Source organism: Arvicanthis niloticus, chromosome 22 (genome assembly GCF_011762505.2).
Source record: "Arvicanthis niloticus isolate mArvNil1 chromosome 22, mArvNil1.pat.X, whole genome shotgun sequence".
In the NCBI taxonomy this organism is placed as follows: Eukaryota; Metazoa; Chordata; class Mammalia; order Rodentia; family Muridae; genus Arvicanthis; species Arvicanthis niloticus.
This window is the reverse complement of record NC_133429.1, coordinates 3,710,672-3,817,894: the sequence shown is the minus strand read 5'-3', so window position 1 is coordinate 3,817,894 and position 107,223 is coordinate 3,710,672. Positions and strand designations below refer to the sequence as shown.

The 107,223-nt window shown below is 45.0% G+C and overlaps 3 protein-coding genes and 1 long non-coding RNA gene across 8 annotated transcripts; 2 read left to right on the top strand and 2 right to left on the bottom strand.

Annotated features, from left to right (window-relative positions):
- The first annotated feature begins 37,213 nt into the window (after nucleotides 1–37,213).
- Hacl2 (2-hydroxyacyl-CoA lyase 2) lies at nucleotides 37,214–47,113 on the top strand. Of its 2 annotated transcripts, none has more exons than XM_076919629.1 (16): nucleotides 37,214–37,349; nucleotides 37,751–37,894; nucleotides 39,246–39,447; nucleotides 39,575–39,702; nucleotides 39,786–39,924; nucleotides 40,018–40,129; nucleotides 41,691–41,790; nucleotides 42,098–42,195; nucleotides 42,301–42,437; nucleotides 43,666–43,800; nucleotides 45,658–45,772; nucleotides 45,863–46,032; nucleotides 46,107–46,177; nucleotides 46,268–46,339; nucleotides 46,510–46,615; nucleotides 46,705–47,113. In XM_076919629.1, the coding sequence occupies exons 2-16, from the start codon at nucleotides 37,760–37,762 to the stop codon at nucleotides 46,881–46,883; spliced, it is 1,899 nt and encodes a 632-aa protein (XP_076775744.1). In that variant the 5' UTR covers nucleotides 37,214–37,349; nucleotides 37,751–37,759; the 3' UTR covers nucleotides 46,884–47,113. The 2 variants fall into 2 exon arrangements, with proteins under 2 accessions (XP_076775744.1, XP_076775743.1); XM_076919628.1 differs by lacking the exon at nucleotides 37,214–37,349 and adding an exon at nucleotides 37,366–37,502.
- Nucleotides 47,113–54,114, bottom strand: Syde1 (synapse defective Rho GTPase activating protein 1). Its single transcript, XM_076919627.1, is given in 9 exon segments — nucleotides 47,113–48,513; nucleotides 48,702–48,927; nucleotides 49,582–49,742; nucleotides 49,938–50,064; nucleotides 50,824–51,038; nucleotides 51,224–51,868; nucleotides 52,033–52,255; nucleotides 52,257–52,375; nucleotides 53,966–54,114. Coding segments are annotated over 9 exon segments (2,208 nt in total). The 5' UTR covers nucleotides 54,054–54,114; the 3' UTR covers nucleotides 47,113–48,109.
- A 100-nt stretch (nucleotides 54,115–54,214) lies between these two features.
- LOC143435916 (uncharacterized) lies at nucleotides 54,215–77,029 on the top strand. The gene is made up of 2 exons (XR_013106228.1): nucleotides 54,215–54,390; nucleotides 76,893–77,029. It is a non-coding gene; the product is annotated as an uncharacterized LOC143435916 (long non-coding RNA).
- Nucleotides 73,111–81,334, bottom strand: Or1i1 (olfactory receptor family 1 subfamily I member 1). 4 transcript variants are annotated; one of them, XM_076919630.1, is made up of 5 exons: nucleotides 81,104–81,334; nucleotides 76,757–76,990; nucleotides 76,530–76,641; nucleotides 75,965–76,157; nucleotides 73,111–75,788 (listed from the first exon to the last, which is right to left on the bottom strand). In XM_076919630.1, exon 5 carries the CDS (start codon nucleotides 75,769–75,771, stop codon nucleotides 74,830–74,832), a length of 942 nt encoding a protein of 313 aa, XP_076775745.1. In that variant the 5' UTR covers nucleotides 75,772–75,788; nucleotides 75,965–76,157; nucleotides 76,530–76,641; nucleotides 76,757–76,990; nucleotides 81,104–81,334; the 3' UTR covers nucleotides 73,111–74,829. The 4 variants fall into 4 exon arrangements, with proteins under 4 accessions (XP_076775745.1, XP_076775746.1, XP_076775747.1 ...); XM_076919631.1 differs by having other exon boundaries at nucleotides 75,965–76,064; XM_076919632.1 differs by having other exon boundaries at nucleotides 81,173–81,334.
- Between the last annotated feature and the right edge of the window lie 25,889 nt (nucleotides 81,335–107,223).

Below are 107,223 nucleotides of genomic sequence, written 5' to 3'. Positions count from 1 at the left end.
CCTGCACTTGATATCCTGTCTCTCTACTGGAGGTGGACTCTACAAGTTTCCCCTCCCCACAGTAGAGCACTTCATCCAGGGTTCCTCCCTTTGAGTCCTGAGAGTCTCTTGCCTCCCAGGTCTCTGGTACATTCTAGAAGGTCTCCCCCATCTCCTACCTCCTGAGGTTGCCTGTTTCCATTCTTTCTGCTGGCCCTCAGTGGTTCAGTCCTGCTTTCCCCAATACTTGATCACGTTCCTGTCTTCCCCTCACTGTCCCCTCTCCCACCCAGTCCCTCCCTCCCTCTCCCCCCCATGACTGCTTTTTTTTTTCCTGCCATTTTTCAAAGAATTTTTTCAATGAAAACATTTTATTTGGTGAGTGTGTATATGTGTGTGTGTGTGTGTGTGTGTGTGTGTGTGTGTGTGTGTGTACATGTGTTATGGTGCTCTGTGGAGGCCAGAGGGCAAGTTTTGATTCTATTCTACCCTGTGGATGACACTCAAGCCTCCCAGCTTGGAAGCACATGCTTTTGCCCACTGAGCCTCCTGCCTGTCCAAACCGTGCAGTTCTGTATATTCCAGTTATGGACCCCGCATCTGATGCAGAGTTGGTAAAACACTTCCCATTATGGAGACCATCTCTTTGTTCTGGTGGTGGTTGTCTTTGCTGTATAGGAACTTTTTAATTTTGTTCAATCCCAGTTGGCAGTTCTTGGAACTACGTCCTGTATTGTTGGCATCCTTTTCAGAAGGTCCCTACTTATGCCCATGTATGAAAGTATTTTCCCTAGTAGTTTTCCAGTTTCATACTTAGAGGTTCAGGTTTTACTTCGAGATCTTTGATACAGTTTTAATTGTGCAAGGTAAAAAATACAGATCTGGTTTCATTTGTCGGTATAAGGTATCCGTTCTTTCTCTCTCCATTTATTTCATTTTTATTTATTTTTGTTTTGAGACAGAGTCTCACTATGTAGTTTTGGCTGTCCTGGAACTTGCTGTGTAGACCAGGCTGGTCTCAAACTCACAATGATCCTACTGCCTTGTCTCCTGAGTTCTGGGACTAAAGATGTGTGCCACCACTCCCAGCCCAGCACCATTTAATAGAGTCTTTTTCAAGGGACATCTGTGCCTTGTATGTATTTGTGTGGGTTTGTTTCTGAGCCCTCTGTTCTGGTCCATTGCTTAGCATCTTGTTTTGTGTCAGGTTCATGCTGTCTTGTCACTATGGCACTATAGTATAATTTAAGATCACATATCGTAAAACCTCCACCATTGTCTGTCTGCCTAGGATATCTGTGTCTATTTTGGGTCTTTCATTCATGCTTCTGTATGGACTTTGGGATTTTCTTTTGGTCTGTAGAGAATATCTTTGCAACTTTGATGGGAATTGTATTTATTTTGTACATGGCATTAGTTAATACAGGTCTCCTCATGTTACTAATTCTGCTGGTCCATGAGCACCGGAGAGTTTCTAGGTTCTAGTGCCATCTTTTAGTGCCATTTGATAGATGATGGTCTGCATACTGGGCACTATCTGTGGAGATCTTATGGGCTTTGGCCCAGCTGGAAAGACCAAAGAGTTGCAGTTCTCCAGAGGGGAGCCAGAGCAAGGTGAGTGTTGCAACTGGCTCCACTCTACCTGGCTTGAGACAAAAGACTTAACAAGCCTGAATAGTTACTATGCTGAGGCCTCCTCCACTCTGCCTGGCTTCAAACTGCCAGTCCAGTCTTCGGGTCAGGGTCTAGAGAGAGAGAGAGTGAGGATAAGGAGAAAAGATGCAAGGAATGGAGACAAGACAGAGGTTCTGATCAAGACTCTGATCAAGTCTCTTTATTTGAAGGGAAATCTAGGGTATTTATACACTTTTGCCACGCCCCTTGTAGGTGTGTGGATATGACATAAGCCTTGGAGGCGTGGCTAGCATGTGGATAGCTGCTTTCTAGCCCCTTTCTGCTAAAGGTCGGCTACCAACAGGTGGGCTGCTGGGCCTCTTCTGTGGCTGGGCTCCAGATGCCCTGGAGTTGGTGGCAGGCTGCAGAAGGACACAGTAGTGGGCAACTAGGAGTCAAAGTGGGGGTGGGGTCACGGGACACTGAGCAGGAAGTGGGGGGCCGACTTGACTCCACAGCAGCTTCCACGGCAAAGCTTCAGGAGAGAATACTCTTCCCTGGAGTGTTACAGCTCGATAAGACAGGCAATCACAGATGATCTTTGATAGAATAACTTGTGCATAGGATCTTATAAATGTTTTGGAGTGAGTTGGGATCTAAACATGGATGCTTTCTAGTGGCTTGGTCTGAGATGTTAAGGATACCCCATCTGCATGGGGAGGGGCTTGGGGGTGCTGCACCTACATGACTGATTGCCACAGTTCTTTCCATGGAATATCATGGTCATGTGTTCCAGGACAGGAACCTGTCAGGAGTAGATTTAAATGCCTACCTTTCTCAATTATGAGAATTGCCTGGGCTCCTGAATCCACTGGACCTTATCAGGTTTTCTGTGTGGTGGCACAGTCCACTGCCCCACAAATAGAGACATCTATTCCATTTAGGGCTGAGTGTTCAAAGGTCTCTCATACTGCATAAAGTCTGTCTGTGGGTCTCTGTATTTGTTCCTTTCTGCTGCAGGAGGAAGCTTCTCTAATGATGGCTGAGCAAGGTACTGATGTGTGAGTATAGCAGAATGCCATTAGGAGTCATTTTATTGCTACATTATAAAAAAGTAGTATTTGGCTTTACCCTAGGTCCCTGAGCTATCTAGCCTCAAGTTCCTAGTCACTCAAACCATGTCAGGTTTGGTTTCCATCTTGTGCTGAAGTCAAGTCAGATATTAGTTAGTCAGTTTCACAAGCTTTGTGCCACCATTGCATGAACATATCTTGGAGGCAGCACAACATTGCAGATCAAAGTGCCTGTGGCTGGGTTGCTGTTTATGTTTCCCCCTTGGTAGCATTCAGACTACCTTCCTGTACCAAAGAACCTAGACCACAGTGGAGAGTGCTCTACATAAGCACCAGCTGACTTCTCCGTGCTCAATGAGTTGTATTGGTGTTGTCTTTAGCCATGGGGCCTCGCTGTTAGTTTGTGGAGAGCAACTTACTGTCTCAGCAACAGCCTGGGTTGTTTGTGGATTCTGTGGACCACTGTGGCCAACAACGTGGTTAGATATAACCTAATCCCAGTACTAGAAGCTTCATTTGGTGACAAGAGATGGCCAGTTGAGAGTCTGTCTGCCCCATTTTTTGGTGACTTCGTTTAGGCTGCTTTTATATGTGTGTATATTTTAGAAAGCTTCTCCTCTATTAGGTTTCCATATCGTGTAACTGGTCCTTAATTTTATGTCTTCTTCTCTTTTCATCCTCTACCCCCTTCCCTGCTTGACCCTTCCATGTCAGCTTTCCCCTCCATCCATCCCTATCTATCCTATTTGCCTTTGCTAATAAGATCTGTACCCAATTAGACAACATTGTAACATGACTCCAGCCAGGGCTGAAGCTGAAGTGAGGTGGTTTTTTTTTTTTTCTCAGTCTTCCTATATATCATTCTAAGTACATACAAAAGAATATGGTCAGTCTTAAGGCATAAACAAAGTAGTCACAGAACAAACAAGGCATAAACAGGGTAGTTAAGGAACAAACAAAGCGTGTACCAAGGTTCCATGATCACTGTATTCAGGGTTTTAACAAGACCCATGAAGATCCAAAGAACACATTCCTCAGCTGTATTCATCTTGAGCCTACTTCCTTGTCCAAGCCCAAAGTCAAATTCCTGCCAAACTCCTAGAAAGTAGCACTAAGAGTTCTCCACATGGGTCCGGGTTGCCTCACTCAGGATGATTTTTTTTTCTCATTTTACCCATTTGCCTGTAAACTTCAATGATGTCATTTTTTTTTTTCTGAACAACTGAGCCTGAACACTGTATACCATATTTTCTTTATTCATTCTTCTGTTGAAGATATCTAGGTTGAGTTCAGTTTCTGGCTTTTATGAATACAGCTGCAGTGAACTTGGTGAGCAAGTGTCCTTGAGTGTCTTATGCCAGGGTTTAGATCATGAGGTAGATGGAGTCTCATCTTTCTGAGGAACTGTCACACTGATTTCCTTAGTGGCTGTTCAATTTGCATTCCCACCAACAATGGAGGTGTCCCTTGTGTTATTGATCTTAGGATTCTGACAGGTGTAATATGGAATATGAATCATTCTGATTTGCATTTTGCTGATGGTTAAAGATGTTGGACATCTTTTCAAATTTATTTATTTATTTATTTATTTATTTATTTATTTATTTATATCCCAAGTGCTACCGCCCTCCATGTCCCCCCTCACAGAGTCCCTCTCCATACCCCCTCTCTTTCTCTTCTGAGAGGGTGGTTCTTCTTTGGATATCCCCCCACCCTGGTACATCAAGTCTCTGCAGGATTAGGCACATCCTCTCCCACTGAGGCCAGACAAGGCAGCCCTGCCGGGAATGGATACCACTGTCAGGCTGTAGCTTCAGGGGCAGCTCCTGCTCCAGTTGTTGGGGGAACCCACATAGAGACTGAACTGCATGTCTGTGACATGTGTGCCTCCTTCCAGCCTGTGTATACTCTTTGGTTGATAGCTCAGTCTCTGGGCTCCCAGAGGTCCAGGTTAGTTGACTCTGTTGGTTTTTTTTTTTTTTTTTTTTTGGAGCGCTTATCCCCTTCAGGGCCTTCAACCTTCCTACAACTCTTCCATAAGAGTCCCCGACCTCCATACAATGTTTGGCTGGGGGCATCTACATCTGTTTCAGTCAGCTGCTGGGTAGAGCCTCTCAGAGAATAGTTATGCTAGGCTCCTGCCTGCAACTATTACAGAATATCATCAATAATATCAGGGATTGGTGCTTGCACATTGGATGGTTTTCAAGTTGGGCTGGTTATTTGTTGGCTATTCCTTCAGTCTCTGCTCCATCTTTGTCTCTGAATTTCTTTTAGACAGGACAAATTTTGTGGGAGGGTTGGTGTCCTTATCCCTCTACTGGGGGTCCTGCCTGGCTACAGGAGGTGGTCTCTTCAGGTTCCATATCCACACTGTTATGCTCTTTGGCTAAGGTAACACTTCTAGGTAAGATTCCTGGAAATCTCTCTCATCCCAGGTTTCTGGGACTCCCTAGAGGTTCCCCTGTCCCTCCCCAACTAGCACCTGCAGTTGTAGATTTTCATTGATTCTCCTGGCCCTCTGAGCTTCTTTCCCGTCTCTCCTCACACCTGATTCTGTCCTTCCATTTCCCTCCCCATCCTCTCTCCTACCAAGTTTACCCCCTCCCTCCCTCTGCCTCCTATGACTGTTCCCCCTCTAAGTGTGACTCAAGCATTTGCTCTTGGTGCTTCCTTCTTGTTTAGCTTCTTTGGATCTGTGGGTATAACATGGGTATTTTGTACTTTGTCCACTTATCCACTATCAGCTATTATCCACTTATCAGTGAGTACATACCATGCATCTCCTTTTGGGTCTGGGGTACCTCATTCAGGATATTTTCTAGTTCCATCCATTTGCCTGCAAGATTCATGTTGTCCTTGTTTTTAATAGCTGAATTGCATTTCACTGTGTAAATAAACTAAATTTTATGAATCCATTCTTCAGTTGAGGGACATCTGGATTGTTTCTAGTTTCTGGCTATTACTAATAAGGCTACAATGAACATAGTGGAACACGTGTTCTTATGGTATGGCGGAGCATCTTTTGGTTATATGGTATAGTTGGGTCTTTAGGTAGAACTATTTCCAGTTTTCTGGGAAACTGCCAGATTGATTTCCAGAGTACAAGTTTGCAGTCCCACCAGCAATGGAAGAGTGCTCCCCTTTCTCCACATCCTCTCCAGCGGTGTGGTGAGTCTCAGCTAAGGTCACTCCCATTGATTTTGGGAGCCTTCCTTATCCCAGGTCTCTGGCAGGTCCTCAAGATACCACCAGTTGCAGATTTCCATTCATTCTCACTGCCATCTGGCTATTTCCCCTGTCTCTTCCCGAACATGATACTGAACCCCTCATATTCCCTTCTCCATCCCCTCTCCTACCAAGTTCCCTCCTCCATCTGTCTTTTATGACTATTTTATTCCCCCTTTGAGTGAGCCACTTCCATTTTGTATACATGTGAGGCCACATATACGCAAATCAAAGTATGAAGTTATAAAGTTCTCAGACTACATACTTTCAGATACTTTGAAGTATTCAGTTTCAGACAAGAAATGAGGAAGCAAAAGAAGTAATTTCAGGTAGGAACCTAAATATTAGGTTAGAACAAAGAAATAATTTTAGACAGGAATGTAAATTTTAGGCTAGGACAAGGAAATAGGCTTCAGACATGAAAATGACCTTGGGCTAGGACAGGGAAGTAGGCTCAGATACTTTGGTCATCCTGATAAGCCTTTAGAAACAGTGATCATGGAATTGTTCACATAATTGGGTTTAATGCCTTGCTTTTTCTTTGACTATTTGTGTTTATTGTATTGCTTGTTCCTTGACTATTTGTATCTATTGTATTGCTAGACCTTCAACCTAGAACTGACCTTAATACATGCATGTAATCAAAATGGTATAAAAACATAAAGGAGCAGGGGGTATGGGATAAGGGGTTCTAGGAAGGGGAAATGGGGAGAGGGGATGACATCTGTATTATAAATAAATAAAATATCCAATAATAAAAAGAAAGAAAATAAAAAGAAGTGAAATACCTCAGTTATATCAAAGGAATCACATAGTTCATCATGGCGTGCTGAGGACACATTGTTCTTAGGTGTGTCTTATAGGAGCTCAGTCATCTATAGACTGGAATTCTTGGTCTAGAGTCACAGCAAAATGATCAAAAAATGAGTTTGTTAAAACAGGAGCCATATTTTCCCACAAATCTTGACCATGGAGTTACACAGAATAAAGTTCTTGATGGATTGAGAATATCTCATCTCCAGGACGCTTCTGAGACAATTTTAGAGACCATTACATCGTGACTACAGTGATTTATTCTTTGTCTTAACTATGGCATTTTATAGAGTCTTAAACACATTAGGACCTGACCTAAGGTCCTTATCCTAACCCTGAATCCAAACAATCTATGTCCAAATATGTATCAGGGCTTAGAATGTTAATAGATCCTTAGGGACCTATAACTCAAGGGATATCAATAATTGTGCTTGAGATCAAGGAAATGGGCTGAGAGACTGTAGTTAATAAATTACTTGTTTTCAAAAGGACGCTCCCTCAGTCCATCCAGGAGTAGTTTATGTCCTCAACTATGTTGTTCTATCTGTTTAAACAACAAATAGAAACAACATTTAAGCACCATCCAATGAAAAGGTGTAAAATAACAGTGACAAGCCATCATTTATTTCCATGTAAATGACATTAGACTGTAAGTTCTTTGCATTGCAGTTTTTCTCTTTAGATTATCTATCGTCCAATATTCACCACCAATATATAACTAGTTGATACCTGGCTAGAACAAATGTACTTTTTTTTTTTTAAATAAGGAAACTGCTTTCGGGTGGTATCAAGAGTATAGAAAATTTGAAGAGAAATTGCTGATTGTTACCTTGTACCCCACATCTACACCACCTTCAATTTCCACACATTGCTTTATTTGGGTATGAAGCCAAGTTTATGAACTAATATTGAGTCATCACTATTAAGAGCCATTATTTACACAATGATTGAATTATCTGTGCATAATTTTCATTGTGGGTGCTTTTATACTAACATGCATCAAGGCTACGCAGTCACACACAACTAGTCATTGGCATATCTCCTTCCTGTGCTTTAGGGACTGCTTAGGGCTTGGGAGATGGAACCCAAAAGGTGTTTCTAAGCTAAGTTTTCTAAATATCATGCTATCAGAGAAGGTGAAGTAGTGAATGAATCCAATTACCTACATGTAGGGAGGTTCCATTTTTATATATCAATGGCACAACTAGCCACAGTTGTAATAAAACAATATTACAGAAAGTTGAGTTTCAGATGCAAACAGGAGACATCGTTGGTACATTTAAATTAAGTTACTGATCTATAATTGATGAATTTAGCAGGATCATTGATTTCTCAAGAAACGTGGCACAACCTGTTGAGAGTCAGGCAGGATAAGAGATACAGACATGAATGCACAGCAGAAAGCATGTGCTATGAGTCCTGCAGACTCAGGCCAAGTTTAAAAATAAAGGACAGGAAAGTCTTCCATTTTAGACATGGGGGTGCTACACTCTTTTAAGATGGTCATGTCTGGCTTGGGCATTACCTGCCATTTTCCCCTTACTCTAGCATGGTATCTTAAGATATAATATGTTTGCCTCACCCTAGATGGTTTTCATATAGACAGTTTGGTGGTAACTGTGTGTAAGTCTCCTCCAGAGGAGATGGTCCTCGGGTTCTGTTCAGTGTGGGCTCAGATGAAGTTATGATGCCTGTGGCTGAAGAAGGTCTGCACACACGTATTCAACTTGTCTTTCACGTGCATGTGGGGCTTCAGATGCAGGAGTAAGTGCTCTAGGGATGTCTATGGGCTTGAAGAGGCCAGTCGGGAAGGAATCACTGTGATCCAAGTGGCAATCTCTGCCGTCAGCTAATGCAGCATTACACACATGAGCTGTGTGTGTTCCTGCTGCACACTGGGTGCACCACCATGGGGTTCACAGCTTGGCAGATTCTCCTGTTAATTCTTGGATTTTATCTGTAGGTTCTTACAGACTCCCTTTATTGTGTTTAGCTACAGAATATTTGGATGTCTTTTCAGAATATATTCTTTACAGCTGGACAGAGACATGTTGGTTGCTTTCTGTTTTCTATCCACATGTACATCCCTGTACACAAAGTGACTGTCTGGAGAATGTTACAGAATATGGATTTTGTAGCAGAGTAAGTTCTTTTTCTCATTTTTTTACTTTCCCAAATTCAGGATTTCTGTGCCCCAGGGGGAAGTGTAGCTTCAAGCATCCTCTCGCCTTACTGACAACCTTATAGCATTCTCTCACGTCCAGGTTTAGATGCTTCCTCGGATGCTGACATTCTATTGACCTGTTTCTTTCAAAGCTGAAGAGAGATTGGATTTTATTCAACTTATTTTCTGTATTTGTTACTTGAAATTTTCCCATCTTACTTTGCTCTGCCTTTGGACTTTAACACTTTCAATGTCGTCTCTGCATGAGAGGGATTATAGAAGGAAAGGTTGACAAAGTATTTTGTCAAATTCTAGAAGTACAGTTGAACTTCGGTAAAAAGAGATGACATTGTTGAAGGAAGTGACCACTGATTTTTTCATGAGGATGGAGTGACAAGACTTGCCTGTGTTAGTTGCTGTAGATTTCAGAGCAAGCACATTGGAGGTAGACCTGCCAAGGAGTGTCAGGTGTAGGCTCCCTCTTGTGACATGGGTCTCAAGCTTGAACAGCCACTGGTCGGCCACTGGGACAAGCTCTGTGCCACCTTTATCCCAGCACATCTTGCAGGCAGGACACATTGTAGGCTGGAAGACATAACTGCTTTGATTATTTTCTTCAGCTTACTTTTGGGGCCTTGGCCCAAAGTGACCATGAGTAACCATGGTCACCTTCCTTTTCTGTACCAGATGCCTCCCAAGGACATAGCCCTCTCTCTTGGCATTGTCTCTCTGATGCTTTCTTTCCACTGGACATGAGTGGGAAGGCTCATGGCAGATGACCAAAAGGGCACAGATTCCAGACTTGAAAAGAGAGATTTACAGGAACAGAGCCTGCATCACACTTATCACAATGGTCTCAGGGCAGATGCTGGAATCGTCAGCCAATGGTGGCCATCATTTATGAGGACACTGATTCTCTATTAACGTTAATGTTAAATGTAAGGCAATGCTACACACATTGAAAGTCTGGGCTATGAGTTCACAATGGGATAACTGCAAGCAAGAGGGGAAGTGGAAACTTAAGGGTTCTTTGGAAGGTCAGTTGTGTTGGATGGTGTTTTGCTGGGGCAAATATGTGAAGGAGTGTTTTCCTGAAGCAGGCACAGGTGGAAGGATGTTTTGATAAAGCAAGCTCATGAAAGGGTGCATGATGAGAATTCTTCCATAATGACAATGTATTGGTCCACCGTACATTGTGTAATTGACCTCTGCTTGTCACGACTCCATAGAGAGAAATGTACCAAAAAACTTCTGGTGATGTGCTGATGGCTTCTTGCCACTTTCAACTGGCAGAATGCCAACTGATACAGACTCATGTGGAGTTTTGCTAAGACAGGCTCACATGCTGAGGCACTTGGAGGACACATGATGTTTGGAGGGAGTATAACTGGGACTCATCTGACTGTGAGCGGCTTGGCTTGGCTCAGCTGGGCTTGCTTGTAGAGCTCGCTTTGCAATGTGTCTTTTCTCTAGTCTTTGCTGATCTTCGCTTCACTGAGAGAGGCACAGCCAAGAACTTCTGGTGTCCCTACTGACCCTTTGCCCTCCTGCTGACTTGGGCAAATTCGGCTGAGGCCTGGATGTTCCTACTAGTTCTTGCCACCACTACTGCTGTCTTGAGACTACTGAACTGGACTGCTGGTGTATCTTTGACGCGATTGCAAGTGGATTGAGCTGCTGATATGTGAACTGAACTGCTGATTTCCCGACAATTCAGATGGGATTTGATCCAAAGAACAATTTCTAAACAGGTCCATATCCCCTGTATCTTAATAACCTCTCTTTCCTACTACCTTTGGTGGGTGGTGGGCTACAAGGGAGATTAAAGCATTTAAGAACCATCATTAAAAGTAGGGTTCAGAAAAAAATTAAAGCCTGCAAAGAAAAATATTTTATGTTAGAAGCATTGTATGGGTCTCTTACTTTTTCACACCATTTCGAATTCTACACATTTTGTACAGCCAGCCAGACCTTCCGAATGTCCAGAAGACCTTTACCTTCAAGGATTACAGCACTCACTTTTCAATTGCTCTTATTTGAAGGATTGTAAAATTTTATGTAATTGTCTGCCCAGTGCCTTCTTGGCGTTGTTGCCTGATAATGTGACCTTGCCGTGAGTGAGGAGAGTTACTGTGTGTGCAATGCTGTGGCTCGTGGACAGCATGAAATGACTATCAAGAACAAGGTCAACCTTATGGAAATGGGAGAGAGATGGTGTTCTCTTCCCCTGTCAGGTGACATCACTTCCATTGCATTGTAATTAACCATGTAGAATTTGAAGGGATTTTAAGGCCCTCCAACTAAGCATTGCACAGTTTGAAATAATTTGGCTTTAGCTTCTAGGTACCCAAGAGCCTGTGCTTGTTTTACTTTCTAGTGGTCTACTCAAACCCAGGCTTCAGCATCTCTGATGAACAGGGTATTGTGGGAAGGAGAAAACTTGTTTTAACTCAATATAGACTTTGTATTGCAAGCAGCCTTACAGTCTTATTGTGGTAACATGTTCAATATAGAAATACATATTTCCCTATACATTTATCATACCAGAAATAGGGGTGATAGAGAATTGATTTCGTGGTGTTTCATCACAGCAACAAAAACCCTAAGACACAGTCCAATCAAAGCACTGGACCACTTCAAACTTGGCTGTTATCTCATAAGAGACTACATGCCAGAACACACCACAAAGCTGCTCCTCAATCCTTAATCATTTTGAAGTGTGGCAATTGGAGTGGTGGTTGGGGTGGAGGGCTGTCCCTAAATCTATAGCTTGACTGTGGTACCCACTCCCCAGCAGGGCTGCCTTGTCTGGCCTCCATGGAAGAGGATGTGCCTAGTCCTTCAGAGATTTGATGTGGCAGGGGGTGGGAAGGTGTGTGTGTGTGTGGGGGAGAGACTCTGTGAAGAGAGGACTGAGGTAGGGTGGGGATGGAGTTTGGGATGTAACTAACTAACTAACTAACTAGATAAATAAAATAAAGGGTGGGAAGATTGTAAGAATCAGAGGCTCAGGAAGTCTTCATCTAGAGAGTTTCTTCTAGTTATAACAGGAAAACAGCACCTGTGAAATCCCAACAATATTGTGTCTGAACAAGACAAGTTGCCAGCCAAGGATTTTTGTATGAAGCTTATCAGATAAACTAAAAAAAATTGGACATATGTACACATACATGTACATGCACACACACACACGTGTGCACACACACATACACACATGCATACACTCAAGTGTGCACACACATACACATATGTGCACATGCACGCATGCAAGCATACATATACAAACACATGCATACACAAACACATGCAAGCATGCACACACAAGTGCATATATAGCAATTATGTACAGGTTGAGTCATCAGTAAGGAGGCTGTTCACAGGATGAGCCACAGGTTGGGAGGAAGGAATGGGACCGATGCCGGTGCAGTGTGAAGTTCCCCACAAATTAAAATATGAAAGGAAAGGAAAAAAAAACCAGAAATATCCACAAAAAATATTTTAAAAATACCAAACCTCCTTCCTTTTACAAAATGAAGTTTTAAATATTTTCAGAAATCCACTGGACATATCTGTCTTTTCAAGAAAGCTGAGATTTGTCTCAGTGTCCATTCATTATTTAGGAGTGCTTTGTTCTAAGTTTTTTGTTGTTGTTTTTGTTTTGTTTTCAGGAGAAGATTTTTTTTTTTTAAATTGGATATGTTATTTACATTTCAGATGCCACCCCCTTTCCCTAATTCCCCTCCCTAGAAAACCCCTTCTCCTTATTGCTTTTATACAATTTTTTAAAATGTTAATCAAAGGCTTTATAAGTTTGGTAATGCTCAATCAGAAGTGTAACCCAATACCAACCTATATATATCAACTATCTTTGACTGGAGACATTCGAACATCCCCCTCCATGTTAACCCCCCCTCTCTTTTCTCTTTCTTTCTCATATGACCTAGCTCCTCTTCTCCTTCACCTCCTCCTCTCCTTACTCCTCCCACCTTAGCTCCTACATATCACCCTTCCTGTTAAAATAAAACTTTTCTCTTAAAATACAATTAGAGCATAACTATACCAATTTAGGTCAGTAAGGTACAAGATAGACCTAATACCCAGTCCATCATTTTGTTGACTAAACAGAACCTCTGTCATCCCTCCTAATTAAAGACTTAGTTCTGAAGCTGGCTTTTTTTTCTTGGCTTTAGAATGAATGTCAGCTGAAAACCATCTTCTCAAATCTTTTCTCTCAAAGTAAATAGCTGGGATTGACTATGAGACTATAAGTCTTCAACCCCGTCAGAAATCCAGAATGACTGAGTTAACTGAAATTATGGGAAGCACAAAGCATAGCTTCTAAAACTTAGCCAAATTATAGAGATCGCTGAACACCTGGACAGTCCCTATACTACAAAACGTTGGAGCATTAGATCTTCAGCCTTCTGGCCCAGGATCATCTGACAGACCGAGTGATGCAGAATTATTAAGGGCTGATTACTCTGTCTTGGCAGATATAATCAGTCAACTATTCTGCAAGTGTGTCCTTTTCTGGACAGTGATTTGTCTGTAGATGAAAAGAGGCAATTCTTGCCTAGTGGCTGTCTCACCACAACTGGAGTAACTCCAGAGATGCTCAATTTCTTCTTAGAATCCAAGACAGAAAGCTGTCAGGAGCAGACAGGTCTCTAATCAGAATGGACATTAATACAGAAATGTTTGTAACATCAGTTCGGTGGACTTCTGACATTTTGAAAGCCAACTATTCATGTAAGGTTATCTGGACTGTTGTCTGTTAACTCCTCTCAGCTATTTCTAAATAAAACATAGAAAACACCCTAACAATAAACTCAGAGCCATGAATTTGCTATAGGCCCTCACAGGGCCTATAACTCACAGACTAACCATCTCAAATCAGTTAAAAAAGTCAAAGAAGGACTGGGTCTAAGCCTTGTATTCCTAAATGTGTTATATAGGCACAATGCCTATGAGAGTAACAATATTAATCTCACTTTTATATCAATAAGAAGCTCATACCAATGAAAACCTTAAATTTTAAATCAAAGTAAATTTTGTACCATTTAAGAAATTATAACTTCATCTTAATAACAATTATACATATTTTTACGAATAGGTTATGGCTATGTAATAAATCCTAGCTAATCCTCCCTGTTCCAACAAAACCACTACTTTTCCCTAGAAAGACAGCCCAATATTATCCACCTCAGTGTCCAAGCCCAGGAAATAGGGGCGCTGACTCTTCATTAACTTCTTCAAGCTGATTATGGGTGTTGAGATATTAGAAGAGGGGCAGGGGAAGAGTAAATTGATAAGCCTCTGATGTCTGTGTCTTCACCACATCCAGCTGGAATTCCAGGACATCAGAGGTTCGAGCAGGTCTGCTCAGCTCACTTGATGAGTAGATACTCCAAGGCTGTGTATTGTGCAATATACAATTCTCAAAACAAATTTTAGTATCAAGATAATTTTTTGTTTGAATTCTGTAATCTAGTCTTCTGGCAGCCTGCCTCTGTCATGTCTAATCTATATAATTCTGGGAGTATCTATGAGGGTTTGCTCCCACCATCCTCCCATTTTCGCCTCCCTGTTCTCAAATTCCCCAACACTAGGGAATCCAAACTTTCAGGCACCAAGGTCCTCCACTTCCACTAATGCCTAACCTCTTACCCCATCCTCCCTCCTCCAATTACTATTACCTTTCATTCCCGCCTCCCTGCTCTTGAAATTCCCCAACACTAGGGAATCCAAACTTTCAAGTAACAAGGCCCTCCACTTCCACTGATGCCTGGCAAGGCCACCCTCAACTACCTATACAGGTGGAGCCATGAGTCCATCCCTTTGTGTTCTCTGGCTGGAGATTTAGAGTGGCTTGTTTCTTAGGGTCATTTGCTTGAAAAATTGTTTTCCAGCCTTTTACTCTAAGGTAAAGTCTGTCTTTGTCACTCAGGCAGGTTTCCTGCATGCAGCAAAATGCTGGGTCTTGTTTATGTATCCAGTCCATTAGCCTATGTCTTTTAATTGGGGAACTGAGTCCATTGATGTCAGGAGATATTAAGGAACATTGATTGTTGTCTCCTGTTATTTTTGTTATTAGAGGTGGAATTATCTTTGTGTGGCTATCTTCTTTTGGATTTGTTGGAAGAGGATTACTTTCTTGCTCTTTCTAGGGTATAATTTCTCTCCTTGTATTGGAGCTTTCCCGCTATTATCCTTTGTAATACAGGGTTTGTGAAAAGATATTGTGTAAATTTGGTTTTGTCGTGCAATATCTTTGTTTCTCCATCTATGGTAATTGAGAGTTTTGCTAGGTATAGTAGCCTGGGCTGGCATTTGTATTCTCTTAAGGTCTGTATGACATCTGTCCAGCATCTTCTAGCTTTTATAGTATCTGGTGAGAAGTCTGCTGTAATTCTGATAACTCTGTCTTTATATGTTACTTGGCCTTTCTCCCTTACTGCATTTAATATTCTTTCTTTGTTTTGTGTACTTTGTGTTTTGATTATTATGTGATGGGAAGTATTCCTTTTCTGATCTAGTCTATTTGTCATTCTATAGGCTTCTTGTATGTTTATGGGAAGGAATCTCATTCTTTAGATTAGGGAAGTTTTCTTCTATAATTTTGTTGAAGATATTTACTGGTCCTTTAAGTTGGGAATCTTCACTCTCATCTATACCTATTATCCTTAGGTTTGGTCTTCTCATCATGTCCTGGATTTCCTGAATGTTTTGTGTTAAGAACATTTTGCATTTTCTTTGACAGTTGTGTCAATATTTTCTATGGTATCTTCTGCACCTGAGATTCTTTCTTCTATCTCTTGTATTCTGTTGGTGATGCTTGCGTCTGTGACTCCTGATTTCTTTCCTAGGTTTTCTATCTCCAGGGTAGTTTCCCTTTGTGATTTCTTTATTGTTTCTACTTCCATTTTTAAATTGTGGATGGTTTTGTTCAATTCCTTCACCTGTTTTGTTGTGTTCTCTTGTAATTCTTTAAGGGATTTTTTTGCTTCCTCTTTAAAGGCTTCTACCTGTTTACCTGTGTTCTCCTCAAATTCTTTAAGAGTGTTATTTATGTCCTTCTTAAAGTCCTCTATCATCATCATTAGAAGTGATTTTAAATCTGAATCTTGCTTTCCTAGCGATATGGGGAATTCAGGATTTTCTTGGTGTCCTGGTGGGTCCCAGTTACTCCCTGTTTGGGGTAGCTGTTGCTGTCTGCTTACCTAAGATACTGCCTGGGTTAGAGCTCCTGGGAGGCCTGCTTCCTCTGGGTTCTGTGAGATTGGTGGCAGAGCTTCCACCCGGGATCTGCTTACTGCTCGGGCCCAGACCGGAAGGACTGTTCTAAGTTTTCTACTGAAACTGTCTGGCATCTTAGAAAAATAATTTTCCTTTCGCTCTCCAAGATTTTCATTTGCTCAATGTTATTCTATGTTAATGTTGCATTTGACATGCCGTGATCTGGCTTTGCTGCACCTCTCTGGGCCCATTTCTCGTAGGATTCTGCATCTCTTTCAACTTCACTCTTTCTTAAAGAACATTCAGTTTATCAATTGTGCTGGAGACCATGTGGGTCTGAATTGGAAAAGGAAATCAGATACAGAGTATGAGATTCTCAACTTCTGCAATTTCCCAAATAGTCTTAGGTTAAATTCAAAAGGGGAAATTGTTTCTCCAAATATTTCTGAGAAACAGCAGTTGTCTTTATCTGATCACATGATACAGTGGACCATGAGATTTACTCGGTAAGCTAATTTTTCTCTCAATGCCTTGTCCTATAAGTAAACAACAAAACTATGCTTCTATCTGTAATGACCGTTAGTTGCTTCCTTAGAGTCTACACTTATACAAATAATGACAACCTATGTAAGAATTTTCTTATGAACTGATTCTAATGAATAGAATTCTTCATTTTACAATGTGTTTCTAGATATTCATCATTTCATATCATAAACACAGTAGCTTTCGATATGCTTTCCTGAGACTTACGTTTTCTCCATGGTTAGAAAGTTTCAGTCCTTGGTCAGTTGGCTTCTGATGGGAAGAATAGTTTGATGGGAAGGTGCTGACTTTAGCAGATTGATGCTGATGGCCTCACAATGCCCACAGTCCAGATGCAGAGTGCTGAACGATGGTGCTCACCTTCTTTTGTTCCGTCTGTGACAACAGAGAAATGTTGCTGTTCTAGTCTATGGAGGGTCTCCCACCTCAAGTAACCTAAGTTAGAAAACCTTTCCCACTGATGTTCAGTGAGTTTCTTTTTCTATAGTGTCTGGGTCCTGTCAAGTCAATAACATTAATCATTATTATAGGAAAAAAATGCCATTTATTATAGCAGTTGAGAAGGCCAGAGATTGAATCCAAACAATTGGACATGCTACCAAGAACCCACCTTTCTCTCTATTTCCTCACTTTGTAAACTTTCCACGACTCTCAAACAGCCATTCCCTTGTAAACGGGCTTTTATCTCATGGACTGTGGATGCAGCACCCTACTGAATCCAGCGGTACAAAAGCCATTGTCTGCCTTTAGAGACACTAAAATATGCAAATTATAGGAGTCTAAACCACTCCTGTTTTGGGTGGGATTCCACGAAAACATGAGTATTCATTTAATGTCTCTCAGATTTCTGTCTGTATGCTGCCAGCGCTGTGGTCCTGGGTCCAGGAAATCCCCCCAGGAGGGCAAGCTGCCTACTGTTAGGACTCTACTCCTTTCCCAGAGAATATGACTTCCTCTGAGCCAGGTAAACATCAATCATGCAGAGAATAGTCTGTTCATATGTGCAGTATCTTATCAAATGAAGAACAAGTGTTTACCAGACATCAGTTTTTCTGTTTAAGCACTTGGAGTCCAGCCCGAGCTGAGCCCAAACTGTCATTTCCAACACTCTCAGGGTCACTACTATTTTGAGGATACCAGTATTGACCCAACATTCAGAACTAACTAAAGCTTCAAAACATGACATATGAGCTGTTCATTAAGTATGTGGGGTGAATAAACCAGAAATAGTTTAACACACTGACGTTCCCAGCAAGTCAAATACAATGTCAGTACAGAAAGAGTAGAGAAACCATGTATCAAAATTAATTCAGGAGCATGTAAAAGGCACAGTATAACTGAAATCAGACCTGTGAAAAGGTACATTGAGACACTATGTTGCTTAGGAAGAGAAACCAAAAAAAAAAAAAAAAGTCACCATAAGGAACATTTATGAGACTAACGATCTTGTTTACTTAGTCCTGTAGTATTTTGCATACTTCAACTATTACCCTCAAACCCTCACACATTTATAAAATTCACATTTATACTAGCACTTTCTAAGAATTTTATTATTTGAAATATATCGAGACTGACAGTATACAGCACTGTATGGTTAACTTGGACAGATGTAATTTATGTACATTGGGTGTGTGCAAGTTCCTGTACATATTCCTTTGCACAAAGCATGAAGAAATCTCAGATCAAAACCAAATCCAAAATGGCTACAGGTTGAGGATCCACAGACCCAGAGAGACTAAATCAAAAAACAAATTTTGTGAATGCAGGCAGATTCAGGACATAGACATGAGAACACTGTTTTAAGGGTATTCTTCCTCTTCTACTGATTGCCATGTCCCACAAGCTGGAGAGATGGCTCAGTGGTTAAGAGCAATTATTGCTCTTCTAGAGAACACAGGTTTGATCCCAGTACTCACATGGAGGATTACACTCTGCTGCAACACCAGTTCCAGAGTGTCCAACAGCCTCCTCTGTCAGGTAGTACACAGACCTGCATGCAGCCACAACACTGGACACATGAAATACAAATAGATAAATAATATTGGAACAAAGAATGGAGACATATAAGGATGAAAAATAAATCATAAATTATGTTCATATACTTTGATGTACTTTGATGACTCAAAACAGTCACACACTAAATGTAGAGAAATTTAAGTAATGACAGAGAAAAACACTGGGCTACCTCAGTCTTCCCCCCCTCCCTTTTCCCCCAGATCCACCCCTTCGCCTCCCAGAAACATCAACCAAAACAAGCTACATGGGACCAGGCACATGACATCACACTAAAGCTGAATGAGACAATCCAGTAGGAGGAAAAGGGTCCCTTAAGTAGGCAAAAGAGTCAGGGACAGCCCCCACACCCACTGTTAGGATTCTCACAAGAACACTGAGTTACACAACCCTATGTATACGCAGAGGACCTATGTCAGACCCCTGCAGGCTCCCTGATCTCTGTGAGCCCCTAGGAGTTCCTGTCAGTTGATTTTGTGTTCTTGTGCTGTCCCTGAGACCTCTGGTTCCTCAGATCCTTCTTCCCCCTCCTCTGCAGGACTCCCCCCATTTCCATTTACATCCCCCATTTTGAACTTTACATGTGTACAAATGTTAAAGACTGTTGTGAGTATAATTTGAAAATCCTTTATGCCGGGTGGTGGTGGCGCACGCCTTTAATCCCAGCACTTGGGAGGCAGAGGCAGGTGGATTTCTGAGTTCGAGGCCAGCCTGATCTACAGAGTGAGTTCCAGGACAGCCCGGGCTACACAGAGAAACCCTGTCTCGGAAAACCAAAAAAAAAAAAAAAAAAAAAAAAAAAAAAAAAAAAAAATCCTTTATATTATAAAATCCTTTATATTTTTTCTACCACAACTCTTCCCAGATCCTCCCCACATGTCTATCCTCCCAAATTTACGTGCTTTCTCTCTGTCTTAAACACGCCTACCTTTGTCTAAATGGTGATGTCCTTGGCCATGTGAAGGTTTTCAATTTCACAAGCGAGTTCCATTCATTAGTTGTTGATCTTGGTGCCCGTGCTAATGGGATTCTGTTTAGAAAGACTTTTCCTGTTTAAAAGAGTTCCAGGCTACTCCCCACTTTTTCTTATATCAGGTTCAGTGTATCTGATCTCGCAGTGGGGTTTTTGATCTATTTGGAGTTGAGTTTTATGCAGAGTGGTAAGTGTGGATCTATTTTGAGTTTTCTACATGCAGACATCCAGTTTGACCAGAATCATTTGTTGAGTATGCTCCAGTGTGTATTTTTCCAGTGTGTATTTCTGCCTTTTTTAAAAGTCAAAACTCAGGTGCCCATAGGTATATGGGTTTATGTCTGGTTCTTCAATTCAATTCCACTAATCAATATGTCTGTTTTGTGCCCCAAACCACATTGTTTTTATTACTGTAGCTTTATAGAACAACTTTAAATGGTTGATAGTGATATCTCCCACAGTTCTTTCATGATTTTGGATTGTTTTAGCTATTCTGTGTTTTTTGTGGAGTTGATAATTGTCATTTCAAGATCTTTGAAGAAATGTGTCAGAATTTGGGGACAATGCATTGAATCTATAGACTGCTTTTAGTAGAAAAGCCATTTTTGCTATTTTAATCCTACCTATCCATGCGCTTAGGAGATCTTTTTGTCATTTGGTATCTTCTTTAATTTTTTTTCAAAGATGAAGTTTTTATCATACAAATTTTTCACTTGCTTGATTAGAGTTACCCCAGATATTTTATAGTATTTGTGACTATTGTGAACGGTGTTGTTTCTTGATTTCTCAGTTGATTTGTCATTTGTATATAGAAGGGCTACTGATTTTTTGTGAGTTGACTTTGTGAGTTGACTTTGTATTCAGATACTTTGCTCAAAATGTAGGAGTTTCCCAGGGAATTTTTTTTTAGGTCCATTCTTGAATACTATCAAATGAATATGATATATGCAAATGAAGATACTTTGACGTCTTCCTGTCCAATTTGTATTCTTTTGATCTCCTTTAGTTATCTTCTTGCTCTGGCTAAGACTTCGACAACTATACTGAATAGATATGGAGAGAGTGGGCAACCTTGTCTTGTTCCTAATTTTACTGGAATTGCATTGAGCTTCTCTTCTTTTAAATTGATGTTGACTATGGGCTGGCCCTAAACTACCTCTATTAAGTTGAGGTATGTTTCTTATATCCCTAATATCTCCAGGAATTTTATCACAAAGCAGTGGTAGATATTATCAGAAGCCTTTTCTGCATATGAGATGATCATGTGTCTTTCAGTTTGTTTGTATGGTCAATTACATTTATCTATGTTTTTGTATATTGAACCAACCCTACATCTCTGGGATGAAGCTTAGTTGATTTTTGTATGTGTTCTTTGATTTAGTTTGCAAGTGTTTTATTGAGTATTTTTAGGGGAAAATTAGTGTGTAATTCTCTTTCTTTGTTTGGTCTTTATGTGGTTTGGGTATCAGGATAACTATAGCCTTATAAAATGAAATGGGCAATGTTACTTATGTTTCTATTTTGTGGAATAATTTGAGGAATATTGGCCTTAACTCGTCTTTGAAAGTCCAGTAGAATTCTGTGCTAAAACAACCTGTCCCTGGACTATTTTGTTTGGGAGACTTTTGATGACTGTTTCTATTTCACCAGGGCTTAAAAGTTTGCTTAAATTGCTTAAACTGAGTAAATCTGTAGATTTACTCACAGAACAACTTTTTGTTTCATTTTTTTCTTTGTACTGTTTCTTATTGTTTCTATTTTATTGATTTTAGCTATGTGTTTATTTCTTTCCATCTACGGATTTGGGGTGTGAATTCTTAATTTTGTCCTATAGGTTTGGATATGTTGTGTATCCGTTTTTATTCTATTCTAGAAAGGCTTTAATTTCTTAATTTCTGTCTTGACCCATTTCTCATTCAGTAGCAAACTGTTCCATGAGTCTGTAAGTTTTCTCTTGTTTCTGTTGTTGTTGATACCCAGCTTTCATCCACGGTGGTCAGCAGTTATTTCACTTGTGTTTCTTGTATCTGTTGAGATTTGCTTTGTGTCTGAGTTTGTGATGAACCCGAGAGAGAGTTTCATGAGATGCTGAGGAGGCATATTCTTCTGAGTTTGGGTGAAATGGTCTGTAGGTGCTGTGTGAGGTTCTTTTGGTTTACAGCCTCTGTCATCTCATCTGTTATCCTCATCATTTCTCTCTTAGTTCTTGTCTGGATGACCTGTCTGTATAATGGAGACAGCGGGACATCAAAAGCTCCTGCTCTGAATGGGGGAGGATCACCGTGTGATGTGCGCTGTTCACATGCTTCCTTTGCAAACGTGGATGTCCGTTCTCACTGAGTACATGTGAAGAGTTGCAGTGTTCTCTTGGTGGATTTTCCCTTTGATGAGTATAAAGTGTTCTTCCCAGTCTCTTCTGATGAGTTTTGATTTGAAGTTTATTTTGTCAGATATTAAAACAGCGATTCCAGTTTCTATTGGGGAATTGAGACCATTGATGTTGAGAGTTATCGATGACCAATGATTATTGATTCCTATTGTTGCTGTTGTTGTTATTGTGTGAGTTCCATTTTTTGATTTGCTGGTCTGGGATTATTTATTTCCTGTGTTGTCTTAGGTGTAGTTAACTTCTTTAGTATAGACTTTTCCTTTTAATTCCATCTATAGGAAGGCTGAATTTGTAGACAGATATTGCTTACATTTGGTTTCATTGTGGAAGGTCCTAGTTTCTCTATCTATTGTGATTGAAAATTTCCCTGTATGCAGTACTCAGGGCTGATATCAGGGTCTCTTAGAGTCTGTGTAACATCTAAGCACTTGTGCCTTTCAGAGTCTCCACTGAGAAGTAAGTTGTTATTGTAATAGGTATGCCTTCTTATGTTACTTGGTCTTTTTCCATTGCAGCCTTTAATATTCTTTTTTTGTTCTGTATGTTTAGTATTTTGATTATTATATGCTGAGGGGACTTTCTAGTCCAGTCTATTTGGAATTCTACATTCATAGGCATCTCATTCTTTAGGTTAGAATTTTTTTGTCTATGAATATATTTCTTTTCTTTTCTCTTCTCTTCCTTTCCCCTTTAGTTTTCCTAGAAAGTGTTTCTCTGTATAGCCCTGGCTGTCCTGGAACTCACTATGAAGACCAGGCTGGCCTTGAACTCAGAGATTAATTAGCCTGCCTCTGTCTCTTGAGGGCTGGGATCAAAGGTGTGCGCCACCACCTCGTGGCTTAGACTGCTTCCACTTTCTAGCTATTGTAAATAGAGCAGCAACATACATGGACAAGCAAACGTTTCTAAAACTGGATATTTAGTTCTTTGGGTATTATGCCTCAGAGTAGTCTAGTTCTAGGTTTTTCTTGAATTCTCTGTACTGATTTACACAGTAGCTCTCCCAGTTTGCAATCGCAGCAGCACTGAATGAGGGTTCCTGTTCTCCCATGTCCCCAACACCATTTGTTGTCAGTTGTTTTCTTGATCATACACATTCTCACTGAGGTAAAAATGAGGCCTCAAGTAGCTTTACTTTGCATTTTGTTAAGATCTAGGTAAAACATTAAGGCCTAGATGGAGTGTTGAAGCCTAGGTAAAATGTTGAAGCCTAGGTAAAACGTTACCTGGCTAAACTGCCATTATAAGGAAACTTTCTCATGTTTCTGCTGTTACTAGGAAACTTCCTAATGACAAGTTGATTACATCTTCTGTTATGTTCTGTGCCTTTGGAAACCAATAATCATGATAGGAGTCAGTAGAACTGTTTTGTATATTTATCCAGAATAAGCTTGGACCTGAACCAACACTGAACAGTAGCACTTCCTGTACCTATGGATAAGCCTTTATGGTATAAGCTGCCCCTGAGATGGACACAAACATAAGAGAGACACCTGCTCCAATATAAGGAATCATTTGGAATAAAACTTCCATTTTGAGTAGTGGTCGAGTAAAGTTTAAGTTTTCAAGACTTCCCTGAGAACTGACATCCTACTCGGCAGAAAGAAATATGTGTGTGGGCAACTGACATCCTGGCTGACAAGTCCCATCCTGATAGACAAGTTAAGACATGAATGTTACGAAGGCAAGTCCCCTGCCACAGTTGTGTACTCCAGCGAATGGGAGCAGGATTAGTATACAACAAAGACATGTTGCTAAGGAAATGCCCCCACCCCTAAATCCTGATTGGTGGAATAACTTGTTACAAATGTTTGTGGATCTCAGGCTTAAAAAGCCCTGTAGGACCTTAACTGGGGATCACAGTTCAGTTCCTGAACCAGGATTATGGTCAACCAGGATTATGGTCCTGGTTGATCAGTCCTGGGTTGTATGCTCTATAAACTATCCCTATCTGACTGAGATCCGTGTTAGTGTGATTTTTGAGGTTTGTAGCAGGCAAGGAGTCTCTCACACTCTGCAGGCTGTCTCTTCACTTGATTGACTGTTTTCTTTGCTGTACAGACTTTTCAGTTTTTGACCCAATTGCTGCCCTTAATTCTTGAGTGTTCTTGTATGTTTTCTGTTGCTGTGACCAAAACTCAACTTGTGGAGGAAAAGGCTTATTTCATTTTACAGTTTATGGTCTGTCACTGAGAGAAGCCATGGAAGAGACTCAAGGCAGGACCTAGAGAGTAGACCATGAAGTGATGCTGCTTGCTGGCTTGCTCAATGTGCTTTTTTATATAACACAGGACCCCCCCCCCCCCCACAAGAGGCACTGTCCACCATGGGATGAACCTTCCCGAATCAATTATTAATCAAGAAGATTTCCCACACATTTGCCTACAGGCCAGCCTGATAAAGACAGTTTCTGAGCTGATGTCTCTTCCTGGAAGACACCACTTTATGTCAAGTTGACAAAGTTGAAAAAGTGAGCAGATGGAGTCCTACTTAGGAACTCTTTTCCCACACTGATATCATGCAAGGACTGCCTATGTTCTAGAAGTTTCAGTGTGTTGATCCATTTAGAGATGAATTCTGTGCAGAGTGATTGATTCGGGTCTAATTTCACTTTTCTACACGTGGAAATCCAGTTTTTCCAGTACTGTTTGCTGAAGGTGCTGTCTCTCCTCTGGTGTGCATTTTTGGTGTCTTTGTTGAATATCAGACTCATGTTCTTCTAATTGTCCCATCATGTTTGCTTTGGGGCTAGCATCATGCTGTTTTATGACTATAACTCTGAGTATAACTTGAACTCTGCAGTTGAAACCCCTTTAACATTGTCCTTTTTGCTCAGGGCTCTTTGCCGCTGGTGTTTTTTCTGCTTCTGTGTGAACCATCGGATTTTTTTCCACACTTATGTGAAGAATGCCATGAAGGTTCTTTTAGGGTCTCACAGACTGTAATTTCCCTTGGCCAGATGGTTAATGGGCACACAATTTCAGTTTTGCAGGCTGAGAAAGTTCTGAAAACAGATGGTGTTTGGGGCTACACAACAGAGTCAGTGTACTTAATGCCACCGAGATGGCACTTAGATCCCTTAAAACCAGTGAAGATGGAGGCTGGAGAGACGGCTCAGCCCCTAAGAGCACTTCTCTTCTTGCAGAGGATCTGGGCTCCATTCAGAGAACCCATGGCTCACAACCTCCTGTAACTCCTGCTTCAAGTGGAGCTAATCCTACAGTCATGTGCATGACCTTCCCTCCCCATATAATTAAAAATAAAAAATAAAATAAATATTTTAAAAAGTGATTAAGGTTAGACTGGTGAGATGGATCAGCAGGTAAAGGTGCTGTGGCTAAGGCTGATGATGTGAGCTCAGTCTCCAAGATCCGTCTAGCGGAAGTGGAGCATGGACACTCCCAAGTTGTCCTCTGAGCTCCACAGTTGTGATCCGGTATGCAAACTCCACACCCCACTATAAGTACAGTAATCTTTTAGAGAAGTGATCAAGATAATGCAACTTATCTCTATGTATTTGATATAATAAAAATAAGAATAAACTAAAAATCCTATACCATAGTTTAAAGTCAATATTATGAAGAGGATTTCTTCATCTTGTGGATGTTTTGGCTTTAACCAGTCCAAAACACCTTTCCAAACAGTTAGACATGGTGGCTCACTCCTGTAATCTCAGCCCTCAGGAGGCAAAAGAGTTACTGTGAGTTGGAGGACAGTCTGGATTATATAGTAAACCCCAGGAAAGAGATTGGGGTGGGGATCTCTCTCTCTTTCACAGACACACACAGACACAGACACACACACACACAGACACACACACACACACACACACACACACACACACACACACAAAGACACATATACAGATACATACACAAATAAACATGATGGTTATCAAGGCTACAGCAATGAAATCCTTAGCAGCAACATGTCTGGTATGTGAGACCAAAGAACCTTCAGAACTTCACAGGCAGAAAGTCATGTTCATCATCTCTGTGTCTTTTTCAAGCTGTGTTGCCAGTGGTACAGCCTGTTGTTTTCAGGTTCTTGGCCTTTTAGTCAAACTCATGGAAAAGTAGTGAGAAAACTTTGTTAAGCCAAACTACAAAACAGGTTAGAATATGTTTCAAGTCCTTCAACCCTCTGCACTCAAAGGCAGAGGACTCATTATCTTTGTGGGTTTGTGACCAGCTGGTCTACATAGTGAGTTCTAGGACAGAGATCCTGTCATAAAACAACAACAACAACAACAACAACAACAACAACAACAACAACAACAAACCTGAGAGAGCTTTGAGAGCAGTGGGTTTCATAAGTAAAGATGTTCATGGATCCTAACTATTGTTTGAGACTCAAGAGAAGAAGAAGTTAGTCATTAAAGGGGAATAGTGAGAGTAGTTTTCTTGGTTTTGTTTTAAAGATTTATTTATTTTATGTGGATGAACATTTTACCAGCATGTTTGTATGTGCACTCTGTGAATTTCTGGTGTCTGTAGAGGCAAGAAAAGGGTCTCAGATTTCCTGAAATTGAAGTTACACAGGGTTTCAAGCCACCATGTGGTTAGAGAACTAAACCCCAGTCCTTGGAAAGAGCAGAAAGTGCTCTTATCCATTGAGTCATCTCGCTTACCCCAAGGCTGTCTATTTTGATTGATATATACAACTATTTTCTACTACCCATGTCCCTTCCCACAAGTTATTTGATTTTAACCATATGCACAGGCAAAAAAAAAAAAAAAAAAAAAGTAAATGGTGGATTTTCCTTAAAAGTTCACTCAAGGATACAATTTTGCCTTACTGTGAATGAGCCCCAAAACAATTCAGACCCCGCCTGTGCACGGTAATCAGGCTGCATTGGGAATGTATTTGAGTAGGAACTCTTAAGTTTGATGGTCATTAAGGTAGGAGAAGGGCTGGAGAGGTGGCTCAGTGGTTAAGATCTCAGTGCTTAAGAGCTTAGTTGTTAAGAGTAATTAAGAGCTCCTCTTCCAGAGGACCAAAGATCAGTTTCCAGCACCCGCACAGTAGCTCAAAACTGTCTGTTACTCGAGTTTCAGGGCATCTGACGTCCTCTCCTGGCCTTGCAGTGCACCAGGCACGTAGTGTATGCTGCACAGACATACATGCAGACAAAACGCCCATGCACATAAACTTAAAAATAAGACAATATGTTCTGCTGTTCAGGAAAGATGTGCATATCACTCACAGTGGAACAGTGACTGAACACAGGGTTGTAAAAGTGCTAAGTGGGGAAAGCCCTTTCACAATATGAGGTAGCACTGGCAGGAACCACAACGGAATCACTGTCAGATTAGCTTGAGGCTCTGAAACTTTGGGAACAATGGGAGAGTGCACATCTGTGGCTTCTCAGACCAAAACTGTGGAGGGCGTTTCATTTGTGATTTTATAGGCAGACAAAGATGAGACTGAATTTGATCCCTGGAACTCACAAGGTAGAAGGTGAGAACTGACTCTCAAAAGTTGCTCTTTGACATCTACTGTGTGTGTGTGTGTGTGTGTGTGTGTGTGTGTGTGTGTGTGTAAGGAGAGGGGGTTATGCTTGTGTTAAGGCTAAGTGGATTGGCTTGTGACCTTGCTTCAGTGAGACAGAAATAGGTTTTGAAATTTCGAGTAAGTGTGAATTGAAAGCTTATGGCTAGAAGGGCAACTTTAACAGCCTTGTCTTGGATCAAAGAATTTTGCTGGAGAAACATCAGACATTTAAAATTCAGTTCTCCGGTTAACAGGCAATGCTTTTGTGCATAGGGAGCTGGAAGGGTCAAGAGTTTCCATCCACACCTTCTTCTGCCACATGCTGGCTGGTCCTTGTTGCTGTCTGTGTTGGAGGGTGGTTACTCGATCTATTCACTGAGCTCTGTTTCTTAGATGGAGTCTCCTAGATGTTGACTGAGAAAGGACCTTGTTTGAACTTCTCCTAAATTTTGGGGAGCCTTGCCTGGTGTGCCACAGATTACCAGAGAAATTTAGGTCCCCACTTTGTCTTCTTGGCCTCACTAGTAAAATAATTTAAGAGGGAAGCTCAAAGATGATTTATTAGAATTTAAAAGAAAAACAACAGGGCAGGCAAGCTGCCAGGAAGGAGGAAGAAGAGGAAGAGAGGTGGCCATGACTTTTGAGTTAGTCTGGGATGTTTGGAAATGGAGACCAGCAACCAGACGTAAGGTAGATAAGCAGCTATGTGGCACCAAATGAGGAACTTCAGAGAAAGAGTGAAGTTGCCAACAGTGTCAGAGAAAGTGTGTGCAAGTACTGGCCAGTATCTAAAAAGAAAGGAAAAGAGATTTTTAAAAAAAGAAAACAAAAAAAAGAAGAAGAAGAAAACTATCTTTTTCTGAGCAATTTGGAAAATCAGAAAGGCTTAGCAGAGCCACATGGAAACAAAGATGCCAAGATTAACATAAGGGGGGCATGAGATGGCTGGCTCAGTGATAAAAGTACCTGGTGTCAAGCCTGAAGAACTGAGTTTAATCCCCAGGTCTTACATGCTGGAAAGTGACAACCAAGTTGTCCTCTGACCTCCACACGTGTACCTTGCACAAAATAAATACAGTGTAATAAAAAAATTGAATGCTTAACATATAAAATAAGTCACTTTGTAGAGGGAAATGGGCATGGTGGACTGTGTGCAATTCCAGCCTCAGAGGGCCAAGGCAGGGGAGAGCAGAGCAAACTCACTGAGGAGACCAACTGTGTTGATGAGTGCTGGGTTTGACTGAGAGAACCTGCCTCGATGAGTAAAGAAATATGGAGGATGATTCTGGACCTCAACTGTGTACCACATGAATGTGCACCCACATTCATGTGGTACACAGGTATAGAAAACTTATGAAAAATATAGAAAGTATTTATGATCCCTAGACCTGAGCAAAAGAATGCAGGTTCACTAGTTCCAAGGAAGCAGAACTGAATGTAAGATTTTAGGCCTTCTCTGCCCCAAGATACGTTCTGCATTCCAGGAGGGGTACATTATCTCTGAGTCAGAGGATACTTGCTGGATTAACAATTAGGATAGGAAGAGAGGAGCTGATTAACATTCCTCAGACTTCAGGGAAGAGAACCCACTTGTGGGTTCGGATGGCCCAAAGCAGGAAGACACATTCCTGACCACAAAGAAAGATGTAAGTCATCTGGGTGGTCCCAGGAACTGGCTGACCACAAGATAAATGGTTGGGCAAGGTTACATCCTTACAAAAGATAAGTGTATAAGATGTTTTCCGCATGACCCTGACTAAATTTGGGTTGGGACTTTTTAAGACTTTCTACTGTTTTTATGTTATGTTTATTTGTCTATCCCCTCATCCCCCTTGGTTTGTGGTTCTTCCCTATATAAGCCCTCCACTCCCAGCTGACGGGGTCAATTCCTCTGCTCCTGTGTGGGTTATGAATTGACCATCAGTTGACTGATCCCGAAATATACCTCTTGCTGTTGCATCAAGAATGATGTCTTGTGAGTTGTTGGGTGGCCGCAAATTCCTGAGGCTTGAGGGAGGTCCTCCCTTCATGGGGTGTGTGTGTGTGTGTGTCTTACATTTTGGTGCATTGCCCGAGAAATTGCGACCACCCTAATCTCCAAGAACCTACTTGGAGGTAAGATTTCACCTACGGTTTTCCGTCTGGTTGCTGTGTGGTCGTCTGTCTGAATTGTTTGGTTTCTGAAAAGTGCACTTTCATTTTGAACTGGCAGTTGTTTCTGTTTCGGGGGAGACAGTGAACCGTTTTGTTTGTTTGTTTGTTTTTTGTTTCGGGAGGAGACAAACGGGTGACCGGCAGACGTGCTGTGGGGTCACTGGCCGCTGTGCCCTGGGAGACATCTCTGGAAGACAGGGACCCCAAGGACACTTGGGAAGTTCCCATCTGGGTGCCTAGGAGGAAGTGGAATCCCTCCCGGCTGGCACTCGAGATTGAGATGGGTTTTTGTTAATCTCCTTGTGTGTTAATGATGGGGCAGAGAGAAAAGGTCAGGAACAGTCACTGCTGCCCTGTGCTCTCGTGGCAGTGTGTCTGTATTTGGTTTGTGTTGTTCATTGCTGGCGTGTTAGAAATCGGTTAGACTTGGTCCAGCATAGGCTGGCCAAATTGTCTGAATCTGTTAAATTAGGTCCAATGAAGACTGGCCATGTTGTCTGGTTATTAGAGTCTTCCTTGGGAGGCAGAGGCATGAGGATTTCTGACAGTCTTTCTATGTTCTGATGTGTATGTTTCTATGTGTAACTGGGTCTCTGCACCTGTGACAGGGGTGAAAACTGAATCACCTGGTTTATGTGCCGCCTGTGACAGGGGTGAGCTGTCTGTGTTGTTTTTCTCTGTTTTCTTGGTGAACTGTGTGTTGGTTGTCATTCTATATGTTCTTGGACTTTGACTGATGTTATTTGGACTGAATCTACTGTGTTAAACATCTTGAGTTAAAAAGAGGTAACATGGCCACCGGCAGAGAAGGAGATAGAGCTGCCAGTACAAGAGAGCTGCTACAGAGCAGAGAGGCAGGCGGGTCCTTTGGTGAGGGGGACCGCGGTTCGGGTTCGGGCAGCCCACCCACCGCACATAGGGTGTTCTCCAGGTAGCACTGCATGAAGGGGGCCCTCACCCAGCCTGCACCCGGTGAGTGGGCGACAGCTTGCGGCTCCCCTAACACAGCGCCCTTGAACCACCCGGCCATGGAAGTTGGCCGCCAAGAGAAGAAAGCTCTGTTCCTCTGCTGTCAGCAGAGGCTGTGGAGGGGGTAGTGAGTGACAGCTGCCTAGTTTGGCATGCGTGGCTGTGCTGGGGACCTCGGGGGTCACTGCTGTAGCAACTTGGTGGCTTCCCACCTGCCACCTGTGAAGATAGGTAGGGCCCAGGTGATTAAGAACCTGGCAGAGGAGAAAGACATCTTCCCTGAACCATGGCAGCTGGACAAAACAGTCCTGGCAAGATTATTCACCTGAGAGTTATAGTTATATATTTTTTATTTAAAAAATAGTGAGTGAGTAGCACTGAGACAGGTCACATGACTCCAGCTTAGACACTCTGAACCAACAAAACTGCTTGCAGGCAGGTCAGGCAGGTCGCCTGTTGTAAAAAGTTGCAGGCTGTCTTGAGTCAGAGAGCCAAAAGAATAGGCCTCTGTTTTGGTACAGATACAAATTTATAGTAAGAAGTAAGTTAGTTACTCTCTGCTTAGGGTAACCACCCATAAAGACCTTTGTACAGGTGATTAAAGCAATAGATAGGCCAGGATCTCTCGGGCACCCAGACCAAGTGCCCAATATAGTCACCTAGATAAATCTAGTGGAGGAATACCGTCCCCCCCCCCCCGATAAAGTCTTTCTTCCCCAAGACCCTTGTAGGTTCTGGTCTTCAGGACTAAAGAGCAAGAGAAGATACAGGAAAAAGAATGTTACCTCAGACATGGGGACAGCATCAATTGATCAGGCCGTGGTCAACAGCGGGTTACTTCTGACCAGATGTGACTGAGACCTTCATGTGGCAGAAGGTAAGGGACACCTGAAAGCCCATGCCAGATTCCATTGGCAGATCTTGACAGAGCTACATGAGACCCCACTTAATTTTGACCAAGGCACATGAGGTTAAGCAGCGATCAGGTGAGTTGCCCACAGCCTTTCTAGACTAGCTCACAGAGACATTCTGTCACTGTACACAAGGCTTCAGAGGCTAGAGAGACTACAAGATAAGTCATTAAAAGATTTAGTGTAAGTTGCCGAGAAAGTCTACCATATTGAGGAGAAAGGAAAAGAAAAAAGATAAAAGAGAGGTGAAGAAAAAGAAAGGTGACAGGAAAGGAATTTACAGAAAAGCTTGGCTATAGTAGTTAAGAAAAAGCAGAGAAGAGAGACTCCAATCAAAGGGAGATAAAAAAAAACTCCTTGAAAAACACCAGTGTGAACATTGCAAGTGAAGGAGCCAGCTGCAGGGCCCAAGACTGCCCTAACAAATAGAAGTCAGGGTCAGGAAATCCCAGCCCTTGAGAAAAACACTCCAAAATGTTGAAGATATTAGCTCTGTGTGAGGACAGTGATTGAGGTAGATAGGACTTGGACCCACCCAATTCTTCATGGGCACAGGAAGTCAACACTTGGTCCTCCTCCAAGCCAATGGACCAAAATGTATTCATGGACTACCTGAAAAATGCAGAGAGCAGCCTTGGAACTTGGGGCTGACAAGAAAATCAACATCTACATGGACAGCAGGTATGCCTTTGCCACAGCCCATGTCCACAGGGCTATATACCAAGAGAGAGGACTGCTCACATCAGAAGAAATCTTAGATCTCTTAGATGCCCCGATGAAGCCAGAAACTGTGAGTATTCTTTGCCCAGGACACCAGAAGGGAGGAGACTCAGTGGCCTGAGGCAATAACCAGACAGATCAAGTGGCTTGATACAGGAGCCTGTCCAGGATATGGGCCTAAGAGATGGCCTCACTTAAAACACAGAGGAAAAGAAGGAGCTCAGATTGCTAGCCATCCTGCCAACTACTATCTAGAGAAAAAGAGGCACTGGTGCACACAGGAAGGGAGAACTATACTCCCCAGAGAACAACTTACTAGGATAAATGCACAGATGGACTCTTGAGATATGAGTGCAACCAAACAGTCAAGAGATTTAAAACGTATAATGGACCTCAGGTTTTGGGCCAGAGAAATAATAAGACAGTGTAAGGTATACCAGCAAGCAAAGGCTTATGAGACTTAGAGTAAATAAGAAAATACCTAGGTGAAAAAAAAGCCTAGAGTAGAGATCTTTCCGAGGTTTCAAGTGTCTGAGGTAATTAGATCAGATAACAGTCTTACTTAATTTTGTTTCTAGGGTAAGTCAGGAATTGTCAGAGTTATTTGAGACTAATTAGAAGTTCCATTGTTCGTACTGTCTCCAGAGCTCACAGCAGGTAGAGAGAATAAATAGAACCCTAAAAGAGACCTTAACTTAATTGCCCTCGGAAAGTGGCGCTGGCTGGGGGTGTCCCTCATCCTGTCCCTGTTCCAAACCCGGAATGCTCTTCTTGTGTGAGAAGTGACTTTTCAGGCTACTAAGAGGCTGTTCCTGGTGCTGTTGACCATCCGACCTCCATTGAAGCAGATGGAGTAACTGCCTGACCTCACCAGCACCTGTGCCTGATGCCAACTGGAGAACCAGAAACCTAAACAACCCCCTCAAGCTTAAGATCACCTGCTATTCTACAAGGCCAAAGAGCAGCAGGCCTTGACTCCTGAGATATCCCCACCCTAGAGGCACAGGGGTAGTGTGGCCTTAGAGGGTGGGGCTTAGGGTGCTTATACCCAAAGTTAAATGACAGCTTGTGATTCCAAGATTGAAATTGCCCACAAAAGAATCAGAAAGAATCTGAATCTAGAGTTATATAGGTTTGTTCCTTTTACAATTTCACTTTATTATATATGTAAATGTATGTATATGTAGACAACTGTGTGCCACAAGATATATGTAGAAGTCAGAGGACAACTTTAGAAGTGTGTTTGAAGAAAATAGAAACTTTTTGAGACCCCTAGCCAATAGAATAGAGCCCGAGGACCCCTGCTAACAGACACTTAGTGCCCGAGATTGATAAATGGTGGGCTTGCAGTTCAGGATTAACCCTTTATGTATCTACTTCTGTCTTTGATGAGGCCAAAGATTATTATATACTCATACAGCTGGTCCCACGGGTTTATTATCACCCAGCTGATAGCCTTGAAAATGAGTTCGAGATGCACCCAAGTTGCTTCCGCAGAGAGCCCATCTCCTTGTCCTTGGCTGTCAGACTTAGGGTGGCTGCAGGTGTGAGAACAGGCACTGTGGTGCTAGTACAGACCCCTCGTTATTTCCATGAATTTTTTGTGGTTCTTCCCTATAAAAGCCCTCCACTCCCAGCCGACGGGGTCAATTCCTCTGCTCCTGTGTGGGTTATGAATTGACCATCAGTTGACTGATCCTAAAATATACCTCTTGCTGTTGCATCAAGAACAGTGTCTTGTGAGTTACTGGGTGGCCACGAATTCCTGAGGCTTGAGGGAGGTCCTCCCTTCATGTGGGGGGATGTCTTACAGTAACACACACACACACACACACACACACACACACACACACACACACAGAGAGAGAGAGAGAGAGAGAGAGAGAGAGAGAGAGAGAGAAAGGAAAATGGAGACAGACTGGAAGCCTTTACTTACCTTGGTTTTTAACAAACAGAACATTCTTTTTTCCCTCATATTTTTTTTATTGGACATTTTATTTACATTTCAGATGTTATCCCCCTTAACCCATTTTCTCCACCCCCCTACCCAGGAACCCCTTATCCCATTCCCCCTCCTCCTGATTCCATGAGGATGTGCCTCCACCCACCCCTCAACTCCCACCTCCCCACCTTCTAATTCCCTCAAACTCGGCATCCAGCCTTCACGGGACCAAGGACCTCCTCTCCCACCTATGCCCGACAATGCCATCCTCCCCTACATATACAGCTGGAGCCATGGGTCCCTCCCTATATGCTCCCAGGCTGGTGGTTTAGACCCTGGGAGCTCTGGTTGGTTGATATTGTTGCTCTCCTCATGGGGCCAGCAAACCCTTTCAGCTCCTTCTCTCTAACTCCTCCATTGGGAACCCTTGATCAGATCAATGAGTAGCTGTGAGCATCTGCTTCTGAATATGTCAGACTCTGGCAGACCTCTAAGGAGACAGCTATATCAGGCTTCTGTCAGCATGCACTTCCTAACATCCACATCAGCGTCTACCTTTGTTGACTGCACATGGGATGGATACCCAGGTGGAGCAGTCTCCAGACGGCCCCTCCTTCAGTTTCTGTCCCACACTTTGTCTCTATATTTGCTCCCATGAGTCTTTGTTACTCCTTCTAAGAAGGACCAAAGCACCCACACTTGGTCTTCCTTCTTCATGAGCTTCATGTGGTCTGTGAGTTGACTCCTGGGTATTGCTAGCTCAAACAGAACATTCTTGAGAAAAGCCTATGGAAAACAAACTGGAGAGGCAGGGGCTATGCATGGCTATCTTTCTTTGGGCAGATCCTTCGAGGGCTCTTTCCTCAGCTCTCTGTCCCACTTCCACCTTTGGGGGTGTTTTTCCTTTTTAATAATTTGCCTCTATCTCTATTTACAAGTCCCTGGCATGGTTATTTTGCCCCAGGACACAAAAGCCTGGGACTCTATGCTAGCTGAGGTCAGCCTCATGACTCAGCACTCCTAAGCATGCTTGCCTTACTGGGACTCTATGCTATCTGAGCTCAGCCTCATGACTCAGCACTCCTAAGCATGCTTGCCTGACACGGCTTCCTCACTGTTTCTCTGACCTCCACGACTAACTTAAAAGACATAACTCCTTCATCTCCTCTGCCAGGATTTTCAGCTTGCCTCTACTGTTGTTTTTCTCTCAAACTCTTAATAAAAATGTCTTTGGGCTTCTTTCTGAGTCAATTTTTAATTCATTTTATTAATGAGACTAAGGACCCCCAAGAGGAAACCAAGTAACAAGTCCATCTGGCAGCCACTTCTTGAGGGTTAAATGAATTAAAAGGAGACATGTTCTGGGAAAGGCTATGTGCTGACATAGAGTAACTAGTTCATTCTGTCTGTCTGTCACTCTGTTTCTTGATCTCTGTCTGTCTCTCTGTTTCTTGGTCTCTGTCTCTTTGTCTGTCTTTCTGTTTCTCTATCCCTCTCCCTCCCTCTCGCTCCCCCACTCGTGTGTGTGTGTGTGTGTGTGTGTGTGTGTGTGTGTGTGTTACTGGAGATAAAATCCAGGACCTTTTAAATAAGAAGTAAGGGCTTTGCCACTAACTACATCACCAGCCCAAATACTATTTTTTTATTGGCCCTGGAAATGTAATTGAACCTGGAAACCCCTTTCAGGAAATATATGGTTGATCCTTTTAATTAAGGGCTCTCACTGATAGGGCTGGGAGGAGTGGCTCCCTGTACTGCTCCTAGAAAGAATGGGGTAAAGACACAGAAAGGAGAAGGTTGATGTGGAGAAAGATGGAATAACCCAAAACAACTCTTCTTCGTTTTTATTTATTCACTTTACATCCAGGCTGAAACCCTGTCCCCACTCCCACCCCCAGAAGTTCCTCTCTCTCTCCTTCTCGGAGAAGGGGACGCTCCCCTTGGGTACCAGCCCACCCTGGGACATGAAGTCATTGTAGGACTAAGCATGGCCTCTCCCACTGAGTCCCAACTAAGCAGCCCAGCTAGGGGAATGGCAGGCAAGAGTCAGAGACAGCCCCTGCTCCAATTGTTAGGGGACCCACAAGAATACCAAGCTGCACATCTGCTATAAATGGGTAGGGAGCCTAGGTCCAGCCCCTGCCTTCTCCCAAAACAACTCTTATGGAATGGTAGGGAAGAGCCTGATTTGTTTGATTCAAGAGGAAACTGGAGGCATGCTCACAGCCAGCAAGTATAAATAATTCATATTGGCTAAAAATAGTTCAGTAGGTTTTTGTGGGTGGGGGAGGTAAATTGTACACATGCCTGTGCTAGGCAAATGTTCTATCACGGAACTTAAACAGAAACCATGGTTGCGGAGAAAGCCTCACAGAGATCTTCCTGCCTCTGCCTTCGGAATGGTGGGATTAAAAGCACATACATCACACCAGCTTACATGGTTAAACATCAATTGCTGAGCCTAGGCTCTAGCAAATAGCTCAAAACCCTTGGTTACACAGATAACCCTGATTAAAAGCCAGTCAAAGAAAAAAGACATAAATTGGAGAAAAGGATTTGTACGGAAGATCGGAGTGAATAAAATGTTCCCAGATGCTGGACATCTGGAAGATGGCCGAACCGGGCTGGCACCAAACATTAGGGATTCCTCTAAACATCATGCAAAGTCACACAGTGGTCCAGGAAGGGGAGGGGCTTGCATATGTTGAGGTCCAGAATAGCGCAATTCTGGGGAGCTGGGGTAAGGGTGTGTCACAGTCCACACCCGAGGAACGTGCAGCGGGATGGTTCTCTCGGGTGTGGAAGGCGCGGTGTAGTGTTAAGCCAATTAGAGGCGAGGGAGAGAAGCGACCAATAATAAACGGCTTTTACGGGTAGCTTTTTCAGCGAGACTCTAGTTTGGCGCACGCGCATCACGCTGGACTACGGGGCGCTGCAGAGCCAAGTGGGCAAAAGGGACTCCACCGCACACTATCGAGTCACGTGACCCTGAAGCGGCCGAGTTCTACTGCAGTCAGGGACCTACCCAATAGGCAAAAGTCTTAGGGCCTTGTTTGGGGGTGGGCGGAAGGGAGTTCTACGTAGTGGAGTTGAAGGAGCATCCTATCGCAATGTGACCTCGGCCGGAGGCCAAAGGTCAGGAGTCCGGTTGGGGGGCGTGCCCTATGCTGCGCGATCCGGTGGGGGCGTGGCTTACGACTCAATGACGTAAGCGCGAGGCGGGCTCTCCACTGAGGCCCAGTCCTGCGTTAAGGAGGGTGGGTTCCGCACGGGCTTTCTAACAAATAGGTAAGTAGGGACTTCAACCTTGTTTTGATGCTACTGCAATCGCCTTGACCTGCTGTGGCCTACTTTTAGATTGAAGTTGGTGACGTCAGGGGGCGGACTTAGCCTCACTGGGGCGTGGCTTTCAGGCCAGCCTAGAGGCATCTGTGGGCGTGGCCTGACAGGTCGGGGGGTGTGGCCCAGGTCCTAAGGACGATCCTGCTTCCGGATTAGATATAGTGCCTAGGTTCTGGCTCTGCTTTCTTTCTTAGGTTCCCCTCATGGAAACTTCTGCGGCCGCTGCATCTGCCGGGGGATTCTTCCCCTCGTTCCTGCTCCTGGCGTTTGGGACACTGGTGGCTGCCGTGCTGGGCGCCGCTCACAGATTGGGGCTCTTCTATCAGCTGATGCACAAGGTGCTTAGGGCAGGAGGGCTAGGGGAAGGAGGGGACAAAAGGTGCTTCTCCAGGTCATCCACTGTGCAGGTGTGGAAAGCGAGTTCCGACTAGTCTAGAAGTGGCTGGTTGGGAGATTCTTTACAGAGCTCTGTCTCTTTGCCAAACTGTATATGGGCCTGAACTTTGTAACTAGTACGAGATAATGGGGAAATTGTCGTTGTTTGGACAGCACACACTCTCCGCCTGATTCCATACCCAGGGGCCTGAGTCATTTTAACAGAGCTGTTTAAACGTAGTGAGATTGGTGGGCTGAAAGTAGGCAGGGGAAGGAATGGGCTCTAATAGTAAGCTCTTCCTGAGGAGAGGCTTTCTTGGCATATCTGGTACCACCTTCACCAAAGTAGGTGCTATAATTTCTGTCCTTGTGCCCACAAGAAGCAAATGATCCACAGGAAAGTTTGGTATTTGCTCTAGATGGCAGGTTTGGAAAAAGCTGATCCCACAAGTCATACTCTAAACCACTTGTTCTATTCTGAGAAACTCTTGCCCTTACCCAATCCCTTCTCTTCTAGTCAGGGACAGTGTCACTGACCTTGAGGTACATGGGGATTGTGAAGCTCCTGAGGCTTGAATGCTCAGGGCAGTCTGTGCCAGGAGTCACTTCCGTGCTGGGCATATGGCGGCTGGCAGCATGTCAGCTGGACGTGTGCCTCACCAGCAGAGGGAGAGGGAGGTAATAGGCTGAATGGCACTCCAGGTGCCAGGCCCTGCAGGGGAACTAGGAAGCAGTCACAAGTCTAAGCCAGGGGCCTAATGCCTCTTGCCAGGCTCTCCTGGATTCTGTAGAGTTAACCTCCATCTCCTTTCTTCCTGACTGGCCCAGTATCTCTAGAGCAGGCAGTATAATCTCCAGAGCCACTTAAGAACATAGGCTCTATCTCAGTCTGCTACTTGGTAGGCTGGGGAAAGATGGTCACAAGTTCAAGCCCTCCCTAAGCTACACAAGGAGTTCAAAGCCATCCTGGGAAGCCTAGTGAGACCTTGTCTCAAAAGTACAAGGAAAGCTGATGATGTAGTTCAGTGGTAGAGTGCCTAACACTCTGTGCCTAGGGTTCAATCCCCAGTACAGTTTCAAAAAGAACATGGCTTCTGTTGGACTCTATCACTTGGGCAAGTCTTGGTGCTTTTAGCTGTAGGACAAAGAGAACAGTAAGATTTGCTAAGTTAGTGTACCTTTCTCTGAATTGGGTTTAAAGTGGTGTGTCTCTAACCAACATCTAAGTTCCTCAATCCTCTTACTCCTACATGTTCTTGTACCTGCTCCTGGGCTGGCCTCTGACTGTCTGGTTCCTCATCTCCTCTGGCCCAGGTGGACAAGACAAGTGTCCGGCATGGTGGAGAGAGTGTGGCAGCCGTGCTCAGAGCCCACAGTGTACGCTTTGTCTTCACCCTGGTTGGTGGGCACATTTCCCCACTGCTGGTGGCCTGTGAGAAGCTGGGCATCCGAGTGGTAGACACACGCCACGAGGTCACTGCTGTCTTTGCTGCTGATGCTGTGGCCCGCCTGACTGGTAAGGGCTAGGGGCTGGCAGTGACAGTGACAGAGACATGGGCCTCTGTGAATGAGAGGCGGGGGTGGGGGGTGGGGGTGAGGGTGTGGGAGATGGGACAGTGGTTGTCATCAGTTCTGTCTTCCAGGGACAGTGGGCGTGGCCGCAGTGACAGCTGGTCCTGGCCTCACCAACACCGTGACTGCAGTGAAGAATGCACAAGTGGCACAGTCCCCAGTTCTGCTTCTGGGTGGTGCTGCCAGCACCCTGCTGCAGGTGCCTAGTCCTTAAGGGTGGGCAGGGTCCCCAAGAAGGCTTCTCGAGCTTATCTGATAACTGTCCCACGCCTTCTCTGCCAGAAACGGGGCGCACTTCAGGCCATTGATCAGATGTCTCTGTTCAGGCCACTCTGCAAGTTCTGTGCTTCTGTGCGAAGGGTACGGGACATTGTGCCTACCCTGAGGACTGCAATAGCTGTTGCCCAGTCAGGCACCCCAGGTAGGTGGAGGAGGGAGCCGGACCGGAATAAAGCGGTGGAGTTTGGGAGTTGCTGCAGCAGGTGCCATAGGCTGTATCTCCCTATCCCTGCAGGTCCAGTGTTTGTGGAGCTGCCTCTTGATGTACTATATCCTTACTTCATGGTTGAGAAGGAGATGATACCAGCCAAGCCACCCACAGGCCTCATGGGTCGAGTGATTGTCTGGTGAGTCCTCCTATCCCCTCTATAGCCTTCTTCCACCTTTTGCCTTTTTTCTGGTCTTCTCCCTAAATGCACAACTCCTCCTTTGACTCATTCTTTGAGTACACGTGGACTTGGAGGAGCCAGCTATAGGGAAAGCATTTCTTGTAAAAGCAATTCATGTACAAAGGTCCTGAGGCAAGAGGGAACTTGGTAGGTCTGGCAAATTGAGGCATGGCCCGTGTGAGCAGAAAGAAGAGCCGGGCAGGCATAGAGCTTCAGAGGTTTTCTTCTCTTCCTTTCTTCTCTTCCTCCATCTCTGCCACCTCCTCATTCCTGATTATCTCTAGCTTCTCCCTTTGTCTTTATCCTGCCCCTCCCCTCTCAGATATTTAGTGGGCCAGATCTATGTGCTAGATAGCAGAATCGCATGGGGTGACGTCAGTGGACAAGATATTCAGGTTCCTATGATCTGCTGTACAAGGACTGCTTTGAGTGCAGACCAAGCAAAGCGATTTTATTTTGTAGCCTTGCCCAAACAATTCTGGCCCAACTCTGTGTAGCCCAGGCTGTTCTGGAGCTTGACACTTCTCCTCTTTCAGCCTTTCCAATGTTGGGATCATAGACAGGTGCCCTAGGTCTGTCTTTAGTCTTGTTCTTAAGACTCCCTGACCTCTTGGTCATTCTGTCCTCTTCTCTCCATGTCCTTTCTCTCACTTGGAAGATTGGCTCTTTCCTTGCCAATCTTACGGGTTTTATGAAAGAGGAGTTAGCTTTGTACCTATGCTGGCTCGCTGTTAGTGTGAGTCATCTTGTCTCCGCATCTCTGGTGCTGGATTGTCTCTCCCTTTTAAACCAAGTCCCCATGGCTGCCTTTATTCTTGGCCTCATGTTAACTTCCTATAGCCCTGACTCTAACAGACAAAGCAGGCTTTGGCTCTGAGCTCTGACTGCTTCCTGGGTCTGTCTTTAGTGAGATTGCATGTTCCTTAAGGGCAAGGCCTGGGCAGGATTTCTTTTTGTGTCACAGGGCCTTAGAAACTCAAGGCCTGAGGCCTAGTGAGTAGGGAGACAGAAGGCACTGCAAGAACTGACTGGGTAACATTAATAACTCCCACAGACCGCATTTTGCAAAGTGTTTCCCTCTTGCAGTGGTGCTGGAGATGGAAGCTGAGGCTTCATATACACTAGGCAAGGGCTTTTCCACTGAGCCACACTGTGACCAGACCACAATGTGTCTTATCACCTAAGAGGGTAGATATGGGAACTATCCCATTTTACAGAGGAGGAAGCTCAGAATGGTGAAGAAACTGGCCCAAAGTCACACAGCTGGGGTGCTGTAGGGCCAGGGTCTAACAAACAGCCCTAGTTTCTGTGCTGGCATTCTTTGCTTGTGTTATGTGGTTTTGGGAACTGTGTCAAATTAGTTAGGATGGCCACCTGGAGTGTTAGAGTTGGAGACTTGGTCATTTAGTGTCCCTGTATCATGGTTTATCGCCCCTGATTCCTTTCCTGGCCCTTTGCTTTTCTTAGCCTTCAGAATCCTCTAGTAACCATGGTAACTGGTTCCTCCCTGTTCTCACAGGTACTTACAGAACTGCCTGGCCAACCTCTTTGTTGGGGCTTGGGAGCCTCGCCCCGAGGGACCTCTGCCCTTGGATATTCCCCAGGCGTCTCCCCAGCAGGTGACTTTAACTCTTCTTCCTGGCGGATGACTCCCATTCAACAAGGTGTTGCAGATCTTCTCTTTGGGCCGGCACTGAGACCTCTATCTTGTGGGCTGGTGGCAACCCCAAGATGGGCCTTTGAAATTTTCTAAAATGTATGTGTGTGTGTGTCCCACTGCTTGCATGTAGAGGTCAGAGTACAACCTTGTGGAGTCCGTTCTGGGTTCTTGGGATTCACCTGAGGTTTTTCCAGGCAAGTGCTATTGCCTGCCAGCTGTCTTGCCAGCCTGTGGAATGGCTCTTTGGTCTCTACTTATCACTCCAGGTTCAACGCTGTGTGGAGATCCTGAGCCGGGCTAAGAGGCCTCTGCTGGTGCTGGGGAGCCAGGCTCTGCTGCCCCCAACCCCTGCCAACAAGCTTAGGTGAGGAGCCCCCACCCTATCTTAAGATCGTGGTCTTGCTCTCTGGTGTTCTAGTGGTCCTGGCCATACTGACATCTGTTCTGCCTGGACCCCCTTCCCTGCCAGGGCTGCTGTGGAGGCCCTGGGTGTCCCCTGCTTCCTTGGGGGGATGTCTCGGGGGCTGCTGGGCCGCAACCACCCTCTCCACATCCGGCAGAACCGCAGCGCTGCTCTGAAGAAAGCAGATGTTGTTGTCCTGGCAGGTGGGCTCAGCCTCCTCTCCTCCCTTCATCTGGCCCTGACATTGCCCATCCTCAGCCGTAGCACCCTTCCTTCGCGATCACTTGTACGTCTTCTTCTGCGTCCACCCCTGGCCTTCTAAAGGCCATATAAACAAACCTGAATATTGCAAGCCAGCAGACTCACCCCAGACTGCAGCTTTGTGCTGTGACCTGGCTTCCCTGAGAGGATGCACACCCTGTGGGCACTTGCTGTGTTTTACACACCTTTTACACACTTGTATCCCATCAAGTACAGAATAGCTTTTGCTGTGTACAGCTCTGCACTGCTTAATGACAGAATGCATTCTGGGGATGTGTCCCTAAGTGATTTTCTTGTGTGGATTTTGAGTGTGCATACACAAGCCAGTGGGTGGCTGGGACACTGCTGGGCCCCTGCACAAGACCACAGTCTTGAACAGTATGAACTGTTACTGACTGAGATGTTGATACGCTATACGGGACTATGATGGTATCCCGTATTCAGTGGTTATGGCAAGTTCATGACTGCTCACGTCTTACCAGTAGGTTATGTAACAATGCTCTGTTTGGCTGGGCGCATATATGACCCAGGGGATGGTGGGAGGCGGGTATTAGGTATGTCTCATTGGGAAACTGAGTCTTCACCTGTGCTCATCACACTACCCCTCAAGGTCCATGTGTCCCCTGTCCCCCAGCGCCACTCCCAGCAGACCAGCCTGGTTGGGTAACATGCTACTGTTTTTGCTTTCTTCTTTGTGGTTTTGAGGCTAGCACCTAGAACCCAGGGTCTTACACGTGATAAACAAGTATCATGTACTACCGAGCTACACAGCTACACACACCCAACCTTCATGGCCTCTTGAGTTGTTGTCTCGGGATGGCACATCATTGCTTTTACCATGCTTGATCAGAGCCATTCAAGAAGAGCCTGTCCAGAATTAAGAGCTGTAAGTCACGCTGGCTCGATGGCCTAGTGGGTGAAAGTGCTTGTTGCCAAATCTGATGACCTGAGTTTGATCCCTGGAACTTACATAGTGGGAGGAGAGGGTTGCAAGTTGTCTTCTGTCTTAGTGGATGAACCCCGCTCCCCCCAGTAAGTGTAAACAGCTGTAAAGTCCCTGCAAGTGGCACAGATACAGGGACAGTACAGGATGGGGACCGGCGTACATTCGGTGTGCCACAGTGAATTGGAAGTGAGGTAGTGCCCACTGCCACCCTGCTGCTACCTCAGGTGCTGTGTGTGATTTCCGCCTGTCTTATGGTCGTGTCCTCAACCGCAAGAGCAGCGTTATCATCGTCAACCGGAACCGGGATGATATGTTGCTCAACTCGGACATCTTCTGGAAGCCTCAGGAGGCTGTGCAGGGTGAGCATACCCCAAGGGTCCCTACCATGTGCATGGTGTCTTCTTCACCTTGCCTCTGCTGCAGCTAGCTTGAATTGAATGTCAGGTCTGGAGCATGCACCACGAGACACTTGGGTAACCTGAGTCACGTTTGCCTGCAGACAGGTGGGTGCTTCTGAAGGAGCAGAGGGAGGTTTGGGGTTTTGCTAGTGACGACTCCTGAATGCTGTCTGTCTCTTTCCTGTGGACCATGGTCTTTGGGCCTCTCTGTTATTCTTACCCTCCTGGATTTTGCCCCCTTTTTATGCTGGACACTGTTCTAAGGACCTGCACTCTCTTGTAGCATAGGCAGCAGGGTCCTTTTGACTTAGCTGGTGAGGTGGTGCCACCTTGTGTGTTTAGGAAGGTTCCTCCTAGAAGTTGGTGGGCAGTAGGCTGAAGTTGGCAGGCTGAGGCAGGGAGGGAGGGGCTGTTAGAAGGATCTGGACAATCTGGGGATGCTGCTGCCTGCCTGTGATTCCAGCTACTTGGTGGGTGGGAGGTGGGGGTTCTCTTCCACCTCAGAGGCCAGATGATTGTCTGTTTGAAGTGTGTTGGTATAACTGAACTTAGCAAGGAGGCCTATCTCAGAATAAAATACACATGTTTGTTTCAAAATAGGGTCTCACTGTGTAGCTCTGGCTGTCTTGGAGCTCACTATGTAGACAAGCTTGGCCTTGAACTCGCAAAGATCTGCCTCCTAAGTGTAGAGATTAAAAGAATGTACCACCACACCTGGTGATGGTGATGCACATTTATAATCCCAATATGGAAGCAGGAGAAACACTGAGAACTTGAGCCAAACCGTGGTTGAACATTGAGTTTAGGCTATCCTAGGCTATAGTATGATATCCTGCCTAAAAAAAAAATGCCCAAGGGGAGGTAGGGGTTTGCTAAGTTTGGTGGCACAAACCTTTTTAATCCTAACACCAAGGAGGCTGAGGCAGGGAAATTTCTGAGTTCAGGGCCAGGTTGTTATACATACAGAGTTCCAGGCCAGCCAGCCAGCACTGCATAGTAAGTAAGATCCTGCTTTAAAAAACAAAGCAAAACAAAATAAACAAGTAAATAAAAAACATAACCGAAAAGGGGCTGACAAGATGTTAAGAAGGTAAAGGCACTTGATTGTCAACCCGATGACCTGAAATTGAGCTCCAGAACCCACGCTCTCAGTGTTGCTCACTCACTCCCAATATACACACACAGTAAGCAAGCAAATAAGTGAAATACAGTTGTTTTTTTTTTTTTTTTTTTTTTTTTTTTTTTTTTTTTTTTTTGGTGCTGGAGTGTTTACCTGGGATGCCCCAGACCCTGGGTTTGGTCCCTAGTACTGCAAATTTAACAGATTGGGGAGGGAGCAGGACAGAAATTACATGACCTGGTATGGGGACAGACAGGGTGAGAAACACATCTCTGAATGGATGTCTGCTGCTTTCTCAATGGGGATGGGAGAAAGAAAGCTGTCAGCCATTTAGTGCTTGCTGTGAGTTCTTATGTGCTTGGGCTTGCAAGATTTCCTTGGTGGGTGACATATTTTGAAGCCAGAATCGATGAGACTTGGTGTCACTGAGGTGTGAGGAGCAGGGAGGTAATGAGGCGCGCTTGGGTTTTCAAATTCCCTGTACCTCATTTCCCAGGCCTTGCCTTCCATCTTGCCAGGACCCCTTCATGGGTTCTCAGAGACTTTTTGAGGGTCTTCACCTGCTTTGTCCTAAGAAAACTTCTGGCCCACTCTCCTGCCTTCCTTTCAGATGCTGCTCTTGGCTCTGGTGCTGGAAGGGCAGGGGGAAGCTGCCACCCTGAGGCTGGTTCTACAGCTACGCTTTCTTCCTTTCCTAGGGGATGTGGGCTCCTTCATAATCAAACTGGTGGAAGGCCTTCGGGGCCAGATGTGGTCCTCAGATTGGGCTGAGGAGCTTCGGAAAGCTGACCAGCAGAAGGAGCAGACTTATCGGTCAGTCTGGGTCGAGTGGACACGGCAAGAGTAAGGAGGGGAAGGGGCTGATACCAACCAGCCCTACTGACTTCTGCTGTCCTTTTGCAGGGATAAGGCTTTAATGCCTGTATTTCAGCACCTAAACCCAGTATGGGTGTTACAGCAGGTGGAGGAAACCCTGCCTGACAACGCACTTCTTGTGGTTGACGGTGGGGACTTTGTGGCCACTGCTGCCTACTTAGTACAGCCCAGAGGGCCCCTGCGCTGGCTCGATCCTGGTAAGGAAAGGCCCACACCCGGGGCAGCTTGCACTTTATGTACCCTTCACAGCAATTTGATCTTATCTTTCTAGGGGCCTTTGGGACTCTGGGAGTTGGTGCAGGTTTTGCACTTGGGGCCAAGCTGTGTCAGCCGGAGGCCGAGGTGAGGCATTGGATGTGGGAGACTCGCTGCTTTCTGGGCTGTGAACTACCCTAACAGCCCTGGGTCGGCTCCCTCCTCTGCTCCTTCCAGGTTTGGTGCCTGTTTGGGGATGGAGCCTTTGGCTACAGCCTCATTGAGTTTGACACGTTCGTCAGACATAAGGTGACTGTGCTGTCCTAAGGGAAGCTTACACCCAGGGTTCTGGGATATGTCATACAGGGGGGGCTGGGGTTGGGGGTTTTCCTCAGTGAGCCACAGCCCCTGTCTTGTTGCTGGTCAAACTTTTGAACTGAAAGCTGCCGTCTGGCCTCTTTTTTTTTTTTTTCCTACAGGTACCAGTGATAGCCTTGGTAGGGAACGATGCAGGTTGGACCCAGATTTCTCGGGAGCAGGTGCCCAGGTTGGGCAGTGATGTGGCCTGTAGTCTGGCTTACACTGGTGAGGGGTCATGGTGTTTTGGGTCCAGCTGGGCTTCTGTTACTTTTCTGGATGGACCCTCTGCTATTTCCTGACATATTTTCTTTTAGATTATCACAAGGCAGCCATGGGCCTAGGGGCCCAGGGATTGATACTCTCCCGAGACAATGAGGATCAAGTGGTCAAGGTACTTCGTGATGGCCAGCAGCTGTGCCAGGAGGGTCATGCAGTCGTGGTCAACATCCTGATTGGGAGGACAGATTTCAGAGATGGCTCCATTTCTGTGTAGGGATCATACAGGGTTAGCGTGCTTGCCTCTTCGTACCTGGAGTTTTCATCCTTGCCTGCTCTAAGCTTGTCTCACAAGGTCTAACCCTTTGAGTGGGGAGTGGAGAAACCAAAGAGCAGAGGCGCCTTGGCACCCCGGGCAGTTCTTTGCACAGGCCCAGCTCTTCCCTCTCTCTCTTATAAAATTAATAAATCTTTTGGCTATATGAATCCAAGGATTCAGTCGCAGAACCTGTGTATACTGGTTTATTTATTGTCCACAAAGATGGTAGTAGTGGAAAGTGGGAGGCAGGAAGGGGCCCTAACTCTCCCATTCGATCATTGGGGATTTTGGGGTGCCAGGGAATAGAAAATCCAATCCCACTCTATGGTCCCTGAAAGAGTTCCACATGCCCACTCCTCACAGGCCAGTGCACACAAGTCCTCACACACAGACACACACATGCATGGAGGCAATAAATATTTTCCGTACCAAAGATCCCCCAGCCTGATAACTCAGGTGGGTCCCTCCAAAAGGGGAGGGATTAAGTGCTCGGTTTTTCAAGGGTGGGAAAGGGCTGCTGGGGAAAGGAAAAGTCAGACTCTGTCTCCATTTGCTGGTTGGAGATTCATCTTAGAGTTTTTTCTAGAAGAGCGGGTTGGGGGTAATCAGCTGTTTTTCTCTAAGCTCCAGGCTGCCCTTTCACGGATAGAGGCCAAGCCTGGTGCTGGTTCCCTTTAAGCAGAACCCCATGATTGTCTTTAGACACTTCAAGGGAGGGAGAGACAGAGTGTAGTGCTCAATGCTAATACTGGTTTGGTTGGCAGCAGCAAGAGGGTTGACTAGGGATGTCTTAACACCCCAGGGTGATGCTCACAGTAATTGGTGTTCCCCTGCAAAGGGGAGGCAAGAGAGGCCAGCCTAGCAAGCAGAACTGTCTCCGGCAGCAAGAAAAGCCCTGGTGCTAAGGAGAGGGGCCATGGCATCAGTGTCAAGAAAATGCCAAGAGCCTGGTTTTTGCAGCTAGGGCCCAAACAATGGCACTAGGAATTGGGAATGATTTTTAGCATGAAAGGCTGGTCCCTTGGCAACTCCCTAGTAACCAGGCGCTCAGTCTGAGCAACTCTGGTCAGGTCCTTTTAGGTGGTCAGGGCCTTAGTAACTTGGAACCCAGTAATCAGAACCTGGTCCTTAGCAACCAGGAAACAATTCCTTAGTAACCAGAGTCCATCCCCTGCTTTGAGGGGTCAGAGGCACACGTTGATCTGCTTGGAAAGTTCTCTCTCCAGATCCAGGATGAGGGCATCAAAGTCTTTGAGATTCAGGTGTGGGTTAAAGGGTGCATCAAAGACATCTTCGAAGTCGGTAGTGCTCCTCGGCTCTCCAGTCTCATCATCGTCTTCCTCACTGTCGCTGCCTGTCACGTGGTCATAGTCAGGCCCAGACAGAAAGTCCCGCCCACGCGGCAGCAAATCTCCTCCGCACACACTCCAGTCGCCTGCATAGCGATTGCTTGGGGGGCTTTCGGGGCCTCCGCGGCCCCGAGGCCGAGTCACCACTTCTGGGCCCGCCAGCGGCAAGTGCAGTGATGGCTGTCGTTTGGGCCGCAAATATGGGGCGATGTCTGGGGTCTCTGAGGGCCGGCGGGTATCTGCAGGGGTTCACAAGGAGGTCTGTAAATTGTGATGCAAAGGAGTGGCATTCTAGATCCCTGATTGGCCTTTCGAGAGGCGAGCTTACAAATTTAACCCACCCAAAAGGTGTGGCCCTGAGGTTCCAGCCCTTGGTAGTAGGGAAGCATAAATGTAAGAGAGCCTGACTGGGATGGGCGGTGTTCACCTGGCCAAGACTGTAACAGGTAGTGCAGGACTTCAATGTGGCGCTTGAAGTCCACAGCGCTGGTGACTCCTGGGCCAGAGCTACGGAGCCGGGGCCGAGAGGGTGTTTGTCTCGCTGGCAGCAGCACCGGCCCGAAGCACACCGCCAAGTTCTGCGGGGTCATGCGATTGTGTGTGTGGAAGGAGGAGACAAGTCGCAGGTGGTCCAGAAGAAGCGTCAGTGTGGCCTGTGGAGAGGGTTGCCAGGGTGGGCACAAGGCGGGCAAACCTGAACCTTGTGGCACTTGTAGGATAGTCAGGGGTGGGCACTTGTAGGATAGTCAGGGGTGGCTTATAGTGGAGAAACTTGAGTTCAGGTTGTCATAGCCATAGGGGAGGTGTTAGTATTAGGAACGTATTTTGCGAAGTTGAGATTAAGGCCAAGGGCAATTTAGCTTTGCAATGGAACGGTTTGAACTCCAACACGCGCTGTGTTAGGCAATTTCAAGGACTTTCCTAAGGTCTTCCAGCCAGCATTTTTGTTTGTGTTAGGTTGGCAGATCTGTTTGCTCAGTTTGCAAGCCAACCCAGCCTGGCTTGGAGGTGGCTATGTGGCTCAGGCTGGCCTCCAACTCGAAATCCTCGTGCCTTTGACTCTCAGTGCTAGGAGTAGAGGCATGTGACTCCATGCCTGAGTAGAGTGCATTTGAACAAATCTTGGCTGTTTGACCTGGGGCAAGTCACTAAACTGAGCCTTGATATTTTAACCCAGGAATTGACAGATGAGTATCAAGTACTTTGTTGGCATGTGATGATCATGGATGATGACTACATCTCAGGCACCCTTAAAGCAGTACACTGGTATCAGCTGTGTCCCAAAGTTCCTAGCACGGCCAACTCACCCTCTCCACATCTGGCAGGCAGCTGAGGAGCCCTCTGGTGCCCTCAGGACCCAGGGAAGCCCTGCTTGGGTGTCCTTGGGCCATGGCCTCTAGCACCACCTGGTAGAGGGGCTGGGTGATGAGCGGAGTAGGCAGCTCCCGAAGGTAATCCTTGAGGATGCCTGTGGACAGAGGGGTCCTCTCTGGTTAAGGCACCTTGGCTTCTGAAGCCAGAGGATTCATTGGGACTGGCAGTGGTAGTGAGAAGAGGGTAGGTATTAGAAATAAAAATAAGATCAGACAGGAGAGAGGAGGTTCACTGGGGCCTCCAGACCAGCCTGGAGGTGACAGTTCAGGCAACGGAGAGATGTACTGACCTGTGATGACATTGATATCAGGGTACACATCTTCAGAGAGGCACACAGCTGCACTGTCCTGCTCAAAGGCATCTCGAAGCTCTTTCTTCACTGCTGCCGAACCACACAGACGGTACAGCCCCACTACCTGGGGATAAAGGCGGAGAAAGAGCACCTTCCTGGGGGGCTGTAGACAGCAAGGTCTGGATGTTTGGACAAGGGTGACTGTGGATGGTGTGCCCTGGGAGGGTAGGGCCACTCACACACATCTTCACTGGCTGCCTTCTCAGGGACCCCTGAGCCAGGCCTAGGAGTTCAGCGCTCTGAGGCCAAGGCAGGAGGGTCACCTAGGCTATATTGTAATATACACTGTAGTTGTGTATGTTCAAGGCAAGCCTGGGCAACTTGGTGAAACTCTGTCTCAAGAAATAAAATGAAGGCTATGAGGCCCTATGCTCAATCCGCAAAACCAGGAACAACAACAACAACAAAAAAACCCAAGACACATAACCTAGCTTTCTAAACCCCTCAGGTTGGACCGCCTGTCTAGAGTCGCTTTCATGTGACTTCACAGTTCATATCTTCCAGGAAGCCTTCTCCGACTAACCCAAGCAAGTCAGGAAGTCGGGACCTGCTTTAAGCTGTCCTGGACACCCCCCCACCCTTCAGGGTTTTGTTTGTTTGTTTGTTTTTAGACAGGTGCCACCATGCTAGGTTACCTCCTTTCTTAATTCCCCCTGTCAGCTAGTTTTGACATTTATGAAAGTCAATCATCTTTCTCACTCCAAAAGGATGAGCTCTGTGAGGGCTGAGATCTTGTAATAAAATGGGCAGATGCTGTAGGGGAGTGTTGGTTGGTGAAGGGGTACCTATGTCTAAGGTAGCAGGAGTGGGGGCAGCTGCTCACCCGCAGCCCTCGGCATTCGATCTGGCCCACACACTTTTGGATGATGAGAGGCACCTGGCCTGGGGACTGCTCACGTTCTACCAGAAGCTGCAGAGGGAGCCCGAAAACACGGGGCTCCACTGTGGCAGGGGCTTCTTGCTGTTCCGACAATGTTAGCTTGGCGTAAAGAAGTCCCTGGGGTTCCAGTCGAACGGCCAGTTGTTGTGCTTGGCATCCTAAAGATGCAAAGAGGACTGAGCCAGTTTTGTCCTAAGGGTTTTTGTGTCCTGACTCCCCTCATCTAGGACATCCCCTTACTCCCTCACTTGTGAAACCCAGTCGCCCTGGGCACCATAGAAGAAGAGACCCTTAGCTGGGTCTTTGTGTCTTGCTCTTCCTTCCAGGAAGTCCCATGTCTTACCTCGAAAGACGGTTGGCAGTAGCACAGTGCCCTGGGCACAGGGCCGGTGCCGCCTCACACCAGGGTCCCAAGCAAGTACCAAGGCCCGCAGTAGCCGAGCGGCCTCCAGCTCCAGGTGGAAGGTGTGGTCCAGCTTCAGGAAGTCTGGTCCGCCTCGAAGTGGCCCGGTGCGGGCCCGAGCTACGCCATCCACTTGGAGAAGGCAGCAGAGATCTCGAGGAGTGGACCCCGGAGTTGGTCGCAGACCCCCTAGCCCATACAGGTGCAGGCTGAGACGCCCCCAAAGCGCGGCTGGAGGAGCCCGGGCTGATGGGCCCACTTCATAGGGACGGAAGGCAGTGGGTGATGGTGGTCCCCCAGGACGCTCCGGCGAATCACCATCGCTGAGATACCCACCCCTTGGGCTCCTAGTCCCTCCAGCCACTGATGCCTGGCCAGGCGTCCCCACACTGCTGTCCAGGTGGTAGCGGCTGATGACAGAGCCTTCTGGAGCGGTCCTCTCTCGTTCCCGGCCAGTGCGAGTACTTCTTAGGCTCAGGCGGCGGCGCAGCTCGGGCAGCTTTTTCATCTTCATTGAGAGGCGCCTGGCAGGGCCTGGGGACTTGGTACGGGAGGTTTTGGTAGGGGGGCTGGTAGGGGCTGCACCTGTAGGGAGAGCAAACTTCAGAGTCCAAGGCCTGGGCTTGGAGTATGAATCTTATGGTCCCTGGGGGGCTGGGTATAATAAGGCTTGGGCACACCTGGAGTCTGGTGTGTGAGGCTTGTACATGCTTGCAGACGGGAATGTGAATATAACAGTTCGTGCCTACCTTGTATGATTGGGCCTTCTGGCTCAGAGGAAGCTAGCTGTAATCCCAAGGGCTCAGGTGCTGGTGGTCTGGGGTCTTCTTCAGGGATGGGGTTGTACCAAATCTCACCAGCAGGCTCCCCACTACTAGGTGTTCTAGGCCCCAAAGATATCTCCTCTGGTGGTTTAGCCCCTCCTAGCACCCATCGGCGGCTGCTGGGCTCCAGACTTTGCAGGTAGGCCCCCCCGAGCGGGGCTCCGAGGTGCCTCGGGGCTGGGTGGTCCCTCTGCTCCAGCCTGAGAGGCTTCAAGGACGTGAGGTTCAGGTTCTGGGGGGTTGGGCTCTGAGCGTTGGGCTGGGCGTCCTGGTGGGGAATGAAGATGGTTAAGACCTAACTTTCAAGTCCCCAGGGGTCCAGGGCAGCAGTCCAGCTAACTGGCTTCAGCCCTCACTTCACATAACCAATCGACAAGGAAGCTCATTGCTGGCCTGGAGCCCCCTGGAACCAGCTATTTTGTTTGGTCCTAGCGACTAGCTAGCTAATACCTTTGCAGTCCTAGTTTGGAGGTCCCCTGCCCCAGCCTCTAGAATTCCAAAAGGGACTGTGAACCACCCTCAAGAGTCCAGGTTCCTTGGAACCTCAGGTCATTCTGGCTCTGTCTCCCTTCTTCTAAACATTTCATTAATCTTAAAATTTTATGCCTGTCCCTTCTCGTTGAGTGGCCTTGAACAAGCCATTTTCCTGATGCTCCATGTCTTGTTTATGAGGAGATTCAATATCGTCACATCCACCCCCCCCCCCCTTCCAGGCTTGAGGGAGCTCAGTGTGAGAAGCAGTTTTAGACAACAGGATTTGTAGCCCTGCTCAAGGCCCCAGTAGATGCTGCTGGATTGAAGGCAGGTCAGGAAACGTGACCAGGAGTGCTGGTTTCTTTTTCATTCAGCCCCTTCTCCCATTTCCCAAATTCTGCCCCCAAGTCCTCTTGGATCTTGCCCCTCAGCCCAGGCCAGATCTCTACAGTTAGTGCCCCATTACCCCCGCCCCCTTATCTTGGCTCTATTCTCTCCCTGACATCATGGTTGATTTCCTGTGTGTGTTTATGTGTGGGCACCCGGATCCCTTCTCTTGCCCCGGGGACCCTTGGGACTCCCTGGGAAAGGCCCGAGAGGAAGGATCCCGCAGGCCTCGGTGTGCTGGACTCCTCCTTTAACGGGTTATTTCTAGGCCGCCTACCCATATAGCTTTCATTTCTTTAAGGTCCCGTCTTGCTGCCTGCGGCCCCCCAGATTTAAGCATCTCCTATTTCCACCTTCTAGCCCTCTGTTTCAGGTCTCTGTCATCAGTAGCATAGTCCAGAGGACTGTTAAAAGTCAGTTCACAGGCTCGGGACAAATCACCCAACAACCACGTGCCTCAGTTTCCCTGTCTTAATAAAGAGGACGGTTTCTTGGCTGTCTACAGTAGTTGCAACTGCAGTCTCTGGCGCGATGACGGTACGGAGGTGGGGAAAAGATATAACCCCGCACGACCTCTGTTGGGTACAGGAGTGTGTCCCAGATCTCTCATCCTGGGCTCAGAAGACAGAAGCTTCTGGTGTGTGCCCACCACTCAGACAGGCCATGTCTATGCCGCACAGCTGTTACCCGCCTCCCCCCCAACCCCCGCCCCCGCTCCGCCACTCTCTGGGCGCCCCGTCGAGGCCCCATTTCCTGTCAGGGACGAGGCCCCCCTGCCTGGCCTTGCAAGGATCCCAGGGGCTGGCATCTCAGACCAGCTGCACATAACGGTCCGTGGCCCCCGCCTTACAAAGATCCGGTCCATATTCCTCTCTGGCATCAGGGCTCGGTCCTGGCTCACCCAATAGGTCCCGCTGCGTACCCTACGGGGGATCTGGGGATCTGAGGCTGAGCGGGGCTCCCATCTCTTCCTTTCCGAGAGCCCCCCCGCACTCACCGCGGTCCTTGGCGTCTGACTTTTTCCTGGGAAGTTTCTCCCGACCCCGCAGGCGGGAGAAGGTCTTTCTGAGCAGCGGCTCGGCCATGCTTGGGCCGCGGCCCCGCCGAGTGCGCGCCCCGGGGCTGCGGCCGCCCGCCCCGCCCGGCCGGGCCTGCCCGCCCCCCGGCCCGCGCCAGCAGGAAGCGCATTCCGGGAATGCTTGGCCTTAACTTTTTTTTTTTTTTCTTTTCCCTTCCCGCGGCCTGAGCAGGCGATGCTGGGAGATGTAGTCGCCTGGGGCCCGGAGGGGACATGATCGGGGTGCTAGGCTGATCGGCCACTCTTGAATTATGAATGTCATGGCATAGGCTGGGCCTCCGTAACCATTCTTCTGTGTGATGCCATGCAGCAAATTCCGTCGGCTCCTCCAAATCGCACCCAAGGTACATATACGCTCATGTCTTTCCTCCCGTCCATCGATCCCCGACATCACTCAGTACTTCGCCCACATCTTTCCTTGAGCACCACAGATGCCATTTCTTGCCTCTCCTACCCGACCCAATTCTCTCTCTTCTCCAACTCAAGTTACTATTGCCGTTTAACAATCCTCAAGCGCAGTGGTGTCAGACAGCCGTGATGCTCACTGTCAGGAATACGGACCCAGTAGAGATGATATTGTCCGTTTTATCTCTATTTAGTTGAGAACACAGCAAGAATAGGTGTATCTCGAAAATAAGAAGTGGTGAAATCGGAGGCTGCATTAGTTTTTAATTATCTGAGGCTGGACAACTTTCTAAAGTAGGTTGAGTTCATGCTCTGAAGGTCCGTTGCACAGTGATGATGTCACAGCAGCGGTCCTTAAGACAGGAAGAGAGAAAAAAAAAGTTAGGTTTGTGCTCAGTTTTACAACTTAACTTTGCCTTTTATTATGTGTAAGTGTGTGCTTCTGTGTGGATGTCACATGGGTCTAAGTGCCCAGAAACGTACCTGCTTCTCTGGAACGTGAGTTACAGGCAATTGTGAACCACCTAACATATGAGTGTTGGGAACAGAATCTGAGTCTTCTGGAAGAGCAACAAATACTTTTAACTGCTTGAGCTCTCTCCAGCCCCACAAAAATAACTTTTACAGGAACTAATTTGGTCTCAGGGAACTATCTTCTGAAGACAAACTCCCAACAACAGGCCCCTCCTCCATGACTAGCCTATTAACGGCGCAACACAGAGGACTAAACTTTCAACACACAAACTGTGACAGGAGTCACAACTAAAGTTCAGGTCTCTTAACTGGTGGCAGGCACAGGCTAGACCTCCACTGAGATAGTGGACAAAGCACCTTTGTGGACACCTCTGTGTCCTTGGCTTCCTGCCAGTTCAGTAGTTTGGGGTAATCTGTGGGTATGCAGGAGTTTAAAAGTTAAAGATGCAGAGCAGTAGAAGGAGGCCATGTCCAGCTTTGCTTGTCCAGGCATATGCAGGAGGAGAGACTGTGGTGATGCAATAGTTTGAATAGATCTAGTACATTCTCAGAGACTGGAACTTTTACTGGACCTCACAGCCAGAGTTAATAATACACCTTGAAGTCATCCAAGATTGCTATTCTCCTGCGCACTCAGCCTGTTTGTTTTACTTACCTGTAAGAGAACAATGTAGCAATCAACTTTACTTGTATTGGATTTCCCATGTAATCAACTTTTTACAACCTAACATAACGCATAGCTGTAATTTTAAGTGATGTACTCTCCCATGCCCCTGACTCAGAGAATCCACACAAAAGCAGCAGATACAGAAGCTGGAAGTGACTTTTTATAATCCACCAAAAAAAGCTGAAAGTATCCATTTATGGAAATTAGTTGATAAACAGCGATGCTCCTTATCTCTGTCAGAACAGGTGGAACAAGCAACACAATCCCTTGTAAAACTGTTAAAGACTTCTGTAAAGTATCCCATTTTGTGCTGTTCAATACATACAGAGCAAAACACACCCCCCTTTACACACACACACACACACACACACACACACAGAACTCATACAACACAGAGTCAGAACAGGTGGACACACAGGAAAAGATAGAGATGCAGGCATAAATTTAGACTCATGCAACAGATAGAGGACAGAAGACAAAGGAAGTATGAAGTAGAGACTTCAAATCTGTATTTATTCTTGGTTAAATGACTCCAAGAAGAACTTTTTTTTTTTTTTTTTTTTTTTTTTTTAATGTAACATGGATGCATCATTGGTAATTCAGACTTAATTGCTTTTTACCCCGGGCAGAAAATAATGTTGTGGCCACTTTAAGAAATAAAACCAGCTTCACGCTCGTGTTCCATGGTACGTTCAGTGCCCAGGGTGGACTTAGAACTTAAATCACATAAAGGCACATTCCTGCTCAAAGTCTTTTTTTCACTATTGCTCGCCCGACCCACCCAGAAGCTGTAGAGCGCCACCATGACCTATATGAATTCTCTGGTCCCACTGAAGTGTTGACAGAGACGTTTCCTCATTTTCAACGAGGAAAATGAAGTTCTTGTCCCACACACCTCTAAAAGTACAAGAGGGAGGCGGTACTTTATTGTCCATTTGGGATTACCAACTCTAAATAGTTTAAACTTTAAGTACTTGGGATTTAAGTGAAACGGGGTTGAAGTCTTGGTAGCACCAACCAAGAGCAGCCCTTTTTAGAGATGGTCTGTAGATCACTGACAGGCTTTCTTAAAGCTGAGGCCACAGACTTCCAAAGTTGCAGGTAGGACTAGAAGTCTGAAGTCACAGCTCTCGGGGAATGGTCGGCCTTGGAGGCCGGAAGCAGCTGCAGGGAAGAATTTCCTTCTGCCGACTATCTGAGTGAGCCGTCTTGATGGCCGAGTCAGGAACAAATCTCCCTGCCAGCTGGCACTGGCTGAGTCATTGAGGTTGGCTTGAGGCAGAAGCCTCTGGCATTAGAGTTGCTGGCTAGTCTGTCCAGGTAAGTTTAACCCTGAAGTCTTCAGGCTTCTTCCTCTGAAAAGAGCCAGAATATCTGGATCTGGGTTCCCAGCTCAAGCTAGGAGCTGGGCACAAAAGTCTTTCTTCTTTCCTGCCTCTACTGGTTTCTGCAGCTGCTCTGGCTTTGCAGTTCCAAATGTCCAAATTTCTAGGGATGTCAGCTAGGTACAACTGTGGGTATACAAATAAGATGAAAGAAGTGGGACTACTCTGTCATACCTGGTTGGTGAGGAGAAGAACCCTGAGCTAGCTAAAAGTTGTTGGAAGTTCATGATCAGATCTGTAGGTCTTTGTCTTTGTAGAGTCAGAGAAACTACAAAGAAAGTTTCTGCCCATCCCTGGTTAGTACTTTGACCTTTGAAGCCTACTGCTTCCTTCAGCCAGGTATTTCCTTCTACAAGATTAGGCGCGTGTGCGTGTGCGTGTGCGTGTGCGTGTGTGTGTGTGTGTGTGTGTTGGGATGGGGGGATGTTGGGGTGGTGTTACTGCAGATAGCGGCTCCTTTGCCCTGAAGGCCCATGATGGCATGATGGCAGTCAGTTCTATATCAGGGAATCCTACCTATCTCTCTGGCCACGGGCTTCACTTACTATGGCTTCATTTTGGTTCTTCCTGTTGTGTTTCTTGTTTTTTTCAAATTGAAGTTTTCCTGGAGTCAGGTTAGATAAGACTTAGGAAGTATACACATATGTTTAAGGAAGTTCTTGAAATTTACAAGATTCAGCAGGCCTCCTCAGGATTATATAAGCAGTGACAATCACTAGAAAGGGGCTTTCCTAGTGGGTCTTAATGAGTTTTCCCTCCAGGGTATAACAGAGTGCTTGCCTAGTACAGACAAGACCCTGGTTAGATCCTAAGCACTGTGAAAAAATAAATTGTGAAATTCTATGACTCACTCTATTGTGTCATCAAACAGGTATTGTGGGACTTCTAAACACAGGTTTGTGTAGATTAAAATATTCCCCCAATTCTGTGGAGTTCACAGAAAAATGGACAGTTGGCAGTTAGAACTTCCGTGGGATCCTCTACCCCCTTCCAGATGAAGCTTTATTGAGTAGTTCTCTGAGTGTGCTGGAGGTGACTTTCTGGACACTCTCATCCAGCTTGTCCATCGTTTTTAGGTGTCTCCCTCTACAGGACAACCCTGATCTATCTCAAGGTACAGATGTAGCCCACATAAATGGCTACCAATTTCATGATGAGTAGGGTGTTGTGTTGTGTTGTGTGTGTGTGTGTATGTGTGTGTGTGGTTCACATCAACTTGAATTGGAGTCTTTTGTGTCTTCGATCTGGCATGCTGTCTTGGGATAGTAAGTGTATTTGAGTTCACAGTTTTGGGTTTTGTTGTTTGTTTGTTGTTTCTTTTGTCTAAAAGCTCATGTTTGAGTGATCTTGCTGTTTAGGCTATGGTTAAGACTTACTTGGCTGGGTCACAGCCTGCAGGTGGCTTTATGGTGTGTGTGTATTTGGTGAGAGAGAGAGAGAGAGAGAGAGAGAGAGAGAGAGAGAGAGAGAGAGAGAGAGACAGAGAAAGAGATAGAGATAGAGATAGAGAGAGACAGAGAAGAGGAGAGGAGAGAATCAGACAGGAAGCCAGAGACTGTGAGGATCCAGACTCCCTTGTCTGTTAAGTAATTTACTCTAGTAGACCAACATTGCTTACAAGAGTGATGTCCCTAAAACTTAATTCTATCCCAGTAGGCTGTGCCTCTTAAAGGTCCCACTGTATCCCAACACAGCCTGAAGTGGAAGCTTATGGTTTCTTTGGAAGTCATGTGTCGCATGGTGTTTTGTTGGGGCAACATGTGAAGGAGTGTTTTCCTGAAGCTGACACAGGTGGAAGGATGTTTCGCTAAAGCAAGCATGTGAGCATGATAAAAGATTCTTTGCTAATGACACAGCTGTATTGGCTCACCTTTTATTGCATAGCCGAGCTCTGTTTGTCATGACTCCATAGAAAGAAGCACACAGAAAAGCTTCTGGTGGTATGCTGGTGGCTTCTGGCTGTTTCTGTACACTCCAGCCAATTGGCAGAGTGATGTCAGCTGATACAGACTCACATAGAGTTTGGCTAAGACAGAGTCATGTGCTGAGGCAAGACCTGTGGAGGACACATCATGACGTTTGGATGGAGTATAAATGAGACTCAATGGACAGCAGTGGAGGCTTCCTTGCATAGCTGGCTTTGCGATGCTTCTTGGTCTCGAGTCTTCAGTTTGTTGAGAGAGGCACAGCAGAGAACTTTTCCTAGCATCCCTGGTGGATCTGGTTCCTCCTGTTGACTTGTGCTGATTCAGCTGAGGCCTGGCTGTTTCTGCTGGGGTGTGCCACTGCTGCTGATTCCTGTTTGTTATTCCAACACTACCAGACTGGACTGCTGGTATATTTGTGACGTGTTTGCGAATGGATTGAGCTGCCATTGCTGATTTGTGTGAACTGAACTGCTGATTTCCTGACAATGCAGATGGGATTTGCTCGAAAGAACAATTTCTATTTAATAACCTTTCTTTTCCATTACTGCTGGTGAGTGGTGGGCTAGAAGGAAGGTTAAAGCATTTAAAAAACCCTTATTAAAAGTAGGGTTGAGAAAAATCAAAGCTACAACAGCCACACTGGGATCAAGCTTTGTAGCACATAAACAGTTAATGGACACAGTCAATTCATATTAAACCACACCTACTACAGACATCTCTGTTCCAGTGCAGCCTATGTGGCATCCTGGGCTTGTTATTACACTGCTTTGTTCATTCACTACACACACACACACACACACACACACACACACACACACACACACAGAGAGAGAGAGAGAGAGAGAGAGAGAGAGAGAGAGAGAGAGAGAGAGAGAGAGAGAGACTCTCTCAGGGTCTCACTGTGTAGTGTAAGCTGTCCATAAACTCACAGAGATCCACCTGCCTCTGTCTTCTGAGTCCTGGGATTAAAGGTGTGGGCCGCCATACCCAGCATTCTACACATGTATTTTCATTGAGTAGCTATTGTACTAAACATAGGGGAACAGGCTTGGGCCTGATAAGATAACACTCAGGGGAATCCACCTCAGCTACATTGGTCTGGGGAGAAGGAGAGATGTCCTCCTGCCTATTGCTCCCTGTGGCAGGTGAGAGAGCTGGCCCTTGTGGCAAAGATGCAGGTGAACTGACTCCGAGGATAGGAAAAACGGAGAGCTGACCCTACCCCTTGCAGGCTGCAGCATGGATGGGGTGGCCTAGCTGGGGTAGTGCTGGAGAGCTTGCCCCAGTGTAGAAGTTTGGCCTGGATCTGCCTCCCAGCCCCATGTTCCCAAAATAAGACTCAGACTCAAAATACATTTACAAGTGCCTTGGCTGTATGGCTAGGCTCTTCTGTGACCAGAATCATAACTTAAGATAACTTGTTTATTTTAATCTATGTTTTGCCATGTGGCTGGTTACCTGTGCTCAGGTACTATGTGTACATCTTCTTGGTGACTCTCCTGCCTGGCTGTATTCCAGAATCCCTTCTCTCTCCCGAATGTCTCACCTCTATTTTCTTCCTAAGCCACAGGCCACAGGCTTTTTAATTGACAGGTGATGCATCTGTACAGCACACAAGATGTTCTCTATACACCATGGTGGTGTGGGCACAGGAGAGCTGGTGGGCTGACCAAGCCAGCTATCTCCCAGTCCCAGATCCAGGAGTTGGGAGTTTGAGTTGGTCCACCCCAAAATCTACCCCCATCTGTGGCCTGCTGGAACTTGTGAAGTGGCCAGCCCTTCAGATTCAACGCTGCAGACTCTCCATGACTCCAACAGCAGGATGTCAGAGAGGAGACCTGTGAAGATCCAGTACTGAGAGTGACAAACTATGCTTCCATGGCAATACTTTTTCTATCTCATTTTGTCCCCCCCCCCCTCTCTCTCTCTCATGTGTGTGTTTGCCAGAGCAGAGGGCAGATATGATGGGATGGGGAGATAAGTGGGACTTGGGTAAACATTAAAAAAAAAAGAAGATAACCCACAGGATCTGCTCTGTCAGCTCATTGCCAAACTGACACTGAAGATTTATACAAATGAACACATGTGGTAATCTCCCCTTGTTATATGCTAATTCTATGTTGTCCCCCCCCCCCCCATCTATCTGGTCTATTTCCTGAATGAAGACACAGAAACCTGGTGTTTTATTTACAAGCTATAAGCCTAGACTGGGCAGGTTCTGAGCTATACTCATTCTTCCACCTGTTAAAACTCACATGAATGCCTGTCACTTGCCAATCTGATGTCTCCCTGGCTGCTTCTGCTCCATCAGCCTGTCCTCAAGGTGCACGTCTCCTGGCCATGTGCTTCTGGTCCACCCAGTCTGATGATGGCCTCCTCCTCTCCCCTCTTCTCTCTCTCCTTTCCTTCTTCCTTGTGGTCTCTCTCAAGACCCCCTCACTCAGTTCTCAGGAATGCCTTCCTATCCTTTCTGCCCAGTAATAAGCCCCAGTCATTTATTGACCAATCAGGAATTAAGTACAATATCAGGCTACTAAAGTCTGGATAAAGGTACAGAACTCAGCTTCTGAATGCACAGCACACAACATTCTGTCACTATAGTGAACATTGAGGGCTGGATTGTTTTGACTCACAATCTTGAAGGCTCACAGTCTGTGATTGGCTGGCCCCTTTGCCTTTGGGCCTGTGATGATGAAGTATATCATGGTGGACTGTCCAGACCAGCTGGGCAATCAAGTGGGACCCTTAGACCCTGTGGAGAGGACTGAGATGCACGAGAAAATAAGGAGACACAGCAAGTCAAGAAATCTGATCAAGTTGGCAAAATTTTTATTGTTCACACAGGTTATATACTCTGAAAACAGGATCTGGGGAGGGATAGGGAAGGAAAGAGGGCTTTGCAGGTGGAGGAAGCCAGCTGCAGCTGTGGAGTCTAACTAAGTTATTCTCACAAAGGCTTTCCATTACCAGGGGTTCTAAAAACATCTGTCTAGCAGGGTGTTGTCTAAATCTAGAGATCAGAAGGAAGGGTTACTAAGGTGGGTTGCTATGAGGCCTTGTTTGAAGTTCTGAGAACTGACAAGTGAATCATGGAAGGTAAGCAGAAAGAAGAATAGTAGATAGGAGAGCCAAGGGTGAGTGTTTGCCAAGAGTAAGGCCTTGCCATGGCTTCCCACAGTGGACAGCAAAAAAAAAAAAAAAAAAAAAAAGGGAAGCTGTTAATCCAATGGCTGGGCTATAAAAAGAAGCAGAGGAAAGAAGGGCTCTTCAAGAGTGCATCCCCAGTGACTTAATGCCCCTCATCAGATATTTCCTCTAAAAAGGTTCTACCACTTCTCAATAGCTTCATGGACTTCTCTTGTGGGATGTGAAAAAAAAATGTCTGCTCCTAAGACATAGGACACAGACACCAGATAAAAGAAACAGTTCTACCACAATTCATCTTGGTGGACCAATAAGTTTACTGGGGCTTCTTGTAGGTGCATAGGTGACTCAGAGGCAAAGCCCATCCCAGCATTTGTGATGATTTAAGAAAGTTGCAACCCTGAAGCTCTCTGCAGAGCCAGGAGGCAGCTAGACAGGTCAGAGAATCTCTTTCCTGGCAGTCCTTACTATTTATATATGGCCTTGGGGAAGAAGGGGGCATTGTGAATTTTGTTTCAGTGACCCCTTGAGACTTGTAAATTGCTGGCTTCCTGAGTGTTAGAAAGCTCCATCTAGGACTTTCACTTAGGACGCTACATAACAATTAGGGAGCAACCCTTTAACAAGTGTTGATGACACTTTGTTCAAACCACTGCAGTGATGACAATAAAGGCCCGGGAGCAAATCAGGCTGATGTGACTGCAGTACCAGATGCAGATTACAGGAAGTAGTATCTGTGTTAAGATCTTAAATTCAAGAGGGTATTAACCCTGGCAGGCAGTGGGAGGTAGAAACAGTACAAAGAGATGTCCTGGTATGTCCTCTGTGTTTGTTCCTGCCTGCCCTACTGCTGGTCTTTCCTCTGTGGTGTTTCTTACCTTTGGTCCTCTTTGATATCTGCTTTCTGTAACTTCGGTTTCTTATGTAGCTATTCCTCTGAATAGAAACATTTGCAGAGCTCAGGAAATAATTGAAACATACAAGGCCCAGGAAGTAAATCCTGGACCCTGGAAGCTCCTGATAGTTCCAAGGTTCAGGAAACCATGCTCCTTGTGTTAAATAACAGAAGCACTTGTTGCAGGTAGATGGATTCTGATCGACATTGGCACAGTTTCCTGGAACTTGTGCAGGGATCTCTAGGGATACAAGTTTTGCGAACTGTCACCAAGTTAGGATGGGGTTTTGAGTGATGTAACTCCCTTTGAGTCATCACGCTTCTTCTGTGAGAAACCCTCATGAACTTACTGGTTCACTAAGCTAGACTTAGGTAGAACTGTTTCTTTGGTCTGTGGTTATCCCCTCTCTATAATGAAGAGATGCTTATGTCTCTCCAGGAGAAGTCATACATCTACCCCATGACTAACAAACGATAACTCTCCAGATTGTCACAGCTGTTACGCTGACTTTATGTTTTAAATTATAAGAATCATTGTGCTCGAGAGAACTGCAAAGCAAAATTGGTCCTCCAAATGTTAAGGGTTGTTTTTATAATTGTTTGGTCTTGTATTTGAACAAAACTGTGATTTGTGCAAGATAATAGGTCATAGGGTTAACCTCTGTTACTGCTTCTGGAAACACAAGCGTGTTTTGCTGGAAATAACCAGGACCTGCAAGACATCTGTATGCAAAAATGAATGCAACCTTCTGACTGCAGGATGCATGTTTGCAAGTAAATAGGTTTTAATGCTGTTCCTGGCTTATGTAAACTCCTGACTAATGTGACTTGGCATTACATTTGGGAATCCTGAGTTCAGGGTGTATCCCTGGTGCCAGTATGTGAATAAAAGCCTCTTTGTTGAAATATATTCATGATCAGACTGGTGAATGACCCAAGACCCTTAACAAGATAAATCCAGCCTTTGAGTTAAAACAGCTTAATTATAAAACAAACAATCTCCACACTTTTTTGGCCAGGTGGTGGTGGCACATGCCTTTAATCCCAGGACTTGTGAGGCAGAGGAAGGTCAGCCTGTTCTACAGAGCTAGTTCTAGGACTGCCATGGCTACATAGAGAAACCTTGTCTCCAAAACAAAACAAAACAAAACAAAACAAAAAAAGACCAACAAAAGTTTGAAACCAGACGATTAAGTTGTGATTACAATGTTGAATCAGTCACTTTTTCCTGTTACTGTGATAAAATACCTGACAGGAAGAACTTAAAAAAGGAAGGAAGGGTTCTTTTGGATCACAGTTCAAGGGTACAGTCCACCATGGTGAGAAAGTCATGATCACAGAAGCTGCAGGGAAGCAGCTGGTCACAGTGATTGCATCTGCAATTAGGAGGCAGAAAGTAAACTGGTAAACAGCTTGTTTTCTTCTTTTATTGGAGATTGGTTCTAATGCTTAAACTCAACTGGGAATCTGTGTGTCCAGATGCTGAAGGTCCTTGTCCCCAGTTGGTTTTTGATTGATCAATAAAGACGCTACCGGCCAATGGTTGGGCATGGGGCTGGACACTTAGAGGTGGGCCAGCGAGGATGCAGAGAGGAACAGGATAGAATCACCATGACTCAGGGCAGAGTAGCAGCAGGAGATAACACCAACCAGCCATGTGAGATTTCGGGTAAGTGGCCACTGGCTACTTCCCCCATTGGGGCTGGGTAGCAGGAGAAGGTTTAGGAGTGCCCACCCTTTGGAGTAGCCAAGACATTAAAAAATAAGCTTGTGTGTGTGTGTGTGTGTGTGTGTGTGTGTGTGTGTGTGTGTCTTTTATTTGCAGATCTGAAGCTAGTTCCTGGGCAGGTACACACTTGTGATCCACCGGTAGCCAAAGCGGTGTAGCCAACAAGTACTGCTACATCTTTTTTATTCAGTCCAGGACCCCAGCCCATGGAATGCATTTACCCACATTTAGTGTGAATTTTCCTACTTTGATTAACTTAATCAAAAAAAAAACCCAATCACCCACAGGCTTTGGCAATCTCTCATTTTTACCTAGATAGTCTCTCATGTGCAAGCTTAGAGACTCTTTTTCCTAGGTTCTAGATCCTGTCAAGTTGACAATTAATATAATTCATCCCAAGTGATATAAAATTCAGGTTTCAGTGTCCATAAGTCTCACTAACCAATTCCATGATGTATGGTGTATGGCTGCCTTAATGGTTCAGTTGTAGGACAGGATCATTGCACCAGAAACCCTGTGGTCTGTAAGGAGACAATAATGGCCATTCGGTTCTTGGCAGAGAAATATGCTGGTGTCTAAGCTATGATGTGGCTCCCCAATGGGTTTGTTCTGAAACCAAAAGACTACATGTGAGTGCTGAAACCTTGTCACTATCCCCTCTGCTCTAGAGCAATACCAGGGGTAAGAGATACTACACTATAGTGCCCAGCAAACCAGCTCCCAGGTCATGTGCCACTCAGATCTAAATTACTTCTCTGGACACCTGACGCTTTGTCTCCACAAGGTAATGTTACATGTGTTCCCTCCTAAATATACATTGCAACCAGGCAAATTGGGATTGGGCAGTGTATCTTTAAGTGTGGTTTGTAAATTACATCACTGCTATCTGGTAGCCACTCTGTCCAACTGCAGCTTCAGTTGAACCTAGTCTGATTAGATCAGTGGTTCTCAAGCCATGGGTCAACTAGTTTGAAGGTAGAGGGGTTGGACAACCCTTTTACAGGGGGTCACCTAAGTTCATTAGAAAACAGATATTTACATTATAATTAATAACAGAAGCAAGATTACAGTTATGAAATAGTAACAAAAATATTTTTTTGGTTGGGGGGGGGTCACCACAGCATGAGGAATTGTATTAAAGGGTCAAAACATTAGGGAAGCTGAGAACCGCTGCACTAAATGGCTCTGTGGGCAAAGGTGCTTGCTGCCAACACTGAGGACCTGAACTTGATTCCTGACATTCACACGGTGAAAGGAGAGAACAGCTTCCAACAAGTCGTTCTCTGACCTCCACATCAGTTCTTGCTCCTGTAAACATAGAGTCATGAATGCAAACACACACACACACACATGATAAATAAATGTAATTTTAAAGTGCAAAATACACCCTCAAACAAACAAACAGACAAACAAACAAACAAATATCCTTCCCGAGCAGGACACTATGGTAGCTTTGTAACCTTGCTACCTAGGAGTCAGAGATAAGGTCGAGCCTTGGAGTTCCAGGCTATTTGGGGCAACATAGTGAGATCTTATCTCAAAATAAAATAAAATCAGAAAACAAAACCAAAACTAAGTGAGGTTTGGTAGTGCACATGTATAATACCAGCACTTGGGAGGGTAAGGCAGGAAGGCCTGGAGTTTGAGGTCAGCCTGTGCTACATAGCTGGGTCCTAACTCAAAAGGAAATAAACCCGACAAACAAGAAAACTAACCAACTGACCAACCCCAGCCCACATCCCTACTCACAAAATATGCTTCCCAATTTTCTACAGGACCCTCAGCAGGCCCAGTGGTGCTCAAACTGTAAGAATATCAGAATCCCTCAAGGGATGTTGAAGTTACGGTCTAGGGGTCTGGGTTGGAGGCTGAGCCTCTCTTCTTGACAAGCTGCCCTGATGATGCCTGGTTTTAGGGACACTTTGGATTCAGGCACTACTTTTTCTGTAACTTTCTTTTTTCTTTCAGCATTGGGATTAAGCCCAGGGGTTTATGCATGCTAAGGAGTATTGGGAAACAATAATCTCAAAGATGATTTCTTTTTGCATGGTGATTTCTTTCTGCCAAAAAGAGTTCACTAGTACCCAAACTTGGCTGGCAAACACACTGGCCGAAATGGCTCTTTCATCACTGGCCTAGATGGTGACTGCATCCCATTGTCCTGATCAGAGCTCAGTTTCACAAGCCTGGCTGACTGGTAAAAAATGAAGGGAACTATGGGCTCCTGTTGGCTTTAATATCTCTAAGAGGAAAAAAAGAGCTTTCTTACAGGGAAGTGCTTTATTTCTGAACTGTGTCTACTTTTTGTTTTATTTTTTTTGTAGAATTGGTAGACCGTTCTGTGAGTCATTTCCTGGGGAGAAACAACACCAACACACACACACACACACACACACACACACACACACACACACACTCACCAAAGATAGAGAACACACAACAGATCAAAGTAACATTGCAGCTACTTGGAGAACTGAAGAGTTTATTAACAGGAATGTAGGTGAAGGGTTACTAAGATGAGCAGGGCTGACTCAAAAGCAGCTGCACCACTGAGAAGTCCACCATTTAATGAAGCTACAACCCTGGGGCTTTCTGCATGATTTGCAGGCAGCTGGAGAAGATTTTGGGCCTTCCTGGAGCAGCACCTCTGGTAAGCATCTTCTCCCCCAGCACCAGAGTCCATAGCCCAGTGGAGGAGGCCCTGGGAAATGTTGTAAACTTCGGCTTTTCAGTTTTGTGAGGTTTGTTTACTTCCAGAGTTTCAGGAGACTCTTGAAGGCAATGTTTCAGTTTCAAGGAAACTGGTGTACAGCACAGAATCCTAGGTCATCCCGAAGATGAGAGGAGAAAGACCACCGACCCAAATCACCATGGCCAAACTAGTTTAAACAAGGTTTTAAATTTGTGTGTATGGGCTGCCTCCCTCTAGGGCAGGGTTTGAGAGGCAGCATTGGATATGAGGAAGATAAAACTTTTGTAGGTCAGGAGTAGAGGATTTTCAAGTGGGGCATTTGTTGGGCAAAACAGGCAGAGTTACCAGCATAAGTTAGTCCTAGTGACCTCCTAACACAGAGACACGGTTGGAAGACAGACATAACGAGGTAGTTTACCGAGGTAGTTATAGGTCATCACACAGCCTTTGAAACAAGATGGCTATAAAAAAACTTTTTTGAAACAGAGACATGGTTGCCATCTGTATTAGTTAGGGCTCTTTAGAGTCACAGAACTCATGGAATGTGTCTCTTTCTTTCAACATATACTTATTATACATAGAAAGAGGACATATATGGAAAATATTGAATATATATTGAATACATATATGGAATTTTGGAATGACTTACAGGCTACAGTCTAAATAATCCAACAATGGCTAGTTGTGAATGAAAGTCCAAGAATCTAGTAGCTGCTCAGTCCCACAAGGCTGGGTGTCTCAGCTGCTCTTCTGTATAAGCTGGCATCCTGAAGAAGTAGGTATCAACTTGACTATATCTGGTGAAGGAATGGATGAGCTAGCAAAGTGAGGGCAAGCAGGTGAAGAAGGAGGAGCCCTTCCTTCTTCCATTGTTCTTATATAGCTTCCAGCAGAAGCTATGGCCCAGATTAAAGGCGTGCCTCAGGCTCTGCATTAAAGGCACGTGTCATTCCACTTCAAGATCCCAATCAAAAGCCTGTGTCTTCCAGCCTCAAGATCCAGATCAAAGGCATGTTGTCTTCCTGCCTCAAGATCCTGATCGCAGTGAGCCCTTCATTTCTAGATCGATGTTCATTCCAGATAAAGTCAAGTTGACAACTGAGGATGGCCATTGTACCATTCCTGGAACAAGCAATATCTGTAGTTAAGGTTAAAGGCGGGGCTACAGCCCAATCCTTGAGAAACAGAGCTTTAATAATAAATAGGAATGAACCTAGCTTGCCGGGCGGTGGTGGCGCATGCCTTTAATCCCAGCACTTGGGAGGCAGAGGCAGGCGGATTTCTGAGTTCGAGGCCAGCCTGGTCTACAGAGTTAGTTCCAGGACAGCCAGGGCTACACAGAGAAACCCTGTCTCGAAAAACCAAACCAAAAAAAAAAAAAAAAGGAATGAACCTAGCTTGTCTTTACTATAAGTAAGATGGAGGAAGGCTCATTCTTAGTCAACCAGGAAACATTTCAGACTTTGTAAGGTCTCCAAGACAGCTCAGTCTTGCGTCAGAAGGCTGAAGGAGGTCATGTGTAAACAAATGGGTATGGTTATGTTTGGATGAAACTCTGTGGGCTTCAGAATTAGAATTTTATATAATTGGGCAGAAATATTCTTGTTTTGATTTTTCTTCATGATTAAAACAGAGCAAAGCATATCTATCTATCTATCTATCTATCTATCTATCTAACATCTATCATCTGTCTCTGTCTCTGTCCCTGTCCCTGTCTCTGTCCCTGTCTCTGTCTCTGTCTCTAATCTATACACAAGGACTCAGGGTGGTGGAACATGCCTGTTACCACAGCCCTTAAGAGGCAGAAGCAGGAAGATTTCAAGTTTAAGACCTACATGGTCTATATAGTGAGACAGTTTTTAAAAACCAGCAACAGGGGCTGGAGAGATAGCTCAGAGGTTAAAAGCATTTCGTGCTCTTGCAAAAGGCCTGGGTTCCATGTTTGTCTTCTACACGGTTATTTATAACTCAAGGTCCTAGGGTTTGAGCACCCTCTTCTGGCTGCTAAAGATATTGCATGCATGTAGTGCTTTTATGTGCTGGTCAAACATTTGTACAAATAAAAATAAATCTAACTCCCCCCCCCCAAAAAAAACCCCACAAGTCATGCAGGCCTTTTAACCTCAGCACCCAGCAGGCAGAGGCAAGCAGATCTCTGTGAGTTCAAGATCAGTCTGGCCTACATAGCAAGTCCCAGGGTGATCAGGGCTATATAGTGAAACTGTATCTTTAAAAGAAAATAAATAAGTAAATGAATAAATAAATATCAAAAATTATCTTCATGAGAGAAGAATAAACAAACACCCCTCTGTCAATGGGTGAAGAGACACCTTGTTGGTGGTTGTGTTCTTAGTCAAGGGCAGAGCAGGTGGCAGTTCTTTGTTTATTGGAGCTTGATGCCTGGCTTAGTATCTAAAGCTATCTCATGCCTAGGACTCAAAGATCAAATCAAATCAAATCAAATCATGTCTAGGCGGCATAGCAGAGGAGGAGGAAGACAGAGAGAGACTGCGGGCTGCCATGCCTTCTGGCACATAGCACAGGTGGGCCACAGATACCTGCTTGCTGCCACACCACACAGCACAGATGGAGGATGTCACCCAGGGTCCTGCTAGCCTCATGGCCAGCCTGCAGAAGGAGTGACCGCAGTGTGTGAATGTGTGGTGTCAGATGGGAGAGAGACTGAAGCAGAGAAGCATGAGCATGGAGAGATGGAACTGGAGACTGGAGACCCACCTGGGGTCATGGTGAGGTTCCAGCGCAAGCTGCCTTTGAGGGCAATGTCTGAGTTGTGGCTACACAGTGGCAGGAGTTGGTGTTGATATCTGTGGCTCATACTACCATATGTGGATGACCCTGGTCGGAGAAGCTACAGGGGACCATGTGGATGACCAGGGTCTGTGTGCAACTGTCCCTGCCTCTCACTAGTAAGCAGATCCTGCACCTCACCTGAGTAGCACAGTAGAACTGGCCCTGGTAACAGGGCCAAGTGTGAACCAGCCCTGAGGGTGACAGCACTGAAGATCTGGCCTTGTCACTTGTGTGCAACTAACGCAAGGCACGGACAGGTCAAAGCAGGTTAGCATGACAGTGAAAAGGCAGATATACCCAGGACAGTGGGGTTGGCAATGGCCAGAACTCCAGCCCAGGTTTGCTTTGGATAGAGATGGGGTGTAAGTATTAGTTGAGTGTCTTGAGGCATACATATGAAAACCAGGTTTCCATGGTAGGCAAGGCGGTGTTTATATTAAGAGGGTAAGAACAGGTCCATGTCCTGCATAATGGGCCTTCTGAGAAGACCAGGGATGGAGCCTGGTTAAGCGTATCTCCTGTTGTATCAAAAGAAGGAGAAACCAATGCTAGCTCCTGATGATAATGAAAGCAGCGCTTAAAATCCACCCAAACCTAGGGAGTGTGGTACAGCCCTGTAATCCTAGCACCTAGGTGGTAGAGATAGGGAGACTTGCAGTTCAAAGCTGGTCTTGTATATAGAAAGTGTGAGGCCAGCCTGAACTACATGAAGCAGTGTCTCAAAAATTTTATGTAGACATCAAAAGCTAAGCTTGGACCCTGCTGGGGAGGCCAGGAGTGCTTCCGCTGAGCTTCTAGGACTTCCCTCTAGCAAAGCTTGTCCTGGGGCCCAAGTGGGGTGCATTTGCTCCCCTTTCCAAATCTGCATTTTCTAGGGAGAAGCTTATTAAAGTTTTGCTCTCTTTGAAGTCTGGGACGTTGCACTCTGACACACTGATTCACGGCCCCTGTCAGTGCATGTCAGTGTGACTGGAGATGAGTGCTTACACATAATACCCACCAGAAAAGAGGGCCAGAGGTGAGCAAGTTGGAGGCATTGGCTACTTGGTTTCCCACTATGCCAGGGTGCAGAGCCACTGACATCAGAGGTGGAGGCATTTGAGTTCTTTCCTGAAGCAATGTTACTGCCTATCTAAACCATGACTGGCCAGCTCTGCAGCTAACTGTGACCTGCATTAAAGAACTCTGAGTAATTATCCCCTAAAGAGTACATACCCGTATATGTTTGAGTCTGTCTTAATGTCTGTAACTTTTGTTAAAGGAGCCCACACCCATGCTTTCAGGTATTATCTTCTGAGCTCTTCTCTATCTCAAAATCCCATTACTAAACAGCAACTGTGCTTTATTACAAAAGGATTGTTTTCCTACTCTGGGCTCAAACTTTCTGGAATGGATTTTGGACATAAGGGTGGTAAAGCCACCTGTCTAAGATGGCTTCCCCACTCTTCTCGTATGGAAGTCCATGTGGCAGCTCCTGCTCCCTACTCACTCCAAGGTCAGTCCCAGTCTTTGCTGCTATCTTGGACTCCTGACCTTCAGAGCACTGTTTAAATGTTGACAGGTAGGCCTGGCATCTCTACTGTTACTTTAGTACTCACTAGGTACTGACATATACACGTGGAAATTAGACCCTGATGATGCAAAAGTCAGAATACCTATGGGTTTTCCCAGTCATCTGCCCTTTGTGTCTTGACTGAAAATCAGGCACCTTGATCCTACTAACTGGATGCAGGTTTTTCTCATCAGATTTGACCCCAAATTGGTACTTAGAGATTATGAGACCGATACACTGGTCAACCTATCAAGTGTTCTATCTCAAGCTGCTTTGACTAAGATTAAAAAGTCTCAGTGCAATGGCACCACCTCCTGTGTGCTATCTGAACATCTTTTCATCCACCTGTGGGAACTAATGCACACCTGCACATGTCTTTGAGCAATAAAAGCTTATTGAAGAATAACAACAAAAGGAACGAGGTCCTAATTTTGGATTCCCAGTATGCACTCGAAATCTGGGTGTTGAGGTTAGGTCTTGCTGTCTATTGTAATGGTAAATGCAGGCCCCCAAGACCTGGAGTCTTCATGGAGACCCGTGACACTGTCCCCAAGTTATTTCTGATCAGTAAATAAAGATGCCAACCGCCAATCGGTGGGCAGAAGTGACATAGGCAGAGTTTAGGATTCTTGGGCTTGGAGATAGGAGGAGAACCACAAGAAAGAAGAAGGTGAAGGAGGAGAGAGAACCACCATGGGTTAGGTGAGTCACGAAGACATGGCCCTGAGGGCTGGCCAGTTGGAGTTAAGAGCAGCCCAGATGAAACATAATAAACAATGACTTGGAGTTATCAATAGGAAAGTAGATTCTGATAGAAATAATAGATAATAATAGATAGAATAGATAGATAATAGAGGGTAGATATCTGCCCAGCTTTCGTGCTGTTTAAGGCTTGTTGTAAAAATAAAGGTTGCGGGTGTCTTTTATCTGGGAACTAAATGAACAAGTCAGGGTGGAAACCCCGGGTCAGGACTAAAAATTTCTACAACAGCTGCTCATGGTGTTGAATCTGTAACAGTAGCACTGGGGGTGGAGGTGGGGAGCAGCGGAGGGAAAGAGGGGAGACACACTCCTGGAGCTTCTTGGTCAGCCAATGTAGACTGTAAGTTCCAGCTTAAGGGAGAGGCCCTGATATGAAAAATAAAATGGAGAGGCAGAGAGGAAAATATTTCTTTTTGACCTCTCGCCTTCATATGCACAGGTGCACACATGAACATATACACAACAACATACATAAACAGTGCACACACACAAACACACATGTATATATATACAACAATATCTATATACAACACACAACAACAACAAAACAAACAACCAAGCAGACAAAACAAGAATGGGGTTTGATGGTCCATGCCTGTCATTCTCTGCACCCAGGCAGCAGAGGAAGAAGGATCAGGAGTTGGAGATGAGTTTGTGTCAAGAATAGACACAAGATGCTGGAGAGATGGCTCAGAAGTTAGGAATGCTTTCTGCCATTGCAGAGGATGAGTTCGGCTCCCAGCACTTATCTTATTAGATGACGTGTAAGCATCTGCTCTAGGGGACCCAGCATTCTCTTCTGGAGTGCAGGCACCTGAATGTACTTACATTCCTGCCACCATACACATAATCAGAAATACATCTTTTTGTTGTGTTGTTGTTGTGTGAGATAGGGTCTGAATATGTAGCTCTGATCTCCTGGAACTCACTATGTAAAGCAAGCTGGATTTGCACTCGCAGAAATCTGCCTGCCTCTGCCATCCGAGTGCTAGGATTAAAGATGTGCACCACCACCGCCTGGCACAAAATAAAATAAATCTTAAACAAAACAAAGCCTGAAATAACAAACATAAAACCAGACTAAACACAGAGAAATGTAAAAGTCGCCCCCAGCTTGCCAGCCATACAAAGCCAGGCTGTGGGCTGGACTTACCCTGTGAACTGCAGCTTGTAGACCCGTCTATAATACTTTTAGAGCAAAACCATGTCCTTGTCAAGACTAGGGGTCCAGGGCTTTGATCTCAGTTACCATAAGAGTAGCTTCAACATTCAAATCCCAGTTTCTCCAGCAGCCAGGGCCACATTATTTATCTTGTTGGATAATGTGGTAACTTGCCTGGCATGGTGGTGCACGCCTTTAACCTTAGCACTTGGCAGGCAGAGGCAGCTAGATTTCTATGAGTTCAAGGTCAGCCTACTCAGCATAGTGTGTTTAAGTCGAGCCAGTGCTACATAGACACTGTCTCAAAACGAACAAACAATAGCTGTAACGACTGGCAGATACGGTGGGCTTTGTACTTAGCTGATGGTGAATCCTAGCTTTCAACATAGTGTTTTCTTGTTGTTTGTTTGTTTTAGGCTGATACCCAGCAAGAATATTGGTGAAAAAATTTTAAATGATTTATTTTTTCTTATAAATACATCCTGTCTGCAATTTTTGCTCCCTCCATTCCTCCCAGCACAGCCTCTCTCTACTCTCCCCCAGATGCATTCCTCCTTAGTGTTCCTTAAGAAAAGAGCAGGCCTCCCAGGGATATCAATCAAACATGGCATAACAAGCTACAGTAAGACCAGGTACAAACCCTCACATCAGGGTGGGTAAGGCCTCCAAGTAGGAGGAAGGGAGTCCCAAAAGCAGGCAAAAAAATTTCTAACTCTTCACATGTTTTTTTTTTTCTGGATACATAATTAGATTTTTAGGACCTGACATATTTAAACATGGTCTTTACAAGTCCTTAACTCTTCCCAGATGAACCACAGAGGTTTTCTAGTATTGCCACATCAAACAAACAAACAAACAAACAGACAGACAGACAGACAGACAAACCCCACCAACTTCCCCATCCAGGTGGTGTGTACCTGTCATCCCAGCATGCAGGAGGCTGAGACACTGAATTTGGGTCCTCTGTAAGATTGCCAAGTGGTTTTAAACCCAGCTACAGAAATCACCCATCACTTTGTGACACATTTACCACGTTCTACACAGCAAGGTTTTATTAGGTGGCTCTATTCCATGCTAGACTTTGTACAACTTGAGAACAGGATTGGGGTTCATCTCTGTATCCCATGTACCTAGCAGTGGTCCTGAAAACCAGTGGCCACCTAGTTACTGTTCTGCACTAGACCTGGAATGAGACTGCTTTGCTTCCAAGCTTCCTCAGGGCTGCCTTCATGTCCTTGTTCCTTAGGCTGTAGATAAAGGGGTTCAGTGTAGGGATAACCACCCCAAACATTAACGCAGCTGCCTTGTCTTTCTGGGAGGAGCTAGGGGAGGCTGGCAGTAAGTATCCGGTAAAGATGGTCCCATAGAACAGTGACACCACAGTGAGGTGTGAACCACAAGTAGAGAAGGCTTTCCACTTGCCCTGAGCAGAAGGGATCCGGAGGACTGCCCTGAAAATGCAGATGTAGGAGACTAGGATGCAGGACAGTGGGCTGAGGCCCATGATGATGCCAAAGGCAAAGATCACCAGCTCATTGGTGTGTGTGTCTGAGCAGGAGAGTTTCAGGAGGGGCATAAGGTCACAGAAGAAGTGAGGGATTTCTGATCCTGCACAGAAGGTCAGTCGGGCCATGAGACAAGTGTGTACCAAGGACTGGAGATTAGTAATAACCCATGTTCCACTCACTAGTAGTGCACAGACACGTGGGTTCATGAGCACTGAGTAGCGAAGTGGGTAGGCAATGGCCACCAGCCTGTCAATGGCCATCACTGCCAGGATGAAGCTGTCTATAGTCCCAAAGAGGTGAAAGGCATACATTTGGACAAGACAGCCTGTGAAAGGAATAGCTCTGCTCTGGGTCTGGATGTTCACTAGCATCTTGGGGACAGTAGTGGAGCAGAAAAAGATGTCCACCAGGGACAGGTTGCAAAGGAAGAAGTACATGGGCGTGTGCAGGCGAGAGTCTGATATGATGGCCAGGATGATGAGCAGGTTTCCAAGAACAGTGACCAGATACATGGACAGGAAGAGTCCAAAGAGGACGGGCTGCAAGTCTGGATCCTCTGAGAGTCCCATGAGATGGAATTCCAAGACTGTTGTTTGGTTTTCTGGTGCCATAGAAGAGTTTGTGTTTACTGAAACAGAAGGAGATGGAAGGAACATAGAGCTGGAGTCAGAGATGGGGGCTCTAGTCCTGTAGAAGCCTTTAAGATTATGTGGAAGTCCACTTACTCCTTTGAATAAATTTCTGCAAGCTACCTCCAGTAGTTTCTGAATTCTATCTGAGTAATTAGTGTCTCAAATTAGGTACCTGTTTAACTTGGATGTTGTCCAAGGTGGTGACCTTTGCCTATGGTTCAGTTCTGGAAGGTTCCACAAATACCCATATGGTAAAATCTCAGACAGGCAGCCTGTGGGAGGTGGTAGAAGGTGGTTTCTGGCTGGAGAGATGGCTTGGCAGTTGAGGAGACTTGCTGTTCGTGCAGCAGACCTGTATTGGACTCCTAACACTCACGTTAGGTGGCGTCCGACCACTGAACAGACCTCCATTATGCTATCCTACTGTGATTGAACAGAGCCAATGGACCATAACTGAGCTCTCTGAAACCTTGATCCAGAATAAACCTTTTCTCCTTTAAAATTGACTCTCTTCAGGTATTTTGGAATAGTGACCGAAAGCTGACATACATCAAATTCCAACTCCAAACATCTACAGTAAAAGGAATCTGGCATCTCCTTTTGTTTTTTTCCCCCAGACCTCTCACCCTCTTCCTTCATCCTCACCTTTTAAGTTTGTACTAACAAGAAATAATTTGAAGGCTGTAGAAGTGTCTATTAAAAGTACTTGTTAGTCAGTCAGGTGTGGTTGCACATACCTTTAATCGAAGCACTTGGGATGCAGAGTAAGGTATATCTCTGAGTTCAAGGCCAGCTTGGTCTATATAGAACAAGTTCCAGGACATCCAAATCTACACCGAGAAACCTTGTCTGGGAAAACAAACCAAAACAAGAAACTAGGGGAAAGTGCTGTGGTGATTTCAATAGAAACATGAATCCTTAGGTTCACATACTTGAATGCTTGGTCATTAGGGAGTAGGAATACCTGGATTAGGAGGTGTGGCCTTTTGGAGTAGGTGTTGAGATTGGCCTTATTGGAGGAAATGTGTCACAGGGGGTGGGCTTTGAGGTTTCAAATGTTCAAGCCAGGCCCAGTGTCTCTCTCTTCTTGCTCTCTGCAGGTCCAGGATGTGGAATTCTCAGTTCCTTCTCAGCACCGTATCTACAGTGCTTCCTACTATGCTTACAGTCATGTTGATAATGGACTGGACCCCTGAAACTACAAACAAGCCCTAATTAAATGTTTTCCTTTCTAAGAGTTGCTGTGGTCATGCTCATCTCTTCATAACACTAGAACACTGACTAAGACAAGGGCTGTCTATTCTTGTAGAGAACGTAAGTTTGGTTCCTGCCCACCCACACTGGTGAAGCTAACAACTATCAGTAATTTTAGCTCCAGAGGATCTGATCTTCCTTTTTTGCCTCTGCACCCACATGTACAAACACACAGGCACACACACATACACACACACACACACACACACACACACACACAGAGAGAGAGAGAGAGAGAGAGAGAGAGAGAGAGAGAGAGAGAGAGAATGAAATAAAAATCTTTAAAAGGAACAATTTGAGTATCAATTTTAGGTTTAGAATACATAAATGAATAGAGAATTTACTACATAAAGAGGGCTGGGTGTGTACAGTGTGTGTCTCTCAAACAAGAAATCCTACATTTGATCTCCAGTATCACAAAAAAGTGTGCATAAAAATTGTGTGTATACAGGGACACAGTGGAATATTATTCAGCTGTAAAAAGAAGGTAGTTTTGTCATTCACCACAATATATATGAACCCAGAAAAGGTTATGCTGATGTAACAAAAAAGCTACATGATCTTAATTATATATGACATTCAGAAAAAAAATGCAACAATTGAAGGGACAGTAGAATGGTGGCTAACAGAGTTTGGCAAGGGTACGGGTTGCAGTTGGTCAAAAAATTTAAATTTTGAGTCAGATGCATAAATTCAAGAGATCTATTATATAACATGGTAAATGCAGTTAATGACACAAATCACATTTTAAAAAGTTGCTGGGGCTAGAGAGATGCTTGGTGGTTAAGAACATCTGCTACTTTTGCAGAGGAACAGAGTTTAGTTCCCTCAACCATGTGGGGTGGCTTACAATTGCCTGTAATTCCAGCTCCAGGAGATTTGATGCCCTCTTCTGGACTCTGCTGGCACCCACATTCACACACACACACACACACACACACACACACACACACACACACACACACACACACACCAAGAAATAAAAGTAAATTTTTAAAAGGGAAAAAAGCATAGAAAGTATCGATGTCGTGCATGAGTCATTTAGCATAGTCACTCTAAAGTATGTGCAGAATTTTAAGAATTGTGTTCAGGGCTGGAGGAACAGCTCAGCAGTGGAGCCCCTGTCTAACTTATACCTGACTCTAGGTTTCATCCTCATTACTGTGAAAAAGAACTGTTTGCTTGCACATAATATTTAATTAAACAATATAATTACAGTCACAAGTATAACCAGAAAAATCAGATTTGGGAATAATTAAAGTGAAGCCATTCAGTTGATGAAAGCAGAAACAGGCAGGCAAGCATAGGAGCCTGTTTATCTTGGGTTCTCCATCTGACTTGGGGTTGTGTACTCCACGAACCATGCACTCAACAGCTGAATCCCTTCCCCTGCATGCATTATGCACACATATTCCTCTCCAAACTGCAGCAAACAACCTCAGCTTCCCCTCAAGCCCCCATCCACACCAGTATTCACATCCTCCCATCTTTGAACAATGTTATACGTTTTCAAGCCCCCTGCTAACAATCTAGTTTAGACAGTTTGTATTGAGGTTTATTCCCACCATTTCTGACTTTGATTAACAGAAGTTCCAATCCATCCGGAACCGGTTTTGGGTACATTCACATTAAGGCAAAACTATATCTACAAGTAAAGTTTAAGAGACTCCGTTTACTGTGTTATATGTTATGCATAAATATACTTGGAGACACATTTAATTCAATAGTAGTACAGGATGGGACATATGCACTAGAGAAAGGCCTCTATAACCTGATTTGTTAATCAAAATAGAGAACTACCCAAACTACTCCCCTTATTAAAGACTCCCCTTGAAGCCCACTGAAGGAAGCCCCGCCACAGTAACTGGGGCACTTGCGTATTCTCACTACTATGGCTCACTGTCAGTTTTCTCTCTAAATAGTTTTCTTGTTTTCTGCAGGTCTGTGTGAATTCTTATTATTAATTCTTGGGAAAAGAAGCCAAGAACCTGCAAGTGTCTGGCTCTAACCTAGACCACCAATAACCACCTTATCTTTGTTGGTAAAGCACTTGGCAAACATGCCTCTAGTCCTGCATTCAGCCCTGAGCTGTACAGAAACTGCTCATGCTGGTGCAATCCTGTAATCACAGAACTCAGGAGGTAGAGGCAGGAAATTGAGGAACTCAAGACCATTCTTGGCTACATGAGAGTTCCAGGCTAGTCTCAGTACCAACTGTCTCATAACAAGGCAAAGCAAAACAAACAAGTAATCAACCAAACAACAAAAAATTCTTTCTTGTAGCCGTACACTGCCAACAAAGTCTGACTGTTACTTGCTTCTATGTCTCAGTGGCCAAATTCACGGCCTTTAATAAACATTTACCCAGAATATGTTAGGTACCAGGTTCCCTCTACTTCTTTTACAGTAAGTACATGAAGCCTGGGGTGATGGTGAACACTCATAATTCCACAGCTCTGTAGGCTGGTGCAGGAGCATCATGAGCTGCTGATCAACTTAGGCTACAAAGAGAGACCATGCCTCAAAACAAGACATGCTTTACCATGCTCCCCCAAAACCTCAGTATCATTTCTTTCCAGCAAGGATAGACATTTTGCTGTACTTTCTTCTACTCAGTTAGGAAGGCATCTTTCTGTCTCGTTTATGATTCTTATTTCCCCTCCTTCAAAGAACATTATTTTTTAAGAAAGATGTAGGGATTGTGAGGTGGGATTAGGATGTAAATGATAGAAGACAAGATGGGAGGAGATGTGGAAATGGGGAGAAACTAGAAAGCTGCCTATATGGGCAGGCAAGAAGGCTCAGTGAGTAAAGATGCTTGCTGCCAAATCTGAGGACCTGAGTTCAATTCACATCTTTGAAGGAGAGAACTGACTTTCTCAGGCTGTCCTCTACATACCCCTCCCCCATACACACGCGCGCGCGCGCGCGCGCACACACACACACACACACACACACACACACACACACACACCCCACATAAACAAATATGTCAATGAAGATGACCACTGTGACTGAGGAAAGGGCTCTAAGAGATGACGGGTGGGAGTAACAATAAAGCAGAGTGGAAGGGGGAGGGGAAACAAGGGGAGAAGGGTAGACTGGGAAAAAGGGAGAAAACTGAGGGAGGAGGAGGAAGAAGAGAAAAAAGAAAAAGAGGAAGAGGAAGAGAAAGAAGAGAAGAAGAAGAAGAAGAAGAAGAAGAAGAAGAAGAAGAAGAAGAAGAAGAAGAAGAAGAAGAAGAGAAGAAGAAGAAGAAGAAGGAGGAGGAGGAGGAGGAGGAGGAGGAGGAGGAGGAGGAGGAGGAGGAGGAGGAGGAGGAGGAAACTAACAACAATGAAATATGTAGTCAAATATCATATGGAAACCTATTATGTTTTAAGTTAACTTTAAAAATTAAAATTAAAATTAAAAATAGAAAAAAGGAAGTGCTTGGTTAGGAGTATGGTTCAGTGGCAGCATGTACACCATCTTCAGGCCCTGGAGAAGCTCAAGGCCTTCCTACATGAGACCCTGCCTCCAAAAAGGGAAAGATAAGTGCCCAAATCCAACTGCCCAAACAAAGAAGTGTTGTGAGAGCAAGGGCAAGATTAAGGTAGCTGCTACAAGACCAGGCTCCTTGCAGGTGAAAAGAAATTCAGAAGGTTATCAGAATCATTTTTCTAGGTCACCAAGCCCAAGACAGGTCCAGCCCGTCTTGCTACTCTGCTGTGACTTTCTGAGTCTGGGTTTGAGTTGGAGGTTTGTGCAGTGCAATGTCAGATTCCTCTGGGCTGCTGGGTGAAACCCAATTCCTGTTTTCAGTTGGTGACTTGAGTTTGCCCCATGGTAGCTCTGGATCATCACCCATCACTTGAAGGGCTTCTAAAAGCACAGAAAGCTGGCCCAGGGACATGTTTGCAGAACTACTGCACTGGGGACCCTGTTCTGTGTCTCTGACATTTGCACAAGTGTCCTCCAACTGCAGACTCTAAATTCTGTACATACGTCCTGACATAGAGTCTGACCTTCACCTCTTATCCATCTTGTCTACAGTTGGCCTCCCCCTCCCACTCACCATTCAGGAAGGAAATAAGTTTTTCTTCTCCAGTCTCTTCCAACTCAGTGTTCCCTGTTTCTCACTCACCAGAACAACACCAACAAAGAGGGGCTCTCAGCAACATTTCTATTCCATTAACAGCCAGAACAACCAGAAGTCAGTGCTCAGTCCCCAGGAAGGGCACAGGAGGTCCTTCATTGTGAAAGCTGTGATACCTGATGTTTTTGAGAGAAACCCATGTGTCCCCCAGCCAGGGCAGACAAGCAGACCGCCAAGGATCTAGCAGATATTTATAGTTGGGGGCCCTGGGGACTCCATTCCCAGGCTCCTTGTTAAGAAAGAGAATGTTAATTATTTTGTTCCTGCTCTTGCCCCATGTGACCTGTTCTCTGAAGGAGGCAGGTGGTTTGCGATCATCAGATTTGTGAGGACCTGGAGCAGGTATTAGGGATTTACCCCCTTGTGTCCCCTTTCAGCTCAGACTGAGTCTCACAGAGGCTCCTAAGCAAGGTGATCCTGGGAGGGGCCAAGTCGTCAACAAGGTGTCCAGATGAACCTGAGATGGGCCTTTCACTCGGTCCATCACAGTGAAGAATGCATGGGCAGAGGATTTGTGGCTTTTGGTGACCAAGGAAAGTCTCTGGGAAATCATAAGCAACTGATCAATGCACATCGAATAAATAACTATTAGGTGTTTAATTTTTAATGGTGCTGGAGTCACAAGGACAGCACTATCCTCTTCCCCCAGTCAGTATGAACCCACAATGCCAATAATGACACAAACAGAAAGATTTGAGAGGTGATTTGACCTTCTGCTTACCTCTGGCATCTAGATTGGGAAGGTGAACTCAATGGTATTCTTCAGGTAAGTATGAGCTTTTCAAGATAATTAAACTCAACAAACCTGTAAAATCTCCAGATGAGAAGATGAAATTAAGGACCTGTATAAGAGAGGCAAGAACTTTGCCACCACAGAGTCACAACCCAGCTTGCTCTCCCTTCCTTTCTACCCACCCCCTCTTTTCTCTCTCTCTCTCTCTCTCTCTCTCTCTCTCTCTCTCTCTCTCTCTCTCTCTCTCTCTCTCTCTCTCCTTTGAGACAGGGTTTTCTATAATCCCAGAATTAACTTGAACTTGAGATGTAGCTGTGAATGACTTTAAACTTCTGATCCCCCTGCCTGTATTTCCTAAGTGAAGGGATTACAGGGGTATATCACTGTGCCTAGTTTGAAATACCTGTTTCACATGTATTTATTTATTTATTTATTTATTTATTTATTTATTTATTTATTTATTATTTAATACGTGTGTGGAGGATGGGCTAAGGCTCATGGGAGACACTGCCTGAGTGTGAAGGTCAGAGAATAGTCCAAGGGAGTTAGTTCTTTCCTTTCCTTCTGTAGGTCCCGAGAATCAGACTCAGGCTGTCAGTTTCTGTGGTAAGTACCTTTGCCTGCTGAGCCTTCCTGCTGGTCTTTCAGTCTTGGTTGTTTGCTTGTCAACTTGACACAAGTTAGTTATGTGAGTAGAGGAAACTCAGTTGAGAAAATGACGTGCTCAGATTAGCCTGTAGGCAACTGGGTAGGCGTTTTTCCTGATTAATGGTTGATGTGGGAGGGCTTAGCCAATGGGGTTGGGGTGGTGATGGTTAGGGGTTGAGAGGGTGGGAGAACACTGCTATCCCTGGGCAGGTGGTTCTTAGTCATCTAAGAAAGCAGGCTGAGCCAGCCATGAGGAGTAAGGTGGTAAGAAGCCTTCCTCCTTGGCCTTTGCTTCAGTTCCTGCCTTCAGGTTCCTGCCCCACTGAGTTCCTGCCCTGGCTTCCCTCAGTGATGCACTGTTACCTGGAAGTATAAACAAAATATATTGTTTTCCACCTCAAGTTGCTTTTAGTCACTGTATTTTATCACAGCAATAGAAACCCTAACTATTTTAACCCTACCAAGTGTTTTAAGATGCTGGGCATCAGACCTACAGGTCTGTTATACCAGACAAATGTTTTTCCAATTGGATTGCATCCCTAGACTCCTAACTTGTATCCTTTAAAGATATGTGACACAGCATCATAAGCACTGTTTGACAATCACGCTTGCCCTGCATGTACCCTGCCACCATTTAAGTGGCAAAGCATGGGTTCTACACGAGCAGGTGCTGGGAAGGGACATATGACTTAAGAGTAGGCTGGAGCTTGACTCACAACCAAGAATGCCAAAGAGAGAATAAAAGCAAAAAACATGGGGTAGGTATTGTCATTGTGATCCAGGGATGATGCTGACATCACCTAAGTTGTCTTCACAGTAATCCCATGGGGCTGACAGACAGAACATAGAACTATGTAACTGCATGATTGCTTTTAAGTGGTAAGAAAAAGATTGTGGCTTAAAAACCCATAAGAAGACTGTTTAACAATGAAAGGCCAATTTAGGATTAATTTTTGTATCATAAAAGGTTCCTCAGTGGTCTGGGATTATTTATATAAAAATAATAATTGCTTCATTATGAATAGTATGACTAGTAAGAATCCATAAGTGACTTGTTCACAATCTCTTCTGAGGTGGTTGTTGTTGTTATTGTAGTAATATTAAAGTCCTCTATCATCATCATTAGAAGTGATTTTAAATCTGAATCTTGCTTTTCTAGTGATATGGGGAATTCAGGACTTTCTTGTGTAGGAGAACTAGGTTCTAATGATGCCAAGTACCCTGGGTTGCTGATGCTTATATTCTTGCCCTTGCCTTTTGCCATCTGGATCTCCTTAGTGCTATCTGCCCTGTCTCTGACTGGAGCCTGTCTTTCCTATTATCTTGGTTGTATCAGAACTGTGTGGGGTGGGTGTTACTATTGGGGTTAGAGCTGGGGCCCAAGATCTGCTCAGTGCTCAGTCGCAGACAGGAAAGAACCAGTGCTCCAGGCCAGGAGTGACTTCTGGGTCCTAGTGGGTCCCAGTTACTCCCTGTTTGGGGCCAGTGTTGCTGTCTGCTTACCTAAGATACTGCCTGGGTTAGAGCTCCTGGGAGGCCTGCTTCCTCTGGGTTCTGTGAGATTGGGGGCAGAGCTGCCGCCCAGGATCTGCTCAGTGCTCAGGCCCAGACTGGAAGGAACCCTGTTTTCTTTCATTTTAAAATTACATTTATTTCTTTCTCCCTCCTCATCTCTGTACCTATTTATTATTGTCATACTAAGGAATGAACACACACACACACACACTCACACACACACACACACACACACACACACAGAGAGAGAGAGAGAGAGAGAGAGAGAGAGAGAGAGAGAGAGAGAGAATATTGATTTCTCCTTGGTGCAGTTTGACTAAGAATCAGCCCAAATTTGAATTCTTCACTTCTATTTGTCTAGTCTGTGATCACTTGCCTATCTATTATTGTGTGTATTTGATCTGTCTCTATTGCCTTTCTGTTGTGCAGGTATGTTATTTGTGTTTGACGTGTGTCTGTTACTAAGAAAGGGCTTTGTTTTGTATTTATTGGAAAGTAATAGTTTTTCCCCCATTAATTAATTTATTTATTAACTTTAGATCATGGTTACTGCCCTCTCTCTACCCATACCCCTTCACAGAGTACCTCCCCCATCTGTCCCTCCCCCTTTCCTCTGAGAGGGTGGAGGCTCCCCCTGGATCTAGTTGCTGGTGGACCCACATGAAGACCTTGCAGCACATCCGCTATGCATATGTGGGAGACCTAGGTCCATCTCATTGTATGCTCTTTGGTTGGTGGTTCTTGAGAGCCTAGTTGACTCTAGGGTAGTTGACTCTGTTGGCCTTCCTGTGGAGTTTCTATCCTCTTTGGGGACCTCAACCTTTCCCCAACTCATCCATAGGAGTCCCAAGATCCGCCCAATATCTGTCTGTGAATCTCTGAATCTGTTTCAGTCAGCTGCTGGATAGAGCCTCTAGGAGGACAGTCATGCCTGGCTCCTGTCTGCAAGCATAACAGTGCATCATTAACAGTGTCAGGGACTGGTGCTTGCCAATGGATGGGTCTAAAGTTGGCCAGTTATTTGTTGGCTATTCCCTCAGTCTCTGCTCCATCTTAGAACTGTTGTGGGTTGTCCTGATGCTGTTTGTATTCTGATGTTAATTCTGCTTCCTCAAGAGGGGCAGCCTCCTGAGGCAATCACTCAGGTGATTGCATGTGAACCTTCTCTCCATTTTAACTGGTCAGATAAAGGCTAGAGCCTGTGATTGGGCAGTGGAGGGAAAGGTGGGGCTGGAGGCTTTAGAGTGGGGGAAGAGAAGGAGAGAGGAAGGAGGACAGAAGAAGAGAAGGTGGAAAGAAAATGGAGCAGAACCACATGGCCGGGAGAAACCCCAAATAGCAAGGGATCTCATAGCTGGGGAACAGAGTAGTGTAGTGGTAAATCTGCCCAACCTAGGCGTGCAGCTTATAAATACTGTGACTGAGTTTTGTGTCTTTGCATGGTCTTATTGGGGTTGGAGATTTACTGCAGCATAGAACAATAAATTCTTTAAAGAGACCTTTAACAGAGTTTCACAAAGGAAGAAATTTCTTCATTGACCTCAACTGACCCAGAATAGCACTTGAGACTGCACGCAGACATCAACCTGCATCCATACATTGCCTCCAACATGTAAGAGATGTTTGTTAAGGTTGCTTTCAACCTGTTGGTTGCTCCCAGCAAATGAATACAACTCTAACTCTCTCTCTCTCTCTCTCTCTCTCTCTCTCTCTCTCTCTCTCTCTCTCTCTCCTCCCTCCCTCCCTCCACTATTCTGGGTCAGGGGCACACAGTAGGATACCAGGCTATGTCTTAAATGATCTCAAGACAAATTACTAATCTTCCTGCAAGGTCTGGAAAATATTCAATGTCTTTGAAAGGATATATTTCACCACATGTCTGCATCTACTACAATATGAAGGTCATTTGAGGATTGGGTTCTCCCTTACACTTTGCCAAGGCAGGTTTGTCTTGTTCCTGATGCTGTGGTTTTTAGTCCCATCAAGCCGGCCTGCCAACGTTCCTCACATCCTCCAATCTCTGGCTCTTATTTCCTCATAGGAATTTTGTATACGCCATAGTATTCTGTTAAAAATAATTGTATTCACTCTCTGAGAATTTCAAACAATATGTTTTATTCACATCAGCCCATTTTATTCTCTGACTCCCCGTAGATCACATCTGCCCCCTACCTTAGACTTCCCCATGCCCACAACTTTTATTTGAGATGTTCATATACTTCTGGGTGGATGTGAAGCTATCTACTGGATTGTGGTTGACTTACCAGAGGTCACATTCATAAAGAAACTTGGCTTTCCCTACCTCAAGAGCCTCCAATTGTCAATAGGACTCAGCATGGGGATTCATGAACCCCTGCCTGCTCCATGCTAGAAGGTCAGGCTAGTGTCCAGATTTTGACATGGGTTCTGTGAATTGAACTCAGGTCATCAGATTTGTTAGATGTTTTCCCATGAGCCATCTCCCCAACCCAATTTTCTTTGCAAAGTCTTGCTATATTTCTTAGTCTGGCCTTAAACTCAGACTCAAGTGAGCTTCTTGTTCCAACTTCTTGAGTTGCTGGGACTTGGAGTACACACTACTCAGTTGCAAGTATTTTCTACTTTGATGCTACTCATTTTTACTTTCTTTATAAGTTTATATTTATATTTACTATTGTTATTGTCTGTGTGCACATGTGCTGTTTGTACATGGGGAGACCAGAGTACAACCTCTCTCCTTCCACCTTTAAATGGGTCTCTAGACCAAATCCATGTTCCCAATCTTGCTGGGTATTTTTATGTCAACTTGATACAGGCTAAAGTCACCCAAGAGGAGGAAACCTCAACTGAGAAAATTCCTCAATAAGATCAAGGTGCAGGCAAGCCTATAGAGCATTTCTTTAATTAGTGATTGATGGGAAAAGCTCAGTCCATTGTTGGTGGGACCACCCTGGTGTGGTGGTCCAGGGTTCTATCAGAAAGCACGCTGAGCAAGCCATGAGGAACAAGCCAGTAAGCAGTATTCCTTCATGGCTCTGCAATAGCTCCTACCTCCAGGCTCCTGTCCTGACCTCCTTCAGTGATGAACAGTAATGTGAAGTGTAAGCCAAATAACCTCTTTCCTCCCCACGTTGCTTTTGATCATAGCGTTTCATCATAGCAATAATAATAACCCAAAACACTCAGCAAGCATTTTGTCCACTGAATCATATGACTCACAGGTCCCATCTCCTTTCTTTAGGTAGTTAATATATATTTTTAGAGAATTAATGTTATCATTATGGTTTTTGCGTTCAAATCTCTCTTCATATCTGAGAGCATAGTGTCAATGTTTTTGCAAAGCTTGCTTATTTGTTTGTTTATTTGGATGTGTGTGGGTCATTGTAAGCAGATATCTAGATATCTAGCTCATTAATTTTAATAGCTGCATAATACTCTATAAGATGAATGTTAGTCCCGTCAAGCCAGCCTGCCAACGTTCCTCACATCCTCCAATCTCTGGCTCTTATTTCCTCATAGGAATTTTGTATACGCCATAGTATTCTGTTAAAAATAATTGTATTCACTCTCTGAGAATTTCAAACAATATGTTTTATTCACATCAGTCCATTTCATTCTCTGACTCCCCGTAGATCACCTCTACCCCCTACCTTAGACTTCCCCATGCGCACAACTTTTATTGAGATGTTCATATACTTCTGGGTGGATGTGAAGCTATCTACTGGATTGTGGTTGACTTACCAGAGGTCACATTCATAAAGAAACCTGGCTTTCTCTAACCCCAAGAGCCTCCAATTGTCAATAGGACTCAGGTAGCATGGGGATTCATGAACCCCTGCCTGCAGTTGTGACCTGTCCTATGTGCTTGGAATGTAATCCTGGTAATGCCGTGTGGAATGTGGAATTTCAAATAGATTTTGTTATCTTAATTTTCCCAGTGTGCAATAATAAGCCACATTCCCACTAATAATAGGAGTGCCCTTTGTGTATATTTGTATGTACTGGGTGTTGTTATTTTTTCTGTCATCGCCTCTCCCTCTTTTTCCTTCTCCCTTCCCTTCCTAGCACCTGATTTGCCTTCTCTTCCTCTTCAGCTTTCTCTTCTTCCTCTTTTTTCCTTTCTTCTTCCCTCCTCTCCCCTCTCCTTTCCTCCTCATCTTTCTTTTAAATGAACAACTGTGGATTTGTTAAATAAAAAGCTAGAAGCCATTACTGTTTCTGTTTCTTCCCTTGCCCAATGTGAAGTCAAGCCTCTCTCTGTTTGTTTAATGACTTAAGCCACTCTTCTTTGTGATCACTCATTTCACACGCTTGTTTTTGTGAGACAGGATCTTACTCTGCAGCCTAGCTTGGCTTTGAACGGTAATCCTCCATCCTCACCGTCTTGAGTGCTGGGATGACAGGTGTGTGCCACTGCGTCTGGCTGTCTGGTTCCTTCATTGAGCATGGAGAGCAGTGCTTTCAAGGTCCCTGTGTTGTAGTGTGTATCTGTGATCCATTCATTTTATGGCCTCAAAACAGTCCACTGAATGGTTTATTGTATTTTGTTTACCTTATTCTTTGTTTCCACTCTTTGGCTATGGTGAATAATATTCCAAGGAAACAGCATGTACAACAGCATGTTCATTTAAACATAAGTGTTCTGATTCTTTTTGGGTATATGGCTAGGAACAGAATTGCTGAATTATGTGGCAATTCTACTTTTAATTTAAACAATTATATTTATTAATTTAGTGTACTTCTAATGTATGTATATAAGAAGGTAAGCATGTTGAGGTTAGTGGATGAGGTTAGTGGAGGTTTGGGTATTGTGTCTCTTCTACCACATGAGTCAGGGATCAAACTCAGATTACTAAACTTGGCAGCAATCGACTTTACTGCTAAGCCATCTTGCTGGTCCTCAGTTAGTTAATTCTGTTATAATATATTGAAAATAACCATTTAAAAAACTTCAGATAAACATTTTTTAAGATTTATTTATTTTATATATGATAGTACACTGTATCTTCAGACACACAAGAAGAGGGCATTGGATCCCATTACAGATGGTTGCTGGGAATTGAACTCGGGATTTCTGGAAGAGTAGTCAGTGTTCTTAACTGCTGAGCCCCAAGAACCATTTTTTTTAAACCATCAAAGCTGTGCTATTTGACATTTTTGTGGCATCAGCAGTTTTTTCTTTTTTTCTTCTTTTTCTTTTTCCCTTTTTTTCTTAAGACAGGGTTTCATTATGTAGCCTTTGTTAGCCCAGTGCATGATATGAACCAGGATGACATCACACTCATAGCAATACGCTTGCTTTTGCCTCCTAAGCTCTGAAACTAAAGGCACACACACTCCATTATGCTGAGCCCGCAGCAGTTTCCAGGCTTCCTCAGATAAATTTAATGAAGATTATACACTTTTGTCTTAGTAGTAATGTTTCGTTGTATATGTGTGCATGTGTGCTGGGGGCTGTTAGGGATGAAACTTGACCTTGTATATGGTTGGCAAGAGCTCTTCTACTGAGATACACCTCCAGTCCTCTCTTAGAAAATCTTTAGTGACATCTAACCACAGCCATCACATTGGGCTAGCTTTCCACTCATTCTTGAGTCAATGTGTGCTTGTTTCTTTTTCAGTGTGTTGTCTTATAGGGCTGGTGATGTAGCTCAGTTGGTAGAGTGCTCGCCCAGCATGCTCCAAACCCTGGATTGGATCCTGAGCATCACAAAATTTCTGTGGCCATGCATGCCTGTGATTCCAGAACTTTGGATGTGGAGGCAGCAGGCTCCTGAGTTCAAGGTCATCTACACAGCAAGCTGGAGGCCCCACCATGGCAGTGCCTTAAGAGGATTTGCTCCTTCTGGAAAGGCAAAAACCAAGAATAGCAAAAACTATTCTTAACAATAAAAGAATGGCTGAGAGAATCACAATCCCTGACCTCAAGCTGTACTACAGAGCAATATTGATAAAAGCTGTATGGTATTGGTACAGAGACAGACACATTGATCAATGGAATAGAACTGAAGATCCAGAAATAAAACTACACACTTACAGACACTTGATCTTTTACAAAGAAGCCAAAAATATACAATGGAAAAAAAGATAGCATCTTCAATAAATGGTGCTGACTGTATGTAGAAACATGAAAATAGAGCCATATTTGTCACGTTGAACAAAGCTCAAGTTCAAGTGAATCAAGGACCTCAACATAAAACCAGATATACTGAATCTAATAGAAGAGAAAGTGGGAAAGAACTCATTGGCTCAGGGGAAATTTCCTAAACAGAACTCCAGTGACTCATGCTCTAAGATCAAGAATTGATAAATGGGGCCTCATGAAACTGGAAAGCTTCTGTAAAGCAAAGGACACAGTCAATAAGACAAATCAGCAACCTATAGTTTGGAAAAAAAATCTTCACCAACCCCACATCCAATAGAGGGTTAATATCCAAAATATATAAAGAACTCAAGATGCTAACCTCCAAAAACCCAAACATCCCAATAAAAAAAAATAGGGTATAGAATTAAACCGATAATTCACAACAGAGAATCTAGAATGGTGGAGAAGCACCTAAAGAAATGTTCAAAGTCATTAGTGATCAGAGAAATGCAAATCAAAACGACCCTGAGATTCCACCTTACACCAATTAGAATGGCTAAGATCAAAACTTCAGGTGGCAGCACATGTTGGAGAGGACCTGGAAAAAGAGGAACACTCCTTCATTGCTGGTGGGAGTGCAAATTGGTACAATCACTCTGTAAATCAATCTGGAGGTTCTTCAGAAAATTGGAAACAGATTTACCTGAAGACCTAGCAATACCACTCTTGGGAATATACCCAAAATATACCCCACCATGCCACAGGGGCATGTGTTCCACTATGTTCATAGTGGCCTTATTTGTGATAACCAGAAGCTGGAAACAACCAAGATGTCCCAAGACAGAAGAATGGATACAAAATGTGGTTCATTTACACAGTGAAATACTACTCAGCTATTAAGAACAAGGATATCCTGAGTTTTGCAGGCAAATGGATGGAATTAGAAAATATCATCCTGAGTGGGGTAACTAAGACCCCAAAGGACATGCATGGTATGTACTCACTTATAAGTGACTATTAGTCCCCCACCCCAAAAAGAAAAGTACAGAATACCCAAGATACAGTTCACAGAACTCAAAAAGGTTAACAAGCTGAGGGGCCCAAGTGATGACTCCTCTGTCCCACTTGGGAGGTAGAAGAAAGCAATCACAAGTGGGGAGAAAGGGAGGAACCTGGGAGAGAAAGTGGACTGGAGTTCAGGGGGAGAGGGAAATCTGAGCTGGTATTGGGTGGGGGCCCTGAGGGCCAGCAGAAAGAATGGAAACAGGCAACCTCAGGAGGCAGGAGGTTGGGGGTGGGGCACTCCAGAATGCACCAGAGACCTGGGAGGTGAGAGACTCTCAGGACTCAAAGGGAGGGACTTTAGATGAAGTGTCCTACAGTGGAGGAGAGGGAACTTGTAGAGCCCACCTCCAGCAGGAAGACAGGGCATCAAGAGAGGGATGGGGTCAAAACTCTGACCCATACTTGTTCCTGTCTGAAAGAACTGCAGGGATGAAAATGGAGAAGAGTCTGAAAAAAAGAAGGTCCAGTGACAGGCCCAAAGTGGGATCCAGCTCAAGGGGATGTCCCAAGGCCTGACACTATCACTGAGGCTATGGAGTGCTCACAAAAAGGGACCTATCATAACTGACTTCTGAAAGACCTAACAAGCAGCCGAAAGAGCCAGATGCAGATATTTACACCCAACCAATGGACAGAAGCTGCTGACCCCTGTGGTTGAATTAGGGAGAAGCTGGAAGAAGCTGAGGAGGAGGGTAACCCTGTAGAAGGACCAACGGTCTCAATTAAGCTGGACCCCCTAGATCTCTCTCAAACACTGGACCACCAACAAGGCAGCATAACCAGCTTGCATGAGGTCCCCAACACATACAGCAGAGGAATGCCAGGTCTGGGTTCAGTCAGAGAAAATGCATGCTGTGGAAAGAGTGTAAAAGCAAGATTCTGAGGTAGCAGACTTCTGCAGGAAAACAGTATTTGTGAGACTCAGCAACACCATTGCACACTTGCATGCACAGCAGCTGTGTCCGAGTAAAAAAGACCTGCATAAGAACAAGCCAGCCACAACCCCAGCACAGATCGGGGAGGGTCTCTCAAAGCCACACTCGTACCTGGGAGGCTATTGTCAGTTGATGGCTTGAGAAGCAGTTACTTCAGGGCTATTTCATGTGAAAGGCTACCCAGTAGATGTTCCTACACCTATGCACTTACAGTCGTCACAAGGTGTATTTGATGGGATTAAAAATACCCAGCACATGAATTAGGGAGCAAGAAGTGGTGGAGGGGCATGGGAAAGAAGCTGGAGGGGAGGGAATGGGGTGGATTACATGCGATGGGACTCGGCAGTGAGCTCCAACAAAATCACACCATGCTACAGGTCTCACGGGGAAGTTTATTAAAAAGGAGGGGCAAGGAGGATGCAGAGGCTGATTCTGGGGGAGAAGAAAGAAGGGGTGAGTGAAGTGGAAACTGAAGGGTTCTTTGGAGAGTCAGTAGTGTTGGATGGTGTTTTGCTGGGGCAAACACATGAAGGAATGTTTCTCTAAAGTGGACACACGTATGAAAGGCTAAGGCAGACTCGTGAAGAAACATTTCGCTGAGGCAGACACAGGAGAGGGGTTGTTCTGCTAAAGCTAGTATGTGAAAGCACACGTGATGGAGAATTCTTTGCTAACAACATGCATGTATCACTCCACCTTACATTTTGTAGTTGAGCTCCGTTTGTCAGACTCCAAGGACTCGGGCTGACTGGATGAACCTGCTGAGGCAAGGCACATGGAGGACATAGGATGTTTGGAGGGTATAAGGACTCAATGGAGTGACAGAGAGAGCTTGGCTTGCTGGTCCAGCTAGCTGTACAATGCTTGTTGGTCTCTCGTCTTTGCTGATCTTTGTTTCCCTGAGAGAGACGGAACTTCTCCTAGTGTTCCTCCTGGTCCCTCCTGCTGACTTGAGCCATGACTGAAACCTGGCTGTCTCTGCTAGGTCATGCCACCACTGATGGTTCCTGTTTGCTAACCCGACTCTACTGATCTGGCCTGCTGGTGTATCTGTGAAGTGTTTGCAAGTGGAACAAGTTGCTGCCACTTGCTAACCTGTGAACTGAACTGCCAATTTCTAGACAGCACAGACAGGAGTTGCTCCAAAGAACTTTCTAAACAGGTCCACTGTCCCCGTATCCTTTCTTTTCCACTACCTCTGGTGGGTGATGGGCTACAAAAGAGGTTAAAGTATTTAAGAACCATCATTAAAAACTGTTTGAAAAAATTAAAGTTATAAGTAGGGGAGGAAAAATGTGGGCTCTTTATAGAGAGTGCAGCCAGTAGAGGTTGCCTGATGGTCCCATTGTCACCAGGCAGGGCTGGCCATAGAGAATGCCTGATTGTTTCCTTTCCTTCAAAACCACGGTTTGTATGTCCCTCCTGCCTCAGCAGCTGCTCTAGCTCTGTTTCCAGTGTGAACACACAGATGAATCTCCTGATGGTATACAAAGATGCAAGATCCATGAGACCTCCAGAAATACCTCTGGTAAGCAGGGAGCTTAGGCACCATGATGGGATTGATGAGGTTTCCATGGGTAATGTCTTCTGATGACCTGAATTCAACACTCATGATTCACATGGTGGGAGGGTAGAACAGATTCCTGCAAGTCGTCCTCTGTGGCATGTGTGCACACACAGACATTAATAAAAATGTAAACAAACAAACGTCATAGATATTCAGAGAACTCTGCTTGTGAAATGATGACACTATCCTAAACATGTTGCCTACTAACCTGAGGACAGCCTCGAGTGGCCCATGTGACTAACCCTGCTACACACACAAGCAATTGGGATGGGGCTAAGAGAGTTGGGGGTGGGGTTGGGGTTGTTTGCTTAATCATTGGTGTTTTGTAAGTGATAGAGCTGAAAGGGGCTGAGCTGAAGTTTTATGTTCTCTGTGGATTAGCATCAGCCTCCGTTTTCTTGGGAGGGAATGATGATGATGATGATGATGATGATGATGATGGTGATGATGATGATGATAATTGTCTGGATTATAATTATTGGATGCATACTATGTGTTTGGTTTTGGACCCCTGGGAAAAGGTGTGTATTTTATATACTACAGCAGGCCTGGCCTCCAGGTACCCCCAACATTCTTCAATCCCCACCTGGCATACCCTGTCCCCAACTCTGAACTCTCCAGCCCAGGGGCTGGGCTGCCCTTCTCCCAGAGCTTCTTCCCTATATAATCCAGACATTTTGGTTTCCTCACTTTCTCTCTTTTCCACCTCTCTTCTCTCTCCCTTCCCATGGAGACTTCCCTGGCCTCCTTTCTTGGGACCAGTGAACTTGTCCACCTCAGAGCAGCTTTCCAATAAACCTGCATTCAATTTAATCTAATTTGGCTTGAATCGGCTCATTTTGCTGGCCGAGAAATAACTTATCACTATGTTTGGGGCATTTACATCCATTATCTCTCAACCCCCAAACCTGCATACCAGTTTTATGAAGGAAGCAAGGAAGGGAGGCTCATTCTGGTGCTGTAAGATTTACTCACTTTACTAAAACAAACCACAAGTCAATTAAAGACATTCAAAGCAAAGAAAATCAAATCAAAACAAAACAAAAATTCTTTCTGTTCTTGACTAGAGCTATGACTAGCTGTTTGAAGGTCTTGCCTTTTTGACTTCCCAGCCATTTTGGCTGAAGCTGGTCACTGTAAGCTAAAATAAACTCCTTAAATTTTTCTTTTATCTAATTCACTCATAAAGTAACATTAGCAGGATTTTCAATTCTAGATTCTTGATTCTGAATTAAAAGCAAACAAAATAAAAAGATGAGGTGGGGTGGTGGACCTTGCTGTAGTGGGGCTCAGGGGAGAAGATGTTGAGGGGGTGGAATCTTCTGGCAGGGGATTCATTCTAGCTGGACCAGGTCAGTTGTCTAGCAAAGGCACTATCCCTAAGAAGTCTGGTTCACTTTATGCCATGCTAAAGACACAATGATATAAATGATTCCTTGAGATAGAGGTCTAATCCAGAGGCTCACTGAGAATACTCTCACCAAACAATCCCCAGTCATTTATAATTTTACAGTCATTTATAATGTACTATTATTAGAGACTTTAGAATGTCAGAATATGCTGGCTGAGTTTGAGTTAAAAATAAAGTATAATAAAGAGAGAAGAGTAAGATTTTTTCCCCTGTCAGTTAACCTGCTAAGGAACAATATTCCATAAACCTCTCTGAGTCTTGTGACCTGCCTTTCCCCCCACACCCTAGACATTTCTGAACACAGTTGTGAATTAATCTCTGCTCAAATTGGCCCTGCAGTGGCAGCGCACATTCCTTGCTGCCTGCCCCTATTATCTGGGTTCCCAATTGTAACACACACACACACACACACACACACACACACACACACACACACACAGAGAGAGAGAGAGAGAGCTCCTTATATTTTAATACACCTTAAGCAGTTCAATGCCTAGGCCATTTCCAAACCTCCACATGGCTGACGCCTCCCCTCCGACATTCCTGAGTTATTACTTACTAAACTCTATGTTACATCATTGTTGCCCTAGACCTATGTGGGAATGCTCTTCTTTGGCTCTTGCATGTTGGCTGTCTCTGTGTCCTGCACTTCTCAGACCTGGTCTTTACTCCTCTCCTGACATGGTGGCTCTCCCTCCTTCCTCCCTCAGTCCTCTTGCCTGGTAATCCTAGAGTCCGGCGTCTGTCTCTCTGCCCAGCCAAACTTTATTTAACTAATCGAAATCAACTTGGGGCATGGACCCTTAGCATCTTACATGAGGACTGCAATTTTGGGGACTCAATTAACATAATACAAGCATTAGAGCAAATCTACAACAGTGGTGACAATTGTCAAAAAAGAAATTAAAAATAATTAAATTAGCAAAAATAAAAAAAAAAAAACCTTGCTAGATATGGTGAGATTGAGTTTTCAGTTAACCAATCAGCCAGACAATCTATTAGTCAAACAATAAAATAATATGGAAATATTGGGATGTTTTTGAGATCCACAGAGCCTTTCTTAGGGAGCTAGCATCTCAGAAAACTTAACAGCCATCAAAGCCATTTTGATTCTTGTCTCATGAATTCTAGGAATGAAACTGACTGTATACAGGAGATGAGTTTTAGAAAGAAGTTTATTACAGAACCTTAGAAATTTATTCAGATTCATAGCAAGACTGCATGAGGGTGGGACAGTCAGTTGGTCGCCTGTATAGTAGCAGAAGTCTCAGGAAATAGGAAACCACTGAAACCACTAGTCTAGGAGCTTTTAAGAGACTCGTGGTAGAAGCTGGGCTGACATATAGGGAAGAGGATGAACTGGATAGCCCATGTGGCCCAAGTACTAGGTGTCCAGGCGCCTACTGCATATAGCCTCAGGCAAAGTGCTCGCTGAGGAGATGGAACAGGAATCAGAAGAACATGCTTGAAACTGCTGATTTGGGGACTGCACACTCAGACCAGCTGCCATCCCTCATCATAATCACAGAATCCTCTTTCTTCTCCTCTTTCAATTCTAAGGCAAAGAATACGCTGCTTGTGGCTGGGGAGCAGTCAAAGTCCAGAACCAGGGGAGAGGGGGTACTAGACTGACTCTGTCCCACTTCCCCGGGGGAGGGGTGTTAGACTGACTCTGTCCCACTTCCCCGGGGGAGGGGTGCTAGACTGTTTGGACAACTGGGCTTTGTAAACTTTAAACACTGTTTTGTAGTGTGCATTAGTGTAATAACATATACTTGTGAAAATGTCAAGACAATGCCTTCCTCACCATTATTGCACATTGATCATTATCTAGAGAGTTCTTAGGGGGAAAACGTTTTTCTTTTTTCTCTTGGCTTGGAACGTTCTTCAGAGGTGCTGAGTCAGAATACCTGAGCTTAGAGATGTGACTGATTTTATTTGCCGGCATCAAGAGTGACCTCAGTGATGAACTCTTTGCCTGGCATGGCCTGAGAATGTTCATGCTGCCCTGCATATGATAGAAGACACTGACACAGAGGTGGGTTTTCTTTTCTTTTCTTTTCTTTTTTGGACAAGGAACTGAGGTGCATATTTTAGAGATCAAAGTAGACCTGGCTTCCAGGCTATCTCAGCATTCTTCCAGCCCTTCCCTCAGAGGGGCTCCTCCTTGTATAACCCAGACATTTTGCTCACTCCTGTTCTCTCTCTCTCTCTCTCTCTCTCTCTCTCTCTCTCTCTCTCTCTCTCTCTCTCTCCCTCTCTCTCCTCTCTTCTTCCTCTTTCTTCTCCTCCCTCTCTTCTGTCTCAGCATGCACATTTTTCACCCTACCCCCAATCCTTGGGGCCAGTGAACTTACCCAAGAGCATCTTCCCAATAAACCTGCCTTTAATATAATATAATTTGGCTTAAATTGGCTCATTTCACCATTGAAGAAATAGCCTATCAGAGACCACAAGGTTTAACTCTGAGAGAATGTGGAGGGTCCCAAGAGACATTTCAGACTACCTGAAAGAGCAAGGGTGCCCACTTCAAGGCATGTAGGGAAGGAGAGGAAGGGGTGTGTCCTCCCTGTAGAGAAGCAGGGACTGTAAGGATTGTGAGGGAAGTGTAGAAGAATGGCCCCTTAAGGTGTGGTACAGGTCAAGGGTGTGTCTTAGGCCTTTGATGCCTGCTGTCTCTGGTTTCTTGGTGCTTGTCATTCTACTCCAACCTGGACATCTAGGGAGTTTGCTGTACATATTCAGACTGGTTGTTTAGATATTCCTGTAGCAGCAGGAGTCCGAGAATCAATTCAGTGGACAAGGGATGGGAAGTGGGGGGTGGCAGTCATGGGGATTTGGGGTTGAGGTGCTACCATGAGAGGTAAATAGAGTTGTGTTTCTGGGACTTAGGATTTCTTCAAGTCGGGGAGCCCAGAGAGCTGGCTGTAAAGCCACAGATATTAGCCCCTAGCTCAACTAAAAATACATGGCTAAATATTTGTTGGGAATGGTTGAGGCTGAGATTCCATGTTCTTTCCCTTCAGGCATTGTGAACTAAGAGATGGGACAATGATGTCCAGCCCTTCAATCTGTGTGAAGCTGAAGGCAGATAAGCATTCTGACCAGCAGACAGATAAAGAAAGAGTCCAAAGGCAAACAACAAGACAGCCCACTTCCAGCTTCTGCTTAACCTAGAATGAGACTTGGTGGACTTTTCCTGTCTTGTCACGCATGTTCCTATTCTCACCGACTTGCCTAAACTTCCCAAGACTGGTCCTGAATGTGTCTCAGCTTGCATGAAGCTGTTGATCTATCAGGTCCCTCTTTGTTTAATATGATTAATTTGAAATAAAGGGAGGAGGGAATCTGCCTTATACCACCCAAAAAACCCCAAACAAAACAAACAAACAAACAAACACCCCCCCAACCCCCCAAAACAACAACAACAAAAAACCAAAACAAAACCAAAACAAAAACCCCAAACAAAAACCCAGCCCAACCCAACCCAACCCAACCCAACCCAACCCAACCCAACCCAACCAACCAACCAACCAACCAAACCCAAAACCGAGTAAAAGATCCAAGCCCTGGAGGTTTGGAGTTTTGGTTCCTAATCGCCTCTCCACCTGTGGGTAGCCTGTCTGTCTTCATCTGTCTTCATGTGCTTTGTGGCGTGTGTACTGCTACTCAAGGCTTGGCTCAGTGTTAAGACCTTGCTTTTCCTGCCTGTTTAGTCTTTAAATTGGCAGAGAAAAATAATCCATTTTTGCAAAAAAAATGTTCTCACCATGAAGGCATCAATGTCCTGATAATTGCCAGGTAAGAGTTGCTCCATAGTGAGCTACGTCCCAGATTTGGAAAGCTAAACTCTTTCCTGTCGTTTAAAGTATCACCCAGCAGTTGGCCTGATGTCTTTCCCTCTCCATCACCAAAGTCCTGACTCAGTAGCTCACAGTGGTCTGGCTTTGACAGCTCTGTTCCTGAGTTGGGTTTGAATGCTGGTAGCTGGATTCCAATTCTCCTTTAGGAGGAAGCCACACACTAGAAGAACTCCAGGCAGAGCTGGGCCTACCTATGCCACTTACCAGCTTATATTTTTGAGTAGGGATGACAGTCTTTTGAAGACTTTAAAATCATTAACTTGTTTTCATCGTGTGTGTGTGTGTGTGTGTGTGTGTGTGTGTGTGTGTCTGCAGTGTCCTTAGAGACCAGAAGAGGGCACTGGATAATTTGGTGTTGGAGTTACCAGGCAATTGTGAGACACCTAGCATGAATGCTGGGAACTGAACTCAGGTCCTCTGGAGGAACAGCAAAAGCTGTTAACAGCTGAGCCATCTCTCCAGCCCCATCTTTTGATCAATCTGAAGTTAGAGATGGTTTTATCATCTGAATCTCAAATGTCCCCAGAGGCTCATGTTGGAATGCTCAGGTGCTTTTAGGAGATGCACACTCACTTTCAGAAGTCGGTCATTTGGGGGTAGGTTTTCTGTGTTAGATAGAGTAGAACTTAAAATAATAAATTTAAATAGAATCTTTTATTTATTCATTGACAATTTCATACAGGTAAACAATGTAAAAGGTGTCACAAGATTGCTTCAGGGGACACTGAGATGGGTTGTTGGGTGTTTGGAGTTTATTAATGCTATGAAAAGACAGATAAACGAACAGACAACATCCTCATGATATGGGCTCTGAGGTGAGCTCAGGACTCAGCACCAATGACAAACAGTGTGCTGGGGGTTCTGAAGAGAAGAAAGACCCATGTAGTAGAAGTGGGGTCCAATCTTACACCTTTCTGAAGAGGGGGAATTCACAGTGCAAGCCTGCAATCAGACTCTGAGGCCCAGGCTGAAGTCAGGGACTGGGGTGGGAGCAGGATGTATGGCCATCTTTAATGTAAACTCACTTTCCTGGGAGAGGGATCCTGGAACCTGAACTTAGTTAGCTAGAGACTCAGTGTCTCAGTAGGGTCCTTATCTGTGAGAAGGAAAAGGCTGCTGCCAGTGTTAGGGTCTGAAATGGATTCTAACATTACATTCTTATGCAATGTATGTAAGCATTACAGTTCTGAAGCCAAAGGTATTGTAGCAGTTGGAAGTCAAGTAATATCACAAAACCACACAGGACAACAAACCTCACACAAGATTTATTGGGAAAAGCACAAGAGGAAGGGTGGCTGCCTCTGCTTAGCAGAGAAGCAGCAAAGGACTGAGTGGGAGGGAGGCTATAAAGGTTTTCTTGGAGGCGGGGTTTTCCACAGTGGGAATTTCCAGGATGGGGATTGGTAGGATTTCAAGTCTTGAGCTGGGGACAAGCTCAGGGATTGGTGAGATTTCAAGTTCAGGGTTTGGTGGGTTTTCAAGCCCCGGGACTGAGCCCTGGCTTTTTACCCTATTCTAACTGCCCCTCAACAGCTGCAACACATCCTGTCCCCACTCATGTCCTCTTGTTTTTCTTTGTACATTGGGTTCAAGTAGTTCAGCTTGGTATGTGTTGATCTTGTTGGCTTGCTCTTGTGCAAGTAACCACAATGGTGGTGAGTTCATGTGTCTATAATGACTATGTCTTGTTGAGAAACAGTGCTCTGTAACTCTTCTTCCCTTCCTTCTGATGCCTTTTCCACCCCGAGACCCCCTTTCTCCATGGTGTTCTAAGGGAGTATTGGTATTAGCTCTTCTTCAAAAGTCTGATAGAATTCTGCACTAAAACCATCTGGCCCTGGGCTTTTTTTTTGTTGTTTGGGAGACTTTGAATAATTACTTCTATTTCCTTAGGGAATATAGGTTTATTTAGATTGTTTATGTGATCTTGATTTAACGTTGGTAAATGGTATCTATTGAGAAAATTATCCATTTCTTTTAGATTTTTCAATTTTGTGGAGTACAAGTTTTTGAAGTAAGACCTAATGACTCTTTGGATTATTGTTAATAATCATAATATTTTAAATATAGTAATTGGATAATTATTAATGATTAATGATTGTTTGGATTTACTGCCTTAGAGATACACGAATGAATAATTCTCAGGCTGGGTCACAGTTTTCTGCAAAAGATCAGATAGTGAAGTCTTTCTGCAGTGAGCCATGGGATCTCTGCTGAGATGAGTCACCTCTGCCTTTGTAGTTCAAAGGCACATAGACAGCATGTGAGTGATGGCCACAGAGAGACACACAGAAACATAGACAGCATGCGAGTGATGGTCACAGCTGTGTGACAAGAACTCATGAACCCAGGAGGAGAAGAGGCACGCTGGGCTGCAGTGTGGAACTCTAGTGCAATCAATGCCTGCTCCTGCTTGTAGTCTGACTGGGTTGAGAGATGTCTAGGGCCGATGAAGCCCATCCCTGGGCTTGTCTACGGATGTGTTTCTAGAGAGGGCTGATACGAATGAGAGTGACAGGGAATGCATTCCCGTATTTCCAGCTGTTGGAAACGGTAATTGAAAAGGGTAATATTGAGGCAGGACAGTCTGAGATCTTCAGATCTGAGAAGTTCAGAACCTTGAGACCAGTTTGGGTAACATACTGAGACTCCAGCTCAGCAAAACACACAAACAACAACAAGAAAAAAAAATGCTGTAAGTCCAACATGTACTAGAGACCAGGGAGATGACTCAGAAGGTAAAGGCACTTGCTGCCAAGTCCCCAATGTCCCCAGTTAGATCCTTAGAACCCATGAGGTAGGAGAGAACCAACTTCAGAAAGCAGTTCTTTGACCTCCACACATGTGCAATTGTATGTATGTGTGTGTCCAAAATTAATAAATAAAATGTAAGAAACAAAATAAACATTCACGGAACCCACCTAGTTCATTGCCTAGCAGTGCAAGCACACTGCAAGAGAGTGTTCTATGTCTCCCCTCCCCCTCCCCCAGGAACGAATTGCCTGCATTGAAGCTGCATCCTAGTACACATGGCAAGCCCAGGAAGAAACCAAAATCAGGAAGAAATCAAAATCAAAACCGAATCTTGTATACCTTTTTGTTGTTTTAAAATAGATTTTATTTTTATTTTAAGGTGTGTGTGTGTGTGTGTGTGTGTGTGTGTGTGTGTGTGTGTGTGTAAGAATGTAGTGTCTGTGGAGGCTAGCTAGATAAAGTGGAGGCACTTGAGTTACGGGCCCTGTGCAAGAGCAGTAGTGCATGCTCTTACCCACAGAGTCATCTCTCCAGCCCCTGTTCTTTGCTTTTGGAACATGGTCTCATGTAGCTAGGCTGGCCTCAAACTCACTGTGTTGACGAGGATGACTTTGAACTATTCATCCTTTTGCTCCTACTTCTCAAGTGCTGGGATCATAGGTGTGCATCACCTATCACCATGCTAGGCTTGAAGTACAGTTTTTGTTGAATGCAAAGTCAAAAAGTGGCAAATTGAAACATTGTAAGTCTTTGAGTGTATGAGTGTATATTTTGAATTGATATGTTTATTGTTGTTTTGTTGTTTGTTTGTTTCAGAAAGGGTTTTTCTGTGTAGCCTTGGCTGTTCAGAAACTCCTGTAGATCAGGCTGGCTCACAAAGCTTTGCCTATCTCTGCCTGCCGAGTGCTGGGACTAAAAGCGTGTACTACCACTGTCCCGAATAATGTGATTTTAATGTGTAGTGTGTGAATGTATGTATGTGTGTGTTGAGTGTAAGTGCACATGTGTGCATGCCCTGGTGTGTGTATGTGGAACTTAGAGGACAAACTGCAGGTGTCAGTCCTCATCTTTCTGCCCTGATTGAGATAGAGTCTTGTCAATACTTCCTAAGCTATAAGCTGGGCTGTCTGCTTCACCAGCTTCTGGAGAGTTTTCTGTCTCCCCTCCTATCTCGCTGTGGAAAGACTGATTATAGAAGCTTATTCTTGGTCCAGCTTTTATGTATGTTTTGGGATCTGAATTCAGGTCTTGAGTCCTGTGCAGTGAGTGTTTCTCTTATGGATGCATCTCTGCAGCCCTGGACATATTTGTATAAGCATATGAATGTGTATGTGGCTGTATGCATGTGTGCATGTATATTTATAGTGTGGGTGTATATGTGTGGGTATATATGAATATGTATGTATATGTATATGAAACTGCAAATATGCACATCTCTGTGAGAAAGAACAGTCCAGGTGTAGAAATAGCACATGTGGAGCAAGAGGTGGGCAAGAAATGGCTACTCATGGGCCTAATGCTGGCCCAAGATAAAGTAATTAGTCCTGGACCTACACCACTCCAACCTCCCCACATTCTGCAGTTCTAATCAGTCAATCTCTGCAGACAGCTTCTTCCCAGGACTTCTCTTTACATCCATGTCTTTTTTTTTTTAAAGATTCATTTATTTATTTTATGTATGTGAGTACACTGTCACTGTCTTCAGACACCAGAAGAGGGCATCGGATCCCATTACAGATGGTTTTGAGCCACCATGTGGTTGCTGGGAATTGAACTCAGGACCTCTGGAAGAGCAGTCAGTGCTCTTAACTGCTGAGCCATCTCTCCAGCCTTCAGAACTTCTTTTTACGTATCAGCTCATCTTTGTGTCTCTCAGGAGGCCTTCCTGCTTATATAAGCTTGGGTGGGTGGGAGTGGCAGCCAGAGAATCTGGTCATTTTCAGAGCTTCCTGGTACTATCTGAAACTATCAAGTTTCTTCCTGACTTTAACAAACTTCTCTGCAGAATGGCATGTTTTATCCTGGAGAAAATTGTGTGCGTGTGCGTGTGCGTGTGCATGTGCATGTGCGTGCGCGTGCGTGTGCGTGTGCGTGTGCGTGTGTGTGCGTGTGCATGTGCGTGTGCATGTGCATGCGTGCGTGCGTGCGTGCGTGCATGCGTGCGTGTGCGTGTGCGTGTGCGTGTGCGTGCGCGTGCGCGTGCGCGTGCGCGTGCGCGTGCGTGTGCGTGTGCGTGTGCTTATGCACGCGTGCCTATGCTCTCGGGACCATATGCAAGTCACTAGTCTTGGCAGTAAATGCCTTCATCCACTGAGCCCTTTCCTTGGCCCCCACAAAAGGTTTGTTGAAGATTTCAGAGTTTGGTCAGAAGCTCAGAATGCATATTACTTTCCTCCACCTAACTGGATGCCATCCATGCTGATGGCGTGTATTCTTCTTAACTGCTGCTTCAATGGCTGCTTCACACTCCCAGCACTCTCTCCTCCTCTCCTCTCCCTCCCTGCTTCTCCCTCTCCTGCTCTCACTCTGCCTTTCTTCCTTCTGCTCTCCCTCTCTTCTTCTCCCTCCCTCTGTCCACCCCACTCCCATCTTTCTGTCCCCTTCCCTCTCCCACTGTCTAGTCTCGGCTAGCTTGGGAACTCACTATATAGATCCAAATTCACTGATCCTGTGATTAAAGTCAAGCTCTTGGTACCACCACACACATTTCTCCTTTTCTGTAGATTCCTAGGGAGATCAAAAGAAGAGAACAGGGTGACAGAACACTTGCCTAGGAAGCATGAAGCCTGGGGTTCATTCCCCCTCCACTTACAGTACTGCAAAATCAAACCAAAACACAAAGGCAGAGAAATGCAGAGAAAGCTTTTTTACAGCCTTTGACACAGCAGAGAACTCCAAAGGCTGCAGAAGTTTGCATCACTACCAGGTGTTTTACTGTTAGCCAATAAAACCCAGCCAAGAATTTATTAGAGTTTAACAGGCCTCTGCAGGACTGGAGGAGCTGGCCGCTGCAGACTCTTTGTGGGCTAGCTTGGAACCTGTGCTCATCTTGTAGCAGGAATCCTGCTGATACATCTTTGTGTGAGAGGATATACAGAGGAGGGGGCTCTGTGGTTCCCCATCTGGAGTGCCTTCCAGTCCTCTGAGGTTAACCTGCAGTTCCGTTCTTCAGGGTGTCTAGCTGTGGCTTCTTTTCAAAGCCATAACTAACAGTCTACCCAGCTGACGTCCCCTCTCAGAGCATTATCGACCCTTGTTGGTGTTAGAGTTCAGTACTTGCATCTCCCCTCTTCCCAGGCACAGATACTGGCAGGCATTTTTTTTTAAATTAAAGATAATCTGGCAAGATAGTAACTGAACCGTTGCTTCCGTTTCCCCTTTGCCTGGATTCTCCTTCGATAATGCCAGTCATGACAGTTTGTTAAGTAGGGCCTTTACCAATAGAAAAAAATGTAGTCACCACAAAGGACAAGGATAAAAGACTGGAGCCCTGTTGGCCATGTGTTGTTAATCCCAGTTTAGGTTCTGGTGTACCCTTAAACAAGACATTGCCTTGTTGCTACACTTTCTTTTTGTCTTTCTACGTTCCTTTGTGTAACATCGAAACTATTTTTTTCTTTTCTTTTCTAACACTATGGAGAGTCTGCTTAAGGACTTCAACTTCCTAAGAGACTTCCTAAGTATCTGAATTTCTCAACTGAGGTCTCCAGACTTTAGACATCAAAGGGCTGCAGTTGACCATGGGTAGTGACACCCCCTCCCCCTCCCCTTCAATCTGACTGCCTTCTAGGGAATTAGACAGCTGGCTGTAGGCGCCTGCTGTGATAAATCCCCCCTCCCCTTCTGAGTGTAAAAAGAATGGTCTTTACTCCTGTTTAAAAGACCGGTTTTCCCCTGAAGCCCCCATCATAATTAATTTCCCTGATCCCCAATGCTTCAGAGCTGTTGTCTGTCTACCCATAGTGTTAAAATCTCTTCCAACATACTTCTTACCCCCAACAATCTGCCTCAGTGCTCAGTGTTTCCCTTGAGCACTGCATTTGAGTCCTTTCCATAGGGTGAATTAGTATTTTATTCTTGCCTTATTGTGAGAAACTCTCTGTTTCTCTGCCTCCAGTGAAATAATCCAATTCAAGCCAGATTTGATTGTATTAAATGCAGGTTTATTGGGAAGCTGTTCATGGGTGGGTGAATTCTCTGGCCCCAAGGAAGGATGCCACAGGAGTCGCCATAGGAAAGGAGAAAGAGAGGAGAGAGAAAGAGAGAAAGAAGAAGAAGAAGAAGGAGGAGGAAGAGGAGGAGGAGGAGGAGGAGGAGGAGGAGGAGGAGGAGGAGGAGGAAGAAGAAGAAGAAGAAGAAGAAGAAGAAGAAGAAGAAGAAGAAGAAGAAGAAGAAGAAGAAGAAGAAGAAGGAAGCAGCAGCAGCAGCAGCAGCAGCAGCAGCAGCAGCAGAAGAAGAAGAAGAAGAAGAAGAAGAAGAAGAAGAAGAAGAAGAAGAAGAAGAAGAAGAAGAAGCAGAAGCAGAAGCAGAAGCAGAAGCAGAAGCAGAAGCAGAAGCAGAAGCAGAAGCAGAAGCAGAAGCAGAAGCAGAAGCAGAAGCAGAAGCAGAAGCAGAAGAAGCAAAAGCAGAAGAAGGAGCGGCAGCAGAAGCAGCAGCAGCAGTAGCTCCAAGAGACCAAACTGTTTGGATTATACAGGGAGGAGCCTCTGGGGGAAGGGCAGCCCAGCCCCTGGGCTGGAAAGTTCAGAGTTCAAGGTTGGAAACAGGGTATGCCAGGTGGGGACTGAGGGATGCAGGCAGAACCTGGAAGCCAGGTCCACTTTAATAGGTAAAATATACACCTCAGTCCCTTGTCTCAGATCCAAAACCAAACATTTTCTTAAGGAGCTAGCACCCTGAAAGGTGAAATTTATTATAGATTCATAGATGGGAGTTTATGAGGGAGACAGTGAGCAAGAAAGCACTGAGCTCCTGCACAGCAGTAACAGGGGTCCCAGAAACAGGGCATTCTGATCTGGGGTCTTCTTAAAGGACTTCTGGCAGGCACTGGGTGAGGTGTAGGGAGGGGATAAGTTGCACAGTCCAGAAGGCCCAGGGAAAGAGGAGCTCCTGTTAGTCCCACTGTGAGAGTCCTTGGCTTGACAGGGGCAGGCTGGTGGAAGTTGTGGCTGGGAGTGCAGAAAGGCCTTCTATGGGAGACTAGACTGCAGTTCTGTAGTCAAAGGCCTTCTTAGTGGTTCCCCATGGCGGATCTCGATGAAAAGAGATAGTCCATGGTTCTGAACTGTTTACTGTCATGGCAGAAGATAGATGCATAAAACCATATCCCACTTCTCAGGATGGGCCTGAGATTGAATACCTTTTGCAGGGAGGAATGTCTGGGAAGAGAATCTTACTGGCAATGCCTCTTGGGCCTCTAGGTACCTCATTTGCCATGGAGATCTCTTTCTTGAGCCTATGTGACCACAGGTCATGTTTCTTTTC

Excerpts from the sequence above, each read along its gene's own strand:
- Or1i1 (XM_076919630.1), bottom strand. The coding sequence starts at position 75,771 with ATGGCACCAGAAAACCAAACAACAGTCTTGGAATTCCATCTCATGGGA.
- Hacl2 (XM_076919629.1), top strand. The coding sequence starts at position 37,760 with ATGGAAACTTCTGCGGCCGCTGCATCTGCCGGGGGATTCTTCCCCTCG. Across the intron at positions 37,895-39,245 it reads TCTATCAGCTGATGCACAAG|GTGGACAAGACAAGTGTCCG; the intron begins GTGCTTAGGGCA and ends CCTCTGGCCCAG. Across the intron at positions 39,703-39,785 it reads CTGCCAGCACCCTGCTGCAG|AAACGGGGCGCACTTCAGGC; the intron begins GTGCCTAGTCCT and ends CTTCTCTGCCAG.